The 144,179-nt window shown below is 38.9% G+C and overlaps 1 protein-coding gene and 1 non-coding gene across 2 annotated transcripts; one reads left to right on the forward strand and one right to left on the reverse strand.

Annotated features, from left to right (window-relative positions):
- Nucleotides 1-23,202: 23,202 nt before the first annotated feature.
- MAB21L4 (mab-21 like 4) lies at nucleotides 23,203-85,806 on the reverse strand. Its single transcript, XM_044071051.1, has 5 exons — nucleotides 85,236-85,806; nucleotides 53,779-54,004; nucleotides 31,773-31,926; nucleotides 26,687-27,043; nucleotides 23,203-24,754 (listed from the first exon to the last, which is right to left on the reverse strand). Exons 1-5 carry the CDS (start codon nucleotides 85,741-85,743, stop codon nucleotides 24,662-24,664), a joined length of 1,338 nt encoding a protein of 445 aa, XP_043926986.1. The 5' UTR covers nucleotides 85,744-85,806; the 3' UTR covers nucleotides 23,203-24,661.
- Nucleotides 35,632-35,703, forward strand: TRNAE-CUC. The gene has a single exon. It is a non-coding gene; the product is annotated as a tRNA-Glu (tRNA).
- Nucleotides 85,807-144,179: the final 58,373 nt, after the last annotated feature.

Below are 144,179 nucleotides of genomic sequence, written 5' to 3' on the forward strand. Positions count from 1 at the left end.
ACACTCCTGACTTCCTCATACAATACCACAACTCCTCTCTAGGCACCCTGTCATATGATTTCCCTAGGTCTACAAAAACACAATGTAACTCCTTCTGACATTCTCTGTACTTCTCCATCAACACTCTCAGAGCAAAGATCGCATCTGTAGTGCTCTTTCCCGGCATGAAACCATACTGCTGATCACTAATCATCACTTCCCTTCTTAACCTTGCTTCCACTACTCTTTCCCATAACTTCATGCTGTGACTGATCAGTTTAATCCCTCTGTAGTTACTACAGCTCTGCACATCACCCTTATTCTTAAAAATCAGTACCAAAACACTTTTTCTCCATTCCTCAGGCATCCTCTCACTTTGCAAGATTTCATTAAACAATCTGGTTAAAAACCCTACTGCCATTTCACCTAAACACCTCCATACTTCCACAGGTATGTCATCTGGGCCAACAGCCTTTCCATTATTCATTCTCTTCATAGCTATACTTACTTCCTCCTTGCTAATCCATTGTACTTCATGATTCACTATCCCTACATCATCCAACCTTCTCTCCCTCTCATTGTCTTCATTCATCAACCCCTGAAATTACTCTTTCCATCTCCTCACCTGTGAGCATGTTTCCCTCATTATCCTTTATCACCTTTACCTGCTGCACATCTTTCCTAGCTCGGTCCCTCTGTCCAGCCAATCGGTACAGGTCCTTTTCTCCCTCCTTAGTGTCCAACCACACCTCTCAACCTCTTAGACCAAGAAATCTGGACAAAGCTATAAATAAAAGTGGGACAAAGGCCCAAAACTAGGGAGAATTTTTAAATATTGCTCTTACAAACTTAGAAAGTTGATACAATAACAGGTTTTGCATTAGCATGAGTTTTCTGAAGGATATGAAGTCTGAAACTCAAATGACTGTCATTATTTTCTAACTGCAATCTGTAATGATTTACCACTAATTTGCCAGAAAACCACAAGTATATGAAAACTGGATCAAACATGTAAGGCCAAAATCTGGACATTCTGCAAAAATCTGTACAGTTGAGAGGTATGTGTCCAACCTTTCATACAACTCTTCATATGCCTTATCCTTAGCCTTCGCCACCTCTCTCTTTGCCGTGCACCTCATCTCTTTATACTCCTATCTACTTTCTTCACCTCTCTGACAATCCCACTTCTTCTTTGCCAACCTCTTTCTCTGTATACTATACTCTCCTGTACTTCCTCATTCCACCACCATGTCTCCTTGTCGTCCTTCCTCTGTCCAGATGTCACACCAAGCACCTTTCTAGCCATCTCCCTTACTAGCTCTGCTGTAGTTACCCAGCTGTTTGGTAACTCTTCACTGCCACCCAGTGCCTGTCTTAACTCATCCCTGAACTCCACCTCACAATTACCCTTTTTCAATTTCCACCATTTGATCCTTGGTGCTGCCCTCACACTCATCCTCCTCTTCTTGATCACCAGTGTCATCCTACAAACCACCATCCTATGCTGCCTAACTACACTTTCCCCTGCCACCACTTTACAGTCTCCAATCTCCTTCAGACTGGCCCTTCTACATAAGATATAATCCACCTGTGTGCATCTTCCTCCACTCTTGTATGTCACCCTATGCTCCTCCCTTTTGTTAAAATACCTATTCACCACAGCCATAACACATGCTCTAACCATGATTACATATGATAATTAAGATCTAAAAAGACATCTCTGAATAACATACAATATGTTATAAACTGCAGTGGTGGTGCTGCGGTAGTGTTGTCTCACAATAAGATGTCCTGTCGATTCTCAGCTAGAGCGTATTCTGTGTGGAGACATGCGTGAATGGGCGTACCTTCTTTGAAGGTTGTGCGTCAGGGCCGGCAACTCAGCATGTAAAAATCTACTGTCAATCATTAGCGGACCGGAGTTCCACTGTGGCGAGCCCTAACCGGGAAAAGTTGAAAGACACAACAACAACAACATGTTATAAATACTCTCCTGTACAGACATGTAGATATTTTATTAAAAAGAAAAATTATAGAAAAACAGCTAACACATCATATAAAATGTTCCATTTAATAATACTGGCAAAAATAAAAACACAGAAAACGCTTTCACGCCATATACTCAGGCACTTCATCAGACCATAATACAACAAATGAAAAAGCCATTTAAAAACAAAATTTAAAAATCAGCAGGCTATGTCATATGACTTTAAGAACAGTCTTAAAGGACAAGCCCCAATCCTTTATGAGCTTGAAATTCTAAAATCCAATTACTTTCTAAACATTCAGTACATGTTCTTACATCTCCTCCTCTAATAGTCGCCTTATACAACTGCAAGACCAAAAATTCAAAAACATGCTCTTTACTATTAACCTGAATGTGTTTAGAGAGTGCATTTCTTTGATCGCCCTTTCTAATATTGTAGTAATATTCTCTCGTACGCTCCATTAAAGTGCGATTGGTCTTACCCACATAAAACATTTTGCAGACTTTGCATACAGCTAGGTAGACTAGGTTAGCACTTTTGCAATCTGCATAAAAAACAAACCTGTACACACAATTTGTAGATGGATGTGTAAATTCACATGCACGCTTATATACCTGCACATATTGCAAGATCTACATGGAAATGTTCCCATTCTAGTACTTATATGTATTTTAATTATGAGATTTATAACAGAGCCTATGCTTCAGAGACAAGTTGTTTTAAAAGAGATAAATAACGAAAACCGAAAAACAAACTTCTAAAAAGAACAAACTTTGGGTAAACCAGGAAAACAAATTTATTGTAAGCGCTTTCGGATGCAAACATATGCAACCTTCTTCAGACAACATAAATAATGAATAAAGGGATTTAAATAAACCCTTAGGATGACATCATAAATTCATCAATTAGTGTTTAAAGCAACAACAACCTAAATGCATGGAAACACTTTTAAAGATGATAATCAGTTTAAAATGTATAAATATATAAAATAAACAATGTATATAAATAAAAGTACAGATAACTTCTACATATATATCACAGGATGTGTATACACATATAAACACAACCTTAAATACATTAACTCATTGCAACACAACAGGGAAGATAACATATTTACATATTTGCATATTGCATAAAAAATATTTTAACGCCTCTCCAATGACTTCAATGTTGAGACATTTGACAGAACTCATTTCATTGAGACCAGGAAACATGTAAGCATTTGTTAAAATGTGCCACCACAGTTCCCTCAGTTCCAATCTCAAAGGCCATGGACCCCCTCTTGGGTTATCAAAAACCTGTTCAATGACCATAAATAAAAAGAAATGGTCATTGAATTCAGCAATATGTCTTGCTAGACTATTGGTACAATCCTTTCTAGATATAGAATATTGATGATCATAAATCTGTTGTTTTAAATGCCGTTCGGTCTTGCCAATATAAAAATGAGGGCACCATTGGCATTCAGCCACATATACCACCCCAGCACTATTACAATTAAATTTTCCTTTTACATGATACACCACATTATGGATGGTAAATTTATTAGATGTCTTAATGTGCTTACATTGCCCTTACAATAAATTTGTTTTCCTGGTTTACCCAAAGTTTGTTCTTAAAAGAGAAGTGAGGAACCTCACCTAAAAGATTTCTATATCTTTCATTAGTCATTAACATGGGCTAATTCCTTTTAATGACTTCACACACTAGGTGCATATTATTAGAGTATGTAAGGCACATTCTCAAGCCATTAAATCTATTAGATTAAAGGGAGTTGGAGTTCCTATTACTAGAAAACTAAGCTCTAGCTGAACCATCCCTACTTCCTATAACTTCATTGTATGCCCTATTAACCTCAGTCTCCGTATAGCCTCTATGCAAAAAAAATCTTGCTTCAAATCATTAAAGGCTTGCAGCATAGTGTCATCACTGTTGTTTATAGGTTCATAGGTTCATAGGTTCATACTAGGCTATCTGCCCTAGGGCATTTATAAGCCTAGCCAGAGTGTGTTTGGCCTTCGCCACCCATTTTAAATTAATTTTGCTATGTCCTTTTTCGAGGTTAGTATACTGTGCCTCTGTCTAACAGTGACACAGAAGTGATACCCGGGGTAAACCTACGATCTCCCATCCACTCATCAAGATTCCTCTTGAAGAGAGTCAATGAGGGACTCTGCCTAACCTGGACTGGGATTTTATTCCAGAGTGAAGGGAGCCTCTGGGTTATGAATCTGTCCCTCCAGCATGTCCTATTTATTTCAGTGCTGAGGTTCAAGTCTCTCGGCGCATAGCTCGATGGGATTTGGATTTTCTGAGGTGCAGCATGTCCATTAATTCCGGGTTGGACATGGCTTTATATGTCAGGCACAGATCACCTCTGAGCAGGCGATATGCCACTGAGTAGAGCTGGAGTTTTTAACCGGGCAGCATATGGCATCTGTTTGAGCCCTTTGATCCTCTTGGTGAGGTACTTTTGGGGTCTTTCCAGTTGCTGCAGGTGTCTGGTAAGGTACATCCCAAAAGGGGCATTGTACTCAATTATGGGCCTGATGAGGGATGAGTAAAGAGGCACGATGACCTCCCCTGATCTAGATGTGAATCCCTTCATGATTAGGTGGGCTATATAAAATGTTTTTCTAACTACTTTGGCCACGTGGTTGTCAAATGAGAGATTGCTGTCAACTTGGGTCCCCAGGTCCCTAATTACTTCTTCTGTACTTAATGGATTACCACCTATGTGGTAATTTGTGGGCACTTTGTTTTGCCAAAGGGATGACTATACACTTTTGGCATTTAGCTTGAGGCCATGGCTCTGGCACCAGTTGTCTGTTTCTATGAGGCCCTTTTGGAGGATGCTTGTGTCGGCTGGAGTGTCGATTATGGCGCCCAGTTTGCAGTCATCTGCAAATTTGGCCAGTCATAGTCCTTCCGTGTTGGCCTGTGCCTCTGAGAAATATATACCGAACAAGAGAGGTCCCAGGGCTGAGCCTTGTGGTATGCCACTTGTAACTGGTTTGGAGTCTGACATGGCTCCAGCAATTCTAACCATGTGGGTTCTGTCCTTGAGCCAGTTTGCAACCCATTTAGTGACACAGGGGTTTATATTTAATCTGGTGAGCTTATCTATAATGCCCGAGTGGGGTATTGTATCGAAGGCTTTTGCGAGGTCCAGGTAGGCTGTGTGGACCACCTTCCCCTCATCAATGGCCTTGGTGACTGTTTCAAAGAAATCAACCAGGTTTAAGAGGCAGGATCTGCCCTTAACAAAGCCTAACTGGGTGGGATCCAGTGTCTGTAGGTCCCCAATATCTTTATTTATGAGGTCCATGATGATCCTTTCCATAGCTTTGCAGACCAAGTTAGTCAGGCTTATGGGGCGATAGTTTCAAGGATCTGTTGAGGCACCACCTTTGTGGAGAGGGACCACTATTGCTGTATGCCACTCTTTGGGCACATATCCTGTAGTAAGGCTGAGATTGAACAGTAGTTTTATGTTTGGGTTTAGCTCTTCTTGGAGTTCATGTAGGACGCAGCCCGGGACACCGTCTGGTCCCATTGATGCTGTGTTTTAGCTTTGGAGAGGGCAGCTCTTACCTGAGCATCTGAGATGCCAGGGGGGCAGCACTCTGCTGGGATAGATATTTGCCCTTTTGGTGGGGAGGGGGGGAGAAGTTTGCGCTGAATCTGTCAGCTAGGATGTTGGCAATGTCTGTGGGTTCGGTGTATTTTTTGTCATTTTGGACTAATTCTGAGCATATCTGGGAATTCCCACCCAGGTTCCTAACATAACTAAAGAAAGCCTTGTGATTATCCTTAGTGTCCTGTGCAATTTCTCTCTCAAAGCTGGCCTTAGACGATGTTATGAGTGCCCATAGTTTTTTGCTAATACTGATCAGAGATGCCGTCCCTTTTTGGGATTTTGCTCCATCATTTAGTAGCTTCCTCCTTCTATTGTATAGTTTGTATATGGCTGGGGTCCACCAGACAGGACGTCTGCCTTTGGAGGATTGGGACTTGGTTTTATTTGGGATTGCATGATCCATGCATTCCTGAAGGTGTTCATAGAATGCGTTTATAAAGGATTCTGCGGTCTGGGCCATATTTTCCACAGGCCCAGGGGCTTTGAAGGATTCCACCTCAGTTTTGAGGAGTGTGAAATTTGCATTAGAGAAGTTTTTCACTGTGGTTTTCAGGGCAGGGGGTGGAGTCGGGATGTGAATATCCAGTGAGATTAGTTTATGGTCTGATCTTACCAATGAGGGATACACTTCTGGTCTGGAGCATAGAGTCCCTATGTTGGTGATGATCAGGTCCAGTATGTTTTCCCCTCTTGTGGGAGTGGTAACAAGTTGTTCCATAGCATTTGAGTTTATAAATTCTAGGAACCTTTGGGCTAGGGTGTTGGAGCTAGAGTAATGCTCCCAGTCTATGTTTGGTAGTTGAAGTCGCCCAATATAATGGTGTTTGGAGAGACCTTCATATTTTCCAGTGTTCTCAGGAAGGCCGAGTGGGGTTCCTGGGTTTGGGAGGGTGGTCTGTAGCAGGCTATAAACTGTCTAATGAGTCTGTAGAATTGTCGCACAGACTTTGGATACATACTACTATGGTGCAGAGTATTCAGTTTTTTTGCACTTTTTATATAAAGCTCATATTTTTTTTTATATAAGCTCATATTCAGGGGGTTTTGAAACATTATACATCCAAAAAACCTATACTATTCATTCTAAATTTCAGGAAAGAAGTGGTCTGATGCAAATATTCAATAAAATCAGTTAAGATATTAATTGGACAAGATCAAATGAACGTGGACGACACTCTTTTTTTATCATTTTAAACCAAACTAAAGGGGTTAAAAATTCTATTCTTCATTGAAAACATCCCTCAAACTGCACATTCTCTTGGGCTTGTAAATTTCAAAAATGCTTGCTCCATTTTCATTGGAAGGTCAATAATCTCACATGAGTGGGCCCTTACAGTAACAGTGAAAACCACACCCTTACAGCAACAGTGAAAACCACACTCTTACAGTACCAGTAAAAACCACACTCTTACAGTTACAGTAACAGGGAAAACCACACCCTTACAGTAACAGTGAAAACCACACCCTTACAGTAACAGTGAAAACCACACCCTTACAGTAACAGTTAAAACCACACCCTTACAGTAACAGTTAAAACCACACTCTTACAGTAACAGTGAAAACCACATTGTCACAGGTATGTTTGCTGTACGTGCAGCACTGCATCACTAACAAACATTCTACAAATGTAGGCTACTTTCACTAAACTACAGCAATCCATGCATACTAAAGGTACCAAAGCCCTTCATACTCCCATGAAGGGGGCAGCACTCCCTGTACCTGTATGTAATGTAATCAGCTCTGATGTTGTGACAACTTGGGATAAAGAGACCTGCCCATCCCTAACTTTCCACAGCAAAGTGTATACACAATGAGCCATTTCTATACTGAACTGCATTCAATGATGTTCATCACACTCAACAATTTCACTAGTGAGCTTGTGAAGATAGAAGAGAAACATGACAGTGATTTTCCCCTGAATAGACCTTTCCAAACTCAGTGCTCCAGCCAAAAAAGGGGACTTAGGAGATGCCAAATATCCACTTACATACTTGGGCATCTTTTCTTCTCTCAGTAGCCAAAACTAAGTCGTAGATTTGATTAATATAGGCCTCCATGAAAGAACTTCAGTGGTAAGTGCATTTAGTATAATAAAATATTGCCTAGCTAGAGCTAAAGCATCTATTGATATTTAACCAGTTAAGAACTACCTGTGAAACATATATCCACCAGTTTCTACTTTACTTAGTAAATATGTTCTAACCAGAAATCTAAGATTACAGTCACAAAATGTAACAGAGGTATTTAAAGCTAATAATAATCATGATTGCTCATTATATTCTGTTCATGTAGCCAAATTACGTTATTCTAACCCTCCAGATATTAGAAATGAACACTAAAAAACCTATCTAGCCTCTATATGGTCCTATTCATGCACCTGATATTTTTCTATAAATGTTTTGTTAGCTAATTTCTGCTCCTAGTTTGCTTTTCCTTAATTACTCCATATTATTTCATTCATAACTTCTTAATTTCAATATTGCTATTTTTTCATATTTTCTATTTTTATCATGGTAATATTTAAATGTTCTATGACTCTTAATATTATAAATGTCAGCCATGACGTCCATACTTAGCATGCATACTTTTTGCTATGTGCTGTAATTGCTTGCACTTATCAATCATGTTTTCTAGAGTTGTGCATACAACGTTTATTATTTTTTTCAGTCTCTGTTTTGTATTACTGTGGGGTTTTTCTACCTGGGCCTCTGTTGAAAGTGGGATTTTGCTTAGTCAGATTATCTCAGTAAACAAATGGAATTAAAATAAATAAAGACAAATATTTAAACTAAATAAATTTTAAAATCTGACAATAAACATTTATTGTTTAAATGTTTACTACATAGAAAATGTACAAAAGATAACAACTTTGACCAATTGTTTTGATAAACAAGATGCAATAACAATACTAGCAATATAATGTGATAAACAGCACTATAAGCACTAAAATACATGTAAATACTTTGAAATCACAGAATATATGAACTAAGACAACTAGTACCAGGCAGAATAATGAAAATCTGTTAGCTGTGTTATAGAAATACAAGATTTTTAAACAAAGTAAAAATCTAAAAATTAAACAGCCTCCGGTGAAGATGAAATAAAATGAATCAACAAAGGAAGGTGCGTTAAAATCTCCTGATGCCTCTAACATGTAAGCTGAAACACGTGGAGATGGCCAATCTGAAAGATACAACACTCACAGGCAAAGGAATGCCTGCCTGATATTTCAAAGTACATCACTGAAATCACTAGCAGTCTTTCAACAGCCGAATAGAATGAAAGGAATGAGATGTAGGGTAGCAGACGTCTCCTTAAAACAAGGGGGATGCAAGCTGCTCAGGGCTTTATAAATGGGCATCAGGCATAGGTGTGGCTGCAACTGGAAGGCAATGCAGATCTAACAAGACAGGTAGAATACAATAGGAACAGGAAGCCACAGAGTTCTGCAGCTACTGGTATCACCGAGCCTAAGGTAAACATGGTACAGTAACTAAGGCTGAAAAATACTAGAGCAGTGGCAATGACTTACATACTTATCTTAAGTTGTTTTAAAATTACAGTGAGCATTGTTTGTGAAGGTTCATAATCTGAAACACCAGCGCATGTCTCAGTATCAGTGGTAGTGCTGGAAGTAGTACAGAGTTGTAATTCACACCTTAAGCCCAACTGCATCCTTTGTAGTTTGGGAGGTTAAGAGGGTAACCAGCCCATCTTATAAACAGAATCAAAGAAAAGCACATTCAGCACACACACACACACACACACACACACACACACACACACACACACACACACACACACACACACACAATATAACTGTACATGTCTCACAGGAACCTGCCAGTTGCCACTCTACCAAAATATGTTAAACAAAGAATGAACAAAGGTCACTTTCTCAAAGCTAGCATTTTTTTTTTGCACTACTAGACTGCCACTGAAGTGTTGTAGCATCTTTTTTTTTCAAGACAAGGAAGGCCTATGACCTATTTTCAGGTAGACCCAAGGTGGTATTAATACTAACTTGGAGAAATTTGACCACAGCATTGTGGAATTTCACTGATCTTTTTGATAGGAGGTAATGGACAGCTGTTTCCACATGGAGAGAGTTGCCAAGATGGAGGTGAAGGAGATTTGTGATGTTGCTGAGTCTAGTATGCACTATGCACTATGGAGACATTGTCCAGAATGAAGTTCTTATGCAGTCTGAGGAGTATTTGTTACTGTGTCATCCTAAGGAAGACTAAATGATACAATGTTGGATTTAATGAATGAGGATAAGCCTACAAATAAAAGTGCAATTTCAGGGTTAGACGTGATACATAAATATATTCCTTCCACTTTAGAAAGGAACTGTTCAGCAGGTTGATGTTTCAGATGGGACTAGAATAGCAGCTGAACAGCAAAAGAAATTGTTGTAGGGTATGGTGTACCAGCAGCTCGAAATAGAGAGCTCTGAAGGAAGAGCGCAGGAATTGCGTCAGTTAGGAATTTATTTTGCTTCTGTGGTTGTATAGAGAGAAAGGGAGAAGCACAAGTTCAGAAAACTCATAGTAAACAAGCAGACCAGTGGTGAGGATTACACTGAAGAAAGATTCCCATTGACATTCGTAGGTACTGTGCATTTCTGTGACTTAATGCCTGTGGCAGTTGGTGCAGAGGTTAAGGGTATGATCTCTAGTTCCTGTGTTACAAGGTTTAATTCCTACAGCCCTCATTTACTGATTATGTGACTTTAAGCATGTCACTTAACCATGCATTACTTTGGGACAACTGGAAGACTGGACGAAGCTCCCCAATGATAACTACCTATGTTTGAGGATTTTCAATTAATGTTTTGTTGTTAGAAAACTGGGAAGTAAAATTACCATTGGAATAATTATGTATTTTCAGTAATGCATGTAAAAAAGGAAATAATAGCAACCCTTCAGTTTAAAACTGGTGAAGTTTATGAAAAAATGAGGGGCTTCTTCAAAGCATTAGAAAATTAATGAGAGAACGTTGTAGTCTGAGACATGTGAAGTGGGGGGGTCAATTTTGTAAATAAAAAAAAATAAGGTGTAGTATATAATTTGTATGGTTATAATGAACAGAAAAAATGCAACATTTGCAACATTAAAATATGCTTACTAGACAAAAAATGTGCTATTATCAGGAAAAATAATCGTATCTTCTAAGTGAAGGTCAAATGAAGCATTGTAATTGGTGTGAAAAAATGGGGCACACAGTGAAATATTGCAAAATGACACATACAAATGTTTAAAGGAAGGGCAGCTTTGGTTTGATTGCGTAGAGACTGAGGGAGAGAAAGAAAAAATAATGATGAACAAAGTGATGAAACTGAAAAAACAAAATGTGACTGATAACTAACTTATGTCTGAAGATGTAGAAATGGTTGTTGAGGGGGACAGAAGGCAAAAATAGAAGAATGAAAATAAAGGGTCTATATTATGATATTGCACGCTCATAAGAGCGAACGACACATAATCAACTCCATGTAAGCGAAAGCTTACAATGTCGAAACCTCAGAACAGCGATTTTTTTCCAAGGGAAAAAAAATCACTGTTCCGAAACAAAAAATAAATAAATAAATAAACTGTAAAACATTACATAATGTGGGAGGCTTTGCTCCCGACACTCCCCCCTACTTAAATATACCAACTCCAAGATCGCACTACAGTGCCGAAAAGGCAAAGTAGCAAAACTGGCCCAAGTAATTCTTTCCCAGGGAAAGAATTCACTGAAAAGCCGCTTCCATATTTTGCCTTTTCACGCTTTTCAGTTCAACAAAGATGCATTCGACAACCTGTGTCTGCGACAGCGTAACAGGGAGCCAAAATAAAGGTGGTTTACTGTTAAATAATGAGGATAGTGTTACTAAAACTAGATTTGTAAAGGAAGATAGGGAAAGGAGAGAAATGATAATGATGGTGGCAAAGAAATAGTGAAAAAGGTCTATTGGAGACAGTTATGTATAGGAAAAGGAGAATGAATGAGGTAAAACGCATAAAAATGAAAAGGTTAATTGTTCTATTGCATCTATTAATGTTAGTAGTATAACAGTTGCATTAAGATGTTTTGTCTTTTTTAGTGGCGTAAGAATATAATGCAAGACAGTTATTTGTTTAATAGATGTTAGATTTCTGTGTGAAAGTCGGAGAACACAGTTTCAAAGATTATGGGGAAGAGGGGTGATCTGGAGTATGGGAAGAGTAAATATTCTGAGGTGCTTTGGATACTATAGTAGTTAGGCCAGAAAGAACGGTGGAGGTGATGGACTGTAGATTTAGAGGAAGGGCTATGAGAATAACAGCAGAATATGTGCATACTGGTATAAATGGAAGAAAGAATAAATCTGTCTGAGGAGTTAATAAATATGTGAAGTTAAATGTTGATATAGTGATCAAAGGTGACTTTAATTATGATAGCAGGACCAAAAACAAAGATAAGAAATGAAAATGTGTGGTGATATAAGGAAATGTAAAGAAGCACTGTATTTGGCAGATTTCAGTATGAGTGAGAAGGGTTGTACATAAAGGAGAGGTATAGTTAACACTGAAAGGCTGAGACTAATTTTCTTTTTGTCTTTTCATAAGGAAAGAAGGAAGTACAGTGGCCTATGAGGAAGTTGGTTTCCTGGAGCACAGGAGTTTGATGACAATAAGCAAGTTGCTAAAGTAGGAACAGAAACAACAAAGTATGTAAGGATGTGTAGTAAGCTAAAATCATATTGAAAGAAAAACAGATTATTTGAAGGATATAAAAACATGAGACCATTTTATATAAAAAAATGGACAGAATAGTAAAAAAGCTAAAGGGATACATATATAAAGTAAATTCAGAAATAGGGACAAAATGACACAGAACTGGGAAAGAGATTTATATGGAAAATAAATATAAGATCTTCTGAAAATGTATTTGGGGGAGAAAAATATAGTCTTACCTATATGGATTATATCCTGCCAAGGATGTAAGATCAGGCCAGCTTCCAAAGCTTCAGGACACCTTCCACGTGCCCAAACTGTCAGGCAGCTTGAGATGAGCTGACTAAAAGACATGTTTGGGTGCAAAGCCCTTCAAAGCTTTCCTGCCAGCAGATAGGGGGATGCTGAGCCCTGAAAGGACAACAACCACACCTTGGCATAAAATACACACCAAAAAACAAGGTGGATGGAGGGAACAAGGGAGTGGCTACTGTTACAGTGATCATTCAAACATCTATTGTTATGGTCAGTTCAACTTACTCGACTGTACTATGTTCTAATGATCACTGCAGTAACTTTAGCTATGGATAGGTTACCATAGCTACCTACATTTAAGAGGAGGAAGAAGAAGGGTCCAGGAGCATCTGGAGAATGGTCCTAGCAAAACGTGATCTAGACCTAGAGAAGGAATCAAGCTAATGTGCCTTGTAAAACTATATACAGAGAATCAAGTTGCAGCATCTAGAATACTTCTAGATTTCAACCCTTTCCAAAAAAGCGATAGATGAAGTTAAAGCCCTAGTAGAGTGGGCCTTGACCCTGCCTGGAATAGGTTTGCCATGTGAGTATAACAAAAGATCACACCTTAGACAAGCATTCAGAAATAGTCTCTGTTGACACAGGTATTCTTCTTCTTCTTTCATTCACAGTAAATGAAGAATTAATCCTTAATCCAAAGATCTGAAGGATTTACTTCTCTCAATATAGTACCTGATTTTTCTGTCAACATCCAAGGTATGGAATATCTTTTCTCCCTCATTTTGAGGTTCAGGAAAGAAAACAGGGAAATGGATAGTTTGGCTTAAAGTAAACTCAGATATCACTTTAGGCATAAAAGGATTAGTTCTCAAAGAAACCCTGTCCCTATGGAAAATGAGGTAGGGCTGACTGACCATAAGAGCTTGCAACTCAAATACCCTTCTTGCAGAGGTCATAGAAATCAGTAGAACTATTTTCCATGTTAAGAACCTCAAGTCAGCCAAGTTAGATGGTTCAAATGGAACAAGTGTTAGCTTCTTTAACACAAAATTAAGATCTAAGGAGGGGGCCATCTGTTTATTCGGGGACCTCTTATGCAAAACCGCTTTCAAGAACATTTTGTCATGAAACTGCCTTGGAAGAGAAGTATCTATGAGCATACATGCTGAAATGGCTGATAAATGAGCCTTGATAGACAAATAAGAAAGGCCATAGGATAGTAACTCACACAAATACTGTAAAACCAGAGAACAACTAGCCCTGATTGGGTGCTGGCATGTTGTTAGAAAACCTTTTCCATTTGGTAATATATGATTTTCTAGTGACAGATTTTCTTGCCCCCATTAGTACTTGATGCATGTCTTCAGAAAACAGGTGCCTAAAACAAATTAAGACTCTATCATCCAGGCAGTCAGTCGAAGGTGATTGATGTCAGGGAGTATCAAACATTCCTGTTCTTGTGGGAATAGAATTTTTTTGGGAGGAAGCTTGTGGTAATTGCACCTGGCCATTTCCAAAAGAAGGGAGAACTATCATTGGCTAGGAGGGAGTCATCACAATGATCCTGAGGAAATCCTTCTGAATCTTCAGAAATACCCTGGATATTACTGGAAAGGCATAATGGAACATTTCTAAGGAAAGAAAAGGCATCTGCCTTCCAAGCCTTCTTGCCTGGAGTCCTGGAACAGGATTTTGCCAGTTGATTGTTCAGAGAGGATGCAGTGTGGTCTACTTGAGGAACTTCCCACTGACAGATCAAATCTTGGAACACCCACTGATCTAGTTTCCATTCATGAGGATCTGCCCTGGTCCTGCTCAGCTTGTCTCCCACACAGTTTTGCTCTCACAGAATGTAGGATGCCTGTAGAGTGTGATTGTGCTGTAAAGCTATATCGCAGGTTGGCATGGTTAGTCTGCAAAGGAAGTATGGCTTGGTTCCTTTGCTTGTTGATGTGCAACATGACTGCAGTGTTGTCTGTGACTACTTGAAAAGGTCCTAGGGACCAAAGATGGTTCAGAGAGTTACATCATTTTGAATTTGTGCACTATGACAAACAGGTTTAGGAAAGAGAAATCCAGAAATGATCTCCAAGCATTTTCTTTTTTGGCACTAAGAACATCCTTGAATAAAAACCCTTCCCCACCTGGGAAGAGGGAAGAAGCTAGTTCTTTCATTCTTTGGGACAGCATGTGATGAAGAACAAGAACAAGAGGAAACAAAAGAGTCTGATCTGCAGGATGATGAATGACTCTCGTAGAGGAGGGTCATTCATCATCTTGCAGATCAGACTATTTTCCACTCTCACCTGTAATGCTGTTGGATGATTTTCAAAACCCATTTGTCTGAAATAATCTGGTGCCACAGAGAATAATGGAGATTCAGACTTTCTGTAAAAGAATAGGTACCAGAGTGGGAGGGGTCACAAGGTTTCTTGAATAGTAATCAGACTTTTTGGGCTGTCTGTGGTTTTGGGAGGTTTGAAACTTCTTTTTGTAACACCCTTGCCACTTCTTCTTAAAAGTCTGTTTACCTGAATTCTGTTGAGACTGTTTATTCTGTTTTTTGTCAAAACTGGATGAGGAGATAGAAAATCCCTTGGACAATTTGGAAAAGGAGGGCTCAAAAATCTTAGAGATTCCCTAAATCAGCTTACCCCATTCATCAAACGTTTTGATCACTTCTACAGCAGAGGAACCAAACATGAAATCTCTATCAAAGGGAGAATTTAAAATCTCACTTTTTAGATCTGGGAGATTCTGAGAATGCAGCCAAGCAAACCTCCTTAAGACAGTACTAGTAGCCATAGCACTGGATGAAGTATCAATATAATCTTACACACACTGCAAACAATGAGTAGTGACCTTTGCAATAGAAGAAACTAAGTTATTTAAAGCAATTTTTCTTCAAAAGAAGAAACTGTAACTTTCACAATATGTCAGAATAAACTTTAACATATGACAATTTAAAATTCTGAAAATCAAAGTTTCAGAATTAATTTTTTTTACAATTTAAAATTCTGAAAATCAAAGCTGCAGAACTATATTTTTCCCATACCTATCAATAAATTTTCCTATCCTTATTAGAAAGAGTAGGATTGGAATTTAAGTGCTTAGCAGCAATGGAGTCAATTAAGGCTATAGCTGATGGATCAGGTTTGGGAATAATGCATAAACATTTAAAATACTGAGGAACTTTATATATTCTGTCTTTTAAGACAGGTGGCTGACTAGTAGGAAACTTTCAGGCAGTAATACATATATCCTCTAAAACAGACAGGATGGGAGGAAAGGGTGTAGGTTCTGGAAAATCCTTCTGTAACAACTAATAATATTTTCTGAGTGACTGAGAAACCTCAGTGTTCTCCCACTGAAAACATTGGGATATTCTAGCAATTATCTCAGAGAAAGAGAATTTCTATTACAAGTGATTTCATGGTGCACTGTACAAAGGGGCGATACTTTTATTTCTGTAGTTTTATTAATATTTCTTGATTTTTTTTAATGTGCATTCTGCTTGTAAAATATATGCAGCAAAGCACACATTGTTCAAAAGCCCAGGAAAACCTTTCTTCTAAGCATTAAGCAGGATACAGATAGAGGTAATCACTACTGAAACTCGTACTGTCCTTGAGAGAAGGGCAGACTATTAGTTCTCAAAATTAGTTGTTACCCTGTGATTTTTGTATGGTACATACTGTCTATAAGTCTTTTTCTGTCTGTCTCTGTCTACCTCCTTCCTACCATATGGCTATAATTTATCATCCATGCAGTCAACATTCAGAACAGACAAATGCTTGTGTTAATCTGCAAGTAGGCTGGCCATACCTGGGCACATTCTTCCATTTCAAAACATGGTGAACATACTTAATTACTAGTTCCTTCGGAATAATATACTATGTAATCCACATAGCCTGCAGAAGGTACGTTAAGAAAAACAAAGGCATGATGGAGTCAACGTATTATAGATTTTATTTATAAAAATAATATGAATTCCTTAATATAATGACATATTTATTACTCAATAAATGAATAAAAAGGATATATATTACAAGGAATACAAACATACAAACATACAAACAGATTCTTTTATGCCAGTCAGAACACAACGCTTATTTATGTTTCATTATTGTGTAGTTAACAGGACAACAAAATTCATGCTAAATAATAGTCTTTTTTTAATAAAACTAAGGTTATACAGTGTCTGATAGGGATTAAGGCACGTTTTCATTTGTTCACAGAAAAGCCATACCATTAAATGGAGGTTATGAAATACTGAATAATTTATTTTCTTGCTTTTCTGTATTTTTGTATAAAAGTGGTAAAATTACCGCAGTTTGTAACTTCATTGAGTAAGGATATGCTCACTGATCATCAAATGTATGCATGTATTTCCTCAGTGTTTCATTACTGCTCTCCATTTAATTTAAAATTGGTATCAATCTGTTACGCAAAGGAAATTAGGACTTTAAACATTATGAAACGAACAGGGAAATATCTGTAATACACTTAATTTGTAGATTACATGGATAATGAGTACAGTACCTGTAAACATGTCAGAAATGCAGTTACAGCGTGTGGGGATGTCAAGGTATGAATAACATACTCTAGAAAGACATTTTTTCTATATTCTGGCCTGCTAGAGACAGATCATATTAACCCTGACCAGAGTACCATAATTGTTAAATTAGCCTAATTGTAGTATTTTTTTAATCATATGCAAAATGTGTAACTTAAACATTCAGAATATTATATTTCACAGAAGTAAACAATCAGATAAAGAGAATATTACTAGAAGAAATACTTTTACAAATACATAAGTTATAAGTATAACATTTTTACAAACAAACAAGGTCTGTGTATCTGTTTTATGACCAGGATACATCTTAATTACAGTCACCTCCCCAGGTGTGGGCCTTGCACGATGGTACAACTAGGAGTATATCAAAGTAGGTGGCCAGGTAAGGACCAGGAAAGCCTGAACTTCAAAGCTTATCAATGGCACAATAAAGTGGTTATTTATTTACAAAAACATGACAGCAGTTTTGTGGATTCCATTCACAGTACTGATAATGAAAGGCCAGTGTGAAAATGGTCAAACAGAAAACTCCAGATTAATAACAACATTCAATAACAAAACCTTGAAAAAAAAATTACAATATGAATTTTAAGTATGTATTCCATAAATCACAGTTGGGAAAAGCCCCTCAAATCAAATCAGGACTGCATCCCCACACCCATCTCAGTCATATTCCAATTCTGGGGTCACACAACCTCAAAAAAGGGAAAATACTGATACCAACAGTAAAGTTATTTTGCTGCATTCCAGCAAGGAGTTAGAATATGAAATATGTTTGGAAATAAGGGCAACAAAGTCCACCCCACCCCCACATTAAGGGGCGCAGAATAAAGCATGTGCACTTATATTTTGAAATTGGGTAAAGATAGTGACATTTGTAATGAAAATGAAACAGATTAAAGCTGGAAGAGACATACTGATATGTTCAATATACAACTTTCGTAATGTAAACAAAGGTACAGAACATATTTTATTAAGAAAACATAGTTACTCTTAAGTACAAGATACTGAATAAAACAACAGCAGGTAAAATGTGTATTGCATAGCCGGCTTTAGACATAGGCCAACTAGGCGAGTAAGGCAAACTGAGAAAAATGAAGAAAAAAGGTAATCTGGATGGTGTAGGTAGACCAAGATGGGGGCAATGGGTGGTGTGGGGGCACTGTAGAGCCCTTTGCATAGGGTACCAGCTGACCAAAGGCCAGCCCTGGTCTATTGATAATACCAAACTGTTTAGTGTTACATCATAATTATAGTTGTATGTCATTATTTAGTGATTTACTGTCTTACATAATTTCAGTTATAAGAGTTTGACTTTGTACATTGTTCAGCCTTTAGGGAATCAGTTATTTTCAATATCTGATCTTTTTAGTTTGATAATATGTGATTTTGTTTATCGGTTGTCAATCATTTAAATGGAATCAAAGTTTAATGTAACTGTTAAGGCTTTGATCTACTAACAAACCTCATCCTGTAGTCCAAGGTTTGAATTACTTAGGCAGTGTTCCTGGGCTGCCCGTGAAAAGAGACATTTGGGTTTATCAGGCTTATCCGCATCAAGAAATGGATTGCATAATCCATTCAAGCTTTGATATACACAGAATGTGAAACTGCATACAGACCAAGGTGTATATGGTGGTTAGAGGCTGTTGTTTGTGTTTATAACATTAACTACTATGTTGATTTATATTTATTCTTTACTGTACAAAGATTGCTGCTTAATACTAAGTTTATAATACTTGCAAATGAAATATAGGAAAAAAACACTGAAAAGTGCCAAAAAGTTCAATCAGGCTTCAGTAACTATAATGATTTTTCACAGCATTTTAGCACATTAGAACAGTTTGCATTTCTTCAGTTGGTCCAAGATATACAGTCTTTTATAAGGAATAGAATTAAATCCTACATGAGAATATTTTTAAATGGGGGGACTATTGCAAGTTTTACATTCTATGAATTTTCACAACAGTTAATCCATATGTATCTTATGATAAACTAAATTTGGGGAAATAATCCTTTGTACTGCTGGTATAAACTAAATTCTTTCCAGAAACATCCATCATTGACAGTACATGCCATTTGTCAGGGTCATGTATCAACCTGTCAGCTGGAAACAATTCAGGAATAAAATATTTTTTAAGAAGAAGCACATAACTTTGTTCAAAGTGATACCAATATCAAACACAGTGGCAACCTACTAAATAATTCACTGTTGTTTTACAAATAACAGAATCTCAGCTCAGTAACACCATGCTATGAAGATGTATGGCAGAAAAAAAAAAGAAGTGAACAGTGTGACATTGTAAACATTACAATATTGTATTAAGAGCAGTCTTAAAGGCAGTCAAGATTAATTAGGACTGAAATATTGTTTTTGCATTGTTTAACTGACTGACTCATATTGGTAACCATTTTCAAATGTTGAGACCCACTACAGCAAGTCCTGAAATATGGACACTGAATGATCGAAAGAACGGACTTACATAAATTAAGTCCCAGAAGGCATTTCTCAGAATATTCCCTTATCTGTCCGGTATGTCAGTCTCAGAGTTGGTATATATAAGTTTGTTGGGGGTGGGGGTGCTGGGGGAGCTAAAGAGGTTTTAAGGAGAAGAAAGAGACATTTTCAAAATTTGCTCTTCTCTGTATGTTCGGGGGGGGGGGGATTTGGCTTTCCTACACTTGGCATTTCAAGTGCTGATATTTCAATTTCATGTAAGTACAGGTTTATTTATGGGATTGATTATGTTAAAGCTGCTGCATTCTGTGCTTCTAGTGATTCTTTGCTGTTTTTTTGCTCACCACCTGCACCTTTCTAGCTACTAAAAGACATCTTCCATTAAGATGTCATCACAAACTGCCTTATCTTCAGCCTCTTCCTCTTTTCAGTAGTTTAATCCTTATTGTACAGTCACCAGTCTTACAGACTTAGCTGCTTTGTATCATTCTTCTAATCCTATTTCGAAAAGCTATGTTACGTAGCTGTGATGTTTAGTACATACTAGGGTCTTTAAAGGCATTTCTTTTTTCATTATTTTTGCTCTACTACCAAGAGTTACGAAGTAATCACTCACCGTGGAACTAGACAATACTTCCTCCTCTTCTCATTAGTCATCACTATCGCTGCATCATTTCCAATCAAAAGCCTCGGAGAAGGCCAGTAACCTAAGATGTAGGCACATGATTGTCTATAAATGTTCTCAAAAATTTCTTCTAGAACTGGCTGCTGTAAAATAATTGCCACTGACAGAATCGTCAGTAAAACTGTTAGTGGAGGCCTATTTAAACTTCACAGTGACTCGTTCAAAGAATTCATGGTTTCTTTTCTTCTGGAAGCTCTGCCTTCCTGATAATATGGAAAACATGACCCCAGTACCGCTGCCCCATGCCTCTCCCTGCCTTATACTGACACAAACCCATTGTTTTATGCTGAAAATATTCCATGTATGCTTTGAAAGTGCCCATAATAAACACAGCTTTCCTACTATTACATGTAATATCAATCGCAAAAAGTCACCTAAAGTCTGTTCAGTACTTGGTCTCTAACTACTGCTGTTAGGATATGGTTAATTTCTATTACAAGCAATTTCATGATGCACTGTACAAAGGGGCGATACTTTTGTTTCTGTAGTTTTATTAATATTTCTTGATTTTTTTTAAATGTGCATTCTGCTTGTAAAATATGTGCAGCAAAGCACACATTGTATTCAAAATCCCAGGAAAACCTTTCTTCTAAGCATTAATCAGGATACAGATAGGGGTAATCACTACTGAAACTCATACTGTTCTTGAGAGAGGGGCAGACTATTAATTCTCAAAATTAGTTGTTACCCTGTGATTTTTGTATGGTACATAACTGTCTATAAGTCTTTTTCTGTATGTCTCTGTCTACCTCCTTCCTACCATATGGCTATAATTTATCATCCATGCAGTCAACATTCAGAACAGACAAATGCTTGTGTTAATCTGCAAGTAGGCTGGCCATACCTGGGCACATTCTTCCATTTCAAGACATGGTGAACATACTTACTTACTAGTTCCTTTGGAATAATATACTATGTAATCCATATAGCCTGCAGAAGGTACGTTAAGAAAAACAAAGGCATGATGAAGTCAACGTATTATAGATTTTATTTATAAAAATAATATGAATTCCTTAATATAATGACATATTTATTACTCAATAAATGAATAAAAAGGATATATATTACAAGGAATACAAACATACAAACATACAAACAGATTCTTTTATGCCAGTCAGAACACAACGCTTATTTATGTTTCATTATTGTGTAGTTAACAGGACAACAAAATTCATGCTAAATAATAGTCTTTTTTTAATAAAACTAAGGTTATACAGTGTCTGGTAGGGATTAAGGCACGTTTTCATTTGTTCACTGAAAAGCCATACCATTAAATGGAGGTTATGAAATACTGAATAATTTATTTTCTTGCTTTTCTGTATTTTTGTATAAAAGTGGTAAAATTACCGCAGTTTGTAACTTCATTGAGTAAGGATATGCTCACTGATCATCAAATGTATGCCTGTATTTTCTCAGTGTTTCATTACTGCTCTCCATTTAATTTAAAATTGGTATCAATCTGTTACGCAAAGAAAATTAGGACTTTAAACATTATGAAACAAACAGGGAAATATCTGTAATACACTTAATTTGTAGATTACATGGATAATGAGTACAGTAACTGTAAACATGTCAGAAATGCAGTTACAGCGTGTGGGTATGTCAAGGTATGAATAACATACTCTAGAAAGACATTTTTTCTATATTCTGGCCTGCTAGAGACAGATCATAGAAACCCTGACCAGAGTACCAGAATTGCTAAATTAGCCTAATTGTAGTATTTTTTTAATCATATGCAAAATGTGTAACTTAAACATTCAGAATATTATATTTCACAGAAGTAAACAATCAGATAAAGAGAATATTACTAGAAGAAATACTTTTACAAATACATAAGTTACAAGTATAACATTTTTACAAACAAACAAGGTCTGTGTATCTGTTTTATGACCAGGATACATCTTAATTACAGCCACCTCCCCAGGTGTGGACCTTGCACGATGGTACAACTAGAAGTATATCAAAGTAGGTGGCCAGTTAAGGACCAGGAAAGCCTGAACTTCAAAGCTTATCAATGGTACAATAAAGTGGTTATTTTTTTACAAAACATGACAGCAGTTTTGTGGATTCCATTCACAGTACTGATAATGAAAGGCCAGTGTGAAAATGGTCAAACAGAAAACTCCAGATTAATAACAACATTCAATAACAAAACCTTGAAAAAAAAATTACAATATGAATTTTAAGTATGTATTCCATAAATCACAGTTGGGAAAAGCCCCTCAAATCAAATCAGGACTGCATCCCCACACCCATCTCAGTCATATTCCAATTCTGGGGTCACACAACCTCAAAAAAGGGAAAATGCTGATACCAACAGTAAAGTTATTTTGCTGCATTCCAGCAAGGAGTTAGAATATGAAATAAGTTTGGAAATAAGGGCAACAAAGTCCACCCCACCCCCACATTAAGGGGCGCAGAATAAAGCATGTGCACTTATATTTTGAAATTGGGTAAAGATAGTGACATTTGTAATGAAAATGAAAAAGATTAAAGCTGGAAGAGACATACTGATGAGTTCAATATACAACTTTCATAATGTAAACAAAGGTACAGAACATATTTTATTAAGAAAACATAGTTACTCTCAAGTACAAGATACTGAATAAAACAACAGCAGGTAAAATGTGTATTGCATAGCCGGCTTTAGACATAGGCCAACTAGGCGAGTAAGGCAAACTGAGAAAAATGAAGAAAAAAGGTAATCTGGATGGTGTAGGTAGACCAAGATGGGGGCAATGGGTGGTGTGGGGGGCACTGTAGAGCCCTTTGCATAGGGTACCAGCTGACCAAAGGCCAGCCCTGGTCTATTGATAATGCCAAACTGTTTAGTGTTACATCATAATTATAGTTGTAAGTCATTATTTAGTGATTTACTGTCTTACATAATTTCAGTTATAAGAGTTTGACTTTGTACATTGATTAGGGAATCAGTTATTTTCAATATCTGATCTTTTTAGTTTGATAATACGTGATTTTGTTTTCCGGTTGTCAATCTTTTAAATGGAATCAAAGTTTAATGTAACTGTTAAGGCTTTGATCTACTAACAAACCTCATCCTGTAGTCCAAGGTTTGAATTACTTTAGGCAGTGTTCCTGGGCTGCCCATGCAAAGAGACATTTGGGTTTATCAGGCTTATCCGCATCAAGAAATGGATTACATAATCCATTCAAGCTTTGATATACACAGACTGTGAAACTGCATACAGACCAAGGTGTATATGGTGGTTAGAGGCTGTTGTTTGTGTTTATAACATTAACTACTATGTTGATTTATATTTATCCTTTACTGTACAAAGATCGTTGCTTAATACTAAGTTTATAATACGTGCAAATGAAAAATAGGAAAAAAACACTGAAAAGTGCCAAAAAGTTCAATCAGACTTCAGTAACTATAATGATTTTTCACAGCATTTTAGCACATTAGAACAGTTTGCATTTCTACAGTTGGTCCAAGATATACAGTCTTTTATAAGGAATAGAATTAAATCCTACATGAGAATATTTTTAAATGGGGGGACTCTTGCAAGTTTTACGTTCTATGAATTTTCACAACAGTTAATCCATATGTATCTTATGATAAACTAACTTTGGGGAAATAATCCTTTGTACTGCTGGTATAAACAATCAAATTCTTTCCAGAAACATCCATCATTGACAGTGCATGCCATTTGTAAGGGTCATCTATCAACCTGTCAGCTGGAAACAACTCAGGAATAAAATATTTTTTAAGAAGAAACACATAACTTTGTTGAAAGTGATACCAATATCAAACACAGTGGCAGCCTACTAAATAATTCACTGTTGTTTTACAAATAACAGAATCTCAGCTCAGTAACACCATGCTATGAAGATGTATGGCAGAAAAAAAAAAGAAGTGAACAGTGTGACATTGTAAACATTACAATATTGTATTAAGAGCAGTCTTAAAGGCAGTCAAGATTAATTAGGACTGAAATTTGAAGAAGAGATCATCTCATGAATTCCAAAAAGTCAAATCTCATCTCACGTAATTATAATGAAATGCTGTAAAAATAATTTTAGAACAGAACTATGACCAATACTTCATGTAAATTTTTGTGGTGAAATAAAGCAAGAAGGAGTTTTCTCAAGTCCTGCTTGTGTCACCTAGAAAACAAACACTGACATTATTCCGTATTCTGATCTATATTGTCTTTATCCAAGTGAAAGAAAGATCGACAGCATTTAAGGCAGCTGGAACCAGCTTATGTAAATAATATGAGGGTCGTAACAGAGGTGGTTCCATTCTTTTGTCGGCTAAAGATGTTTATCAAAAGTTCATCGCTACATGAGTATGTGATGTCAAGGCAGTTGCTATTCTCAAATTGTGCCAGCTGAAGAGATCACATGGATTACTTCTTATCTTCATCCATCCCTCCAATTTTAAGCCAAGTTTCCTTCATAGTGGCGGTTCTAGCTGCATCTTGAATATGGTACTCCTGAAACTGAAGCAGGGAAACACATTAGTAACCATACATAAGCAAATGAAAAACAATGTAGTGGAACATCTTCAGTAATGCTGTTCATGTCTTCTATTGTCTTAATGTTTGCAGACCTCTGAATGTCTCTGCCTTTACATCAGTCTCCAATCCAGCCTCTTGAATACTGGAAAAATATCACCAGGCTGCCAAGTTCATTGAAGGAAACATTGATGCATTTCCCTCAGGAAACCTGGGTGACCTGAACTTCCCAGAAAAGCCCAGTTGTCACACTTCCCAGAAAAGCCCAATTACCACACTTTATCATTTGCTTTCTGTACTTCTCTTTCACTAAAATAGTACCCCACCCCCCAAACCCAGAGAATGGAGATGCAGTCAACCTTCATTACACCATTAAAAATGACAAAGATAGTGGAATGGCCACTGTGCTTCATACCGCTCCACCATCTTGAACTCTCCATCTAAGGAAATCAGGCTGACTGACAGAACACGTCCTCTTTTGTCCAACTTCAAGTCATGTTTAAATGACAATGGAGCAGTACTTATGGGACTACCTGAATGCCTCTGCTTATCAACAGTCTACTTCCTCTCTGCATGTCAATACCTTACATAGGGGTACAGTAATCTCAGAATAGTATATATATAGACCTGCCAGCTGTTGTCCAAGCACTCTCTTCTTCTATAACATAACCTGCCTTCCTCTTTTTTTTGCATCTTAAGTCCATCTTCTCTTACATTAAATAATTATTTGTCAATTCAGAATGAACTGGTTCTCAGGCATTATTTAGCCACAATCCAGACCACAATGGCAAGGGTGGGATTTTTTGCTGCCTATCAAATGTGGAAGATAACTTAAGTACCCGCAGAAATCTCCCCATAGGCAATCACCGAAGGTAAGGCTTAAATCTTGGACTTTGGAGCTGTAAACCTGAGATATTGCCACCAAATCATTGTGCTGCCCTTCTGTTCTACTATCCACTGCAATTTCTCCCTCCACATTCTCCAAATCACTGTACCCGGAGTGACTGCAATAACTGAAGCTTATCTGTACTCACACTTGAAACATTCCTCTGAACACCTAGTATTGTTCATTCAGGTGTTGTGCCTTCTTTCTGCCTGCTCCATACTATCTTCCTCCCTCTTGCAGCCCTACACTTTCACTTCTTCTACAACACCTTCAAGGCTGCCATTATAGTGACATTAGTCTATCTCCATTTAAAGTATTGATTACGTTCCCTGATAATAAATCACTTCTATACTTTTGCAATTTTGTATTTATATGTATTGTTTTCCTTATCTAATGTATCAGTATATAAGATTTTGCATGCTGTACTGGGGCTTTGTTCCCTGGTGTTCCACAAAAAATAAGCCAGGCCAACTAGACAAGTTGGTCAACAAAAGGAAATAATTACAAAATAAATTAGTCTCCTCTTTTTCACAAGTATTCAGTTCTCCATGCTGTCATAATGCTTTTCATGATATTGGTGAGCCAAGAAGAAAAAATTGCTCCATAACAGCCACAGTAGGTACTTCTGTAGAGGGATGCCAGTTTGTTGACATGGACATGGATAAAGGCATTGCCATAAGCTGCTATCTGTCCTTTCTAACTGAAGAGAAAGAGCACAACTTTTAATTTCAACAGCATAGCAGCTCTGCATAGCCTGCAGAATATGTGCACTAAACTGAATTACCCTTGGCTGTGTAATTGCCTCTTCAGAAGGGATTAGACCCAAATGAAGAAATCTATTGTCTAGATTAACTCTAGTATAAAGTCAAGGGACAAGAATATGTCCTGAGGAATACATAAAATAATATGAATCTAAACAGTATGGAGTTCTGAGGTTCATTTTAAAGCCACTTACCTATACTAAACAGATGTATAATCATAACATTTTAGAGCAGTATAGACATTGGATAAAACAGGATGCAAGTTGCTACCTTACTGAGAAGGACATCGAAGTAAGCTGTGCTCCACAGTTCTCCCGTCTGATCTGGTGTCTCCAGCACTGTCTGAGCATAGGTGTCCATGCGTTGCTTTGTTGTCTTAACCATATGAGTCACGTGCAGGTGTAGGAACTGTTCTGGGCAGTTAGCAAATTCCAGTACCTTCCAGTAGAGAGGCTTAAGGTCAATGTTCTCATCTTGGAAGAGGTTGATGTGGGGATAAAGGAAGCTGGGAAGTTTGCTCATTGCTAGACACCGTATAAGGACAACCAGGAGACGATACACTGCTGAACTGAGTTCTTGCCAGTCTTCGGGGGACAGAAAGAAGCTGGCAGCCCACAGCAATATTGTCTGTACAGAGAAAGAAAAAAATGACACTGTAAAAACAGAACTACAGTCCCTTTGGACATAAAAGAGAGCTGCTTGTAAATACAGCATATTATTATTATTTTTCTTTTTTTTTGAGAAATAATACAAATTTTCTTTTCCTAACAAAATACTTCCACTTTGCTTTATAGTAAGAATGAATTTGTATTTCTGTTTAGACCCTCAGTAGGAATGTTTCACCATTTTAGGTACATGCTTCCACATATCCCTAAATAAAAGGTTGTAGTTAATAAAATGTTTAAGGGACTTATTCCTAATTAATACCTTCAATGTGTTCTAAAAGGCTCTAGTTTTTAACTTTCATTTCGGCTCTACATGTGCAATTCCACAGTGGCTTTCTGGTCAAAATGTCTGCCTCATGTTTTCGGTTCCGACCTCTGGTTGTTGTCTGAGTGGAGTTTGTGTTTTCTGCCTGTGTCTCTGTAATAATTTTTCTGGGTACTCTGGTTTACTGCTCCCCATAAAAACATGTTGCTTGTCTATTTACTCTTAACTGTCCATATATGCTAGAGCTACCCTTGAGCTACTAATAAGTTTCCTAGTATTAAGCCATCTGTCATAATAATAATAATAATAATACTAATAACAATAACAATAATAATAATAATAACAACAATAATAATAATAATAATAATAACAATAATAATAATAACAATAACAATAATAATAATAATAATAATAATAATAATAACAATAATAATAATAATAACAATAATGTGAAAACCAAATCAGAGATAGCAAACACTTTTCTGACCCTCAGTCCCTGCCCCCCCCCACCAAAAAAAAGCACAGACCTGATTATAAAGGTAATACAAAACAATTACTTCAGTGTACTGTTTTTGGCCAGTAGAGTGTGGCAGTGCATAAAGAGATTACAATACATGGCCATCCCGCATCTGTGTAACATGATGCATTCTTAACATAAATTGTTAAAGCCATATTTCACATTTGTAACAAACTTAATAAAAATAAATATAAATAAACTATGCTTATCTCTCCCAATAGTGCCCCTGGCCTAACCCATGCAACCACTTGTTTGAAGTGGATCAAAATTAACATAACATATTTACACAATGTACACAATGAGATGAAAAGAATCCTAAAGAAATACATGATAATCCAAGGAAAGACCTCCCCTCCAGTTTGATTGTTGATAGTTATGCAAAAATTACATTTAAAACTTTAATTAATTTAAAAATGTTTGAATACTTAGCTGGGAAACCTAAACAGTTGCATACTTTGCTAGACATGAAATGCATATGTTGTACCATATGAGTTCACAAAGTGATTAAATAATGTACATTTGCTAATTTAATATTATTAACAGTTTAGGCACATAAAATGCTAGTATATTATTTTACAGTGGGTCACTAAATAGGTAATCTTATCGGAGGGTTAATTAGATTCAGATTTTGGCAGTCATTCAACAAAATTAACCGAAAGTAATTTTATAGTTTGCACTGCAGATATCACTTAGATTTCACATACTACTTTACTGCATAGGTATTTTGAATACAAGCTACAACTTGCTTACTTATAAAATATTCTGTCATGTTGATTAAATGATTCATGTAGATAAAAAAAACAAAAACAACCAGCAAGTCAAACCAACTACAGGTCCTCAAAATACATGTTTATTTGATTAAGTAAAATCACGGATGAGCACTTTCATCGACTTATACAGACATCATCAGAAACATGAATGAAACCCTCTCACTCCTTTTAAAGTTTCCTCACTTCCTTCTAAAATGATTGAAACATCACACCCCCAGAAACAACCAATCGAAATGTAATGTCATGATATCATTGATTTACTGGTGAAGTACCCGCCTTCAAGACTTATTTAAACTTATAGCTAAGAAAAGGCTGGAAAACAACTAGCAGAAAATTAGCAAAAAATTATTAGTTTGGCATAAACTGAACTAAAATAAAATAAAATACAGTGACCCACATAAAACTAAGAGCAGCAATCACAATGTACTACCTCGCTTTTTAAGTTCACTGATTGAAATGCATTCATTGAGACCGGGTGAATTGGCTGTATCCAGTCTAAGTTGCCAAAACATTTCCCAGTGTAAAAGTTTGTTTTGCTAATCCCCAACATAAGGAGCCACCTAAATCTGTTCAAGTACTAACAAAACAAATTTGTTGAACCCTGGGCATATAGTGAAATTCCTTGCCAGTGCATTCTTATTGTCTTGTTGCTGTATGCTGTAAGGGTGTTGGTATATTCATTTATTCAGAGCATTTTTGGTCTTGCCTGTGTAAAAAGCAAAACATGAAGTACATGTGTCTAGATAGACCACTGTTTGTGTTGCACAGTTGTATTTACCGCCAGTCACACACAGACAAGACTCACCAACATGTTTCTAGGTGCACACAGACACACACACACACACACACACACACACACACACACACACACACACACACCTGCAAAAATTCTACCAGGCACATACTTACCAACATGCTTTTACATACAATCATGTTTCTACATTAAATCTTGCAACTCACGTGCATTGTAAGAAGCAGTTGCCATATCAGACAGAAATTAGTTAGTCCTACTACAGCACACATTCACATCTTCTATATGAGTAGACAAGCTTGAGCAGTATGTGTATTTAATGAGAATGTGCATCAGTTTGTGGCCTTCAATGTACTGGCCACCAATCATAGGATCATAGGTTCAAAGGACATTACTAAGCTATTGGCCCTGAGGCCCTTACAAGCCTAGCCATGAATTTAGCCCATGTTCCAACAAGTCAGCACCTAATGCCACTGTCCAGCAGGGACACAGGTGGAATACCAGGGGTGGGTTTTCTGTTTCTCATCCAGTTATCCAGGTTGCACTTAAAAAGGGTTACTGAGGTACTCTGCTTGATGTGGAGAGGGAGTCTATTCCATCAAAGGAGGAGTCTCTGGGACATAAATCTGTCCTGCTAACAAGTCCTATTGATGTGAGAGACCAGGTTGAGGTCGCGCTTGTGGATTACTCGAGTGGACCTTGACTTGCGGATATGCAGCAGTCCCATCAAGGCAGGGTCTGAGATTGCTTTGTAGGCCAGACAGAGGTCACCTCTGAGGAGTCTGTAGGAGACTGAGTAGAGGGACAGGGCCTTTAACCTGTCTGTGTAGCGTAGATGTTTGAGGCCCTAGATTCTCCTGGTGAGGAACCTCTGTGGTCTCTCCACTGTTGCATGTGCTTTGTGAGGTACATGCTGAAAGGAGCATTGTACTCATTAATGGGTCTTGTAAGGGAAGAATACAGGGATGTTATGACCACCTTGTCCCTGGATGAGATACTAATGAGGTGGGCCATATAGAAAGCTTTCCGTACAATGGAGGCAATATGGAGTCAAAAGTCAGTTTGCTATCAATCTGGGTTCCCAAGTCCCTCACAACTTATTGCATGCTTAGGACCTTATTATTATTAATGTTATAATTTGTGGGGACGTCTTTCTTCCCAAAGGGGATAATGATGCATTTTTTGGCATTCAGTGTGAGGCCATGTTTCTGGCACCAGTCATTTGTTTTGGTGAGACCCTCTTGGAGGATGTCTACATCACTAGGGGAACTGATGATAGTACCCAGCTTGCGGTCATCTGCAAACTTGGTCAGCCATAGCCCACTGGTTTTGATCTGCACCTCAGAAAAATATCCTAAACAACAGAGGCCCCAAGACCTATCCATGGGGTACATCGCTCATTACGGATCTACTGCTTGCGGTGACTTCCCCTATTTTGACTAGGTGGGTTCTGTCAGTGAGCCAGTTTGCTACCCATCTGGTAAGATATGGAATGATGCCTAGATGAGAGAGATACAATGACTAATGGAATTTTTTGTACTGTTCCTTTGCAAGATTTTAATTGTTTGTTTTTATCATACATGCATGCACCACTGTGCCTCACAGCATCTCAGCTAGTTTCTTTCTTGGAACTGAAATATTCTACCAGATCTCACAATCTCTTCAACTGATTTTGACTTATGTTTCTCTGATGCTAGTGAAGTCTGCAGTAATCTATGTGCTTTGGCAACCCACTGCATCAAGGACTGGAGCTGTCTGAGCTGACAAATGAGAAGCAGCTACTTGATTCACCACCTTAGACATCCATCATTTTCCACATGAAGGGGGTCATCTCAGGGCCTATAGAAGGTAGTAGGTAGTCCATATGGAGTAACATCAGAAATGATAATGTTAAGAGTACCTTAACAGCATACAGCATCACTGAGGTCTATCACCATCCCAGGCACTGAAAGAATAATTCACATGCAGATACTGTATACTGCTAAGGCAGATTCAACTCTGCTTCTGACTGAGGACTCATCAGTGAATATCAGTCTTTCAGCAATGCTATCTTAATGACCATCTCTTTGTCACATTTCTTTCACTTATTCATTAACAGGCCATTGGCAACAATAAAGTCTCATTTCTAAATCAGTACGGCAAGGTTATAACTATTAATCCTTTTACCTTTCAGAGTGTCATGACATGTTTTAAAATAGTATGTTTTAAAATAAATACATGCTTTAAATAATATGCTTTATTTGTCCTTTCTCTTTGTATACCTACTATCTTAAGGCATCAGTGATATAAAAATACCGCACAAATGCATCTCTTAACCACTAAAAACATGAGCGTGTCTACAGAGTTGTCCATCAATAAAAATGGCATATTCCACATTACCACCATTACCTGCAGGTGCTGAAAAGTGAGGCCCAGCTTCTGACCATCCTCCCGCCAGTGAACGGTGTTCACTCGATCCAAAAGGCAAAGAGCATCAAGATGATATCCCTTAACAGAGTCAAAATTCTTTAACAACTTCCAGAGTGGGCGACTGAAGCAGTGCCTGTAGAAGAAATGAAATGAACATCTGCTTACATGTTATCTAGATGCCATGTCAGGATAACATTTCTAATGTTTCTCTCTCCTTTCAGTCTCTTTACATGACCAAATGAAGGCCATCCTTACTCCTGATTGTTGCTGTAAACAAAGAATAGCATACACACCATTCTGTATTGTATAACCGCCGGCTGCAGTTGCCTTACAAATGATGAACCTTTACCTCGTTGGCCAGTATCTTCCAGGCCACATTTGTCCATTGTTGACTTTCCCATACTGCACTTCCTATAATTTCATTACATTCAGACTGCAGTTTGAGTTAAAAGAAGATGTGTGTGTGTGTGGGGGGGGCTAAAGTTTCATGCAATGGGGTGTGGAGACTCACCCCCTACAAAAGACATGGCTTTTATTTATTGTGACATGATAGTTCTGGGATGTAATTTTGAACTTTGGTTCCAGGGCGCATTTCTGAACTCTTTAGGATTAAGGAGTTTACTCTTTGTGGTTTGGGTGTTAACTTTTTTTTATAGGGAACCCTGGATCACATCAACACTACAGAAGTGTGTGTGCTCGAACCTCTAGTCATTTTGTGCAGTATTACCCGCTTCAACTACCAATGGATTGGATATGAGGATATTATAGACTCACCCACCCAAAACACCTCTGTAAGGTGCATCACTCCTGAATAAAAAGCTTGCATTTTCAGGAATCAGGTGAGTTTTATAGGTCATTTCAATCCAATATCTTTGCATGTTCTCACTTTGAGCAAAATGCATCAGACATGATATGGTGTTTCAGAGAAAGTGATGCATAACTGTCCATGATTGACAACCATGTATTACTTATACCCAATTTATGCATCACTCCTGTTTCTGTGACAGCCACAAAGAGCAAGGCTTTCTGAATGTATGACCTGAAGCAGAAGTAATTAGATCCCCCTGACCAGGCTGCCAACGCATAGTGTTCTTTACGAAAAGCGTGAAACAAATATTATATGCTTTGCAAAATTTAGATCAGTGTAACGAGTTGTACACTATATTATTTTCTTCTCAAGCGACACTCTTTGTCTAACCTAATAAAAAATAAAACTCATTTGAATAAAAAGGATGCTTGAGATTGACAGAATACAGAAAAAAGGCACAAGACAAAATGGATGCTGCAACAGACATGGTGGAGCTCTCTAGAAGAAATGGTGACAAGACGCAAAAGACACCGAGCCCTGTATCAGATGCAGCCATGATTTGATGCTGACACCGAGCCCTGTATCAGATGCAGTCATGGTTTGATGCTGACAGCAGGATCCATGCTCAGGGCACAATTCTGAGTCCTTAGACTAAGCAGCAGCTTACCTGTCAGCCTGAAAACAAAATCAATAAAAGGAGGTAGTCCTCAGAACAAAATGAACGTATATTCTCTACCGGTTGTAGACAAGTTTTCCAACGTCTGATATGAATCATTTTCAGTGTTTTCATTTCTATGCACATAAAACACATTGACAAGCATATGCTCATATGTCTACAATACATACACATTTATAAGCATACATTAAACCCAGGATGCATGACATAGTATTTCATCTTTCGGATGAGACATTAAACAAGGTCCCATCTGCTTGAGTTGGTGGTAGATCAGGTGGATTCAAGAGATCCCACAGCACTTATTGAAAAGAGTAGGAGAAGTTCCCCTATACCCTGGCCACCTTTCCCCTAGTAATATAAATACCACATCATGTCTCAACTAAAAAGCCTGTTGGGACTAACCCAGTCAATAAAGCATTAATAAACAAATAAATAAAAGAAGCATTTACTGCATGTGTACAAGGTACCATCAGCCGTGTCTTGTTCATCTTTCATTTACAAGAACCCTGAAGCTCTATACCCATTAAATGCAACCAGGCAGTGCTGAACACCCACCCTTATCTCCTGACACTGTACTTTCGGAGTGACTTGACAAAGCAGCACCAAATGTTACCTGGAGTCAAAACGAATGCGAAAGTAAAAGATGACCCATTGCATGGTTGCCCAGCAAACAGTGAACACAGTTTATGGTTCTGATTACAAAGATAAAAACATTCAGTGTTTTTTAATAAACAAACAAGTTTTGCTTCATTGCTGTGTCCCTGTTTGCCTTGCTGAGTCATCCTCAGAAACACGACTAGGCATAAAAGCAAGACTGACAATCTGTGCCAGTCTGCTGAATTCTCTTATTTGTAATGGTATTGGATAGGAATTATGAAAAAAGAATAAATATGGCTAATGCATGTTGCAAAGTAAGGTAAAGAAATTAAACAGAAAAATACTGACCAATTTATTTACACAATTTCTCTTACAGCATTTTATAAATAACTATGTTTATTGATTTACCTAGCAACATGTGAGGGGGATGTATGAGGTCCTGGGTTCAATCCACAGCAGTTTGCTTACAAAAAATGTGGGTTAGCATAATGCTTAAGTTATTTACCTTACAGGCATAAGGTACAGGGTTTGATTCACAGATGGGATGACTGGCTATGCTTAAAATGGCCCACAAGGGCATTAGCCTAGTACAAACCTATGAACCTAAAAAACTCCTAATGCCAGCTTTGACAGTGATATTAAAGGTACTTCATACAGTAGTCCATAAGGAAAATATATACCAATTTCCAAGAAAGCAGAAGGTGGGGTTTAGCATGGTAGTTAAGGTGTTACCAAAAGTACAGGGTTTGATTCTCACTTTTAAGAGAAACTGGCTAGACTTAAAAAGGCACACAAAAGCAGCTAGCCTAGTACTTACCCACATCCATAACTCTCATTTGTCCAAATTTTTGTCTCACATTTTTGCTCTGTTCCTCATAAAATTTGCAGTTTTCTGGCAAATCATTGGGGACTTAAGTCACTAAATACTGACACACTTTTGGGTTTCAGACTTTATAGCCCTCAAAAAATATATGCTAACTCAAAAACTGCTGTTCTAGCAACTTTCCAAAGTTATAAGAGCAATATTTATACATCCCTATTTTTGGGCCTTTCTCCTCCCACTATTTTAGGCTTTCAAGAGGTTGATAGCTATGCGGACATCCAGGATTATCTAGGCTTCCTACAAAAGTTGATCAGTAACAGACCCTTTCAAAATAAAAATGTTTTTATTTCAAAGAATATGACTGCAACTGATTTAAGAGGTGCTGAATGGATGCACAGTCTGTGCTTTTACTTGCTTTCTACATAACATCGTCTGCTCTAACTTACAAATGTGAATTAATAACAAGTTACATTTTTGACATTAATAAGAATGTAATGCAAGGGGGGGGCGGTGCAATTATGAAAAAAAAAAACAGAAAAAAGACAAGATCAGGTCTTGTGCTATGTATGGATTAACAGAGAGCAGAAGCATTCAGCAAACAACAGTGGCAAAAGATATTTTTTCTGTGCCACACATAAAAAGTGTCACATAATGAAGTGTGGAACAACTTTTAAGGTCAGTTGTTCTTCAGCTGGACACTTTGTTTCTGCCTGCTTTATATTTGTCTGGGCTAGTGTTTTACCCGCTTTCAAAGGCTTTAAAAGATGGTACAATGCTTTGCATTCCTGCATTTTTTTCTGTAACTGGTAACACATGGAACAGATAAAGCACCATGCACTACAGGGAATTCTAATCACTCTCAAGGTGAATTTCTTGGCATCCATGCCTCGTGCACATAATAATTTGGTTAGGATTGGAAACACACTTAGGGGATTCCCTGGTGGTCTAGTGGTTAGGATTTGGCACTCTCACCACCGCGGCCCGGGTTCGATTCCCGGTCAGGGAAGCTTCAATGAACTTTTGGGTTGGGAGGGTGGCCTAATGGTTAAGGTGTTTGCCTTACAAACACAAGGTGCAGGGTTTGAATCTCACAAGGGATAATTGGCTAGGCTTAAAATGGCTCACAAGGGCAGTTAGCCTAGTACTAACCTATGAACAATCACAACTCTCTATGTTTGCAGTCCCAATGTAATAATTATAAATGCATTCTATTATGTTACTGTTACATTTAATTCATTGTCTTCTGTTGCTATTATCTTTTATTTGTTACTATTGTAGTAATGTTGCTACTATAGTCTATATTCATGTTTTACTCCATGTGTTTTCACCTTAGTTGTCTTGAGAGTACACCATTAGTGACTAAAAAGGGCCTTGTGGCCAGTTCTCTTATCGCATTAATAAATATTTGAATGAATAAATATAACTGTGTCTACTTCATCCCTACTACTCTTAATGTCTGCATGAGTTGCCTAGCATTGTCATTACTAGTGGTATAAGGTTAATCTGTTTAGAATACTGTCCATCAACATCATGACAGTTAGCATTCCAAACTTTTCCAAACCTGCATGAAAAAGAAAACTCTGACTGGGCTAGTGTAAGATGCAATATTCTTTCATACCCTGCACACAAACAAAATTTTAACATAACAAACAAAATGAATGCCATATAGGGAGGTTTCTGTGATAACCTGTATCCTCAACAGCAAAGCTCAAGAGATCTATTAGCACACATACCCGAAGATAGGAGGATAGCAGTGCCTGAGTTTAACCAGACCAGTCATTCAGAATGTACTGCAAGATTTGCCTTGCAAAGATTAAAACCTGTCTTAGATACATAATTTTATTTTCTGAGAAACAACACTTTAGCATTTACACATCCGTCACTGTTCATTCCCTGGAGAGTATGATCCCAGTACTGTGACTGCATCCTGTGAGGTGACTCATGCATGCTGCTTACAGCACTATTGTCATATGCTTCACCAATGTCTGTAATGATTACACTGATGTCACAAGAATAACACAACTAAGTTAGAATTTGTACATCACTGCAGGCATAATTATATACAAATTGTGCACTATATATGGGTGCCATTTACATTGTCAGTGCCTGACACATCAAAGCTCTTTCTGTCAAACTTGGAAAACCAAAAAAAGCAAACCTACATAACTAGTATAATTTTATCTTAATGTTTTGTGACCTTGGAGGTGCTTATGTTATATAGGGAGTACAGGGTACACAGCTCCTTGTGTGGGGAGTGTGGTTTTTTTGCCCCACATGAGAAAAAAAAATGAGTAAGTTGCATGTTCAATCTTCTGGCTTGATGGTAAAACCTTTGATCAGTTGCCTATTTGGTTTTCTGGCTTGAGTGACTTTGTTTTCTTTTGTTTATTCACAGGTCATGCCAGTTCATTTCAGTATTGGAACTGTATGTTTGGCCTGATGGAAAATCACTGTGCCACCAGAAAACTGTAATTAACCACAATAACACTAGTACTACTCCCAAAACAAGCTTTATTTGTCTTAAAATTCTGCATTTCACACATAAAAGGATTATTCATTTTCCTTGCATGAAGCCTAAACCCATCTACAAGGGGAATCCTTTATCAATGTTCAAGGTGTTATATCTGTTTAATAATCATGAATGTGTTCTTGCAGGATTTTGTGCTGTTTAAAAAATAGTACAGCAGTACAGTGATTAGCACTACTGCTTCACAGGGCTTGGTGCTCCGGTTTGATTCCCAGTTGAGGTGCTTGCATATCCTTTCTTTGTCCATATGGGATTTTGCCACATTCTCCAGTTTCCTCCAACTTTCCAGAGACATTGCCATATTTGAATTGGTGATGCTTCAAACTTCCAACAGGATCCATGCAGTGAATGAGGGTATGCGTAAATCTCCTGTGATATACTGATATCATATCCAGGATTGGTCTCTTTGTTTTGCATTCATTAAGTGTCAGGATAAGGTTCTGTCTTGACCCTCAACTGGATAAAGCAGGTATTGGAAAATGAATGAGTAAATTTATCAAAAATGCTGTCTTCTCATGACCTTCTTTATTTAGCAAAAAGGTCCCTTCATCCACTGCACTCTTGCCATATAATGCTATCTGTCCATTCCTTCCATTTACATTATGAATCTCTCCACTCTCTCTAGTCCTTCTGTAGATGTTCATTTGCCTCTTCACACCCTTTTCATCTTCCTTAGCACTTACAAATCACTTTGGCTTGGCTACACAGTAACATATACCAAAGATATTTTACATATACAGTAAGATATGACAAAATATACATTACTCAACAAACAGATTGCACCTTGTCAGAATGGTAGGTGGAGGTTGGGACCATTACATACATTATTCAGTTGTTATCCATTAATACCATTACTTTAAAATGAAAGACAGAAAATAATGATTTATATACATTTAATAGATTGATAATGTAAAAGTACCCACTGTAAAGTCCTCAATATCTGATCTTTTCTGTGTTTGGTGATATATATTTTTCAGTCTAACAAGCTGGGTGGGCAGTGTAAAAACAATTGCTCCATCACCAGCTTGTTTACTTCCGTTTAACTGCATACTATCGTTACCCAGCAAAGCAGAAGCTCTTTTGTGGTCAGTCCCACTCTTTACTGAAGTGGTTTGGTGCCATCTCTATAACACTGACCTACAACGGATGATGAAATATCCCGCAAAAGGGATGCCTTATACCAATGTTTTCACTCGCGTATACAACAAATTAGATAGATAAGGATGTTTTTGACCATTTCATGAGGACGACAATGATGATTACTTGGGTTGGGGGTTGGCATAATGGTTAAGGTGTTTACCTGTAGACACAAGATACAGGATTCTCACCTTAAGAAGCAGGGCTACGCTTGAAAAGGTCCCCCTGGGGTCATTAGCCTAGTAACCACCAATGAACATATGAAATGAGTAGTACTGACTTAAAAAGGAGGCCTGGATAGTAAAATCTCACAATTGCTACACAGGCTTAATAAATAGATAAAACAGAAAGCTATTTGGAAGGCAACAGAGGTAAACAGAAAAATGAATAAATAGTGCATGAGAATAGCAAAAAACATAACACTGTACAAACAGTATGTAAAAATAATACAGAGGTGATAAGTATAAAACTGGAAAACTGGATAACATATACATAGTTAAGAACATAATGTAAATTGGTCCCACTATAAATAATAGCTGGTACATTGCGTTACAAATGTTGAAATACTGCTGCACGGATACACGGATACACATGTTTTAGTGTGTTGGGTGGTGCTGTGGGGAGAGGTTCACAATTTCAAGATTCCAAGATCTCGAGATTCTAAAGTCGATATTCTGAAACTCGAGATTTTGGGATTTCGAAATTTTGTAGTGAATATATATATATATATATATATTATATATATATAGTTCCACTTTGAATCATCGAAAGCTTGAAACATCAATCTGATCATTGAGACCAGAACATCGAGTTTCAAACCATCAAAGATTCAAAGGGAATGTAAAAAAAGGAAAAAAACCTCTAAAAACTATTTTATGCAGGGGGGCTTCACCCCCTGCACCTCCCATGTGGGGGGCTGTGCCCCCGCCCCCTCACCACCCCCAACTTTAATATACCAACTCCGAGATCGCACTACAGTGGGGTAAAGAGAAATCTCCATTTTAGTGCTATATGCAGAAGTGCTAAACGGGAGATTTCCCATACCCTGCCTGCAGTGCCATTACAGAGATGGCACATTCACAGACACAGTGAGCAGGGCACCTTGCTGCCCTGCAGAAACACTAGCTTTTTCCCTTTTTTACTTACCTTTTTCTTCCCCTTGACAACATTGATGTTCTAAACACTCAGTGATATGGTCTCGACCATATGAATTTCGATGGTTTAGAATTTCGATGTTTTCAAGTGGAACCATATATATATATATATATATATATATATATATATATATATATATATATATATATATATATATATATGACATCGGTGAATTAAATTAAAGCTATTAGGGTTACTGTCAGCCTTAAAGAAGTCATGATGTATGTCAGTTAAATGACCATGGTTGTTAAGGTAATTTTTAATTTATACTGATTCAGCTCTCCAAATACATTTTTAAAAATGTCTTGTGTAGGATTCATGAGGATATCATCCAGGTCTGCCAGAAGGTACAAAGCTGATTTGTCATATGAGGTCTATGGGTGCACACACCCCTTCCACCTCTATGCAAAGAAGTGCCAGAGCCACCATCACTGTCAACATGGGCAGCATTGTCCAACAGTGAGCTAGGCTATAACTCAAGATGGCCCTGTTGGGGTATCACCACAGAGCAGACAGTAATCACCTGCAGTATGGCACTCTACCACCCCTTGTGGGTGAGGAAAATACCAAATGTCTACTGGAAGCAGCCCTTACTGGGAAACTCTAGTCAAGTCATGGCAACACAGTTGCACACCATCCCTGCCAGATGGACCCCAAATCCTGATGCAGCAAGCCACTGGAGTGGCCCAAGGTCATAGTCACATATAGACCCTTGTCTCCACCTCCTGTTATATGCTCTCCCCACCCAATGTGTATGTATGTGTGTGTGTGTGTGTGTGTGTGTGTGTGTGTGTGTGTGTGTGTGTGTGTGTGTGTGTGTGTGTGTGTGTGTGTGTGTGTGTGGTGTGAGCAATGTGTCCCCATGAACCTAGGTATCTGTGCACCAGATGACATCTGTGAATCATGTCCCCATCTCACTTGTGTGGTATATGCAGGAATATCTAATGTACAATGTAGCACAGCCGTGCACTGACGAGCACAGCTCAGGCTAATATTAATGATAAATGTATTATGTTTATTCTGTGTGTCACTGCTGATCAGAGCCCATTGTACTGGAATAGATGTCATTACTTCACCTGTCCTGCCATGTACTTTGTCCATCACTGTCTGAGGTGGGGTGCAACTGCTTCTTGCAGCTGTTCCACCTCACTACCACTTAATAATGGTGTTCATTAAAAAATAAAATTGAATTAAAAATGTTTATTAACCAGGGTACAACACTGGTCCATGTGGACAGCCCAGGAGCATTGTCTGGTTATGCAACTTGTTTCTGGTCACACAGTAAACAAATGGATGCTGTGGGGATCAAAATCAGAACTTCTGCAAAGTACAGTTATAGTCTTAAACGTCTATGCCAAACTGCCAGACTGATGTACATTGCTGCATCTTCAATGTTGGCCATGTATGAGTATAATTCAACTGTACCTGTATCAAATTTTGTGTGTGTGTGTGTGTGTGTGTGTGTGTGTGTGTGTGTGTGTGTGTGTGTGTGTGTGTGTGTGTGTGTGTGTGTGTGTGTGTGGTATCATATTCCAGTTCATCCACACTATGGTGGTTTTGTACATGTACAGGCATTGTAAGCCAAGGCTGAAGTGGGTATCAATGATCATCACTTGCAACACATTCAAACTACATGGATGCTGTGGAGACACATTGCTTATAACACAGTGTGCATCAGATACTTTGTAGCAGTTTGATGAGTGGTAGTTCTTCCTATTCACAAAACTTTATGATTGCAGGCCACAGTTAGGGCTTTTTTTGCTACATTTGTACAATCTACAGTACTAGTACCTAGTATAGTACCTCAGGGAAGTAGGTGATATCATAGAAGGCACACATGGTGGTAGCTCTCCTGTGGTGTGCACATATGTACATCTGGATCTACTTCTAAAGCTCGAAGTTTCAAAACTTCAAACTTCAAACAGCCGAGACCAGGAAATTAAAAAATAAATAAAAACAACAAAAAAAAATATTATGCTTTTGTGGGGGGGGCAAGCCCCCCTGCACCCCTCACACCTTCTAAATAAATATACCAACTTTGAGATCACACTACAGTGAGGAAAACAGTAAATATCCAATCCCATGTTATATGGTGATCTCCATTCAAAACGTTCAAAGTTTCAAAACTTTGATCTTATTGTCTCGGCTACTTGAAGTTTAAAGTTTTGAAACTTTGAGCAACTGAAGGGGATCTGTACATCTATGTGTAGAAGCATTATGTCAAGGAACTTATTAAATATTGCAGAGACAGAGGACTGATAAACAGCAAGTGTGTCCCCTATTGATTACTGGTCTCTGAAAAGTCCAAGTAATTAGAATTAAAGAACTATACCTGCCTTTGTCTCCACAGGTATGGGAAGGCTATGCATTTCTATTGATTCTGTGTGGACAGTGAATGTTGACTAAGGCCCATACAATGTCCCAGACTACCCAGAGGTAGTCAATAATCTGATCAGTGAGGTTGCAGTATGTCACCTGTTGGAAGTACCATTTATTGTGGCACCAAATACCACTTTGTAGGTACTGGTGGCAGGTTATAGAGTAATCACTAATGCACATGTTCCATGAATGATGCTGCTGATCCTAGAGTTCTTGTGGCCCACAACTCCGGTATTCTCAATGTGCTTTCCCATTTTATAGTGAGTTGTATTCTGGTGCACAATTTCTGCTACACACATCTTTGCACTAGGACTATGCTCAGCTCACAATGGCCTCGTTCCCTTAACTGGTTTCAAGTGGGTGTCATTAAGCAGTCATTTGTGCTTAATTTCTGCAATACATCTGTGCTCCCTGCACTACAGCAAATCATGGAACCATGAATCACTACTAGGCTGCACGTGGCTAGTGCCTATATAACTGTGCCCTATGGACAACACAACTTTTCTATGAATCCCAACCACTATCAAACCTCTCTGTCAGTGAGGTTATAAATGTTTAAAATGAGCAGTGTTACCTACAGTAATGATGTTTTATTGTATGCTTTCATTAATTGTCTTTCTGGAAGTTTTCTTCCTGGATTTCTTCTTTAAATGTGTTCTGCCCAGTAAAAACAAACTAGATAACAAAATGTGGTAAATATATAAAAATATCACCCTCTCACAGCTTATATTGCATTATAAAGCTCTTGCATGGTACTTGGTTGTCTAGTACTTTAGGATGCCACCTCTAAATGCAGTTTGTATCAACTGTAATGTGTTACTAGTCTTCATATTAAAATGCAGCCTTTTTGTGCATTTAAACAGATAAGACTGTTCTCCTCATAAAATTATAATACACAATCATTTCTGAAATCAAATTCCAGTAATAAAACTTGCAAATCCAAATAACTTTGATCTTTTGATTATGTCATGTCTCAGTATTCCCATTTTTGCTAAAACTGGATTCCATTAAATATGCTTCTTAATTACAGAGCTAATAAAAATGATCATACATAAAATAACGTTGTTGTGGTGTCTTTCGGCTTTTCCCAGTTAGGGGTCGCCACAGCGGAACTCCAGTCCACTAATGATTGGCAGTAGATTTTTACATGCCGAGTTGCCAGCCCTGACGCACAACCTTGAATGAAGGTACACCCATTCACGCATGTCTCCACACAGAAGACGCTCTAGCTGAGAATCGAACAGGACAATGTCTTACTGTGAGGCGACGCTACCGCAGCACCATCACCGCAGTAACTGATCAAATATAACATAACATAATATGTTATTTATGAAAATGATCAAATATAACAGAACGTAAGATGTTATTTATAAAAATGATCATATATAGCATAGCCTAATATGTTATTTATAAAAATGATCATATAAAATGTTATTTAAAGTGCATAAAGTACAAAATGACAGCAGCTAATATAGCAGTAAAATCAAAAATCTCAGAACAGGGAAAAAAAGATTTCATTTACTGACATTAAGTTAAAGAGTAAAATATTTACAGGTGTTAGTGTCTGCACATGTTGTGGGTGGTTGGGGACTCAGCCTGGAATATACTGAGCTTGGTGGCTATAGGGTTGTATTAAAAGTAAAGGAAAATATTGTTGGATAGTACAAAATGGGTTTTCAGGAAGTGATGCTAACATTTCATGGCAATAAAAAAGTAAATGTATAGAAAGTATGCAGTATAGGTGATGTGGGTGGGAAGGGGAGGGTTTATTGGAGGAATACTAGTGCAAAAGGAAAAAAGATGGTACTATGTGGAATGCCATCCTCAGAAACCAGAATGAGTAAACAACATGCTAGGAAGGATTTATGTATCTGCACACTTGGTTATTTCAGTCTGGAGACCCGAGTCTGAGCTGGCAGCTGCTAGTAGGATGTTCAGGTCTATACCACGTAGTCAAACTGCAATAAGTCTGACTACGTGAATATCGAACCCAGAAGTTCGAAATGCAAGAATTTCGAACACACAGAACAGCAATTTTTTTTCGAGGGAAAAAAAATCGCTGTTCCGGTACAAAACCAAAAAACACACGTATACTTCAAAGTGTTCCTAATGTGGGGGGCTGTGCCCCATATACACCCCCTACATAAATATACCAACTCCAATATCGCACCACAGTGGAGGAAATAACAAAGCTGTGGAAACGGCCCACCAATTTGTTTCCCTGGGACGAAATCGGTGTTCCGTGGCTTCGCTATTTTCACATGTTGAACTTCCCAGTTCAATGTTACGGCGTTCAGACACCTGTGCGTTCAAACTCCTAATATAGACCCAGATGTTCCCATATGGCTAGAATATAAGCAGAGTTGCAGGTGTCATTCTTCTGATTTTGGTCCAAGACACGGTCAGCTGGCAATTATTAATATTGGAATGTGGAATATGAATGAAAGCATAGTTTTCATTTATAATTCTGGTAACAAATCAAGCTCTACTGGAGCATTTCTGCCACTTTTGCACAGGGAGCCCAGCATTGCACTTAACACTTACTAGCAGTGGCAGTGACTGAATGATATAGCATTGCAACAGTTCTACTCTGAAGGTAGCAAGAAACATTAGGTCATGGTGCTGGGTGGACACTACCTTATGGTGTAGAGACATCCATGCCGAATTGTCTAAATAATCTTTGAATGTTGTCCTCTCTGTCTCTTTATCTCTCAGTCTGCATCCACTGTTACCCCTCTTTTTGTATTTCTCATTACCACATAAGAAAATAGATGTTTCTATGCTTAGCATGTCCTACACAGTAAACATGCAGAAATAATTAAAGAAATACAAAACTGAGACTTTTCTTGGAAGTAATCAAAAACATCGTCTTATGCATGGAACAGCCTGAAACTAAAATCCAGCATGCTAGGCAAAAATGCACTGAAAACACACAAAAAAATCCAACACATCAAGGGAACATGAATTGAGTTTATTTATACACTTTATTGTATACCATGTGAAGAAAAAACATTTTTGGCAGCTCTTTACAGGATGAAGGCAAGGAGTTGCCAAAAACATTTCTTCTTCACTAGGTCCACAATAAAAGTATATAAATAAACTGAATTCATCTTCCCTTGGTCTATCTGAAGTAATCCATCCACAAGCAGTAAAGCTGGCATGTTTAGGGGTGTAGATGACCTCTCCTAGCACTGTTAGGGGATAATAAATGAAGTAGACCACAACCCAGGCCTGACAGCTTCATCTGTGTCTCTGCTGCTTTGTCACTGCCAGACACACACACACACACACACACACACACACACACACACACACACACACACACACACACACACACACACAAACACACACACATGCACACAAACACAACAACTGATGCATGGCATACACACATTGTTGACAGGTTTCACAGTGAGTGTCAAATTTCAGTATGGCTGAATAGAAACTATGATCACAGCATGACTTCCTAGTAACAGAAAAAATAGTTGTTATATCGTCTTTGTAAATGATGGAAATTTAACACATACCACTATATGAAAAAAAGAAAAGGCTCATAAAAGGGCAAAGCTAGTCCAACTATCATAGCATTATAAGTAACATTACAAGTGCACATACAATTGCTCTATACAATGGTGACTGCACAATGCAAAGAGTGCAGGTGGCCCTAAAACAGCAACATTACATCTTTTCTCTAACTTTCAAGTGCCATCTCTTCGATAACTAGATCTGACCCTACCCTATCTAAAAACAAGTTCTGGAATAACTCTTTGATGTGAAAATTAAATGTGTTTTGCAATCACATTCTGATGGCAGGCTGTGTCGCTGAAAGAAAAGTTGAAACATGTTGCAAAATGTTTTGTTTTCCAGAAGTACAGAACAGACCAGTATGATAAGATGCAAGAAGTGGCATGCCATCATGACAGCTGTCATGCTAAAAAAAACTACTTTAACTGGAAACTGACTGCCATTTAAGTTTTGCTGCCACACTATTTCACAAGCTGTAAACTAGTATGTTCAAGTGAGCACAGGGGTTAAACAATGGCATTCGACCCATAACTTAACCATACAAAGCCTTAGTGAGACCAGAGCTGAAGTAGTGCAGCTACATTTAAATGCTGCAATGTTATAGAAACTTGAATATAGCAACTGAGTTATAGAAAGACAGTAGCTCAGAACTGCCTCATCATATAACATACCATCAGGTTGGCAGTGGTGCAGCAGTTAGCGTTGTTGCCTCACAGCAAGAGGTTCTCTGGTTTGATTCTTAGCTGGGATGCTTTCTGTGCAGAGTCTGCATGTCCTCCTTGTGTTTGTGTGGGTTTTCTGTGGGTGTTCTGCTTTCCTCCCATATTCCAAAGACATGCATCTGGAGCATTTCTCCCCAGGCCTCTGCTGAAAATGGGCTCTGTCCCAGTTGGACTTTCCTGGTAAATAAATAAATATCACAACAAACCTTCCTACAGAAAATATTAGAAAGCCTGATTGCCTTTGATAGAGCTAAATGTCTACATGTAAAATAAAGGATGCTGCCTGTTACAAGCTTCTTTTACACATATATATAAAGCGAGAGAGAGAGAGAGGGAGAGAGAGTTGCTATAATTTAAAATTGTGCTACAGCAAACCCTGATATTAGTCAGACCCAGATTTAACTGATTCTTGGGATATGAGAATTTCTTCCTTTGGGACTATATATTACAATCTTGTCCATAAACATCTGAGAAATTGTATTGGTTACTACTGACTTTGGGCCTGTAAAGAAAAGCTTATTTCTCATCTTCTTAAAATATACAAATGCAGATATTTTATCAAAAGGTGGCAGTTTATTCAACATGTGTGTGCGTGTGCATATGCGTGTGTGTGGTTGTATCACTGCAATTCAACCAAAAAACATCAAATCACTGACAGTGAGAGAGACTGGAAAATGGTCCTGTCCCCTGCAGGAAACATGTATTTGCTGGTATATGATTCATACAGTCAACATCTGCACATATAATCATGTGTGTGCGTGTGTGTGTGTGTGTGTGTGTGTGTGTGTGTGTGTGTGTGTGTGTGTGTGTGTGTGTGTGTGTGTGTGTGTGTTAGTTGATAACTGAATAGGTGAACTGCACAACTGATCTTCTTTAAACACAACTTGGGCTCCAAAGGAGAAGAGTTACAATGTAAAGGAGAAAAGACATGCAAATATGAGTAGAATAACCTAACGTAAAATTAGTACATGGAAAAAGCATGGACATTATAACAAGATAAACTACACATACATACTATTTACAAGCTGGTAGCTAGTGTAACTAATGAACCTACAACTTTACCCTACTAAGAAATTATAATCTATATTTTTGTTTTATTATGGTTCTCTGTTGGTACTTTAGGAACTGAAACAGTGAGTCCTGGTTAAACAAAAAATAAACTCTGATTCCGCCTGTAACACAGAAAATTCTGGCACTTCCTTTAATGTAAATAAAACATTTCTGTAGTGGGGTTTTGATTCCTGCACCTTCTGATGTCAGAAACTTTATTCCCATTTCCTGCTAACTACATATGCCAACTCCAAGATCAGGTCAGTCACATTGCCTCAGAATTTGGGTAATACTTGGAAATGGCTGAAAAGTACCCTTAGATGAATCTACTCACCTGGTTAATAAATCTAAAATAAGTAAAATATCGAAGTATTAGACTTGGCATATATCCCACACACCCTCAATTACAGTTTCAGTATAAATATGATCACAATTAAAATCCTTGAAATACAACAGGGGCCTTTTGTATGCTTTTTCTGATTAGTAGACATGAGAACAAACACACTTCAGAACTTCCCTTCAACAGTGAATCTGAAGACTTTCTTCTCCAATTTTCCTCATAGTCTATCTAACCTTCCACAACATCAAATTAAAAGAATTGAATCTTCTCAGAAAAATGTCCACCACAGGACAGCCATAGCATGTCTGACTTTATCCTGCCTTCCTAAAAACATGTAACACTTCCACTATTTCCATGTCTATATGTTTTTAACATCTCTTTATTTACCAGCACTGTTGCCTTCCTATGAATCCAGACAATTCATCTTATTTTCATAATGTTATTTCCCTGTCATTTCCCATATTTTCCAATCCAGCCTAAGTGAAACAGTGCTGACAACCTGGCTCAAAGAGCATCTTTCTAATTACAGCAATTCTCTATGATGAACCCCATGACTTCTAGCCTTGTCATAGCATTGCCATTATCCACAGTGAACGACAGACACTATACACAGAAATACTGATGCAGGAAACCTAACAAGGACCTTTTATCCTGACATATCCAACCTTTAATTTTGTTTTCTATTCACTCTTATAGGAACTGCAGATATATGGTGTCTCCCAATCGCCTTAGTCTACAACCACATAAAAACTCCTTTTATCGTACTAGGAACTACCTAGTTAACTTTAATTGTATATATTTAGAAAGCACGATTAAATTAATTCTAAAACATGGAGTTTAAGTCTTGGACATGTATGACCCAGAGCACATGACCACAATGAGTAGCATTATCACCTCACAGTAAGAAGCTCCCTGGCTTTGTTCATGGCTGTGGTGACATCTTTATGGAGTCTGCATGTCCTCCATCTGTTCATGTAGATTGTATCTGAGTGCTCTGCTTTCCTCTCAGCTACATCCCAAAGACCTGCATTAAGCGGAATAACACTCTAAATTGTCCAAACGTCTGTGTGCGGTATGTGTGTGCAATACAGAAAAACAAGCCTGGCAATCTGCTTCTATTCCGTACTTTCCTAGTACACTCTTTCGATTGCAGTGGCTGTTCAGGGGATCAGTATTGGAGTTGGAAGCAAGTCAGAAACATTGGATAGATAGATAGGCGAATAGAGATATCTCTGTTTTGACCAAGACTCCTCTAAGGTTTTTATAAAGTAATTTACTATGAGCCTTGCATAGCTGCACACCATCTTAGAATCAAACAACACTGCCATCATATGGATCCAATAATCAACAAATCTTTTCAGGCTCATCCTTTGCCAACAACTGGTTTCTACAAAACTTACTTAAGATAAAAATATAAAAAAATAAAAAAGATGCTTATTTGGACTTGGGCCCAAATTCAGCTCACTATAAACTGGCATTTTGCTTTGCCTTGATTAGAACTAACCAATACAATCCCACTTTAAATATTTAGAAGCATGGTTAACCATCCCTCCATTTCCTTCCATATTTCCCAGATCCAGATAAAACTGTCTTTCCAACTAAAGGATGCTTATGGAAACTCTCAATTATCTTTTTTGTCTGAATTCAAGTCTTACTAAGAGAAAGGGGTCTTCAACCCGGAATCAAATTCATTATACCCATACTAATGTGTCCCAGATATATTTAATTATTTCCATATTAATGAAAATTTCCCTCCCTGATGTCACTACTTTATTTTTATTTATTTACATTTGTGTACTGGAGTAGTGCACTAATCAATATTGACTAATTTCAGGCTTAGCCTGGGTGAAATACAAAGCATTTCATAAACAACAATGCAGAAATGTAAGTAACAGAGTAGTTCAGACTAATTACATACAAAACACTGTATATATACACTCTAGTAAACAATCACAGTGCAATGTACTATCAAGCAGAGTGTAATGTATGATATGTACATTAATTTCTAAAGCAGATCAATCTTCAGTAAATCTTGAAAGAGGAAAAGAGACTCAGAAAGGAGAAATGTTAGGTGATGTGTTGAAGCAGGACTATTGGGCTTGAATGAAGAAGTGCTTTTTGGGTTGCATTCTGAATTGGGAATAAGAGTTGATTTCATTTATGTCAATGGGATAGCTTGCCAAAAAGTAGGTGTCTGAGAGGGGAAAGCATGTGCAGTAACGTGGAGTTTGATTGTAGGGGTAATGAGAGTCGGTGCAATTATAAGTAGTGTCTCAGGCAGTATGAGGAGAGTCGGTGCAATTATAAGTAGTGTCTCAGGCAGTATGAGGAGAGTCGGTGCAATTATAAGTAGTGTCTCAGGCAGTATGAGGAGAGTTGGTGCAATTATAAGTAGTGTCTCAGGCAGTATGAGGTAGAGTCGGTGCAATTATAAGTAGCGTCTCAGGCAGTATGAGGAGAGTCGGTGCAATTATAAGTAGTGTCTTAGGCAGTATGAGGAGAGTCGGTGCAATTATAAGTAGTGTCTCAGGCAGTATGAGGAGAGTCGGTGCAATTATAAGCAGTGTCTCAGGCAGTATGAGGAGAGTCGGTGCAATTATAAGTAGTGTCGCAGGCAGTATGAGGGTTTTTCATGAAGTCTATCTGCAGGTGAAGTAAATGTGTGGAGTTGGAATAGTTTGTAGAGTTCAGATCCTAAAAGTAGGTTTGACCTTTGTTTTATGGGTAGCCATTTGGCTTTTTCTAGTGTGATACACTGATGTTCACTGAGAGGCAGGATCATAATGAATTAGCAGATGCTGTTTGTGAAGGTCTGGATTGTGACAATGTTTTTCTTGGAGGCAGTGGCAAAACTGGAAACCCATATTCAAGTTGAAAAAGGAGAATTCCTTTGATAATGGCTGCTCTGGCTGGTTGGGATAGTAAAGAGAAGATCTTTCTGCCCCAGTAGAGTGGGAGTTTAGTTTGGTTCTTACTTTGTCTCTGTGGAAATGGAAGCTTAGTGACTGATCAAGCCATAATCCTAGGCATGTGAAGGTGGGGGGTATCTCTATGGAATGGTTGTGTAAGTCAAAGATAGTTAAAGAGCCAGGTGCTTAGTGAATAATCTGTGGAGTTCCAAAAAGCATTGCTTTGGTCTTGGTGGAGTTGAGAAGAACTTTATGGTTTATGGGCCATTGCTGGAGCTCATGTAAGTCTGACTAGAGTTGGCAGCAAATGTTGGTGTGAAAGTAACCTAACTGGTAAATGACCATGTCCATCAGCACAGAAGATATATAGGAGATAGAGGAGCTCACAAGGAAGTTTGTTAAAGAATATGGAGAAAAAGGACAATAATGGATCCTTGTAGCACACCTTTGGTAATAGGTGCAGATTCTGATTGGAGGATCCTATTTTAACTCTGAAGTGTTTGTCAGTGAGGACGTTTTTAAACTGGGGAGTGGCATCTGGACTGATACCAATTTCAATCAGTTTGTTTTGGAAAAGATAGTGGTTAATGAGGTCTAATGCTTTTGACACGTCTATAAATAGGGCACCTGTAAGGAGGCCACTGTCAGCGTTTTGCTAGATGTCATCAGTTAGGGACCAAAGTGCTCTCTTAGTACTTTGTCCAGTTCAGTATCCACACTGTTTGGAGGAGAGCAGGTGGTACAGCTGGATATATAGAGAGAGTTGGGTGTAGACTATCTTTTCAAGAAGTTTGCCCAGAATTAGAAGGATGGATATTGGATGGAAGTGAGAGGTATATTCTGGGTCAGTGTGCTTTGGGAGGGGTTTAATTACATAATTACATAGTTTTGTGTAACACATAGATTATATATGTGAATGAAAGGAACACATAGATGCTCTCTGCAGTGATATATGAATATGGGGTTTATGTTGTCAGATCCAGGAGGAGTGTCAGTGGAAATATTTTCAAGTAGACTAGAGACTTATTTGAGACGTATACATTTGAATTGGAAGAAAGGGGTGAATGGTGGAGGAGTGGGCAATACATGATCTGTGGGAGGTGTGGAGTTTATTGATGGGATATTGTTAAATTCTTTAAGGAAATCTTCTAGTGAAAAATGTTCTTGTACCACACTGAATAGTCTTTGCAGACAGGGTATCATGTGTTTTTTTTTCATGTAAAAAGGCTAACCTCTTTCCAAAAGTGTATGGGGGAATGTAAGAGATTAATTTGTTTCTCTGTTTGGAGAGTTATTTTGTGCCTTCTGTTGGACTTCTTGGTTCGGTTACGTAAGACTGAAAAGGAGGTGTGGTTATCAGTTGTAGGTGTTTATTTCCATTTTTACAATGTTTCTTTCCTTAGATTTAAAAGATGTTTGAGTTCAATGGATAGCCATTCTGTTTTGGTGGGTTTATAATGCTTGTGGATTAGTGGGAAGGATTTGTCACTAGACTCAGACACTCCAGAATATAGTGCAGAGAAACATATTTCTGTCATCACACTAATGCGGCAATGCAAAACCTTAACCAGAGCAAATTGGCTGATTACTTAAGTTTTAACCCAACTCTTAACCATATAGACTGTTTTATAAGCTTCTACACCATTATCATTGATGGAGTATACACTCCTTATTAAAGGCACAAATTGTGTTAAATGTAAAAATGCAATCCAATGGGGATTCAATAGAAAACAGAAATTCCGTTCCCATAAGGTGTATTGTATGAGGTGATTATATTAAAAAATCAGGTACAACGGGCTTTCTCCATAGACGGGAGTGGTACAGGTGGCTTTACCCCACCAAAAAAAAATGAGCTTAAATTCAGCTTTCAGCTCAATTTTGAGGTTCAGGAGTACTTCACACTCATTTTGTTCATAGCCACACGACAAGTATGTATTCACTGAGAACAGTGCAAGTGTAAACACTACTCAGTGCAAAAATGCACTCACACTGGGAATCATAAACAGGGGGCATTCCTTTTTCTGCAAGATGCAGGAACCTTGGAGTTCTTTACATTAAGTAAGGTATGCAGGGCAAAGCTCCTTACATAGGCAGTGTAGGGTGCTTTGCTCCCATGCAAGCACTTACTTTGAATTCTCCTTCAAATTAGGTTTTTCAAATGTAAACAAAATCAGAATTCACTTATAACTGTATCCCAGAACCCAGTCATTGCTCCTTCATTTGATTAGACTATCTCCCTTTCCAAACCACAAACATACTTCACTCCTCCTCGATTTCTGAGCTGTCTCTTACTGTACATCTCACTAGTTCCATTTTAAAAGAAAAGTATTTTGTGTTAGTGAACCAGAATTGTGAAATATTCTTTTACACATTCATATCTCTGTCTTTGTTGTTATTCTGTACCTTACAATGCCTCCAGTCTGAATGCTTGCAATGCACCACCTGAATAATGTAGTTTAATAGTGGCCTTTGTTATTCATCTTTAGCATTATATATTAGTTTGGCTTTGTTCTAATTAATTAACACTGTATGCATGTGTGTGCAATGCTAATGCTACGGTATGGCTTAGAGAAGCACACACTGTATGATTCATTGGCTAATAACTCATTCAATTACTGACAAGTCTTTGCTTCATACCTTTTATTCATATGCTTCATGACTATAAGGTATCCTCCAGGCACAGCCTACTTGTTCACTTAAAATAATAACATAAAGAAGCTTTCACTCTGTTATTGTTGTCACTTTTATGGGATGAACATAGTTTTGACAGTGTCAAAAGACATATCTATAGTTTTGTGATCTGTTGTTACTAATTTATTTAAATGACTCCAGGAAAATCAGAGTGAATACACCATGAGAACGCTGTATCTTAAATGAAAAAAGTGTACAATATGAGAGTCACTCAAATTCACAAAACATCCTTTTATATGGTGTAAATCACCTCATTCCCCTCACACAGAGGTATGCATCCCCTGCACCCATGCTAGTATTATAATCTGCTCAATGGTTAGTACACTTTTAAGATAAGATAAGAAAAAAGTCTCCCTTTGCATCAACCCCATTTTGGAAATATGTTCCTTGAATGCTTTAACAAAACAATATACATGTGTTAACCTAGGGCAACTTGGCTAGTTCCTAGTTATAGACATTTACACTGCACAATATATACATGAAACAAACTGTCAAATAGTGATTACACACTTCTATTCTGTAAAATCAGGTATCTGGCCAGAAAGGTTTATTCATTTCTAATAGGATAATGCAATCACATTTTCACCAGTAATGTTTCCAGAGGTGTTTTTTTTTTCATGCCATTTAGTAAGGGTCCTACACTTACCTCCAATGATAGTAACTGGCAGCTATGAGGTCGGCACCCTCACTGAGTACATCCTGTAGAGCTCCCTTGGGTAAATTCTTCCCACGATGGTTCAGATCAATAGCAAGGTTTGTCTTCACTCGTGTGATCTTTGGGGTGATGTTGAACTGAATCATCTTGCTTCCACAACGAACCTGAAGAGGTATTTGTGCACTGTCTTTACTCAGAAGGGTGGCATTGACATCGCCTTTAGATGGAATAAAAAAAAAAAAAAGAACATTGTTACCTTTCTCAGAACATACATCTCACAGAACTGTTCTCTCTTTGACTCTGATCAAGTCAGGTAACTATAACAGAGCTCCCAAGTCACCCTTGAAAAAAACACTTGTACCTAATGGGTATTACATGATTATAAATAAATAAATACTCTAGACATCAACAAGCAGACCTTCAGGCTACCAGATGGATACTAGATGGGAAAAAAACTTCCTTACAATGAGATCATTTGTTCAATGATCATTAGTAATAATTATTGTATTATACCAATGCAAACGCTTCTACTGCTTTTTTAATAAAATTGTGTACTGAAGCAATAATGTTGGCTTATGTTCCCTCTAACCTAATTCTTAAAAAAGAAATAATTAAGCAGCATTTTCCAGGTGGGGGTTCTCCTCCACATTTGCAAACTGTAACTGTCGCCTGCTGCTGAGTTAAGTCCGTCATTCCCTTATTGCAGTGGATACTTCGAACACTGCTGGTATCACAACAGCTGACCAGGAGGGCCATCATCCAGGCAACTATGGAGAGTGGTGATAGTGTTTTTTCTAGCCTGATCCCAACATCCTCATGGTATGACATGCATGTACTCACTTAATGTCACCCCAGTGGGGTGTTAAACTGTTTACTCAAACATTTATAACCAGATTAGTGTTCAATTTCTTGTTGAAGAAGACAGGGAGAGTATTCCTGGGCAGAGCACTTTTTAAATCTTTTTTTATCCAAGATGAAGGATGATTTGCATCAGGGTTAACTAAACAGCTATAGCTTCTGTCTCACAGCTTTATGGTCTGGGGTTCATTTCTGACCTCCAGTAACTATTCATGTGGGGTTTTGCAGAAATGTTCTACCCATGTCAGCTTGAGTTTCTTTTTCCTTTTTTAATTACTCTGGTCTCCCCCACCGGTTGAATTAGATACTCCAAACTGTGTGTGTGTGTGTGTGTGTGTGTGTGTGTGTGTGTGTGTGTGTGTGTGTGTGTGTGTGTGTGTGTGTGTGTGTGTGTGTGTGTCTCTATATATATATATATATATATATATATATATATATATATATATGTGTGTGTGTATATATATATATATATATATATATATATATATATGTGTATATATATATATATATATATATATATATATATATATATATATAGTCATGCACTTTTTGGAATGCGTACTTTATTGACAAAGCATAGTAGACTATATATACATTGGAGACATCAGAAGACATTTCAAGTTGGATTGTTAAGCGTGGAGGTTCCTGTAAGTATGATCCTGTAAGTATGATAGTGTGTAAGTAAGTGAGTTATTATTAGGTTAGGATTAGAGTAAGGGTTAGGGTTAGGGTTAGGGTGGGGGACAGATTTATAGCTGTATGTGTTTTTCTGTTGTTCTGTGTTTGTGCAAGTTTTTTGAATTTAGGGTTACAGTTGGAGTTATGTTACATGATAGTTTGTATGGTGTATGTGTGTGGTGTTCTGTTATGTATGTACTGTGTGTGTGCTTTTACCTGTTTTGTTTAGTGATATTCTTATGAAAAGGGTTTTTGATAAGGTAATTTATCTGGCTGGGGATAGAGACTGAGCATGCTTCTGTGCATAGCAAGCCAGGTGGAAATACATTTTCTTAAAAATAAAAAGAAACTCACCTGCCACATAACAAAGATTAAACTAAAGTCACTACCCCTTGAATATCAAATATAGTATTGTAAACCATTGATCTATACCTCTTCTTCCACAATTATCAAGTGTTTCTAATTCAGAACTCTACCTTCCCCTACTCCACCAAGAAGGACCCCAAAAACTACTTCCTGCATCCTGGCCTCACCTAACTTCAATACCCCCAGCTCATTCATCATCAGAAGTCTGAATCCAAGTGTCCTAAAACAGCCAAAAAATAATGTTGCAGTTTCCACCTGAAATACATATGCTGGTTATAGATGTCTTTGCTCATCTACAATTAATTTAAAGTTTTAAATAGCATATTCCTCCTGACCACCAACCTCTCCTGAAAGTACAACCAAACAAATCTTGAATATTGTCCTCCAGATCGGTCCCTACTATAATTATGGGGATAAACTGAGATCCTCTGATTGAATATACTGTAATTGTGAATGGAGTCCAAGATTGTGGCTTCTTAGAGTCTTCCTCATACTTTGAGGTATTACAGCCCCAGAGTTACTATGGTAGAAGGGACAAAGCCTCCCATACTGTGTTGTCCAGTGAGGCTTTAATCACAGAACTGTACACTTCAGAACTTATTTTACTCATGGAATTGCAAGTTATTCCGAATTAGAATTTTGGGTGTCAGTCTTGTAATACAGATATTGCACCATATGACAAACACTGACATGTAACATATCATGGTCAGCCATCTTCTGTCTTCGTATAATATCGCTTCCTGTAGGTGACTTAGTCTGGTTCCCTAAGACCCTAAAAAATGTCTGTGACATCCCATCTTCCAAACTAGTAGATTCACATGCCCTACAGAGTTAAAATCCCCTTTAGACTGGACCTGATTAAATTAATCATCTTCCTTTTTTCCTAAGGCATACAATGCAAACTGTCTTCCCTTTACCAGTCACTGTGCCTACAATCATCTGTCTAAAAAGCCTTCCTAAAAGAACCAGGAGCTGAGACCTGAAAACTACTGCCTTGAACTGTCACTTCCAAACCCTCCACATTTGCCCCCCACACATTTTCAACATTTAGAGACATCTTAAACAAGTAACACCTCCAGTATCAACCCCCAAAATGAATAGGCCAGATGTTTTCCTAGACACCAAACATGCATAACTCACATATGCCAAGAGTCCCAGGCACTGTATTACTCTTCTCACCTGCCAGCCAGACACTCTGTAACCAAATGTCCATGTTTCAACGCCCATTATAACACCACAGTTAAAGTATAGGCTGATAGGGCCTGAACTCGGAAGGACATCATTACCTGAATTCATCATCTCTCCTAGCCACAATACCTCAGAGAAATAATGAAGCCTGCCAAACCCAAACAAGCCCTATACACTAAAATGTACAATAAAGTATCATTCAACACATTCCAAAGAGTATCTGATAAATCATTATCTGTCACCAAATAGTCTCTTCCTTATATGTCCTACATCTTGCAAAAATTATTTCAAAAGACAAAGTATTATCTTACAACCACACCTACCGCACTACATACCTCCTCCATCCCTTTTGTAAAATCTTATTCAAACTTGGAATGTCTGTCTTGAGTGTAAGAATGGCTTCTTGTCACCCAAATGCTCTTTATCGTTTGCCTTCCTTTTCAAGCAAACTTCAAACACATGTCAAAATTGTCTACATTCCATCTTCTGCAAAAACAAAGCTAGCTCATGGGCTGATGGCCTGTCCTGCTGCTTATAAAATTATTGAATATTCTTATCCTTTCCCCGTGTGCTGTAATTAGACATCTTGCCAAAATCAAAAGTAGCTCCTACACTGTAATAAGTCTCAAAATCCATTTGTGACTCGAAAGAAAAGTGAAGACCCATATGTAGATCTCATACCTATGTTTCTACTCCCCCTTTAGCAAACCATCACTCAACAACACGTGAGTCCAAATACAACCAAAACAAAATGCCTCCACTGTTTTTCCGTACTCTGCATTTTCCTTCTGTAAATGTACAGCTACACTGACCTCTGACAGAAACTGATAGCTTCCTGTTTTGCTTTCTCAAACTATTGCAGCACTATCCATCAGAAATTTCCAATGCTAACTACTGAAAGACCCAGAGGCAAAACAGCCTATTCTGTAGCATTACCCCCATTACCCCCCCCCCCCCACACACACACACACACACACACACACACACACACACACACACTCAGTTAGTAGTTCTGAAAAGTAAACAAGGCAAAAAAATAATCAAATGATTTCTTTAGAATCCTACTCCAAAATCAGCTTTGGTTTGGCATTATTGGTTACCAAGTCCACCATTCACTGAGCAGTAGCTGAGCAACATCTTCTGCTGTCATCTGCTTCTTACAGTTACAAGTAGTCAGTACAGGTGCACACACTTCCTCCTTCTCCATAACTCAGAACAGCAGTCTTCCTTCTGCAGCAGCAGGGATATTTCCTCACTTAGTTGGCTAAATTTCCCTTTTCACTGGCTGTGACTGAAACATTGTCTGCTCCAGTTTACCAAATAATAAAAAAGAATAGTATGTTATTAATACATAAATATCAAGAACAGTGGTGGCTGTCAGCTCAGCCTGTAAAGTAACAGCCCAGAGTTACTCTCTTATCACTATTTAAGCACAGCTTGGACCAAAACATGGGTAATTGGAAATGTGTTCCTGGTCTGGCTCTCATGTCTCTGATAGACAGAAGCAATCAGTAAATCAGAATCTGTATAAATCAAATTTGTGGGTCACATTTGGGTTGCATGGCTAAGCTTTCAAGGTCACTAGTGGTCATTAACCTAGTATATACCTATGAACCTATTAACCTGTAATGCAAATAGGCAATGCCCAGTGGAGTTTTAGTATCCCTCTTATAAAATGACACATACACAAGTGTTGGTTAGAAATGATCATAGAAATTGAACCAGTCTTATTGACTTAAACAGCTTTTCTCCAGGAGCAAATCTCAACTTACTTATGGAAAAAAATATGCATCAGTTGACAAAAAACTATATTGCCTCATCAAAAATATAATGAAATGCCTGCTACACTAGACACAACTGTGAATTAAAATAACACTATTGTAAATGTATCTAATAGTGCTATATGATTACTGCTTGCATACACTTAATGCACCCCAATCATAATTAAGCTAATAAAAATAATCCAGCCTAATTCATAGCCTCATAATATCTATAGTATGACACTATTGAAAAGGTGGTTGATACCTTAGAAAATAGACTGAAAAAGCAGACTACAAACATAAAGCCTAAGAATTTCACTTTGCTGCTGTTTTACAAACTAAGTACTATTACAAAAAATACAAATAAACAAATGATAAAACACTTCTACTATGAATATACAAACAGCATCAGATGTTCAAAGTAATCTCCTGTAAATAACAACAGATTGAACTATAAAAGGCTAAAAAACAGCAACAGCCAATAACGCAGACCCAGGACAATGTCTACTGGGATTTGTTCATGGCTTTTCTGGGTGGGTTCCTTTGACAATGCCTGAGAAGTACAACACAGCCCCATTAACAAATCCTAGCAAAACCCAGTCCTTTTATTATGAAGCAAAAATCATGCAAAAAGTGTATGCTGCCAAAACTTTAAAATAGCATAGCTTGCCCATTAATGTGACTGTCAAGGTGTACTGCAGGCACAATAATCTGCATTTGAAATATAAATAAATTAGGGACAATTCATTAAGTAATCAGCCATGCTGAAGTGTGCATAAAATCATTTGCATCTCATAACTTATGTTGCTTCCACTATTTTTCCACCGAGTTACTCCAAGCTGAGTCTTTGACCAATTAATAAATAAAAATTATCAATATTTTAACCCATTGGGGAAAAAAACACTTTTTGTGGGTGGGAAAATCCTCCGGAGCCCCTTCTATCCCTTAGCTAAATGTGCTAACTCCATGCTCATGCAACTGTAGAGAAAAGAAAAAATACTACAGAAAGGGAAACATTGTCATTGCAGGCTTAGAGATCATATCAGCTGTGCATTTCTATGTACGGTCACCAAGTTTCATACTGACAAGTTAAAATCAAGGAGTTAAAAACATCATCCAGTGAATATCTGTCAGTTAGTACAGCAGCCCTTAGGGCTACACAAAAACATGAGGCTAAAAGCCAGCCCTGGCAAATTAGCTGATCAGCAGTACAGATCAAACAGATATGCCATGACTTATAATGAGCTTCAGTCTGTGTTTTTTAGGTTTGATTGCATCAGATTCTACTTGCAGTGTCTGAGCTCTCAGTAAGTCAGTTAACAAATGAGTTCACTTGGTTCCTCTGGAAAGAAGCATTTGTACCCAGTATGCTTTCTTTTTCAAAAAAAATTCTAAAAATGTGTGTATCATTATAATGAAATGAGCAAATACTACTATAATGAAGTGGGCTCAGCTTCAAGTAATTGAATGGAGAAACAAGACAATAAAATTAATTCACAGTTATGGATACTGGATGTAGGTTTAAAAGTCACATTTCAGCCAGAGAAATTGCTATATATTTTTTTTTCTGGCAGATAAAAGGCATCTTGCACCACTTCAAGGTCAGATATTTAACAGCTATTATGCAAGTACATTGTACACCACAACACGTATGGCATGAAGTGTGACTAAACCAAAGTTAAATGTAAACATCTACATTCCATCTGGTGGGTCAGTAATGTATGTAGACCAACCGGTTTGACAGCTTTTTGCATTACATGGAATTGCGTCTCTTTGTTGCATAGATGTCTGGCAGCAGGAAATGCATTTTTGGTGCCTTAGAATTAACATACTACTTAGAATGCAAACAAAGCAGCTTTAGGGTACAAAATGCAATCACATAAGCAGAGAGATGTGCCAGGAACATCTGATGAAATGACATGACAAATGAACCAGATGTAACAAAGTACGGCATGTCCAGCATCACTAGATGTGGGCCATTATTCCAATGTATCTCATGGGTAGACAGTGAACTCCTGAGACAACATTTGACAAGGCTGGTAGAGTGTATATCTTCCAGCTTTGTTTATTAAATATACTCCCTATGACTTGGTTGGAGCTGTAGAATGCTCCTCTGAAAAAAGAGATATTTCTAGGTAGTGGGCCTTCCTGCTTAGAAAATAGAATAAACAAACAAAGCAGAGGGAAAAAAGTGAGAGAGAGAAAACAAGAGAAATGGGTGGAAATAAACAGAAATAAATGATGAAAAAATAAGAAATAGTGAAACGGGCCATAAAGAATAAAAGGAGGTGAAAATGATAAGGGCACTATTCATTAAAATGGCAACAGGTTCAGGTGTGTTATGCTACGCTGTCTAGCAAAGTTTACAAAGCTGATCTGAATGTTACCACTTCAGACCTTGGTTTCAACTATGCAGGACAGAACTCCAAGTTACTGAGAAGATTTAGTTTCATTTTCATCACAGTTCACCAGAAATATTCTAGACAGCATTAAGCATTTCAGGGACCATATTGCCAGGTAGCACAACTATTTCATTTATGTTGTAATATCTTACTTATCTTTTTGAAGAGCAGGTTGGGGGACTGGCCAACAAAGGCAGGTGGAGATACATACATAATAACTATCATCTAATCTTAATACTAAATATACAGTAATATCCAGCCAACTTCTCCAGTAGCAGGAAGACATTGAGCAGTGTTAAATAAGTGGTTAGGTGGCTACCCAAGCCTCAAGCTTTAGACCAACAGTTGTATGCCCATTTTCAGAGTGGCAATATCCTGAGCTGTCAGCATGATGACCATGCAGAGAGCATGGCCAGCTCCCAGTAACAGAGGGATAATGCCCTGACTGTGCCCCAAATAACCCAGGTTCGAGTAGCACCATGGATGTGAAGCATTTATCCAGGAAGAGATTACGGTGAAGAGGTTGATGCCAGCTCACCCATCCTAGAGCAAGGGAATTGGGTGAATCTTTCCAAGACCACATCACCTGGGAAAAGATCAGCATGGCAGTCCAGTGCATTAGGATTAGATAAGCACAAGTGCTTTAGCTAAGCAATGTAAACACATTAAGGTCCACACTGCAGGGCATTGCATTATGCTTACTGACCAAAGGGAGGCTATAGATGCAGAGTAATGAAATCCCAACGCAGCCAATTTCATTTTGTAATTTAATTTATTTGTTAATTAGGGCAGCACAGTAGCAGAAGGTAACACAGTGGTACAGTAGATAGCATTGTTGCCTCACAGCAAGAGGTTCCCCAGTTCGATTCTCGGCTGGGGTGCCTTCTGTGTGGAGTCTCCATGTCCTCCTTGTGTTTGCATGGGTTTCCTGCAGGTGCCCTGGTTTCCTCCCATGTTCCAAAGACATGCAGTAGGTGGGGTGGACTGGGCACTCTAAATTGGCCATAGGTGTCAGTGTGCATGAGAGTGTGTGGTGTGGAAGAATACTGCGGTGGGCTAGACACCTGGCAGTGTAAACCTTGGCTCTAGATGATTGTCACTGCTGAAGTTTTAGATACACCTCGGGGTAATGTAACAAAACAAAGTTAGAACTACACAATAATATAAAACAAAGACAGTTTATATTTACATATATAGATAGAGATAGATGTATAGAGATGTAGCTATAGATACAGATAGATATAGATAAACATAAATATCTGAAGATACAAATGTTTTTGTAAGATGCAAAGCTAAAATGTTTAACATTAAGACAGTTAATATGTATTAATAAAACAGCATACAGAATTTCACACATTGTGACTGTAACTGATAACTGTGTAATATTTACAGCATTTACAAAAGATGTAGGAGGAAAGGACAGAGGTAGGATGGGGTGAGAGGAAGTTTAGGTAAAATCTGGATAAGCAGTGGTAAAAGGAGTAAAGGACTGACGTGGGATGAGGTGTAGATTAAAGATGGATAACTTGTAGCAAATGTAGGGAATCATTTGTGAGGCTGGGAAGAGGATAAGTGTAGAAAAGAGGGATGATTTAGTCTTGAACTGATGAAACATCTGAAACAGATGTTATAGGAAGGAGGGAGAATATCTTTAGTAGGGTGCAGAATAAGGGAAGACCTTAGACTGGCTGAGTGTTTAAGGTGCATTTACAGCCAGCGGTTTAGTTTGGTGATGTTTGAGTGAGGTTATGAGTTAAGTATTCAGCATTTGATATTAGATGAAATTAATTCCCAAAGTTTAAGTTCTAGCACAAAGAATCCATAATCACTTTGGTGGAGGGTTACAAGTTAAATCTGAGGGGAGAGGCAGATGAGGATAAAGGTCATAATCTGCAGTTTATTTCACTTTGATGGCAAGCTGGGAAAACATTTAATTGTTAATAGTTTGTAAAGTTGGGAACCTAGTAGAAGGTCACATCTTTGTTGAATAAGAAGCTGTTTGCTTTTGAAAGAACAAAGCAATGGTGTTCTCTGTGAGGTGCTGGGGTAATACATTTACAAATACTACTGGTAGTAGTCTGTAGAGTGTTTTTGGGAGGTGTATGCTATTAGTGAGAGTCCATTCAAGTTGAAGAAGGTATATGATGTTCTCCATAGTATTTCTTTCCTTAGCAGCTAAAAAAGTGTGAGGTTTTTTTTGATCCAGAAGAGTTTTATTTATTTTCATTTTAGTTAGACAAACATAATGTTGAAAGTCTAATTTACGATCAAGTCAAATATGTGTAGAAATAATTGATACATTCTAATATTGTGTTACCTTTAGTTGTTACTTGCCAGTTATAAAGTACAGATTTGCATTGTTGTGTGATGTGTGAAAGATCACAGCTTTTGTTTTGATTTTATTTAGTAGCAAATGGGTGCTCTGTAGCCAGTACGTCAATGCAGAGAAATCTTGCTCAACTGGCATTTTATTGTATCAGGATTAGAATTAAATCTGTAGAGAACCATCTCATCTGTAAAAAGTAATACAGACTTGGAAATTTGTAGTGAGGTGGTTAACAAACAATGAGAAAGACAGAGGAGCAAGAATAAAACCCTGCAGTATTCCCTGTTTGACTTGTGACTAATCAGAAATTGATAATCTGATTTTGACTTTGAATTGTCTCTGGGGATCACTCCAGTAGCTCTACTTGATAGAGGCACTGGGACCTAACATCAGGCGGCACAATGCCAGGGCACTTCTATGGGCTAGGCTTGTAAAGGCTCCAGGGCCATTAGCCTACTACACACCTATGAACAAATGTAGTTTTAAAACCAATTTGTTGCTGTGGGATTAAAGTCTGCATTTGTGAGAATAGTATGAAGAAGGGTATGGTCCACCAAACTAAATGCTTCTGTTAGATCTAGAAAAGATAAGCTATCACGAGATTGTCTTTTTTCCATATTAAGTAAACTGTGATCAATTAAGGTTCAAAATGCAGTCACTGCACTCCTACTTGACCAGAAAACATGGTGGTGGCCAGAAACCACAGCATAAAGTTTGAAACAGTTGGGCAGTTGTAAGTAAATCAATGTTTCAAGTGCATTGCCTAAAGTGTGGAGAAATGGGATATCAGATGGGGAGTTGGCCTTTGGTATGGGAGTGGTTATTTTCCTGGATAGAAGTTATGATATTTTGTCACAGAACAGGATTAAGGCTGTGAGCTGTTAACAATAATCCTGTGGTACAAGATCTGATTCTCTCAGCCTTCACTTTCCTGCTATGTGACTCTAAGTAAGTCACTTAACTAGACAGTGCTTGCAGCAAGTGGGACTTTGAGCTAGGCTCCTTAATGGTCTCCTGAATGGATGCTTAGTAATGACCTATGATGACAGTATGACCTATGTTACACAGGCTGTAGTTGTTCTTTCCAATGATGTGCTGATCACAGTGTAAACTGGCTACAACTCGGGGTACAGTATTTTATCAAGTTGTTGTTCAATATCTTTGGGTGTAATCCACTAAAATAGGAAGGGGATATATACAGGAGAAGGTCTTCTGTATAATGATTGTGGCTGGAGTTACATATGTTAGTAAAGGGAGCTGAGACACATTCTTTGAGTAAGATCTGGGAGTATAGGTGACCTGAGGTAGACTGAATGCAGCTGGATATATATATGAATAATAATAATAATAAATTATTACTAGTAGTAGTATACAAGAACAATGCAGGACAACCTCAAGGTTTGTAGCGAAAACCACAGCAGGAAACGGATTGGAACCAACGTTTCTTTAGTAATCCAGTTTTTATTCAAATAGAGCCAGTAAAAACAAATAGTTTCAATAGAGCCGATAAAAACAAGTATTACGGTTCTGTTCTTCACTCAAAACGTAAACCACAAAAGAATAATTCCAGTAGATCAAGCGCTTTCTCCCGGGCTTTTTCAAGATAGTTTTACTAAGCAACCTATATGCTTATATACCCCATGGTTGATTAATTAATTGTGTAATTGTTTCATTAAGACCTTTCCAAGTGTTTCTATGCTTAAAGCTATATTCCCTTCATAGAAATGTTAAAAACATTTTTAATATTTTTAACATTTCTATGAAGGGAATATAGCTTTAAGCATAGAAACACTTGGAAAGGTCTTAATGAAACAATTACACAATTAATTAATCAACCATGGGGTATATAAGCATATAGGTTGCTTAGTAAAACTATCTTGAAAAAGCCCGGGAGAAAGCGCTTGATCTACTGGAATTATTCTTTTGTGGTTTACGTTTTGAGTGAAGAACAGAACCGTAATACTTGTTTTTATCGGCTCTATTGAAACTATTTGTTTTTACTGGCTCTATTTGAATAAAAACTGGATTACTAAAGAAACGTTGGTTCCAATCCGTTTCCTGCTGTGGTTTTCGCTACAAACTAGTAGTAGTATGTCAACCATTAAGTTATTTAACTGGTTCAAAAACGACTTTGGCTTGCCTAAATGTGAGGACTGCTGGGATAGTTAGATTACTGACTTCTAATATCTTTCTTTGCTTGTTGGGTAAGCAATCTTGTTTTGCATTGAGGACCATAAGAGATTTTCCAAGCAAGTCCAGGCTTGATTTTTTAGTTTGAGGAGGCATTTGAGATGAGTGAACCAATTTTTTTTTTTTTTTTTTTGGGGGGGGGGGGGTTAAAAGTCTTGTGATTGGGGAAAGAGGGTGTTTAGAAAATCATAAAACTTATCTGTCAGCTTATTTCTATATTCTTCTGGGTTTTGACAATTAAGGATAAGAGTTCTGTTTAATCATTCCAGATTTTACTGCATTATAATATATTGCAGTACTGATATAAAGACTGTGAATGCACTTACTCTTATAAATGTACAGAACACTTTTTGCTGAGCACATTGCTGTTGAATAATATTTACTACTCATATTTGTTTGGATTATGTTTCTTATTTGTTTTTTTTTTCCAGAAAATGCTGAGGATTTTAAGAATGTGTGTAGTCTGCTGGAGATGTGATATTCCACGCCAACTAGGTGCGACCGAGTTAAAGGATTGTATAAGTTTTGAATCATGCAGAAAACTAATAGACTATAAGGTTTTGTTTCAGGTTTGTGTACTGAAAATTATGGATTTGCAGGTACTACATGGTAAACGTTTGTGCTGTTTAATTTTTCTCTGTTATGCAGAAAAGAAGCATTTTGCATTTTCCTGTTGGAATCAGCTTGAGTCTGTCCCTTCATGATAAAATTAGTCAGTGTGTTTCCTTGTTTTTATGTTAAAGTGAGTCATCCTGAGTTTGTCTGAAATGTTGAAGAAAAGATTTTTTCTGTCTAACAAAACCATTTAATGTAAGATGGAATAAAAATGTGTTATAGTAAGGTGGATTGTCTTAATTTTAGAAAATGAAAGGTTATTAGCAGCTGCTTTGTTATAACGTATCCAAGCCAGGTCTGTTGGCTGGTGCTCAAATATTCAGCAAGTTAAGATGTCAGCCTGAGATTTAGCAGAGTGCCATGATGGAGGAGCAAACAAAACACAATTTGTTTTTCTCCATTGAAAGATACTTCCTCAGCCATGTGCTTTTCAGAGTACTTCTGCTCCCAAGCATTCACAAATTATAAAAGTTATATCAGAGTGACCAATGGGTTGGAAGGTGAAGCCTGATGTCTTCAAGGTGGACACTTAGTATGATACCATGAGGTGCACCTTGCTGCTGAAACAACAGGCATCATTCTAGATGTGGATATGTGTGAATATGGAAAATCCAAACTGATTTTTTAAACATATTTTATCATCTGAATGAATGAATGAATAAAGCCAGGTCCAGATATGACCACAAAGCCATGAAACAAAAGAGAGCTGAGAAGGTTCCTACAGAATTTTATTCCCAACTACAAAACTTATTAGTACTGGGGACCTGAGGAACAAGTATTTATGAGGTTAGAGACAGAATTGTCATCAATGTATGTTGGTGCATTACATAATCCAAACAGAGAAGTAAAAATATTTTCAGATGGAATAATGTGGGGAGGTCATGACCCATGAACTAAAACAACATGGTCATAAGTCATACATACTACTCATCTGGGAAGGAGAAAGCATGGTCATGGCAGGTGCTAACAACTGACAGTAGTAACAGTAGAGCATCACAAAAATGTAGTCTAGGCATGTGCAGAACACACATCAGGGAGCTAGGCTGATTGCTACTGAAATGTAATAGCAGAGATAGTACAAGTATCCCACACAGAATACCAGGATGATGGCTACAGGACAATGGGCAGGAGCTACACAGTTACAGTAGATACGCCAACACATTTAGTTCCTCTACGCATGTGAGCACTCCAGTGATATTAATAACAATGTGCGCTGTGTGCATCAACAGTTAGCAGTGTCTACACTGACATATGTGATGAGGACAAAACAGTACTAACTTATATCACTACTGCATACACCACAGTAGCAGCAATGTTTCTTGTTTGTTGTTGTTGCTGTGGCAGTCCAGCTGCAATGCTCACACCAAAGGTACTTGTGGCCACAACCTTCCCACAGTATTCCCTTTTAGATATAGCCTCATTCAGACTTGAAGCATTGCCACAAAAAGGAGCACGTACCATCACCGATTCATCATTTATCAAAATTGTTGTCATTAAACTGTGCTCGCCACATCTGCAAGTCCCCACACTCCTTTCTTCCATTTTATCAGGTAAGGAGATATAAAGGTAATGCAGTACTATGGTATTGTACATTTTGATTCTTGCTGTTACTTTATGACCATGCTCCTCTGGAGTTCATAGGAAGTTACTGGGCATGTGGTCCAGGAGACCATTGAAGAGCCTAACTGAATTTAACAATTATGCCAAGACATACTTCTCAACCTCTTGACAAAGCCAGAAATAATGGGGAACAAAGACACAAAAGTAGGGACAAATTTTAAAAATTGCTCCTATAAACTTAGAAAGTTGCTAGAACAACAGGAGCAGCATTGCTAAAGAAAAGAGGAAGTACTAGTTATCCCCTGTGCATGTGAAAAGTTTAACACTTTTACCCTGGAATAGCTGGGCGGCCACGGTGGTGCAGTGGTTAGTGTTGCCGCTTCACAGCAAGAGGTTCTTTGGTTCAATTCTCAGCTGGGGTGCCTTCTGTGCAGAGTCTGCATGTCCTCCCTGTGGTCACGTGAGTTTCCTCCCACATCCCAAAGACATGCTGTAGGTAGATTGGACACTCTAAATTGGCCCTAGGTGTGAGTGTGTGCCTTCTGTGGAAGGTTGGGCACCAGGCTGGTAACTTGACACTGTAAAACTCCACTGCCAATCATGAGCGGACAGGAGATCTGCTGTGGTGACCCCTAACCAGGAAAAGCCGAAAGAAGAAGAAGACCCTGGAATAATTCTGAAAGGAAAATGGATCACAACGAGCTTTTAGATTACTGGTTAGCAAAGCAGTAGATATGTGTCTGTCTTGGAACCAAAGACTCCACATACAACTGATAACTTATGCATTTATAACCCTCTGTGCCTTGCTTTGCATGAAATCGGGAAAAAAGCAGATACATTTACAGAAATATTTTAGTTATTTAACTGACGTCTGGAAAGTAAACCCTTCATGTCAGCAAATAACAAAAATATGCAGAAGAGGCTAGGGGGGTTCTGAAAACACAAATGGACTGAAACATCAGCTCTAACTGCACATTATGGGCATCTTTTCAGAGGCAACAAATTATTTCTTCAGTTATGAGAAACAACAGGGTATATAAATACATGAGGGACAATAGGGTGCATGCCATGAATGAGCAGATGAGTATGGTGGCCAAGACTCCAGTTTCTGGTGCGTGCATTAATGAAATGACAAGTGCAAAAGAACCCCTACTGCCCACTAGGCTACCAACTGGACACTGGCAGGAGCTAGATGCTGATCATGTCACATGGCGCAATAACAATTATCTAATCTGCAAATTCTGCAGCAAACTATATCTTTACTTACATAACTAGCACTCCCAAATTTCCCCAGAGCAATTATGTAGCCAAGAGGACAATCCACAGAGTGAAAATTTGTTACATCAGGATCATACCTTGGTTTACTTGCCTGCATAATAGCCCCATAGAGGAAAGGCTTTAGCCCAGTGCAGCTGTTGACTTTGAAGTATTTTGTACATTATCATCACAACACTTCCAGTGATGTTGGCTCCTGAGCTCCCCATATAGAGAAACATCTGTTGGTAAACAAAGGGAGGTATACATCTCAACTATCCAAATTTCATAGAATGTCCATGTTTTTCCCTCATATATTTGTCTGTTCCTTGTAAAATTAGTGGTTTTCCTGGCAAAACATTGAGGACTGAAATCACTAAATAATGTGAGATAGAGGTGTTCTACAACCTAACTTAGGGAATTTCCTTGGTATACGGTAAATAGGAGAGAATTGCTGCAAAGAGGACAATTGTAAAATAGTGCATGGATGTACACATATTCAAGCACGGGTCTACTTCTAAATTTCAAACTTTCAAAACATAGACTTTCTTATGGTCAAGACCATAAGATCAGAGTTTTGAAACTTCAAAATTTAAATAAAAGCAAAATAAAAACAAAAAATCTGTTTTTTACTTCTAAATTTTGAACATTCAAAATGTTGGCTTTCTTATGGTCGAGACCATAAGTTCAAAGTTTTGAAACTTTGAAATTTAAATAAAAAAAAATAATAAAAACAAAAAAATATGTTTTTTACGTTTTTGCAGGGGGGGGCAAGCCCCCTGCACCCCCACATCTGCTGCTGATTAAATATACCAACTCCGAGATCGCACTACAGCAAGGGAAATGGTAAATATACTGCTTCTCGCTGTACAGCGATCTCCATTTAATCGTTTTGAAGTTCTATAACTTCGATCTCATGGTCTCAACCATAAGAAAGTTGATGTTTTGAAAGTTCAAAATTTAGAAGTAGACCCACAAGCACACAGTGATGCTAAAGGCATTTTCCTTTGTTCAGAATCTAACAAAACAGTTTTTTTTATATAAAACTACTCCAGTTGTAAAACTAACTTGCTAAAGCACACCTAACATAACAACTATTTGTGTGACCTGCTGGGTCATCACCGCCACTTTTTGTAGATGAGGGAGCTTAATGTTGGCTAGTACTGAATGCATATGCAATATTACAGTAGGTCAGTTGTGCAAGCTATAGTAAAGCCATAGTTAAGAACAGAAAACAGATACAGTGAATTAGTCAGCAGATGAGTTTAAGAATTTAAGAGTAACCAGAAGCCACTTCAGTCTGTCTCAAGCTAAACTCAGGAAGGTCACCCATCATACCTCTGGAAGAATACGCTCTGCCTACAGTGATAAGGTAAGTAGACATACAGCTTCTGTTTTTTTGGTCCAGCAAATGTTATTCATTTGAGCTTTAGGTATTTATTTTGCTTTCTAACCAGGGAAAGGAGGGTAAAAGGAAAGGTATATCACTAAGGATGGCTCCAGTGCTCAAAGTTTCCCATCATAACAATATCAAACAGTCAGGGGGGGGGTTGTAATTATAAGTGTACTTCAGTAGACAAACTGTGCTGTTTCAGACAGATGGTAAATATTCTTATTCATTTATTTATTTATATTATATTAACTGAGATGGTGGGCTGTTACAAGACCCCTTTTAGCCATTACACAGGCAGTAAGACAGTCACAACTCATAAAGAGGTACAAAAAGAGCAGATATTCATATTTGCAACAAAACAATTGACATAAAGAAGAGGAGATATGACAAAAACTTCAGAATTACAATTAGCAACATAAAAGTAGTAAAGTCAGTCATCTGAAGAGAATAGGCTGGAATGTTGTGATAAAGGAAGGGTGGAATGTTGTGATAAAGGTAGGGTTGTTCTGCTACACATTTTATCCAGTATCTTGAAAACGTGAATTAACTGTCATTCATCAAATGTGCCTTTAATTGTTTTTTAAATAATCAGATATCCTGTAGTTCAGTGATTTTCCCAGGAAGACTGTTCCAGGATGCAGAAGCTAGCTTTAGAAAAGATTTCTTCACAGGTAGCTAGGGTAAAATTGTGAGAACATAACAAATAGGATTAGGTTTGAGCCACTATACTTTAACCTACTGTTGCTCTCCTTTCAGGGTAATGAAGTGGGAGATTTTTGATAATAATATAAAGTTGCATTTTTTTTATTTTATGGTGTTGTTTTGAATGGGTGTAATTAATAAAGCACTGCGAGTTTGGCCTAGATATTTAATGGACTACAGATGTTCAGCATTTGATTTGTTGAATGTAGGAAGTCCTGCATGGTTAGGTAAGCTTTTACATTTTGGTGTTGTGCCAAAAACAACACTTTATTTTCTTTAAGCATTCATTAAAATATAGGGCAAATAAAAAGAAATTCATATGAGGGTTAAACAAGTGTATGCTACTGTTTAACTAGGATTGATATATAAGCCAAGTAAAAGGCAGATGAGCAAACTGTGTGCCTTGATGCACCTTTACCTAAAAGGCTGCTCCTGTATTTCTCCGAAGTACAAACTACACCCCTCATTCAGCTCTAAAGATGGAATATTGTCGTATTTTTATACTGAGAAAAGTCAGCAGACTTCCATAGAAATACAGGCAGCTATAGACAGAAGAAAGATTGCTAAATAACAGGAGAACATGGAGTTATGTGATACATTTGAACATGTAATAAGAATGATAATTATTAGAACAGCTGTATTTTATCTTGATCTTTATTTATTCATTCATCCATTTTATAACACCCAGTATCTCTGACTCAGGGCCACAGGAGGGCTGCAGAATATCTCAGCAACAAAATGAAATAATGTAGAGAACTAGTCTATCACATAATACACACACACGCGCCCTACAGGACAGTTACGTTTATTTTTAACGTACAGTATATTTATGTAACAAAGCAGAATTGGATTCCCATATCACTGCCCCTCTATACTTCTTTTCATCCTGCGTGCATGGACCACACCTTTTAACTTCTTCATAAAGGAATTATGCATAAAGCTAAAATAATGGGAGAACAATGTTCCAGAATCAGTGATAATTTTTAAATCTTATTTTAATTCACTTGTTTAACAGAACAAACTGGTTTTGCATAAATGTGCATATTGTGAACAATATGAAGTATAAAACTCTAGCGTATGGTGCTATTGACTGACTGTAATCCTCAATAATTTACCAAGAAATAAAAAAAAATATATAATGAGCAGGCCAAAAATATTAAGAAAAATTAAGGACATTCTGCAAACTGAAGGACAATTGAAATGTATGGCTTAGATCTTCACAAGTGCCTACTTTTTACCTTTTTTGCATTGTTTCTACTCTAGTATCCATACCTCTCGACTGTTCGAATTTTCACAGATTTTCCAGGTTTTTGTCCCAAATATTTGGTGCATTCCTTATAAATTTTTGTGATTTATAGATTTCTGTCAAATCATTAAGGACTGACATCACTAAATAACGGCAAGCATTTGAGTTTCAAATTTCATATCCTTCGGAAAATATATGCTAATGAAAAGCCTATTACTCTAGTAACTTTCAAAGTTGCCCCCACTATTTTTGGCTTTATCCAAATTTCTTGGGCTAAGAGATTAAAAGGTATGCTATTATCCACTGACAGATTTGTCATACCAGCATTCATATGTGGGATATATTCACATTACAAGACTGCAAAGCGTCCCAGCATCTGCTTCTCACAGCCTACCTATCCATAAAACCTCCATCTGATGACAACACAAACCCTTTTGTGGGTAACAGCAGCCATAACAGCACTCAGCAGTTGTGCCTTTTGTGTATTCTTTTTAAAAACAGCAGACCCACAAATCACATATGCATTTTTAACTGCCAAAGGCTTTGTTAAGCAACTTGTTCTGCTCTTTCACACTAGTTTTTCAGAGTTGGGGCTATCCAAGTCTGCATTCTCAGAAAAAAAGCACCAATGGATTATTAAAATGATAACAATTTTTCCATTTCAGATCCTTTTTACCTGATGCCATTTGCAGAGTTGTAACACGGCAGTTGGTGCACCAGGCATGGCAAACATTTGGCACCACCATCCCGAACTGTCTTTAAGCAATCAGAAGCTTAATAACAGCATACAAATTGTATCATACATAAGATCGCTACATTATTTAACAAACTCATTTTTTTGTTTATACCTTAAAAAAAGAACAGTTTGACAGCTTGCAAACTGTCAAATATTTACTTTTTAAGCTGCTTGCACAGATTGGCACCCCCTTCAATTTGGCACTCAGGCAACCTTCCCTTCTGTCCCACCCCACCTCATCTTACACCTCTGACCTAGGCAAACAATATACATATAACATATATACAAGAGAATTAGAATCACTGCCATATCTGCTATTGTTGCCTGAATTTAGGTATTCCATCCAGATTCCACATAAGGACATGCAACCAGCCCTGAGGTTACGGGTTTATAGGTTTGTTTACAGGTATGGACATAAGGAGGTTACTGCAATGGTATTTTCTTCTCCAAATATAAGAAGGCTACAAACAGTGATAATTTGACAAGGACTTAATACATAGGTGTGGTTGTGGCCTTTCCCATGTGGTTCAGAATGAGTGGAGGGGGTAAACTGCAGAATATATACAGATTTCTGTCTCTGGAAAAGATTTACACAATTTACCAGGTGCAATTTTTTTTTTGTTCTCATATTTTCATTATTAGCTGGCAGACATTGCACCTTGCTGATGAACCACATTTTTAGGTTAAGATAGGCCAAAATATATGTTAAATGTACTGTCTGATCAGAAAAGCCTTTCACAATTTAACAGTCAAGAGTGTTGAATTTTGCATGCTGAAGACAGATTAAACTGCAAGGCAACTTGCCAAAGTATTCAGGTTGAACAAGCAACATTTCTTTACCTGTCACTGAATACTTATCTTCCATTTTTGTTACTTACAAAGCCTCCACACTGTTACAACATGACACCTTACCTAAGAGAGATGTACCATGCAGCTAATGTGAGGGGGAGCAGCCAGTACTAAGTCCAGGCTCTGAAAACCTCCTGATGTTAAAACCTGCATCATTTTTAAAAAGCAATGGTCTGTGTGTGAGCGCGCATATGTGTGTGTGTGTGTGTGTGTGTGTGTGTGTGTGTGTGTGTGTGTGTGTGTGTGTGTGTGTGTGTGTGTGTGTACTTTACTGACAAGCTGTCTTCATAACATGCAGACTTAAATGCATCTCAATGGTCAGTGCAGTGACCCAAGCAGTGCTACACTGCTAGCCTTAGCAAGTGCAGAGAGCTCTGAAATGAGTTCTTCAACAAACAAGGGAGCCCACCACTTCATAAGATGCTCTCATGTATCAAGGGTCTCAGTTGGGACATGGATAGTGTGGTGATGTCCTTCAAGGATGCATCTGCAGTCCTAACATATGGGTTGTCCTGCCTCAGGCAGCCCTTCGGTCGGCCGGATTCCAAAGTCTGGGTCTGGCCTCGGCTGATGTCGCACTTCACCCGACGTCATAGCTGCTGTGAATTGGGTATAAAGGCATCAGCCGACGCCATTTTCCTCAGTCTTTCTTGCCACGTGGTGCCCGAAGCAGAAGCTGTTCGCAAGTGCCGGTCGGTCAGATCCAGAGATTTCTACTACCGAAGACTTCTAAAAAGCTAAGTACCCCGTTGGGGACTCTTTCTTGCCTCAGCCGATGTCAGAAAAAGTAAATAATTGTTTAACTTGTGGGAAACAAATACCTCATAAGTATTTCCACTCTTACTGCCTTCCTTGCTTAGGCCCAGACCACGACGTATCAGCTTGTCTAGCCTGTGCTTCCTTCAACCGACGGACACTTAGACGTCGGTCGGAGTTTGCAGAGGAGTTTTTTGGTCCCGCTTTTGCATACAAAATGCCGTCGGAGACTCTGACTTCACAATTAGCTAAAAAGCGTAAGGAAAAGGACCGACACTCGCGGTCCGCGGTTTCGGCTGAAACCACGGTTAAGCCAACCGCGAGTGTCTCGGTTTCGGCTGAAACCGAGTCCTCGGTTCTTCCTTCGGCCGAAAGCAGGCCTCCGATAGCCGAGGCCTCACAGAGCATGGCTGAATCTGCTACTGAAATTATCCCTGCTGTAGCAGGCACCCAGGACTTATCAGAAACTATTCCTTTAGACATATCTACCCCTGCACGTGGAGCTGCTAGGCCCCCTGCATCTATGTCTATCAAGGCTTTTCCAGGGCTAAAGCAGCTAAATCTTCTAAGGCCTTGCCTGCTAAAACCCCCTCACACAGGCCTTCCTCTAGTTCCCAAATGCTCAGCCTGGCTGAGGATCTCATTTCTTTGATCAGGGGATCCCAACCTCACCCTGACAGGGCCTCTCAACCCCCTCCAGAGAAGAGGCCTAGAACTGAGTCCCCAGATCCTGTTTCTACAGACTATTCCTTGGATGACTCAGATAACTCAGACCCTCCAGAAGGCCCATACTCTCCTTATGAGGATTCTGATGCAGAAGACTCCATTCCTTCTGCCTCTCCTCCTGAAGAATTTTCTTTTGGGGAAACCTTACATGCTATGAGAGAACATTTTCAATGGCAGGGCCAGGATTTTTCAGATTCAAGGAAAAGGCTAAGGACCTTTTTACATTTACCACAGCATAGGCCTTTAGCCATTCCTCCAGTACTGACAGTTGTTGATGATGCATATAATGATGCCTGTACTGCCCCTGATTCTCTCCCTCCGGCCCCTGCCAAGCCCGACAGATATTACAGGGTCCCGGATACACACTTCCATTTGTATAAGGCTCCTATCGCAGATCCTGAAACCATTTCTCAGGGCCCCAAAGCTGTAGCAGCTGCCTCTGCAAAAAAAACCCTCCCCTCTGAAAGAGAATCTAGAGCATTAGCGAGATGGGGTAAAAAAGTTTATACTTCTGCTACTCTTTCGGCCAGGGCCTTAAACTGTCAATTTCACATGATTCAGTACCAGGAATTTTTGTTAGACCAGCTAAATAAAAAACTGTCCTCTCCTGAACCTATAGACCATAAGTCCCTTCAGGATTTGGTACATAACACTCAGCAGGTCAGTAACCATTCCTTAAAATGTGGCTATGATGCACTGGAGGCTTCCTTTAGATCAGCTATGACTGGAACAGTGATTAGAAGGCATGCCTGGTTAAAAGAGCAATCCTTACCAGACCATGTTAAGTCAAAACTCCTAGATGCTCCTATGGAGAAACAAAGTTTGTCTGGCTCCCCTGCACAGCAGGTGTTAAAGAAGGTGGAAGAAAAAGCAAAATCTGTCCAAACAGTCAAGGATTTCTTACAGGTCCAACCTCCGAGGTTTAGTAGAAATTGGCATTCGAAGAATTGGTCCTTTCCAGACACCTCCAGAGCACAGAGAGGCAGAAATAGGCGCCCTAGAGGCAGAGGTCAATCCAGGGGTACCTACAGGGGACGTCAGTGGCAGCCTAACATCCAGAGAAGTACTGCCACAGATTCAGCTACAACCACTTCCACAGGACAGACACAATGACTTGGCTCTGATGCCGCCTACCAGGGAACAACTGGAAGCACCCTTGGGCGGAAAGCTAGCCTTATTTTCCGTAAACTGGCATTACACTACAGGAGACAAATGGATTTTACAGACAATAGACAAAGGCTACAGGTTTCACTTCCACGCTCTACCAAAAACGAGAGGAATGCCAAACCTACCACCAAGCCAAAAAACAAACGCTCTAAGACAAATCAACCAACTACTAAGGATGAGAGCTATAGAAAAGGTACCGCCTATGGAACAAGGACAAGGATTTTACTCCAGACTTTTCCTTGTACCAAGAAAAGAAAATCAATGGAGGCCTATTCTCGACCTGTCCGCTCTGAACACATATCTCATTGTTCCAAAATTCAAAATGCTGACCCTACAGCAACTTCTTCCCATGCTGGGCAAGGAGTCTTGGCTGGTGACTCTAGATCTCAAGGAGGCATACCTGCACGTCCCTATACGACCAGATTGCAGAAGGCACCTCAGATTTCTTGCAGGATCAGAGCATTATCAATTCTCAGCATTGCCCTTTGGCTTATCTACTGCGCCCAGAGTATTCACGAAATGCCTGGCATCAGTAATTGCTCATTGCAGGCTTCAGGGAATTCAGATTTACCCATACCTGGACGACTGCCTAATACAAGTGGACAACAAGACCAAATTAACAAAAGATTTGGAAAAGGTTATACAACTGCTGCAAGCCTTGGGATACACAGTCAACATGAAAAAGTCAAGGCTGGTACCATCCCAAAGGATAACTTTCTTGGGTGCAGAACTGGACACATCAAATCAGATGGCATTTCTCACAGAAGAAAAACAAAAGCAACTACCACTCTATTTCATGGCATTAACAACACAGACCCAGCTTACCGCAAGGAAAGTCCTGCAAGCCCTGGGTTACATGGCATCCTGCATAATATTGATTCCGCATGCCAGGCTGCATATGAGAAAGTTGCAATGGTACCTAAGGGATGTATGGTCTCAACACAAGCACAGTCTAGAAGCCCAGATTCCAATAATTCCATGCCTGAAGCAAGAATTCCTGTGGTGGGCTCAGGCCTGTCAGTCAAACAGAGGATTGCCTTTCCACAAACCTCATCCAAACCAGACCATCACCACGGATGCCTCAGACCTAGGCTGGGGGGCGCACATGGTGGACAAGTGCATACAAGGCCTATGGACACAAGACCAGCTGAATCTACACATAAATCAAAAGGAGATGCTGGCAGTGAAACATGCAATCCAGACATTCAGACCATTTCTTCAACAAGGTCACTTGCTGATAAGGACGGACAACACCACAGTCATGTGGTACATCAACAAACAGGGAGGTACACACTCATATCCTCTATGCTGGATGGCAATGGACCTGTGGAACTTGGCCCTGGACCTCAACATTCAACTCCAGGCCGAATTTCTGCCAGGAAAAGAAAATTCACTAGCAGACACCTTAAGCAGAACTACCACGGATGCTCACGAATGGATGCTGCATCCAGATATCTTCAAAACCATTACAAAGAAATGGGGACTACCAGAAATAGACCTGTTCGCATCCCCACACAACCACCAATTGAAGAAATTCTGCACAAGAACATTCCACCCACTTGCTTGGAAGGTGGACTCCCTATCCTTCAGTTGGGAAAACCTGACAGCATATGCATTCCCACCTCTTCCTTTGATGTACAAAGTCCTACTGAAGATCAAAGAAGATCACCCGAGGATAATCCTGATAGCTCCAGATTGGCCGAGGCAGCATTGGTACCCGCTACTGAGGAGCATGTCTCGGACACACGCATGGCCTCTACCTCTACGTCCATTACTTCTAACACAGAACAACTACAAGACCCTGCATCCAAACTTGAAAACACTACAGCTAGCTGCTTGGAATATTACATAAAACAAAATAACCCAGATTTATCTCAGAGGGTTAAAGACATTATCCTGGAGGCTCGCAGACCCTCCACAAGGAAGACTTATTCAGCCAAATGGAAAAGATACCTCATTTGGAGTGCAGCAAAAGGAGAAAATGTATCATTAGCAAACATAGCTAACATCCTGGAATACTTAGCAGAACTTTTCCACAATGGCCTGTCTTACTCCTCCATTAAGATTTATGCATCAGCAATTTCAGCAGAATACAACATGGATCCTCCAGTCTTCTCTCATCCCCTACTCAGGCAGTTTCTGAGAGGAATTAAAAATGTAAAGCCTCCAAGGAAGCCACCTTTGCCTGCATGGGACCTTAACTTTGTGCTGGAAAAGTTAACACTTCCCCCTTTCGAACCAGCAGCAACAGCAGAATTACAGTTCTTATCTTGGAAAACTGCTTTCCTGCTTGCAATCACTTCAGCAAGAAGGGTTTCTGAGTTACAGGCATTAATGGCAGTACAGCCCTTCCTTATCTTCCATCAGGATAGAGTGTCTTTGAGAACTGACCCTACTTTTATGCCAAAAGTGGTCTCCAGAGTATCATTGAACCAAGCAATTCACTTACCAACATTCTTCCCCAACCCACAGAACAGGGGGGAAAGACTACTTCATACTTTGGATGTGCACAGGCAATTATGCTACTATCTGGACAGAACTAAGACCAACAGAAAAACTGACCAGCTTTTTGGTAGCATATGTAACAGGAATGCAAGGAAAAGCAATTTCAAAACAGACAATCTCAAAATGGATAGGAAATTGCATTAGATTTTGCTACTCTTTTCATGGAAAGACAACTCCAGAAAATATCAGGCCTCACTCCACAAGGGCTACAGCCACCACTACAGCTTTCCTACGAGGAGTGGCTACCAAAGACATTTTAGAAGCTGCTACTTGGAGCTCCGTGCATACATTTGCCAAGCATTATAATCTTCCTTTATACTCCAGATCCCGAGCAGGTTTTGCAACTGCTGTTTTGCAAGGGATCTTAACTACACCATCTTTATCTTAGTGCCTCCTCCCCCACTTTGGCTATGGTATTCTACCCATATGTTAGGACTGCAGATGCATCCTTGAAGGACATAGTACAGTTTTGTACCTACCATAAATGTAGATGTCCGAGAGGTATGCATCTGCAGTCAGGATTACCCGCCCTCCTTCCCCTCTGTGGTACTCCTAGGGTATTTACCCATCTTGTAGCTAGCTGGGGGAATCTATTATGGTGTATTTGTTTGTATATATGTATATACATTTTTATATTGTTTGCTCTCTACTGTTTGGAATCATTTGCATTTATCCAAATTTAGCCTTCCTAGAGGGCACCTGGCATCTGGGGCAAGAAACACTGAGGAAAATGGCATTGGCTGATGCCTTTATACCCAATTCACAGCAGCTATGACGTCGGGTGAAGTGAGACATCAGCCGAGGCCAGACCCAGACTTTGGAATCCGGCCGACCAAAGGGCTGCCTGAGGCAGGACAACCCATATGTTAGGACTGCAGATGCATACCTCTCGGACATCTACATTTATGGTAGGTACAAAACTGTACTTTCCTCCACGCAGCCGCCAGCTGACAGTGGAGGAAATTGTTGTGGGTCAAATGCAACATTTGGGTGACAAGATGAGCCTCATGGCTCTGCAGTTCATGACTAGAGGAGAAAAATCAAGTAATATGCCAGAGTACCTATATGACTTGCATTTTATAAATGCTCCCATGCCAATTATGACCTTTAAGCCCTTTTGATCTGCACTACAGAATGGAAGAGAGGGCTGGAATCTCTCTCTCCAGCCTTGAAATACAAGGGAGGTGACATCTTACAGAGATTCAGCCTCACCTATTTAAATACTCAGGAAAGCTCTTTCTTGACTTTCTGGGCACTAATTTGAATAGAATCTGTACCATCATAGTTTACAAATACTTATCGGCACTTTTTCACCAGTACTCATAACAACAGCTGTTTGTCATCCCTCCCCTCCCTCTTACCTTATGGGTTGTCATTTTTTTCTTACTTTCCAGGGGCAGTTTTTAGAATACCTTTGCAGATGAAAGAACAGTAGAAAATGACACGTTAAAGTACATTACTAAAACAGAGAAATGTGTGTCAGCCATTGCCCGCAACACTGAAAAACAGTTCCGCTTTGTTTCAGTCAGCTAAAGAGTTAGGTTTATGGGATGAAGGTTAAGAAAACAAGAACAATTAATCTTAAGAAGTTCAAACCATCCAATGCTTCCTTGTCATCAGTTCGCCTGTAATTATTATTCCTTAGCTTGGTGCTTATTAAGCTTTAATCGTTATAATAAAATAAATACAAATATCACCACTCATTTTCTTTTCATTTGTTCTATGCCTGGGAGGATAGTAGTAACAAATAATTCAAGTAGAAACCGTCTTCATATGTAATGCAACAAAAGTGTGTGGGTGTGCTTCATAGAATTCATCTCCCATTAAAGGGATGAAAGTGATCCATTTAAACTGCATTTATCATCTAAAGGCGTATAGTAATGAAGCCAGAAATTACAGCTGGAACAAGGGCACATACTTGAAAGCTTTTATTTTTCAGAACTACTTTAGAAGAAGCATAAATCCTGCAAAGCAAACTATAACTTTTGTTTTCCTCAAAGCCAAACGACCTTCCTGCTACTCAGAATTCTGCATTACTATAAGTTTGTTCAAGTTCCTTCTGGTTCTCATCACAGTAAGGCAAGTTTCTGGTACAATGGGAAGAGAAACAAGAAAGAAATTTCTGGAAGATCTGCATGACAGAAGATCATTGAAGAACAGCCTTCTCCCTGATGGAACTGAGTGTAACTGTTTACACTAATAATGTCAACAGATGTAGCATGAGTAAATATAACCTTCACTTAGACTCTGCAAGGTTACCCACTACATTCTGGCATGCAAAACACATAGATCCTGGAAGAGATTTTTACATTATGTCAGTACAGAAAACATGTTTTAGTAACTAGGAGGGATGTTGCCAGAGATATCAAAATTGTACTTCAATCTTTGGTGTTAACTCAACCAACCCCCCCACCACCACCACACACACACACACACACACACACACACACACACACACACACACACACACACACACATACACACAAGCAAACAGACATCTGCACATGCACACAAACACACATGCACTTGCACAAACAAGCACACAAGCACAGCTTTATTCCCTGGTGTGTCAGCCTAAATATGAAACTGAAATCCATATAGTGTGCACAAATTCTCATAGACAACAAGTAGTACAAAAAACAGTAATCACTTTGGGCATACTGTTAAAATTTTCTTTCAGTACCCTGGTTGTGGTGTTGCGCAGGTCTGGGTGTGACTACACTATTTCACATATGGTAATAAATGTATTTGTATGTTTATATTATCCATAACTGAGAGGTAAGTAAATTTATCAGTCAGTTTATCAACATGATTGCCACACATATTGATAATTCTGTTTTTTTTTTTTCTAGCCCTGTCTGTTTTTTTTTTTTTACCTCGTGCAGTTGTATTTTCAAACAGAAAATGCATTTTATGATTTTTGGAGTCAGCCTGGTCATTTTTTTTTAATTGTAAAATATTATCATCAATACTGAGGCAGCAGGCCTCATTGCTTGAAATGTATCTTCCCTTGTAATACTTCTTTTACCCCTAAACACTAATAAGCTACAAGGAGAAATGTATTTTATAATTTGTAATTGCTATGACTTACTTATCTGTAAATCAGTAGCTTCAAACTTGTTTGCTATTCTTAGAGTGATGAATGGTCTAAAATGTCCGAGTCAAACCTATGACTACAGGTAAAAATAAACCACCCTGGTGGACCCCTGATATAAATAGGCTATTCAACAGATGGAAAAAATCCTCTCCAAAGCCCAGAAGGAGCAGACAAATGAATGCAAAAAAGATGCGCACCAACCCAACCTAAACAAACAAATTAGAGAGCTGGTCAAATCTGCCAAAGCAAACTATGAGGCAAAGATAGCCTCCCAAGTGAAAGATAACCACAAGGCTTTTCTTAATTATGTTTGTAACCTCAGGGGGAATCCTAAGCAGTGTGCTGAGTTAATGATGAACATCAACACTTACACCCAGCCTGAAAATGTATCAAAGCTGCTGGCTAAGAAGTTCATTTCAAACTTCTCCCTTCCACCACCTCCTACCACACCTAAAGAAATACTCGCAACAATCTCCTAGTAGTCATTATGAGGGAAGAGGTCCTTATTGCTCTCACTAAAGCCAAAAACACAGCCTCAGTGGGTCCTAACAACATTCCAGGATGCTTCTTAAATAGCTAAAACTAAAATCTATCAGGGCCACTACAAACCATCTTTAATCACAGCCTCTGAACCGGCTTTGTTCCAGAGGAATGTAGGACTGCAACAGTTGTTCTTCTGCATGAGGGGGCCCATCAATTGACCCAGGAAACTACAGATCCATAAGCTTGACCAGTCTTATCTGCAAAGCCATGGAGAGAATTATCATAGACCTGATCGATAACATAGGAACTCTCCAAAAACTGGACCAGACCCAATTTGGTTTTGTCAAAGGGAGGTCTTGCCTGCTAAATCTGGTGAACTTCTTTGAGAAAGTCATCAGGGCCATGGATGAGGGTAAAATGGTACACACCACTTATCTAGACTTGGCTCAAAGCTTTTTACACAATCTTCCATTTGGAGATCATAGATAAACGTACTGAGTTATTAGACATAAATCCCTACATCATCAGATGGATAGTCAACTGGTTCACTGCCAGGACACATGTTGTCCAGATAGGTGAATCCACTTCCGATAAGAAACCTGTTACTAGTGGTGTTCCACATGGGTCAGTGTTGGGACCCCTCCTGTTTGGTATATACTTCTCTGAAGTGAAGGCCAGTGTTGGAGCCTCTGGCTCACCACGTTCGCTGATGACTGTAAACTGGAAGCAATCATTGAATCCCCAAATGATGTTGACATCCTACAGACAGGCCTAAAAATGACAAACGACTGGTGCCAAAACCATGGTCCGAGACTAAATGCTAAAAAATGCACAATCATACCCTTCAGTAAATCAGATATCCCTGCAAATTGTAATATTGATAGCACAACCCTAAAAGTAGACCCAGTGGTGAAGGACCTAGGAACACAGATAGATAGTAACCTAAACTTAGACCACCAGGTAGCTACAGTAGTGAGGAAATCCTTCTTTGTTGCACAACTTATAAGTAAAGGCATGGCATCAAGATCAAAGGAAGTCACAGTGCCATTGTACTCAGCCCTCATCAGGCCTATAATTGAGTATAATGCTCCCTTCTGCATGTACCTAACCAGGCACTTAACACCAACTGGAGCAGCTCCAGAGGTTTCTCACTAAAAAAATACAAAGTATAAGACACACGTCTTATGCAGACTGACTAAAGGTCCTGTCCCGTTATTCCGTCTCATATAATTTATTGAGAGAGGACATATGCCTGGCCTACAAGGTATTCCCTGATCCACCCCTGATGAAAATGTTACCTATTCACAAGAAAAACACATTGCAGTGCCTCTACTGTCTACAGTGGAAAGCTGACCATATACTGACCATATACACTTCTTCTACCTGAATTCAAGTATTACATCCTGATTCCACATATGGGCATGCAACCAGCCCTGAGACTATGGCTTTATAGGTTAGTTTACAGGTGTGCACAGTGTCTAACATGGGATCCCACATCTCTATATTTGTTTAAAGGTTGGTGGGAGGGGGCAAGTCATAATGAAAAGAAAGTGATATTAACTTTCCAAAAGAAAGCAATAATAACAAAAAGGATTAGTTCAGGTATTTCAGCACTCAGTACACATCAGCCTAGCAACTGACTTGCACATGCCAGAAACAAACTGTGTGTACATGTCTGTGTGAGTCTATGTGCATGTGTGTGCTTGTTCATGTAATAGGAATCTCTGAGCTGTGCTGTATATGTGAACTAGTAAGGCTTACTCCATATTAATTACAATCCTAATGTTGTCTATTTTGGGTTGGGGCTGCAAAAAGTCATAAAGGGTACAGATGGAATTTGGAAGAATGCATGGATTTTCTTTCCAGAACAAGCATTGTACCTGTCTCTGTGACAGGAAGGATTTCTTAGAAACTCCTACTTCCCATGCCCCCACTAGACACTTTAGTCTAAGTAGCCAAACTAATAAACCTAAAATATCCACTTGGGGTGTTTCTTTGTTATTACATCCTGTTCATTAACAAATATAACTGTCACAGCTACAGGTTTGTATAACTCAACTGAAATAGGAAGGCTATGAATGCCTTATAAGCATAATTTTAAAATAACATCATCCAAACAAAAAATAAGTCCTGATCGCATATTTATAAGTAATAATGTAGAACTTAATAGTATGCCAAAAATCTGTTAACTGGGCTGAATGAGGCATTAAAACAAAATATTTAATACTTAAAAAATGATGCGACAGTAAAAGCAATTAAAATAAATAAGAGAGAAATGTTTAACTCAAGGATTAGCAGATTCCTTAGCAAACCTCAGTACTGTAATAATGCCTCATGTGTACAAGAATAAACAAAACTTAGAATAGCTTGATGACTGAAAAAATGTTACGCAGAAAGGAAAATAATGTCTTTTTGAGTCTTAAATCAGAAATGAATATTACACTATAAAAGTGTACATATCAGTTTTCATGATAAAGGGCTGTTTCCAATGTCACCACTAGTGTTCTGACTGGAGTATTCCCTCCACAGCTGGTTAAACTACAGCAATGTACCCATGCCCCATGTCAGGTAAAGGACCATCTCTCACTTACCTGGTTTAATCTGTTCAGTTTGCCGGCAGTAAACAATAGCTGCAACAATCAGTTCTTTCAATAGCTTGACAAGCTTTCCAGGGACAATGTGACCTCTGCAACTACTGCTGGTCGTCTCATGGAAGATGCCTCCCGAGGACCACTGTTCCAAGTTGCTTCCTTCCTTTGGTACCCCAATATAACAAAAATCTTGCCTGGGTGTCTGCTTATGTGACACCCCATCTAATTCATACCGAGGGGTCTTGCAGTCTGCCTCAAGGACTAAAGCAGCACTATCAAGCCACAGGGGTACCTCCATGGAGAGTTCATGTAACTCAGTTTGTAAGGAATACTCAAAGTTGGCATGATCTCTGGAATAGTCAACCAAAAACCTGTAATCCACAGAATTTACCCTTTCTAGGATGGTGAAGATTATGTTCTCTGCATGCAGAAAATCTTCAATTCTGGAGTCCTGGCGGATTTTAATGCCTCTTAGGTACCTCTTCCAAACATGCTGATCAGAAGCCATAATAAAGTTTTAGAGTTTCAAGACGTTTCTGTTTGATGTTCAGCTGTACTTCTGCAGCTTTCTTGCTGTGGCAGTGCGCTTTAAATATGTGTGGGGAGGGACATCTTAAGGAGAGATAAGGGTGGGGTGTGACTAAGCACAGGTTTCATATGCTTAATGAAACCATTATTCAACAAGGAATGTGCATTTCTTTGAGCCACACCTCTAAGGCACATTACTGCTGTAAGATATTCCAAATCAGTTTTACACACACACACACACACACACACACACACACACACACACACACACACACACACACACACACACAAACATACTGCACAAGCATACGCTGTCCTTTCTCTTTTTCCTTGTGAGTATCATGACAGCTAGGAAGTCACAGCTGAAATTCTGTTTCTAAACAAAAAATGTCCCACCAGATTGAAACATCCCTAACAACTTTACATAGGTTTACAGTAAGTATTTCATCTGTAATTATTTGAAGAACAACAGTCAGCTCTACATAAAAAGCAGTTTTTAAAAAAAAAAAATTGTTTGACTTCTGCATATTAAGCTGCTGTGAAAAGCAAGAAAACTTCAGTAGTCATGAATGGTTACAAAGTATATGATTATAAACATGAGACAAGTGACATACTTTCATCTGCCATCTCAAATAACTGTAATTCATGTTGTAAGGTAACAGACAGGTGTTTGTACACATTGTAAATTATCACTTACCTAGAATACAAAGAATGTCAACCAGCCCTTCTCTGACAAACAGTACTAGTTTGATTGCCACTGTATTTACTCATTCCTTAAATATTTATGGTTTTACACAACTTTGTGTATTGTATTAGCAGCCTTGTGTCGCTTTTCACATACAGCAAGAGCCTAGTGAAATAAATCAATGTGTTTCTTCACAGGTAGTTACAGTGGATGAAACAACAAATGAAGGGAAAAAAGTCTGATCCCCAAAGATGATACCATGTTGTATTTTCCCCTCCTAATTTATTTTCTTAACCTTATGAATATATTAACTGTATTATATACGCTTTTCTTTGATCTTTGACATCCCTTAGTGTTCTGTGTGGTCCTCTATTCTCTGTACTATGTATGTATGTATTGCAATTAATAGCTAATAATAGCTAATATCAGGCAATTCAGGCTGTTTTCTCACTGTCTTTCCATCTCCTTCAACTTACTGGTTTAAAAGCCTGCATTTGTGCTTGTTTCCCATCTTTCCTGTAACTAGTCTAGTCCAGATACAGATTTGCTGTATCCAGGACTGTTTGTAAGCATCTGAGCCCCCCAAGCCTTTCTGTGTTGAAGGGAAGCCTTCTAGCTTATCAGTGGGAGTGGTAAGCACTAGGTAGCCTATCTACCACAAGAGTGGTTTCTGGCCCAGAAATTGTAGTTTATTGGCCGTTTGGGCAGTTTTTCCATCTCTTTCAACCTTCTGGTTTAAAAGCCCACATTTGTGCTCATTTCCCACCTTTTCTGTAACTAGTCTAGTCCAGATACAGATTTGCTGTATCCAGGACTGTTTGTAAGCTTCTGAGCCCCCCAAGCCTTTCTGTGTTGGAGGGAAGCATTCTAGCTTATCAGTGGGAGTGGTAAGCACTAGGTAGCCTATCTTCCACAAGATCCAGGTACAGATTCGTTCATGCTCAGCAATTGTTCAAAACTTGTTGTTAGCACTAAATAAGCTACAAATTACTACAGCACTCAACCTTCCTCTTTACCTAGAGGAAAACAGTTTTTGCACTTACTTTCCTCACTTGCTTAGAGAAATAAAGCTCTTATACTCACTTTTTTCACTTGTCTAGAGGAAAGTAATTTTTTATTCAGGCATGTCCAAGTGTCAGCTCCCAGTGTGCTCTCCTGTCTATCAGATTAATCTGGGCATCTTGAGGCAATGTAGCAATTGCCTCATGTACACAGACAACCCCCTCCTCCTACCACCCAATACTGCAACCTGTGAGAGATGCACTTATCTAGCCAAACTGGAGTTAAAGCTCTCTCCAACCAAGACTGAACTTGACAGTCAAGAGAAGGCAAACACTTGCACCACACTACACTCATTACAGTCCCACAAAACCTACACCACCAAAATCCACACATAGAAACACAAAAGCATTCTCAGAGGTTCTCAATAATAATCTGCTCAAGCAACAGAGACCTCCAAAGCAGAAACGCAAGCAACCTCCACCCCCCAATACAACCCAAATGACACATAACCCACAGATTCAGTGTGCCAATAAACCACAGCTCATAAGGCAAACCAACGTACCCAACACACTAGTCATAGGTGACTCTATAGTCAGGCACACTGATGTCCCACTCACCAGGCTAAACAAGGAGAAGGTTACTGTCAGCTGCCTGTCGGGTGCCAGGATCCGCCACATAACCCATGCACTCAGATCACTCCACAACAAGTACAAATACAACTCTGGCATTGTCCATGTTGGTGTGAATGACCTGAGACATACCTCCCTGGACTACATGAAAAGAGACATGGAAGAGCTCTCTGACCTTGTAGCCCAGGCAGGTATGACCCTAGCCCTGAGTAGCATCCTGCCATCGCCCAGAATGATACTGCAGTACAAGGACAAAATGATTGACTTCAACAATTGACTAAGGTCCTGGTGTCATTCTAAGGGGATCCAGTATCTGTCTGCCTGGGACGACATAGTCGACAGACCACGATGCTTTGCCAAAGATGGCCTGCACCTGTCACCCCCCAGGATTCTGGAAACTGGCTAAGGCTCTTGCCACCCCATAGTGCCTTTTTTTGGCAAGGTTCAAATGACAAATTCACCAGCGTAACAGGAACAGGCAAGCAAAAACTGAGGGTAATGCTACTCAATGCTAGAAGTCTAAATCTCAAAATGCACTCACTCGAGTCACTCCTTAAAATGGAGAACATTGATATCTGTGCAGTGACTGAGACCTGGTTCAAGGCTCTAGAAAGCACCCCTGCATTACCAGGCTATAACTCATACCAAACTTTTCGGCCATCTAACCTGGACCAGAACACCAAAGGCAGAGGTGTGTCCATATTCATTAAGGATATCCACACCTCCAGGCTAGTTGCGCAGCATAATGCATCCAAGGTTATCCAAGTGCAACTAACACTGGGCAAAACTGAAGTTCAAATTGTAGCTTGCTACAGATACCCCACCATAAACAACAAACGAGAAAACTAAACTTAGTAAAACGAAAAAAACAGTACCAACTGCAGTCCAGGCGTACTTTTGCACAAAAAATCTTTACTTTGTATCGTAAGCGCTTTCATGCAGACACTTTCCGCACTTCTTCAGACAAAGTTACAAACATGTGGTACTAATTTTATATGTTCACATAGGTAATTACTTCATTAGATAATTAAGAACAATTAATTTTATGCAAATCCAATTACACAATTTTAGCATATAAGATCCTAAAAACAAATTTAAAATGTAACCTAATTCAGAAATTTATAACAATAATATCTCTATGTACAAGTTTAAATCCAACACCTTACTATACAAATAAATTTGAAATATTAATATATTTATTCCCAATTTTAAAAAAAATATATATATATATGTGTATATATGAGTAAATAACCTTCCTAATGTTTCCTGATGTTTTTTAAAAAGTTGCGATAATTAATAAATGATTTATACAACAACAGAGCAATTAATTTATCTCCTAATCGCCCTAAGTTTTAGGAGACATTTGATCGAACAAGTCTCATTAAGACCTGGATGAACTTGTGCATTAGTTTTGAGTTGCCATAGCAGTTCCTGCTCCTCTAGCAACAAGTTCCAAGGGCCACCTCTTGGGTCTTTTTTAATTTGTTGGACCACCAAAAATAGAAATTTGTGGTCTTTGTTCATTGAAATATGTCTCGCTAAGGCATTAAAGGTGTTGTTCTTGTTAATAGCATATAAGTGTTCGTATATGCGTTGCATAAGTGGACGCTCAGTTTTACCGAAGTAAAAAGCATTACATGATTGACATATTGCTACGTAAACCACACCTTCTGTTTGGCAATTATATTTATCATTAATATAATATTTTTCTCCTTTAATGGTAAATGTGGAGCCAGTTTGAATATGCTTACAATAATGGCAATAACCACATTTAAACATCCCTTTCTTAATTTTTTGCTGTTGCAAGGGGCGTTCTAATAAGGTTTTAAGAGATGGTGTTCTTTTGAACACCATTAATGGTTTCAAACTAAAAGTTTCACTACATTGTATATCCTGTGTGATAAGTTCCCAATTTATGTTCAAAATATTTTTAAATTCAAACATATATTCATTAAATTGGGTAGTCAGGCAGGATCTATAGTTAGTAATATCTTTATTAGCAACCACCAAATCAACTCCCTCATCAATCGATGGACTACCTGAATCATGTGTTTGCGTGGCTGTATTATGATGCAATAATAATGGTGGTAATAAGCCATTCTGACGTTTTGATTGTATTTCATTGGTCAGATTGTTAATGAGTTTGATTGGGTACCCTCTGTTTACAAACATTTGTTTAAGTAGTTCACATTCTTCGTAGAACAAATTATCTTCCGAGCACATACGTGTGGCCCGGACCAATTGTCCTTTCACAATACCTCGTTTTTGTGAGTACGGGTGGTTGCTAGTGAAGTGTAATAATGAATTGCTATATAGTTTTTTTCTATAAATGCTAGTTACAAAACATTTTTTAGAAAAATCCTTGCCAATGGAAATATCCAAAAAATTGATTAATTCGTTTTCCAAAACAAAAGAGAATTCTAAAAAAGAAGTAAAAGAGTTCATGTTATGCGTCAAAATATCTATTTGTTCTTCGCTCCCTTTGACAATCATAAAAATGTCGTCCTGGTATCGGGTATACCATACGACTATTTGTTTAAATGTGCTGTCGTTGAACAAATGAGTTAGCTCCCAGAACGCCATGACTGAATTGGCAAATGTGCCACCGCATGGGGAGCCCATCGCTACCCCTGTTTTTTGCAAGTATGTTTTGTCTTTAAACAAAAAATAGTTATTGTTCAACACTAGCTCCAATAATGCAATGATCAAATCAATCTCTGAGCCATCGATATGTTTAAACAAAAGGAAGTCTCTAACCCATTCCAGACCTATGTCTTGTGGGATAACTGTATATAAGTTCGTGACATCAGCTGTCACAAATTTATAATCATCGTGAAAGGGAATTGAGTTGAGATTTTTTAATACATGCCATGAATCAATACAAATCTGTGGCTCCGTTTTCAAAATACCTTTTAGTTTGTTATCGACCCATTTTGCGCAGGCATATGTTATCGATTGCCTCCCATCAATAATAGGTCTGAAAGTCAGGTTAGACAATCCTTTATGGAGTTTAGGGACTCCGAACATGACGGGAATACGGGGGGCTACCATGTCTAAGTAATGATATTGGTCTAGAGTGAGGCTTCCATCAATGAACAAATCATTTATAGTATTCTTAATTTTCAAAAAAGCTTGATTAAGCTCATTTTTAGAAGTAGCTTCATAATTATCAGAAGCTAACATTAGTTCCATGTGTCTATTATAATCGTCCTCATACATTAAGACTGCGCCCCCACCTTTATCAGGTTTCATGACCCTTATCTGATAACTTTTCACTGTTTGTATCATATCTTTAACCAGCATGTCCCCTTCATGAAAGTTTTTACATTTATTGTATAAACTCCTAAGATGCATTTCAGAAACCTTTTCAAATGCCGCTATGTTGCTATTAAGTGGGGGATTATATGTGCTGGGCACCCTTTCATCATTTAAAATAGCAGAGCTGCCCCTAAACATCATATTTAAATTCAATTTTCTAGTATAAAGCTTAAGATCACATAATACCCGCGCCAAATTTAAACTACTAGGAAATGCAAAATTGAATCCTTTTGCTAAAACATCAATGAATTCCATTTCGGGTGTAAAGGAAGTATAATTATACACTTTAAAGTCTCTGTTAGTATTGTAAGTAATTATTGGCGTACCATGTAGACAGTCCATCATTTCTTGCGACGATTGTAAAACCTCCTGTTCTGGGTTTTCTTGTTGTTCTTGTATGTATTGGGTTTCGAATGATTCCGCTGTTGTTGAAAACCCGAAAAAGAACTGGAGTTGTGTCCGTTCGCATCATTTTGGTTCCGTTGTTGCTGTTGGTAAATCCTATCACTTCTTCTAGGTCCCGAAGATGTTTCGCCGTTTTGCTGTTGAGTATCGGCTAAAAGTGGAGGAAACTCATCTAGTTCGCCATCTGAAACTTGGTCTTCATTGTTGTTGGAATTATAATTTGAACATGACGCTCCTTGGGACTGAACCATTGTGTTGTTCATAGGAGGTGGGTCCGGATATGCTGTATTTTTAGTATACGCCAATTTGTCTCTATGGAATTTACGCTTCTTAGTTTCATTAATTTTGTTCAATAATGAATTAATACTAATAAAGATACGCCCATAGTCATATTCGTAACTATGGAAATCTCTATCATCTTTAATTTCTTTTTCGAGTATTTCAAGTTGGGTTTTCAGATCAACCATTTGGTTATTGTAAGCGCTAATAAGCAATTCTAAAAAGTTCAGTCCTTGTTGATTAAAGAACTGAATTAACTGTTTGTGAAAAACAGAATCTTTTATAACCCCCGAGGGGTACTTCCATTGCCTTAGTCCCTTAGGTACAATACTGTGGTTTATGCATTCCCGAAAATATATTGTTTCCACTTGCAGTTTTTTGTATTTTAAAAGAACCATATCAAATTCTTTTAATTTGGAAACAATATTGTTGTCATTAATATGTCCATTTTGTTCAGAATTTCCGGCTTGCAAGTTGTTGTGAAACATATTGTCAGGGGCTTTAATGAAATCAGTCAACAAAGGTGTTTTGTTACTAAGCATTTGAGTTCTTACACTTGGTAATGCATCGCCATCATTAATACTCGGCTCATACCTTACAGGTTGTGCATTAGGTATGTTATCCATTGAATTAAAAGATGAGTTACGTTGCTCTGTAATGTTGTCATCTTGTACAGACCTCAAGATTAACGGGGTCTGTTGAAAGTTAACTCCTGTTCTCGGACGAACTGCCGGTGTTACATCAGGAAATCGGCTGTTGAACTGTGTAGCCAGGTCGTCTACACGTTGTGTAAGGCGCTGTATCAAAGCTGTTAAGTTCCCCACGGATCTACTATCATCATTTGTAGACAGCCCGGGATCGGTGTTGGATAAAAACGTCGCCAAGGGCTGCGATGGTTGGATACCGTTGTTATCAGCCATAAACAACAAACGAGAAAACTAAACTTAGTAAAACGAAAAAAACAGTACCAACTGCAGTCCAGGCGTACTTTTGCACAAAAAATCTTTACTTTGTATCGTAAGCGCTTTCATGCAGACACTTTCCCAGATCCCCCACCATGCCCTAGGATTCCCACTCCTATTTTCTTGATATACTGGAAAATATTAGGGTTCAACCAAAAATCCTAATAATGGGTGATTTCAAGTAACCCACCATTAACTGGAAAAACTACTCATGTACCAACTCCTTCACTCAACGCTTTCTGGAATTCATAAATTCCAATGCCTGGATCAACTTATCCACACCCCCACCAGGGGCAACAATATCCTAGACCTAGTCATTACCAACATGAGTGACCGGTGTTCCACACCTGAAATCAACTCCTCGTTGGTCAGATCTGACCATAAGCTAATCACCCTAGATATCCGCATCCCGCTCCCACCTACCATTAAGGAAACCACTGTAAAACATTTCTCCAAAGCCAACTTCATGCTTCTTAAGACAGAAGTGGTGAACTTCATGACACCCATGCAGATGGACAATACAGTTATGACTGCTGAATCCTACAAAACTGCACTCTATAAGAACTTACATGAGTGCATGAATCATGCAATCCCTAACAGAACCAAGATGCTATCCTCCAAAAAAAGGAAGCCAATATGGTGATCCCCTGCCATAAACAAACTCTACAACAGAAGGAAGAAACTGTTGAAAAAGAGAGTAAAATCCCATGAGTGGAGGAGCTCCTTGGTCAGCCTCAGTAAGAAGCTGAGATCCCTTATAAGATCCTCCAAAGCTAGCTACAAAAACAAAATTGCCACTGATTCTAAGGGTAACCACAAAGCATTCTATAGCTATGTCAAGAATCTCAATGTCAACACCCAGATCTGCGCTGAGTTACAGCACAATAGCACAAAAATTACAGAACCAACTGATATTGCCAACATCCTGGCAGATAGGTTCAGTGCTAACTTTACCCCCCTCTCACCCCCTAAAGGGCCCATATCTATACAGGAAGAATGCAGGATCCCTGTAATCACACCTATGCAGGTAAAAGCTGCACTCTCTAAAACCAAAAACACAGCATCCATGGGACCGGACAACATCCCAGGCTGTGTTTTACACGAACTTCAGAACAAACTGGCTTCCCACCTAAGCACCATGTTCAATCATAGTCTCGCGTCATGCTTTGTGCCCACTGAATGTCACACAGCAACAGTTATCTCACTCCACAAAGGGGGAGCCACCACTGATCCTGGGAACTATCGACCTATTAGCCTGATGAGCCTGATCTGCAAGGCCATGGAACATATCATCATGGAACTCATAAACAAAGACATTGGTAACCTCCAAACTCTGGACCCCACCCAGTTCAGGTTTGTGAAAGGCACATCATGCCTTCTGAACCTGATCGACGTCTTTGAGGCAGTCACCAAAGCCATAGACCTGGGTAAAGTGGTTCACACAGCCTATCTTGACCTTGGCAAGGCTTTCGACACCATCCCCCATTCTGGAATTATAGCTAAACTCACTAAACTAGGTATAATCCCTACATCACAAGATGTGTTGCCAAATGGCTCACTGACAGAACCCACACTGCAAATTTGCAGACTCCAAATCTGACTTCAAACCAGTGACAAGTGGAGTACCACAGGGTTCAGTCTTGGGACCTCTCCTGTTTGCTATCTACTTCTCTGAAGTACAGACTAGCACAGAAGGCCTCTGACTAATGAAGTTCACAGATGACTGTAAACTAAAAGGCATAGTCGTGACCCCAAATGATGTGGACATCCTACAGAAGGGCCTCACTGAGACAGATGCCTGGTGTCAGAGGCATGGCCTCAAGCTCAATGCCAAAAAGTACATTGTCATCCCCTTTGGTAAAAACTCTGTACCCATGAACTACCACATAAACGGTAGTCTACTTAAAGCCGAATATGTGATAAGAGACCTTGGGACTCAGGTGGACAGTAGTCTCTCCTTTGATAATCACATCGCCACAGTAGTCAGGAAATCCTTCTATGTGGCACACCTCATCATGAAAGGGTTCTCATCCAGGAAAAAAAGAGGTCATTGTTCCCCTCTACTCAGCACTCTTAGACCCATTATAGACTACAACGCACCTTTTGGAATGTACCTCACAAGACATCTGCAGCAGCTGGAAAGGTCACACAAGTACCTCACAAAAAGAATTACTGGACTCAAACAGATGCCCCACACTGATTGTCTCAAAAATCTCCAGCTTTACTCTGTCGCATATCGCCTACTTTGAGGAGATCTCTGCCTAACATATAAAGCTATGTTAAACCCAGAGCTGTTGGACATGCTACACCTAAAGAAATCCCAATCCCTCTGAGCTACATGCTCTAGGGACCTAAACCTTGCCACCACAATAAACAGGACATGCTGGTGGGATAGATTCCTGTCCCATAGACTTCCTATACTCTGGAACAAGCTACCCATCTATGTCAAGCAAAGTTCCTCATTAGAACTCTTCAAGAAAAATCTTGATGAGTGGATGGGAAATAAGAAATACACCCTGGGGATCACTTCTGTGGCTCTGCTCGACAGGGGCACAGGAAATTAACTTTCTTGGGTGGCGTAAGCCAGGGAACCTTGTTGGGAAGGCTTACTTAGGCCCTTGGGCCAATAGCCTAGTACCTACCTATGAACCTATGTCAAGGAGATAAAACATGTCTCTTTCATTCTCTTCCAAGCACAGATGTGTGACAATTCTGTAATGTCTCACTGGTCAGTCCTTCTGGTCATCAGCTTCTAAATGACATGAAATTAACTGAGAGGATGAATGTGGGTGCAGGACAATTTGTTAGGAACACAGCTAACTGGAAACTATACAGCTTTTTTTCTAGTTTTTGCTGAGTTGGGAGTTTCTTATCTTACTAATTTTTAAATATTTTGTGTTATTTATTTTACTTTAAACAAATAGACGGACTAGACCACTAGGAATATTTTTCAGTATACAAGGTAAACAGCTTTAAACAACTACAAATGGTCAGAAAAGGCTATCACACCTTAGTGTGTAGCCTACAACAGTTAAACAAATTATTTTAACAAAAAGCAACTTTTTAAAAGTGCAGACAATCAAATAAGTACAATATGTGAAAAAAAAAGCTTTTAAATCACAGTAAATGCTGGAAAATCTGCATTTAGGTGGAAAACAGTTAAGTACAGCAAGAAAGTACAGAAAACTGATACTTAATCACTCCAAAGTCTCTCTTCTGAGCTAGAAGGCTTGTATCAGTTTAAGGCTTTCTAGTGCTACTCAGTGGGTTAGTTACAGGAAAGATGGGAAACAAGCGCAGATGTGGTCTTTTAAACCAGAAAGTTGAAAGAGATGGACAAACTGCCCAAATGGTCAATAAACTACAATTTCTGGGCCAAGAACCTCTCCTCTCATGGTAGACAGCCTACCTAGTGCTTACCACTCCCACTGATAAGCTAGAAGGCTTCCCTCCAACACAGAAAGGCTTGGGGGGCTCAGAAGCTTACAAAGAGTCCTGGAAACAGCAAATCTGTTCCTAGACTAGACTAGTTACAGGAAAGGCAGGGAACAAGTACAAACACAGGCTTTTAAGCCAGCAAGTTGAAAGAGATGGAAAACTGCCCAAACAGCCAAATAAACTACAATTTCTGGGCCAAAACTCACTCTTCCCATGGAGAATAGGCTACCTAGTGCTTACCACTCCCACTGATAAGTTAGAAGGCTTTCCTCCAATGCAGAAAGGCTTGAGGGGCTCAGAAGCTTACTAACAACCCTGGATACAGCAATGCTGTAACTGGACTAGGCTAGCTATAGGAAAGGCGGGAAACAGGCGCTAGTGTGGCTTTCAAACCAGAAAGTTGAAAGAGATGGAAAAAAACTGCTCAAACAGCCAATAGCTACAATTTCTGGGCCAGGGACCACTCCTTTTGTGGTAGATAGGCTACCTGATGCTTACCACTCTCACTGATAAGCTAGAAGGCTTCCCTCCAACACGGAAAGGCTTGGGGGGCTCAGAAGCTTACAAAGAGTCCTGGATACAGCAAATCTGTACCTGGACTAGACTAGTAACAGAAAAGGCAGGAAACAAGTATAAACACAGGCTTTTAAATCAGAAGGCTGAAAGAGATGGAAAAGCTTTCCAAACGGCAGGTAAACTATAATTTCTGGGTCAGAAACCACTCCTCTTGTGGTAGATAGGTTACCTAGCCCTTACCACTCCCACTGATAAGCTAGAAGGCTTCTCTCCATCACAGAAGGGCATGGAGGGCTCAGAAGCTTACCAACAGTCCTGGATACAGCAAATCTGTACCTGGACTACACTAGTTGTAGGAAAGGTGGGGAACAAACGCAAAACGGGCTTTTAAACAGAAAGTAAAAAGAGATGGAAAAACTGCCCAAATGGCCAATGAACTACAATTTCAGCGCCAAAACCCACTCTTTCTGTGGTAGATAGGCTACCTAGTGCTTACCACTCCCACTGATAAGTTAGAAGGCTTTCCTACAACACAGAAAGGCTTGGGGGGCTCAGAAGCTTACCAACATTCCTAGATACAGCAACTCTGTATCTTGACTAGGCTAGTTACAGGAAAGGTGGGAAACAAGCGCAAGTGAGGCTTTTAAACTAGAACGTTGAAAGAGATGGGAAAAAAACTGCCCAAACGGCCAATAGCTACAATTTCTGGGCCAGGGACCACTCCTTTTGTGGTAGATAGGCTAGCTGATGCTTACCACTTCCACTGATAAGCTAGAAGGCTTTCCTACAACACTGAAAGGCTTGGGGGGCTCAGAAGCTTACCAACAGTCCTGGATACAGCAAGTCTGTATCTGGACTTGACTAGTTACAGGAAAGGCAGAAAACACGCTTATAATTGATTTTTTTTTGTTACAGAAAAGCAGCTAAAAAATACAATTCAAATTGCAGTGCAGGCCAGCACCCGAGTGTGTAGCAACACTACGGCAAATACAGTTCAAATAAATGCAATTAAATTAACAAATGACTAAAAAACAAGTGCAGAAGGCAGTAAATTAGAAGGCTACTAACAAGCAGTAATAAGTTTATGTATATATAAACTATGGAATATTATTTGTACATAGACATAAATATTCTACTTTGATACAATGTAATGTGCCATTTTATTCCAAATCTGTACCTGCATGTGCATCTGGCCTAGGTCATGACTGAAACATGTTTCTGGGACAGCTCACTCACCGGGATAACAAATAATAACATAAAAAAAATTTGCTGACCCTAACAAGTAATTCCAATTGGTGCAAAGTTCTGGTGTTATCCCAAGTAAGGACACGGTCATGAAAGGTCAAGTGTAGGCTGCAGTCAAAGCAAGCAATGGCACAGAGATTGTAGCCCTGACTATAACACAGATGACCTGGCTGTGAGTATTGGAACCGTTGCCTGCACAGCAATCTGGGAAGGGTAGGGCTGACCAGCAGATGTGCAACTATCATTTCACATTGGTAACAAAGTAGGGTTTTCTGCCACAGGACAGGATTTATAATCCAGACCAGAAGACTAGGCTCCGGTATACAAGTGTTGGCTTATTCCATATGAAGACAGCAGGTTGAAAGACACAAATTCAGATACGTATGGCTGAAAGACAGCTCTAAAGGTAACTTTGTCCATGGTTATTATAAGACCATCAATCTAATCTCAATACAATGTATCATAACATCTTCTTAAGGACTCCCACCTTCCTGGCCATTTAGAAAACAGCAATAATCATGCTCATGCTAGTATCTATTTTAATATATCTAAGTGTCATTAATATTAATGTAATTTATAAGAATCAATGGCTGCTAATAACCAAAGAAGGTTTCTACTACCCATATTATACTATTTTTATCGCCATCAGATGTGAACTGAATTTCTCTATTAAATGGTTTGCTGTACAATACATTATCATGCAGATTGCATGTAATAATATTTTACTTGTCAGTATTGTTTCATAGTGTGGTGAGGTTTGTGCTAGGATGTGTAAAAACTGATATACTGTAAATAGTATTTAATATAATATGTTTAAAATGATGGCTTGTAAATGCTGTGGTAAATATTGCTGTACTGAAAAATGCTGTCTTACTGTTTAATAAAATCAGGAAACTGACTGAATTGGTTATTTTGGACTATGCATCTAACTACCCTGAAGGAGGGCTATTGCTAGAGATTTCGTTTTGTTATTTCCTTGAGTAGTGATACCTAAGGAAACACTTACAGACCCTGGGACTAGATTTATGTCCATAACAGTAAAAATGTTGTCTCCTCTTACACTCAGTCACTATCTTCCTTCATAGAACAGAGTCTGTGGTTACTACATCTGACCTTGGTATTGCAGGAGCTCTGCCATAAGGCCCTACATCTACACGATTATTGAGAATTTTGTCACTGTTTAACAGCCTGCCATCACTAGATCTAACCTTGATATTACAACAGCTCTGCCACAGGGGCCCTACACCTACAAGTTTAGTGATAATTTTGTCATAGTTTAATAGCTTGCAGGCACTACATCTGACCTCAAAATTGCAGGAGCTCTACCACCACAAGGTCTTACACCTACAAGTTTACTGAGAATTTTGTCAATGTTTAATGTAAGCATATTTATCATGAAGAACCTTGCTGGATATTAACTTTAAGCAGTTATATACATATCTGCTCTGTGACTGAAAATCTCTATGAAATAGTCCATGCACTCTAAGGCCTTCTTACTAAGTTGGCCACTGTCCCCTTTAGCTTGACCAGTAGGCTATACTGCATATGCCAGTTATTTAATCTCAGGGAATGAAAGACAACCTGTTTTACTTGTATCTCTTTGTTAATTGCTCTGGCTATAAATTGATTTTTTCAGTTGTAAATTGACCTGAGAGCAGGAAGGCCACTGCTCTCAGCTTTGCTTCTGTTCTCTACCCTACCCTCAACTCACATCCACCCCTCTTACCTGAATATACTTCCTACATACTTATTTCACTTGTGACTTTTATTCCAGTACCCTCCCCAAATGCCCTTACTACTTCTATACATAAACTTCTATTTCGTGTTTCCTACTTCCCTATCTCTATTTAATTTTTAGTTCTATTCCCAACTATCTTCCTCTGTCCCATACTGCTTTGCAATATATCCATTTGTAATCCCAACCCTCCCTAACATTACCTATCTATTCAACATTGTATCTTTTTCATTTTATACCCCTCTGTTCCATACATTCTAGGGGAGATATACCAGGACAACCAACTTCTCTTTTAAAGAAAATATTTCTCTCCTTACATATCCTCTTCCAGTTTTTAGAATCCACCATCAGTGATTTTCCTACTGTCCTGCAACTTCTTGTTTCCTTCTTCATTGCTACTTCCCCACTACCTGACATCTATAAAATTCAGATTCCAGTACTTAATTATGCTACTCTTTGGCTTATTGTCTATTCTTCTTCTTCTCCAAGTGTGCCATCATTCATCCTACAATGACTCAATAATATACTGCAGCATCTCTCCAACTTTGTCCCAACCACCTATCCGTACTTCCTCTTTACACTGTCCAGATATTGCACCTAACCTATTTAATATTGCTCCTCACCTTTATTCTAAATATAGGCTGATTAATTGCACTTCAACTCAAATCAAAACAAAATTAAGTGCAAGAACCCTATCCAAAAAACAAATGCGCATAATTCCCCCGTATATACTGAAATCCTTCTAGGAGGAGATATACACCCTAATCCTGGCCCCTCCTATCACAATGAGCACAAAAATAATTCTGTCCTACACACATCTGTAATCCAAAAACAGCCAATCCTCAACCTGGTGATCTAAATTTTTGTTGCAATAAATGATAGAAGTAAAAGAAATAAAACTGCTGAAGTACATTCCTGGATTACCCAACATAAGCCTAATATTCTCACACTAACTGAAACTTGTCTTACACCCAGCATAAATGACTCCAAAGTTATACCTCCTGGCTATAATATAATTCGTAATGACCATATAAAGAGGAAAGGTGGTGGTAAGCTTTAATATTTCCCAATACCTACCACATTTCTCCTTACAGCAAACCAGCACCAAAATTCAGTTCATCAGAGCTTAAACCAACACCAAAATTCAGTTCATCATGGTTCATGGGGTTCATGGGTTCATGGGTTAGTACTAGGCTAACTGCCCTTGTGAGCCATTTTAAGCCTAGCCAGTTATCCCCTGTGAGATTCAGCAGAGCTTCTTATTGCTTTCTTCAAACTAAACAATTATAAACAAATATGTATTCTTGTCCTTTACATCCCTCCTGGTGACAGAGCTATACGGGAAGATAGCCTACATTGGATATCCGTAACATTTCCACAAGAAAAAATAGTACTAGGTGATGTGAATGTCAGTTGGTTGGACATAAACTCTATCTCCCCTACATCTAGCATGAACTTATATGATTTCACACAAGTAATTAGTACCCCCCACACATTACAGAAAGACATCAAATCTTCTATTAGACTGGATCCTAGCATCAGACTAGCAAATATTCTATCACAAGTACAATGTCAGACTCTGTCAGTGATCATACCCCAATGTATATGACTAGACATCTCACACATCCAGTTAAACAGCATATTTATAAAACAACATGTAACCTTTCAAGTTTAACCCAGAAATGTTCATTACTACACTATCATCTATTAACCGGCACTTCCTAAAAATCCTCCCCTTAGACAATGCTGTAATTGAATTCAATACAACTTTTCTAAATATCCTAAATAACCTTGCACCACCTAGAAGGAAGAGACTGAAAACAAATAATGCAATTTGGCTATCCAGAAAGAGTAGAATGCTAATGCAGGATAGAGAAAAAGCATTAAAAGCATGGAAAATATAAAATACCTCACTATCTTGAAAACTTCAGAATAATAAGGAAATAAATGAAGACAAAAAAATGTACTATAATAACTTTCAGAATAATATTAAACACAACCCTAAAAATTGTGGACAGCCATTAAAGAAATCTTACAATCTTCCCAGTCAAAAATCCACACCTAATCGCTCGCCCGATAATGCACTACTTGAAACTGCAATACAGTTCAACTTTTATTTTATAGATAGTATAGCATCTCTAACCAAGGATTTTTCAACAACTAATCCCAACACTCCCCAACAGCCACATATCACCACATCTACTTTCACCTTCAAACCTGTGCTCACATCCTATATAAAACTACTCTTAAGCAAACTTAAACAATGCCCTTCTTCAACTGATGACCTTCCAAGTGAGTACCTAAAAATAGCACCCAATAACATTGCCTATCCTGTCTCAATCCCTATAAATAGGTCAATCCAGGAATCTCACATTCTCTCTCTCTGGAAAAAGTCACACACTCTCCCTCTGCACAAAGGGAGAAATTCAACAGTCATTAATAAATTTAAACCTATAGCAATCTTATCCCCTTACCAAAATACTTGAGAAATGTATTCAAAAACAATTCCTAGACTTATCTCCTGCAGGAAGAACTCCTGTCCCCTACACAACATGGCTTCTATCCTTCCCATAGTACTAGCACTGCCCTTCTAACATATATAGATACTGTCAATAAAGCTAGAGATAATGGCAATCTAGTTTCTTCCTTATTTCAAGACTTGTCTAAAGCTTTCAACACAGTTTATCACAGCAAATGTCTGCTTCAAATGCCCTCACTAGGTCTCTCTCTCTCAGCACACCTTTATGTGGTTCAAAAGCTACCTGTCCAATAGGTATCAGTCTGTAAAGTGGCATTCCATGCTCTCTCCTTTCCTCCTAGTCACCACCGGTGTACCAAAAAGCTCTATCTTTAGTCACCTAATCATTAACCTTGTCTCCAACACCCTCTATACTTCCACACAACAGGCCACCCTAATACAATATGCAGATCATTCCACTTTTATTTGCACATCTGACAACATGGTATACCTCTAAAAAAAGTAGTCAGGAAGCTTTAACAACCACTGAAACATGGCTATGTAACTCACAACTTATGCTCAACCCCAAAAAGAACAAACTACTGCTTTTTCCCCCCAAATCCCTCTATCGTGAAAACAATGAAAGCCCTCTCTCTTAATAAAACAACCATTGAAGTCACTTCTCATACAAACTGTTAGGGGTTATAGTGGATGATAATCTTACATTCCACCTGCATATACAAAATTGCATAAGAAAAACTCATCAAAAACAAGGGGTGCTTTTCAGAGCCAAAAACTTTCTCGCCAATGCAACTAAAACTGCACTTGCCACTACTTATCTTCTCCCAAGACTTATTTATGGCACTCTCATCCTTAATAAACTCCAGGTTTCACCAGAATTTAAACTTGAACAATGTTATAACAAGGTTGCTAAATTTCCAGCACATAACCCTTTCAGAATCCACCACTGTATAACACTGAAAACCCTAAACTGGTTAGAACTGCCACATCAACTAACATAATACACAACTTACCAAAACAAGAAACAGCTCCAGGGAACGAGCCAATAGATATCCAGGTGTCAAAGATGAATAACGCCAAAATTAAAAGCTTTCTTTTATTAACGCGTTAATAAAAGAAAGCTTTTAATTTTGGCGTTATTCATCTTTGACACCTGGATATCTATTGGCTCGTTCCCTTCTTGTTTTGGTTTGTTGCATACAGCTTCCCTCCACTTTGTGTTTATAATACACAACTTCTTACCACCTATAAAATTATCCAGCATCCACCTCCCTGTCCAGCACTAAAAAAGATTCTACTCAGCTATATTCTCAGTAGGTCATTGCAATCCACTGACCAGAAACTCCTGTCTGTCTACAGCCTTGAAAATCTGCTGGGTATTGTTTGCACTCATACAAGGTTGCTAAGGCCTGGAACTCCTTACCTGCATTCATCAGGTCTATACCCTCCCTCCTATCTTTCAAAACCACTCTGGAAGACTCCTAGCTACAATTTGGCTTTGTTCTTTTTCAAAACCAGGATACACTGTATCCCTAAATGTGAACAAGCACCTTTTCATCCCTTATACCTCTTTACTCTCCCTTCTTCACTTACTTCTTTACTGCTATATAATTCTCTTCCCTGACTTTCCCTCTAAATATACCATAAGCCTATTTTTCTTTTACTTCATATTGCAGTTCCTATTTGTATCAGACTAACTTATCTTTAATTTCTATACAAAGTGTCCAAATTTTTTTTATATATTAAATGATTTTCATATACGTTGCATCTATTCTTAACCAACATTTTTATATTATGTCTAATTGGTTATAATTATTTAAACTGCAGATGTTTTTGTTTCATTTTTGAAGAGTGCATAATTATTGTTCTTAAAATGTTTTGTAATAATTTGACACTTTTCACCCCCAGCCTCCACTGAAAACGGGCTTCTACCCAGTCAGACTTTCCCAGTAATAAAATGTCAAGAAATAAATAAACCAACTGTACCAATGCTATAAGGTCATGAAATTAAAACCTTCAGTGTACCATCTCTAGACAGATGGATTAGTGGAACATTTAACCAAACATTAAAATCCATGCTGAGAAAAGTTATTGAGCAAGATGGTAAAAACTGGGACGAGTTAATGCTTTAACTCCTGCTTGCCATTAGGGAAACACCCAAACCTCAACAGAGTTCAGTCCTTTTTAGTTGCAATATGGCATATACCTTATAGGTTCATAGGTAAGTACTGGGCAACAGAGGTCAGATCTCTTGAATTATTATGTGGCAGGAGCTTTATAGGCTCATAGGTAAGTACTAAACAATTATTTGCAGGCCATTACGTGCCTAGCCAAAAAAAACATATTCAAAAGTTTCCTCCAGCCTTAAGGAGGGTAAGATAATATACACAAGGGGAGAATTTTAGACTGCCCATCCAATTATCCAGATTTAATTTGAAGGTGGAAAGGGTACTTGATATGTAGTAGAAGTTTGTTCCAGAGGTGGGGGGAGGGTACATTGGGATATGACTTTATCATGCCATCATGTCTTATTTATCTGTTGACGAAGGTTTACTTCTTTAATGGGATATTTGATGTATCATTTGTTCTGCAAAATAATAGGAGGCAAAGAGGATTGGATCTCTCATGGCTTAAAAGGTTAGACACAGATCCATGGGGAAGTCTATACATGACTGAGTACAGAGAGAAGGCTTACCATTTATCAAATATTTTTGAGGTCACCAATCTTTTTAGTTATGTATCTCTAAGGTCTTTCAAGTTTAGTGATATGTTTAGACAAATACATTCAAAAAGATGCATATGGGTCTGATGAGATACAAGTAAAGGGTAATTAAAACTTCTTTGGCTCTAGAGGAAATAACTTTAAAAATCAAATGAGACAGATAGAAGGACGTGTAAACTACTGTGGAGACATGGCAGTCAAACAATAAGGACCATCCGATATTGCCAGAGTAACTTGGGAAAAACAGGAAAAAATGCACTTAAAAGAGTAGAGCACTATATCAACATACATGATTGGCTGAAAATGGTGATGACCATCACATGAGAACGCACAGACAGAACCTGTGCAACAAGAGATTATAAAGAGAAATTCAAGGATCAAGGAATTCAAAGCTGATGACCAGGCATTAATTTTGGCCTCTTTGCAGTAAACACGTTTTTGCCTAAATGGTAAATTTCATTTGAATTAGTGGAAAAATGAAATGATGTAAACTATATGGTTGGACACACTAGGAAGAGAAGGTCAGAGCAAATATATCATATTAATGCTTTGAAACTGAGGATTGGATTCTATTTCCCATCTATCTAAGGCATGGGTTATCTGAGACAAGCTGATTAACAATTGTGCTCCCAGCATCAAGCGAGGCATGGGATTGATAAAATATTTAAGATATGTTATAATTGGAGATTTGCCAGTCCTCAGAAAGAAAAGCTAGAAGCAGTAAAATATGGCTTATTTCAGGCACTAAGAGTCAAGCAAGAGCATTTTTCAGCTTAGCTGGGTACTACTGAAATTATGTCCCACATTTTGCATTTATAGTATGTCTCTTAAAGAGCTGACAAAGAAGAAGAAGATGCTCCTTAAAGTAAAATGTACACTAGTGGCAAACCAAAAGTGCTATGTTTAGAACCCAATTTTGCATCCCCAGATTTCAGTAAATTCTTCATAGTTATACAGCTGTATCAGAGACATGCCTATGGCAGTGCTTTCATGTAATTTTTAGAAAGAAGATCGCCCTCTATGTTTTTAAGTGACAAACTAAGCAGGGCAGAAACAAGGTATCCAGGATTGCCTGGTGATCACGTGAGTGCTTTCATCGCTAATTTATTACCTCCTGGGAAAGGATTTTACATTGGTGACAGACCATGGCCCCTTGCTGTAGCTACAAAAGCAATGGGAAGAGAATACCAAGTTTTGTAGCTGGCCATTTTCATTACAACCTTTTACGTTCACTGTAAGCCATCCATCAGGTTTGACCCACCACAATACAGAAAACCTCTCCTGGGTTCACAGGCCATCTAGTGTGCCACTGCAGTACCAGTGTAGCATAGTGTGGTGGGTCTTGCCATAGGATACATCAAAACAGATGTCATGTGAATAATATTGTAAACAGTATTGGGATTCCATGTGTTAAAAATGATGCATTTTAAATAATGTAAATATTGCTGTACAGCAAATGTTATGTTGTTCTTTGAGAAAAGGCATATTGTTTACACAAGCCTTTAGTGTGAACCTATATGTCTTAATGAGAGTTATTCCTTGTATGCTGTCACTTTCAACTTTGCAATGCAGTCTATATATATATATATATATATATATATATATATATATATATATATATATATATGTATATACACACACACACACACACACACACACACACACACACACACACACGCATCCATATATTATACACACATACATATGGAGGGAGGACACACCCACACAGGCTGTGGGCTTATATATGTGTGTCTGTGCACGTCTGTTTGTGTATTACTTATATGAATCTCATGGTGGTACTGTATTGCTCTCATTCACTAAAGTTTCTGTGATGAGAAAATGTAAACAGATCATGTATAAGAACAGTTCATCTGTTAAGTGACCTAGTATTGCACAGTGTTACCTGTCTAAGAGGCGTTTATGGAGTTTTCAGTAGATACCACAATTCTTGTACTGGCTTATCACTTCTTTTTGTTTTCCTTTCTCAGAGGGTGCACCCCACTTTCATGTGTGAAACTGACCAGCTATCATACCTTTCAACCTCTTAGAGCAAGAAATCTGGACAAAGCAATAAATAAAAGTGGGGCAAATGCACAAAACAGGGACATTTTTTAAATATTGCTCTTACAATCTTAGAACCCGCAGTGGTGGTGCTGCGGTATCGTTGTCATCTCACAGTAAGATGCTGTCCGGTTCGATTCCCAGCTAGAGCGTCTTCTGCGTGGAGACATGCGTGAATGGGCATACCTTCGTTGAAGGTTGTGCATCAGGGCTGGTAACTCGCCAAGTAAAAATCAACTACCAATCATTAGTGGACCGGAGTTCCGCTGTGGCGACCCCTAACCTGGAAAAGCCGAAAGACACAAACAAACAAACAATCATAGAAGGTTGATAGAATAACTGGTTTTGCATTAGCATTAATTTTTCGTAAGGGTATGAAGTCTGAAACTCAAATGTCTGCAATTATTTTCTAACTTCAGTCATTAATGAGTTACTACAAATTTGTCAGAAAACCACAATTTTATGAAAAAACGGACCAAAAATATGAGTCAAAAATCTGGACATTCTGCGAAAATCTCTACAGTTGAGGGGTATGCCAGCTATACTTTCTTCAGCTGGGTGCCGCAGTGGTGCAGTGGTTAGTATTGTCACCTTACAGCATGTGGTTCTCCTGTTCAGTTTTTGGCTGGGATGCCTTCTGTGTGGAGACACACACACACACATATACACACACACACACACACACGCACACACGCACACACACACACACACACACACACACACACACACACACTCTTTGAGATTTGATACACACACACACACACACACACACACACCCTTTGAGATTTGATTTACACACACAAACACACACACACACACCCTTTGAGATTTGATTTACACACACAAACACACACCCACACACATACACTCTTTGAGATTTGATTTACACACACAAACACACACACACACACACACACACACACACATACACTCTTTGAGATTTGATTTACACACACAAACACACACACAATCTCTCTCTCTCTCTCTCTTTTTCTCTCTCTCTCTTTCTTTCTCTCTCTCTTTCTCTCATGCTCTCTTACACATTTTTATCATGCTCCTTTTGTAACACTACTTGGAAAGCTAGACTAGTACAAATACAGGTCTCGTGCCTGGAAGATGATTCTGGAAATACTCTACAGAGTCACCTTTCTGAACTGAGCAATCCCTTAAGGCAGTTTGCACCAGCACCTATAAACTGCTAACAAGCTTCATCTTGTAATTTTGGACTCACTTCCCTCAGTTTTTACTTGCCAGCTGTGTAGCTCTGAGCTGTTCACTTTACCACGTTTAGACAGCCTTAATGAGATCATAATTCTAAAAGGACACGCTTGCCTAGTGAGGCTACCAAGTTAACATACAAATTTAAAAAGAAACAGCTATGCTAAGTTTCTATAATAGCTTGTGAGACTGCATTGTTCAAAAGGTATGCTGAACAACTTGGCCAAAACATTGGCAAGTGAATATGTCACAGCACCAGTTTGAAATTTGCATAAAGCCACTCTCCCAAAAACACAAGTAAAGTTTATATGGAATTATTATAGACTGAAAAATTATAAAACCACACTACAAATAATAGTCTCAGAAATGTTTATATGTCATTACTAATTTCAAAAATTCTAGATATTTTTTTTTTATTTTAACTAGAATGTTTTGAGAGATATTTTCATTTTTGTAATCCTTCCTGAGGTCTGTTGACTGTCTGACAGCTTGCATTTAGACCAGTTGCAACTGGCTGCTCGTTATAATATTTAAAAAAGCTTGACTTTTTAATTTCATGGTACATAGGCATCCTTGTTTGTTTTAAGACTGATGGGTTTTATTGTTTCAGTCTCATTAAATGCATTGTTGTAAGGTTTAATACCTATTTTTATTTTTTATTCATTTAATTTTGTTTTGTTTATTTATACCCATGCATACCGTTTTATGTTTTAAATGTTGTAAATAATACAATGAACTTTACAAATGCACCTAAAAATGACATTTTACTGACAGACTGATTAATTGGCTGGGGTGGTGAATACCTCCACATGTGGAATGATATAACTTCACAGGTGATATTGATGTGACACACCAACCCCATGTAGAAAATGGGAAAAAGGGGGTTGATGAGAATGCCGATTTACTGTCTGACTGAAATCTGTTGTACATAGATACATAGGTTCATAGGTTGGTACTAGGCTATCGGCCCTAGGGCCTATACAAGCCTAGCCATAACAATTCACTGGCTATTTCTTCCCACACTATTTACTTCCCTGGACCCCTGTCTAGCAGGGCAACTGACGTGATCCCCGGGGTGAATTTCATATCTCCCATCCAATCGTCAAGGTTCCTTTTGAAGAGGGCCCAAGCATTCTCTAGGGCTGATTTCCATCAAGATGTTTCTGGAAATAGTCATTATGATATAACAAGGGTGGTCTTGATATAAGCCAATATAACACCACTTCTGGTAGTGATAAATTGCCTGTGATACCTCACATATTAACCAGTAACCAGCTGTATAAAGTACTGCTGTTAAATAAACTGAAACAAAATCAAAAGATTCTATAAAAAGGTAAAGAGAAAAAAATAAAAAAATATATAGCATTAAATTATACTTCTTAAATTTGGGCAGACTGAACAAGTAAAGCACAAAGTAACCCATCAAAAAATAAGATGTTTGTTGAATCAGAGGCAATCCTGTAAAAGAGACATTTACCTGGTGAATATTTCAGTCATGAAATATGTTGCTAAAGACACAGAAATGGCAGCAAAAAATATGCATATGTAGTAATATTCCAGGAGCACCTGTAACAGTATGTTCCTATTACCCAACCTTCCACAGCATTAACAGCCCAGCCCAGCCCAGCATAATGAATGATTCATGCCCAGACAACGTTAAGAAAAAAAATCCCAAGATTAAATATTTACTTATCACACAATCAGTACGTACATATTTGGAAATGATTAACTATGAAGTCATTCTTTCTGGAATCCCATCTGTACAGCATGCTAACAAGGTTACACAGAAAAAAGATCTTAAAGACTGAATAACTAAAACAGTTAATCAAGTGGGTCTGCTAAATCTTTCTTTTTTCACCATGGCTCAAAAAAACACACAATGAAGAATTAAATGCAATGATATCCTAGCATACCTCTCAACCTCTTAGCATATGACATCTGGATAAAGCTAAAAATAATGGGAGGACAAAGGCCCTAAAATAGGAACAAATGTTAAATATTGCTCTTTTAAACTTAGAATGTTTCTAGAATATTAGGTTTGTGTTACCATACATTTTCTAGAGGGTATGAAGTCTGAAATTCAAATGTCTGTCATTGTTTAGTGAATTCAAACCTCATTCCTTTGCCAGAAAACTACGTATTTTATAAGGAATAAACTGAAAATATGTGGCAAAAATCTGGACATACTGCAAAAATCTGGACAGTTGAGAGGTCCTAGTCCAGAGATAAATTGTAATTAAACAACAGAACTGACCTTTTAAAATAATTGTATAAACTAATCCTTATCAAAGACAAAGAGAAGAAACAGCAAACAAAAATAAAATAGCAAAAGTTAACTGATCAAAAAAAGAATAAATAAAAACAAAATAAAAGCTTTGAAATGCATATGGTTTAGTTATAGAAAATTAAAAGCATTCCTCATTATTAATGTATTTTACTATAGCAAAGATTTAAATTAAAAAAAATGGCAATATACTCAGACAGTACTAAAAATAAACCAAGTCTGTAAAGGCCAAAAATTCATATGGCCTATACTAATTATGTGTGTGTGTGTGTGTGTGTGTGTGTGTGTGTGTGTGTGTGTGTGTGTGTGTGTGTGTGTGTGTGTGTGTGTGTGTGTGTGTGAGCATATCAACAGAAATGTAATCAGAAGTGGATGAACTGAAACAAAATGCCCACTAACTTGTGATTGCATACCTGCATTGTACCTCAGTCATACCCTCAGACAGTACCAATGGCCCACATACAGCCCCCCACCTCCCCACCCTCCCTAAACAACATCAAGCATGTGTGCTGACATCCTCTAACAGAGTACCAGATACTCCATATCTACATCTGCTGCTGACATCCTCTAACAGTGTACCAGATGCTCCATATCTACATCTGCTGCTGACATCCTCTAACAGTGTACCTGATACTCCATATCTACAGCTGCTGACATCCTTTAACAGTGTATCAGATACTCCATATCTACAGCTGCTGCTGACATCCTCTAACAGTGTACCTGATACTCCATATCTACAGCTAATGCTGACATCCTCTGACAGTGTACCTGATACTCCATATCTACAGCTGCTGCTGACATCCTCTAACAGTGTACCTGATACTCGATATCTACAGCTAATGCTGACATCCTCTGACAGTGTACCTGATACTCCATATCTACAGCTGCTGCTGACATCCTCTAACAGTGTACCAGATACTCCATATCTACAGCTGCTGCTGACATCCTCTAACAGTGTACCTGATACCCCATATCTACAGCTGCTGCTGACATCCTCTAACAGTGTACCAGATACTCCATATCTACAGCTAATGCTGACATCCTCTAACAGTGTACCAGATACTCCATATCCACAGCTAATGCTGACATCCTCTAACAATGTACCTGATACTCCATATCTACAGCTGCTGCTGACCTCCTCTAACAGTGTACCTGATACTCCATATCTACAGCTGCTGCTGACATCCTCTAACAGTGTACCTGATACTCCATATCTACAGCTGCTGCTGACATCCTCTAACAGTGTACCTGATACTCCATATTTACAGCTGCTGCTGACATCCTCTAACAGTGTACCAGATACTCAATATCTACAGCTGCTGCTGACATACTCTAACAGTGTACCTGATACTCCATATTTACAGCTGCTGCTGACATCCTCTAACAGTGAACCAGATACTCCATATCTACAGCTAATGCTGACATCCTCTAACAGTGTAGCAGATACTTCATATCTACAGCTGCTGCTGACATCCTCTAACAGTGTACCTGATACTCCATATCTACATCTGCTGCTGACATCCTCTAACAGTGTAGCAGATACTTCATATCTACAGCTGCTGCTGACATCCTCTGACAGTGTACCAGATACTCCATATCTACAGCTGGCTGCTGACATCCTCTAACAGTGTAGCAGATACTCCATATCTACAGCTGCTGCTGACATACTCTAATAGTGTACCTGATACTCCATATCTACATCTGCTGCTGATATCCTCTAACAGTGTACCGGATACTCCATATCTACAGCTGCTGACATCCTTTAACAGTGTACCTGATACTCCATATCTACAGCTAATGCTGACATCCTCTAACAGTGTACCAGATACTCCATATCTACATCTGCTGCTGACATCCTCTAACAGTGTACTTGATATTCCATATCTACATCTGCTGCTGACATCCTCTAACAGTGTACCAGATACTCCATATCTACAGCTGCTGCTGACATCCTCTAACAGTGTACAGATACTCCATATCTACAGCTGCTGCTGACATCCTCTAACAGTGTACAGATACTCCATATCTACAGCTGCTGCAGACATCCTCTGACAGTGTACCAGATACTCCATATCTACATCTGCTGCTGACATCCTCTAACAATGTACCTGATACTCCATATCTACAGCTGCTGACATCCTTTAACAGTGTACCAGATACTCCATATCTACAGCTGGCTGCTGACATCCTCTAACAGTGTAGCAGATACTCCATATCTACAGCTAATGCTGACATCCTCTAACAGTGTACCAGATACTCCATATCTACATCTGCTGCTGACATCCTCTAACAGTGTACAGATACTCCATATCTACAGCTGCAGCTGACATCCTCTAACAGTGTACCAGATACTCCATATCTACAGCTGCTGACATCCTTTAACAGTGCATCAGATACTCCATATCTACAGCTGCTGCTGACATCCTCTAACAGTGTACCTGATACTCCATATCTACAGCTAATGTTGACATCCTCTAACAGTGTACCAGATACTCCATATCTACATCTGCTGCTGACATCCTCTAACAGTGTACCTGACACTCCATATCTACAGCTGCTGACATCCTTTAACAGTATATCAGATACTCCATATCTACAGCTGCTGCTGACATCCTCTAACAGTGTACTTGATACTCCATATCTACATCTGCTGCTGACATCCTCTAACAGTGTACCAGATACTCCATATCAACAGCTGCTGCTGACATCCTCTAACAGTGTACAGATACTCCATATCTACAGCTGCTGCTGACATCCTCTAACAGTGTACAGATACTCCATATCTACAGCTGCTGCAGACATCCTCTGACAGTGTACCAGATACTCCATATCTACATCTGCTGCTGACATCCTCTAACAGTGTACCTGATACTCCATATCTACAGCTGCTGACATCCTTTAACAGTGTATCAGATACTCCATATCTACAGCTGTCTGCTGACATCCTCTAACAGTGTAGCAGATACTCCATATCTACAGCTGCTGACATCCTTTAACAGTGTATCAGATACTCCATATCTACAGCTGCTGCTGACATCCTCTAACAGTGTACCAGATACTCCATATCTACATCTGCTGCTGACATCCTCCAACAGTGTACCAGATACTCCATATCTACAGCTAATGCTGACATCCTCTAACAGTGTACCAGATACTCCATATCTACATCTGCTGCTGACATTCTCTAACTGTGTACCAGATACTCCATATCTACATCTGCTGCTGACATCCTCTAACAGTGTAGCAGATACTTCATATCTACAGCTGCTGCTGACATCCTCTGACAGTGTACCAGATACTCCATATCTACATCTGCTGCTGACATCCTCTAACAGTGTACCAGATACTCCATATCTACAGCTGCTGCTGACATCCTCTAACAGTGTACCAGATACTCCATATCTACATCTGCTGCTGACATCCTCTAACAGTGTACCTGATACTCCATATCAACAGCTGCTGCTGACATCCTCTAACAGTGTACCAGATACTCCATATCTACAGCTAATGCTGACATCCTCTAACAATGTACCAGATACTCCATATCTACAGCTGCTGCTGACATCCTCTAACAGTGTACCTGATACTCCATATCTACAGCTGCTGCTGACATCCTCTGGCAGTGTACCAGATACTCCATATCTACAGCTGTTGCTGCTCACATCCTCTAACAGTGTACCAGATACTCCATATCTACAGCTGCTGCTGACATCCTCTGACAGTGTACCAGATACTCCATATCTACAGCTGCTGCTGATATCATCTAACAGTGTACCAGATACTCCATATCTACAGCTGCTGCTGACATACTCTGACAGTGTACCAGATACTCCATATCTACAGCTGCTCTTTTAGGGAACTCAACAAACTCTTTACAAAGTTCAAAAAACACATGCCAAATGGGATCCAATTAAAAGGTGGGGGGGTGTCTGAGAATGCAGAAATAGAAGGTAACACTACTAATAATATGCAAGTTAAACAGACTTTTCATGAAGACCAGTGACCATGATTTAAAATTTTATCCATCAGACTGGCAGTGAGTTGCAAATATTAGTATATGTTAGGCAGAAGCCTAACTTTTTAAAAGAGATACAGTCACTTTCATCCTTATGTGTATACAGGAAATCAAGAAACTCTACATACAGAGCTGCTCTCTTAACGGAGTTTATGACTGATAGCCTTGGTACTTAAAAGTAAAGAAAGAGAATATTCAATTGCAGGAATTAACTTGCCTTTAACAATGATTAGGCATGCTTTGGGAGGTGAGAAATTCATAATTTTGGACAGATTGATCAAGTAAGGCAGAAGGTAACCCATCAGAAAATAAGCTGCTTGTTGCATATTCAGTGATGGGAATTAACATGCCTTTAACAATAATTAGACTTGCTTTGGGACTCAGGTGAGACATTGTGTGGCTCTTTACATTACCTTGTAGGTATTCCAAACAGTGTGGCTTTAAGTCTTGATGAGGCTGATGATCAGATTACTGTATATTAAGTATTGAAAGGAGTCGGCTATCAATTAAAGGCACAGCATGGAATATGACCTGCTGCTCTGCACATGAGATTTACTTACGAGACCTACTAGATGGGTAGGTGGAGTTTACAGAGATTAAAGAAGAGCTGTGAGCCAAGAAGCATCCACAATCAGGTGTAGAGAGAAATAATGGTATATAATGTCTTGTCTGCTGTGTGTATAGATCTTTTTTTTTTCAAACAGTTTAAGAGCTATGTAACAGCTGTGCCATCTAGACTATGCAAGTGAAGTAGTGTTAAAAGAGAAGAGTGAAAGACTAAGTCAAAATCTTCACTCAGGTCACCCTATAAAATTATCAGTTTCTACAGTCTGTATGTTGTGTGTGTGTGTGTGTGTGTGTGTGTGTGTGTGTGTGTGTGCATGTGTGTATACATACATATATATATATATATATATATATATATATATATATATATATATATATATATACAGAGAGAGAGAGAGAGTTGCTTAAAGTTATGACAGCACCTGAGATCTGGGGTCTTTGTAAAAGCCATGTTGCAGAGAAATTTTCAGGACAAAGGAAATTAGGATACACATTAATTTAACCCGAGGCTGCATTTTCAAACATTTTACATAAGTTTGGTAAAATACAGATTGAGTGAAGATTCAATATGCTAAGGTAAGTGTTATTGTTTGGTATTTGTATTTCAATAGGCACTTTCCTAGACTACAAAAAGTACTGGTGATGAGACAGGGATAATTTATTTTTGTAAGTATGTATTTATTTATGTATTTGTTTGTTTTCTGAACCTGGTTGGTTGCCACATCCACAGGCCATTTTCATCTATAACCTGGCCCATATAAGCAGTCAACAGCTTTATCTGAGCATTGAATTGTGGATGTTAGTTGCTATACAAACCTTGAAAGTATGTTGAGACAGCAATAAGTTTGTATCACAATAGTGGTCTAATATTAAAGCAGTTATACAATATGTAAAAAATATGCAATTTTTCATCGATGTTATATGTTTCGACATGCAGGTTTCTGTATGTGCTGTTTTATGTAAATCATGCAATAATAGAAGTTGTGTTCCAATATATATATATTATAGTCCATAATTTATGAATAGCTCTGCAAGTATTTTCTTGATTAGATATGCTGTTCGATATTAGGCTGTTAGTCAAAACAGGTGCACTTGTACTCACCACTAAAGTGCTGAAAGCAATGTTTTTTTTACTGTATTTATAAGGTAAAGTAAATAATTTTTTGAATGTACTCCATTTATTGAGTTTCTTGATACTTTGTAATAATAAGTTCCAAGCACCAAGTGCAAATTTTGGAAAAGCTTTTTCTCCATTAACCTCTGTAAAGTAGGACTTTACAAATGAGATGGCATTGTCTGAGGATGAATGAAGGAAATCATAAGCTTGGCTGCTCTCCTGGTTGTCTTTTATAAACTGCACAAGGAACCAGCTCACCAACTGCATCTCAGTGAAGTTAAACTTCCCAGTCATTGTTGTCCATACAATATGACTGCCAGCACAGTTTTTAAGTGTGTGCTAACAGTGTCTCCGTTTTCTGGAACATTTCTCTCCCTTATCTGTTTAAGTGACCATGAGGTTAATACACATAAGTTTGGGGATGTGGGCAAGTCCCTCCATATGTGGGGTGCAGGGCATGCTTTTAATCAGTTCCTTCTTGGCTTAATTTCCTGACCTGTTTTGTACAGCAATTTGGTTTCTCACTTAGTTCTATCTTGACAAGTAATAGTGAATTGAAGTACAGATAAAAAATGCACAGTTAAATTCTCTGGGTTGTACTTTGGCTGCTAGCAGTCCACAATCTGTAAGTAAACTAATTCAGAAACAGAGCTGCCTGGGCAGTTATTGATAACCATTTGGCTTTTCTCTCTGAATTGCAGTGGTGTTCTCTAAGGCCATCTAGGGATATGAACCTGCATATCTCATTTACTCCCACTAGGAGACTGTAGGTATCCTGTGTTGAGTATAACGCAAGTAACAGTAAGCAGCAGTTAATCTTTTGAATTATAATTTGATTTTTATTGTAAGGGCTTGTATTGGCCTTAAGAAATTATGATAAATGTGGAGTTCTGCTTTGGATAATGGCTAACACCTGCCATACTCAAATGAGATTTACACTGTACAGCCACAGAATAGAATTATAATCAGTGGCTCCAGTGGTTCCCCAGAATTTCACCCACCTCACAGTGACCCTAGTGCCTTCCAGCACAATCTTACCCACAGTAAAAGAAATTGCCCAAGATTTGTTTTCACGCAAACACACACAATATTTTCCAACAAAAATTAATGATATTGATCAAGTACCAACAACCCCTCCCTATCTTTATAGTAGCACTACAACTAACTAGATCACTCAAGTACATATTTTTATTTTGTAATTGGAGCACCAAAACCTCACCATACATTCAGATGAAATGTGTTCAAATAACAGTAGTGTTATGGAAAGGGTTTTTGAAAGGTAATGTGCATGAATCTACCCTATTAATACCTGCTACCCTTAACCCTAACCCTGACCTTAAGTCTCACCCTGCCTCAAAAATACTTTCAATGACAGAACCACATACCAATACCAATACCAACACACATATACACACACACTATAATACAACTATAACTATGCCCTCGCTTAACTCTGCCCTAACCCACCTTCACTTGCACAAATACTTGTACACCTAATGCTAAAACCTTCTGAGTATCTATTGGTTTTGGCATTATTTTCTCAAATCCATACTTACTTTACCACATGCTTTCAATGTTCTGTTTATTTGAGTTGTTAAAATTTTGAAAAATGGGAAGATCAACCTCATTTCACAGTCATTCACTCCATCCATCAACATTAGATGCTGATATTTTAATTTCTTAAACACATGCAGTGAGGTATGGTCACTTTAGTCCTTTTACATTGGTCCAATATATATCTGAGTGAGAAGCAGGCTTTGGCAAAAAATATTACTTGTGTATATGTCACCTGAAAGGAGCATACAGCTACATTTAATATCATGCTGTACCCATCTTGGTGTCATCTAAACTAGAGATGTCTTCTTTAATGAAAGACAATGCCTGACAACAATAATGAAGGTATTATGCTGATGACTAGTTACAGAAATTAAAATAATCTAGGACAGCTGCTGCTGGTGGATAGGAAGGGAGATACTAAACAGTTTAACATGCTGGTGACAGCCCTAAAGTAATACATTGCTGGATGCAATGCAGAGGGTAGATGCTACACAACAGTAAGAGGAACAGCAGTAAGATCAAATAACCAGGACAGTAATAGTAATCGTGAAGTAAGATCAAATAACCAGGACAGTAATAGTAATCATGAAGTAAGATCAAATAACCAGGACAGTAATAGTAATCATGAAGTAAGATCAAATAACCAGGACAGTAATAGTAATCGTGAAGTAAGATCAAATAACCAGGACAGTAATAGTAATCATGAAGTAAGATCAAATAACCAGGACAGTAATAGTAATCATGAAGTAAGATCAAATAACCAGGACAGTAATAGTAATCATGAAGTAAGATCAAATAACCAGGACAGTAATAGTAATCATGAAGTAAGATCAAATAACCAGGACAGTAACAGTAATCATGAAGTAAGATCAAATAACCAGGAGAGTAATAGTAATCATGAAGTAAGATCAAATAACCAGGACAGTAACAGTAATCGTGAAGTAAGATCAAATAACCAGGACAGTAATAGTAATCATGAAGTAAGATCAAATAACTAGGACAGTAACAGTAATCATGAAGTGAGATCAAATAACCAGGACAGTAATAGTAATCATGAAGTAAGATCAAATAACCAGGACAGTAATAGTAATCATGAAGTAAGATCAAATAACCAGGATAGTAATAGTAATCATGAAGTAAGATCAAATAACCAGGAGAGTAATAGTAATCATGAAGTAAGATCAAATAACCAGGACAGTAATAGTAATCATGAAGTAAGATCAAATAACCAGGACAGTAATAGTAATCATGAAGTAAGATCAAATAACCAGGAGGGGGATAGTGGGGAAGTAGAAGTGCAGTGAGCAAGAAAAGGTTTTCACCCGACAGGTTTAAGTACATCCAGTTGCACAAGCTTGATCACCACCCTTCAGAAAACTTTGATTGATCCAGTATGTTAAATTCTTTGATACTAGCTAGTAGTGCAGCACAGGGACAGGTCATTATGTACTACCTTAAATGATATTCGTCTATAAAATGTCTGTTAGGGAAAAGAAGTGCTGATTTAGAATGCAGCACCCTAGGCTATGAGAGGCCTCAGCAGCACCATAGGCTATGTGAAGCCTCAGCAGCACCCTTGGCTATGAGAAGCCTCAACAGCACCCTAGGTTATGAGAGGCCTCAGCAGCAGCCCAGGCTATGTGAAGCCTCAGTAGCAGCCTAGGCTATGAGAGGCCTCAGCACCACCCTAGGCTATGAGAAACCTCAGCAGCACCCTAGGCTATGAGAGGCCTCAACAGCACCCTAGGCTATGACAGGCCTCAGCAGCACCCTAGGCTATGTGAAGCCTCAGCAGCACCCTAGGCTATGAGAAGCCTCAACAGCACCCTAGGTTATGAGAGGCCTCAGCAGCAGCCCAGGCTATGTGAAGCCTCAGTAGCAGCCTAGGCTATGAGAGGCCTCAGCACCACCCTAGGCTATGAGAAACCTCAGCAGCACCCTAGGCTATGAGAGGCCTCAACAGCACCCTAGGCTATGAGAGGCCTCAGCAGCACCCTAGGCTATGTGAAGCCTCAGCAGCAGCCTAGGCTATGAGAAGCCTCAGCAGCAGCCTAGGCTATGAGAGGCCTCAGCAGCACCCTAGGCTATGAGAGGCCTCAGCAGCACCCTAGGCTCTGTGAGGCCTCAGCGGAAGCCTAGGCTATGAGAAACCTCAGCAGCACCCTAGGCTATGAGAGGCCTCAGCAGCCCCCCTAGGCTATGAGAGGCCTCAGCAGCACCCTAGGCTATGAGAGGCCTCAGCAGCACCTTAGGCTATGAGAGGTCTCAACATGGTAATTCTTGTGGAACAGCATACTTCATGTACTGTGTAGTGAGTGATCAACCTAAGAACAGTACAACCTCCTGTTCCGATATACTCCTGGCTTAAGTTACCACTTTGATGATGTTTTAAAACCACCTGGGTACTACTGTCTGCTTAATAGGCCCATTGTGGCAGGCTGTGTACTAAAGGTAAAAACAAGCTGAAAACAGGTCAGGTTAGAACATCTGTTCAGATGTTATGAAGACCCATAAGATAAGAACTATGTTTTTTTTCTATTCTCAGACATAAATACAGATTCACAGAAAGGAGGTGTGATCAGAGAGATGCTGCATTAGGGAGGGTGGCCTAATAGTTAAGGTGTTTGCCTTACAAACATAAGGTGCAGGGTTTGAGTCTCACAAGAGATAAATGGCTAGGCTTAAAATGTCTTGCAAGAGCAGTTAGCCTAGTACTAATCAATGAACCTATATAAGAAATAATCTTACAAGTAATAATCCTAGGCATTCTAAAGCTTTTGATCTTTTTCACTATAACTGTATGTGCATGCTGAAAGCAAACTGGCAAACTAAAGCTGAAATCTGTAACATCAAGTTACATGGGGTTCGGGGTTGGCATACTGATTAAAGTGCTACCTCACAGACACAAAGAATGAAGTTTAAGTCTCATCTCTGAGGGAAACTGACTAGGCTTAAAATGGCTCACAAGGGCAGCTAGCCTAGTATTTACCTATAAACCTAATAGTTCCACATTCAGACAGACACAATGTGGGAAGTTGAAATACAGCAGTCCTGGAAATCCCAAATCATTTGTTCCTAAATTCATGACAGCTCTAGATAGATGGCAAATACAATCTAGAAAGCAAAATCACTGACTTGACTTCATACAGAAATTCTAAAAACATTCTATAAGACATTTTGTGTGGGGAGAGCGCAGAATTTTGCAGTCTTAAAAATCACACCTCACACTTTTGGACCTCTGTGTGGCTTTCTGTATACTACATGCTACAGCGGCAGGTTAAAATGAACATTGACTGCTCCAGACATAGGCTAGGTGTGGAATGCGGAATAATCTTGGGTCACACAAGAAATACAACAGGACCAGATTTGCAACATTATGGGTGGCTCTTTGACTATGTAGTGCATAACTGAGGCAGGTTAACAAAGCAGAAAATTCACATGCCACATCGGAGTCAGGGAGGATTTATTCTTAGGCTGTTGTACCAACAAATGTTGCAAAAATTACACAATTTAAGCAGTTAATCAAGCCAATGGGAGGCATCTGACAAGTTATATGTACAATGAAAAGGTCTCTCTCTCTTTCTCTCTCTTTCTTAGGCAATCCTGATTCATTTTTGCTGAGCTGATAAAGTCTGGGTGAAGGATATTGAGGAAATGAAAGTTTAGTAAGCAAGGGAGGGTTTTCAATGGACAGATTTAAGGAACTCCAGATGCACATGGTTATAATTTCTACTAGTGTGTACATTCTATGAAACTGGCTGGTAGGGCAAAAAGGGGGGGCACCATTTTACTACTTTAAGTGAGGTTGTTATAAGGAATATATTTTGGAAAGAAGGAGATTAATTTAGGAGGCAGTATACTAGGCTATGAGAAGCCTCAAGATATCGCCAGACCAAGGCATCCAGGTTTTGATTATCAACTTTGGTGTTGGGGTGCCAGAGAGGAAGGGAGGAGTTGAGAAAAAGCAGCAACCTTCAGCTCACTTATTCTAAGAAGGTAGGATTTCCGCATATGATCTATCTCTCCCCAAGTGATAGGGCAGTGTTGTAATCACACAACACATGACCACAGAAATCAGCATACTGTGGGAGGGCTGGAGCTAATTGACATTATGTTTAGTAATGTATGTGATGTCAAGTAACCCCAGCCATTTAGGGCAAAACAAAAAAAAAATTCTGTAGAATACTAACCCATATGTGATGCTGCTGGGTTGCTCTGCTCTATGTTTTCCCCTTTCCAACCTACAAATGGATGCAGTGGTCCCAGCCCCAAAAGTAGTACTGGTGCATTTAAGGCAGGATCAGCTAAAGCAATACTTAGTGACTGATCATCGGTTGCATCAAGATAATTTAGCAATAATCCTTGACTGGGTATAGGTGATGCAGGACGTACCCACAAAACAGAGTGGATTTTATTTAACATTTATTTAATTATTAATCATGTATTTATTTATTTATTTAACATTTGTTTACCAGGAAGGTCCAACTTGGAACAAAGCAAATTTTCAGCAGAGGCCCTGAGAGAAACATTCCAGATTTATGTCTTTGTTACATGGGAGGAAACTGGAGCACCCAGAGGAAACCCACATGAATGCAGGGAGGACATGCAGACTCTGCATAGAAGGCATTCCAGTCAAGAATCGAACCAGAAACCTCTTGCTGTGAAGTGACAATGCTACTGCTGCATCACTACGCGTCCAGACTATACAAAGCCATTATTTTAAAAAAAAACTGCTTACCATTGTAAATAATGGCTTAGGATGCCTGAACTTCTTGTTCATGTTATCTTTTATTTTGACAGACTTCTGTGCCTGATGACAGCTTCCATTTCTTTTAAAGACAGAACATAGACACTGTTTAAGAGATCTGGATAAAAAAGAAGACGTTATTGTGCCAGACACCTCACAAAGATAAGCATGAGATAAACACTGAGGTATCTGGACACAAAATATATATATTTTTTTAATCCATAGTTCTTAAACAGTGTTTATTTTCTGATAATATTATTTTAAGTATAAAGGAGTCTGCAGGCATCCTACTACTTACACAGAACATCTGTAGATTCCCGAATTCCTCATACTATTTGATTTTACTTTTTAAATATCTGACTTTGGGGAGGGTGAAAGATGTCTGCCTATTGGACATATTTCTTTTCAACAGAAAAATCCAGCCAGACGTCTTCCTGTAAATAATGATGAATTTACCTGGCATGCTGATTGCTCTGTCTAATCATTATATACATGTTTAAATACTAACAAGGTTTTACAGTAGCATGATTCTTCAAGTAATGGGGAACAGTGATCGATCGAAGGATCGATAAGGACTCTTTGTGTGAGATGCAGCTGGCTTAAAGTCCATCCATCCATTCATAACCCATTTTTCCCTTTTTTTCAGGTCCATTGTGGCAAAGTGTATATTAAATATCCATACAAGCTGAAAAACTATTAGATTAGACAGCATCATCAAAGCCTAACAGTTTGAAATATTGAAGATACATAACGTACAAGCCATGTTTTCTGTATTCTGGGACACAAATAAAGGCATATATTTGTAGAATAAGACAAGACAGACAGATGGTGCAAATAAATAATCCTAGAAATTCCAAAACATTTAATTTGTTTCATTGTAACTGTAGGTACAAGATGCAAGCAAAACTTGTAACTTGTACCACCAAGAGTTCCATATGCAGACACAGTGTGGGGAGATGAGAAACAACAATCCCAGAAATCTTACATAATTTATTTCCAGCATCACAATAGCTGTATACAAAGGGCAAACAGAAAGTAAAACACAATATCTGTGACTTAATGTCAAAAGAGAAATTCTAAAATCAGAGTGAAAGATAATTTATGGGGGCGGGCTGCAAAAGAAATCCTGCATTCTTAAAATAACACCTCATGCTTTTGAACTTTTATGTGACTTTGTATATGCCACATATTACACAAGCAGGGTAAAATAAACATTGACTCCTGCTATTCCGATGTAGGCCAATTGTAGGATACTGAAAATATGTGTCACACAAGAAATGCAATAATTTAAAAAAAATCTCCATTATGGGTGTCTCTGTGACTATGTGCTTCCGAGATAATTTCACATCAGAGGCAGAAATTATTTATTCCTAGGCTGTTGTAATAACACATGCTGCATGAAAAAAAACATAGTTTAAGCACTTAAATCAAATCCTTCACAGGCTTCTGGTAAGTTCTATGTACAGTGAACAAGTGTCTCTCTCTCTGTTGGGCAGCTCTGATTCTACTGAGCTCTACTAATAAAAGTATTTTCGGCACTGTATAGCTGAAGCTATAAATCTGAAATGCTTCATTATCAAAGAATTCTGTATGCAACTGAGGCATCACTTGAGAGTTTCATTCTGTTATAAGCCATCTGTCATAACATTCCTTGCATGCAACATTTGAACCTGACATAATTTATAATTAGTCTTTTTCATGTGCTACTAATATATGAGTATTTGAAATGGAAGTTTTAATTGTGTAACACATTTAAATGTAAACTTTTATCTGATTTTCATTATGTTTAGAACTATGCCATGAACATTATTTGAATTATGATAGGCATTCAGAAAGAAACATAACATGGCCATGATGCGATAAATAGCTCAGGTGTGATAATGTAATGTGGCTCAACAGGAATTAAATAAGTGCTTACAAAGTGTTGACATACTAGGAATAATGCTGCATAATGAAACCTCTAATTCACAAAAATGGCAGTCACCAAGCAACTGTGTGGACCATGCTATGTGTAGTCACGTGAACAGGACATCGGCATGAAGGTCACATGGCCAGTGCTATGTGCATTCACATGTGCATCAAAGCACCACATAGCTGCAAGGTAGACAGAGGTGGGAGTCCACACAAGGCCTACTGCACAAAGTGGCAATTTTATATTATGTAAATGTTAAGGAAAGTGGGAGACAGGGCAGTCAGAAAGGGAGAAAGCAAACAGAGGGACACAGAGAAGGATTATGGGAAGGAAATACTTTGTAATGGGATTGAGGAAATGAGGTCTTGTAACTGAGCAGGTGCCTTTTATTCTTATAAGATGGGTAGAGGGGAAAGGTAGTATGGAGAAGGTGTGAGTAGGAAGGAGGTTATAGGGATAACAGTAGTAGCACACTCACACACAAACATAAAACACAAAAACATACAGGAGAGCTAGTGACACAAAATGAAGGGTTAACATTAACAGATACAGACTGACAGATAGTGGGCAAATGGTGATGGGGTGGTCTGGACAACATGTAGACCATAGGGGTTGACATACAAGGAAGGGGAACACCTTGATGGGGGGTAGGGTATGGTGAGGATGGTCTGATAAGCTTGCCCAGATGTCAACCCATCCAGATGCCAGTCACATCCATGGGTGACATTATAATGGGGTTCATCTCTGTTGGCCTGATGTTCAAACCTGGCAGGTTATGTGGCTCTACTAGACACATGAGGAGGCACTCCAGGGTGCCAGTGCAGACACTGAGCTTCAGGCTCACTTTGGCTCACAGTACCTGCCAAACCTTGCACCAGACCCAGGAGTGCCCACCTGCACCACCCTCTGATAAAAAGCCTACATCACCTACTGGAGAAGCAGAAACAGAGGCTACAAGTTACCAGTGATCCCTCTAGGTCATGTTCCACACAGTGACCCTTGTCATTCTGCATATGGGCAGACTTGGGGACTGCTTTGGACCCAGAAGTCAGCACAGTAGCAGATACAGCGCATGGTAGTTCCTGCTTCACTGCTGCCTGCTAAATAGCTGGTCCTAAATAAATAAAAATAAGTAAATAAATGGAGAAAAATATACAAGAAGAATAATAAAGAGAACAAAACAGGACAGGACATAAATAAAATGGTCAATTACTCCATTTGAAAAAGAGAGCAAAACAGGGCACAAACAAAATGGTCAGCAAGCAACAAAGCAATTTAAAACTGGCAATGAAACACACTCTTACTCAATGAAGGATAACACAATGTTCACCAAGCAGGTATAACTGGAACAGTTCAGGTCAGTACCACAGTGACTGGATTACAAAACAATCTACAAAGCCAATGAGCAACTAACGTATGGCAAACAATAAAATGCATAAAAATGCAACTGCTCTGTACTGTGGTAAACAGGCTCAGTACAGGTATACAGTAATGGCAAATTCAATTATAAAGGGAACAGTTTATCACAGTAAATAGAGGACAAACTGATCTATAAAGGCAGTGAAAAACTAAGATATACTGAGCTCATGAGAAGCAGACATGACTAGGGCAATGCAGAACAGGAGAACAGTACATAGGGGAAAAAGAAGTATACAAAGCCAATGAGGTAATAAACTATGATTAAAAATGAAACTGCAAACAGAAAAATGCAGAGTGCAGTGGCAAACAGGTTAAGCACAATTATAAAGTAAAACCTGCAATACAGTACACTTACTTCACTGACTGAGGAGTCTGGCTTGGCTCTTCTGGCAGGCAGTTCTGTTCTCTGCAATTTCTACCCCCACTGTGAAACAGAAGACAGTGCTGAATGAGTGCAGCAGCAGCATGACAGCAGGAAGGCAGCTAAAGTTATAGCTATGCTTTTCAAGATTATTGTAAGTGATTCAGCAAAAACAGATACTTTGGAGTAAAATGTTGGCTCTCCCGCTTAATTTAATTTTCCCATAGGTAGAGAAGGTCTTGGTGGCACCTCTGCATACCACTATATTTATGCTGGAACTGTGGCCAGAGTGAGTAATGCTAGTGGCATCAATCACTGCCCTGGGCAAGCATGTGTCAGGCATCCACTGTAGACTTTCATAGTTTCTCAGCAGGTGATTCTTGTGCTGCATGGAGGTACCAAAAGATCTTGCACTTTCTGATGCACCATGCGGGAGCCCTGCCAGTGTCACATCCTGCTAAGGCCATGTCTCTTTGGCAGGTCAAGCTGAGGAGTGAAAATGAAATATTATGCACAAAGCTACATGGAGAACATATGGTGCACATCTATGGGAAACACAGAAGAATGATGCCCATTTATGGTTACACAATGCACATGGTCATTAGTGCAATGCAAGTGTTTAGTACCAAGAACATTCTATATAGGCATTCACAACATGTGTGACTTCAATGCTCCTTATTCTTGAGACAGTCCAGGCCCCATAGCATGGAACAGGGCTGATAACGAATTGGAGTGTATGCACCATTCAGAGATTATCATGCCAAATTACATCATTAGCATAATAGCTACATTATGAGCCTTATTGTAGCATGATTAAAAACATGGTCACCATACTGAAGAAGAGTGAATTAGAGCAAACAACACAGAGAATCCAGGGAAATCCAGGGAAAGTGGATAGTAGGGCATATTGTCATATAGGGAAACTGATAGCAGACAAGATACATTGTAACAGACATCAGCCCTCCAGTCATTGCTCAACAGGGCATGTACACAACAAACACTATCACACACTTGTGCAGAGTGTGTGCGCAGTAATGACGGGTCTGGCAGGCTGTTGATGGGGAACAGACAGGCCAAGTAGCAGTTGTGTGGAGAGGTGCTTCCAGTCTGAGTTCAGAGAATAGGCATAATAGGCTGCAGTCCTGGGGGGGGGGGAGTGCCCCAAGCCAGAGCACAGGGAAGAGGTAGGACAGGTAGCAGTCATTTTTTTCTTTGGGGGGCATTCAGCCAGGTTACAGGGAACATAAAGGCTTAGTCACAGTCCTGCCACGTCACTAACTACACAGACAGCAGGGCAGGTATCTGAGGATCCTAGGTGTCCAGATACCAAACTCACACTATGATGCTGTCAGAGGCACAAGGAACACTAGACATGGTGCACATGTGCACTGCTGCCACATTAAGTAACAATGTCAGAACAGCTACTCATAGCAGTACATAGGGCTTTACTTCTCACAGGTGTGTTAGAGGCAGTGAGGAGGCAGGTGTAGACCGTCAGGGATGGGCCAGCATTCCTATACTAATTCACATGCACACCCACAGGTGTACCTGACCGGTCATGGGACCAAAAGAATGTCAATACCTTGAGATGTTCACCACCAGGAGACGGAGTACTACTGCAGGCTTTATTCATACATTACACGTCTGTCTTAAACATGAGTAAAACAGACAAGGCCTGCAGAAATCAGGTGTGGCAGGAACTAGTGCATGACATCAATGCACTGGGTGGTCACTACTGGACACTGGTGCAAGTGAATCGTCCTTCATGTCAGGACCAAGACCCAGAAAATAGCCTGGGGCAGCATGGCCACAAGGTGTGGACCCCCAACACAATGGCAGTTGATGGACACTGAGGAATTCCTGGCATCACCCAGCGGTAGTATTAAGAGAACCCTCATAACAGGTGGTGGTGGGAACTGGGCTGGAAAAACTTCCCGAATGTCTGTAAGAGATGCCCCATATGAGTAGTGCTACATGCTATTCCTGTTATATACTGCATAGCACTTCTCTCTGCTGTATTAAGACATGCCTCTGCATGTATGTCACCCAGGAATATCAGATGTGCAACAAAGGCAACCTATACCACAAGCTATGACTGTCCGAGTCTCTATAGGGGATGCATCAAGTGAGTAAAGGGACATGTCAGTTCAGTAAGACATTGTCTAGCACCTTGTCATGAATTACTCATATATACACATCTGCTTTTCTGCCACACAGAGACATCAGGGCTACAACAAAAATAACCTGTACCACAACATTTGCTTGGGCATGTAGCAGTCTGTGGGCAACATGGTTGTGGGAGTCACACGTACATACATGCATACATACATACATACTGACTTTAATACTGGTATGTTATTCCTATGCATACCCAACTTCTATTGAGATAGGCCTTATCACAACTAGTTGGTATATGCCTGATGTCAGTGGGTGTATAAAAGCTGTTGGTGATGACATTATGCACCTGGCACAGCCTGACAATACAGTAGCACTGTCAGCAATGCTAGCAATAAAGGGAACGCTGCACTCTCCTACAGCTGAGTGGACTGTGGAAGTCCATGAGGAACCCCCAACATCACCTGTGTTTAGCATCTGTCATCATATCCATGTCATTCCCACCCCAATCTACAGTGTCAATACAGACAGCATCTGAGGGCCACACTGTCTCTGAGGTGTGCACGTACACACACACATTTCACTGCAAAGAGGTGTGCAGGTGGATGTTACAGCCATGACCTATGTATTACCATTGGCATCCAACAGCAGGGTATGCAGGTCTGTAAACCAGGCACTGATGGACACTAATCAGACCAGCTAATCAATGTGATGCATGGCCTGCATGAAGACCTTCAATAACTGCAGGAATTGTAGGAACTGCAGCACATTCACCAGTGCATATAATGACACTAAAGGCATGTCTGTTAAGGGCAGCGGTAATCCCACTTGGCATTTATTAGTACAACCCAGCTGCTGCAGGGAAGCATCTGCCATAGTCATGTTGCAGGACAGTTGTGCATGACAGTGAGCACATCAGTTTGACACAGGTGTCCCACAGTACACAAAAGACAGCCAAACTGTCCATGGCTGCCACCGCTCCTAGCCATGAAAGCTCACAGTGCTGGAAAAATCAAGGTCTATTATCAATTTCAGCCTCTTCTGAGAATTTCAAAGTGATCAAATGTTGCCCTTAACTTCTGTGCATCCTCTTCACTTTTGGTTGAAGATAGAATATTTCATTAAAACCTGAATAATAGCTGAAGGTGCTTAATTAGTTCTTTACATTGGACTCACATATACCTAAATACATTTTCTTCAAGGGAGAGTCTGTGACTACCCTCCATGGGGCCAGTAATCAAGGAGCCTCAATCCTCACCACTGGCACCAGTGGGAGATGTTCACTGGGAGGATAACAGGTACACACAGTATCTCCAGATGCAGCTCTCTTCATCAACCACAATCAAGCACAATTTCCCTTAAGAGCACATAGGGAGCACAGTTAGTCTGGGGGCTGGTTCCTCTCTCTTTTCCCAGATCCCCAATAAGGCTCCCGACTGGCACAGCTATAGAGTTGAGTCCTTAGCCAGGGTTCCAAGCCAAGTCCTCCAACACTCTTTCTGTCCAACCATTGCTTCGTGTCCCTGCCCAAGTAGTTCACACACACAGACACACACAGACACACACACACAGACACACATACACAGACACACACACACACACACACACACACACACACACACACACCTGAGAAAGGCTGTCACAGGTTTACTAGCTATACCCCCTTCTTCCCAGACTATAAGGTAGTTATGACTGCCACCAGACACTCCTGCCAGCTACCTTAAGACTTTTCCAAGGGTACCCAATATACCGAGTGAAATTAATATTAATACAAATGGTAGTTTGACCAAGAGCAAGGCTATTAAGAGTGGCCCAAACAGTGTCACCAAATAAATATGCAAATATTCTCAAAACTTAAATATCTCTACAAAGATCAGCCACAATGAAAGGTTTAAATATATTTAATAATAAATAATAAAAATACTAAGTATATATTCACAGTGACATCAGAGTTGAAATCACAGGCTATATTTAAATTAGTTGGATGGTCTTTATATGCAGTTCATTATTTTTAAAGGTATCAAAGTAGATATCACTTTAAGGTTTAATTAATCAATTAATTCATTACGTATTTAATTATTTTTGGGTATATATGGTTGGGTTTTTATGCATTTTATCCATTTTATAAAGTGTTCTGAGGAAGTCCCTTTTTTAAGCTAAGGGAAGAAAGCGCTTAACTGTGGATTTTTATTGCTGAATAAACTTTTTGCATCTACAGTGGTTGTGTCTGTCGTACATGGACTGGCTTCACATTCCTGTGGTGGTTCTTAAGTCTATACTACTTTATTTGGAGTTTTGTTTTATTACAGAAATGGAAGGCACAGATACCATGAACAGAGATTTATTTGAGCTGTTACAACAAATTCAACAGCAATTGGCTGTACACACAGCCCAAATACAGTCTATAACCGAAAAGCAAGGTCATAACGATGTGTTCGGTAGCTTAGGCTACCCTTTAACCCAGCCGACACCTTCCACTAGTAATTTGAGTAGAAATGGAAAGCAGCAGAGCGATATGACCAGTGGCTTGTCCGTTAGCACTGAAGAGTCAAACGGGAGCTCGCAAGGGAGTTTAGGCTGGAGAAATAACACCTTTTCTTTTGGTATTAAAAAGAGACCAGGAAATGGGATTCAATTTGAAGGTATGTCTGCAGTTGAAAAAATCAGGGCATTTGAAATAAATTTACTATCGTACAAGAAATTGCAAATGGAAATATCCTATTTGCAAAAAAATATTGATATGGAAATTGTTCCTCGTAGACTAAGATTGTGGAAATATCTGAATGGTGTGGAGAGCAATGTTGACCTGCTAAATGATATTTATAATTTATTTGACAAAACTGGTATTCAAATGATGAGGCTTATGGTGAAGTCTAATCTTTTGACAGTGGAAAAGGCAGCTAAGGAACTGGATGAATTGAATCAAACAATAAAAAGTGACATTCGCTTTAATGCCAATCAAAGTATATATAATGCTGCCTTTACAAATGCAACTACCACTTGTAAAATTATTTTTACACGTAAAACTAATAAAATTAAGCGTGATTTGAATGAATACGCTTTACAATGCATGTATCCATTTTCTACTGGTAATATTGGCACTGAGGATGATCAAGTCAATCAGAGTGTTGATTCAGGTGCGAATGCAACCAACGATGCTGGTAACATGAAAGGGAGTAGACGAGGCATACAATCCTGTTCTAATGATGAGAGCGTTAGGCGATCGGAGAGATTAAAAGGAAAGGAGCAACAACCACATCCTTTTCAATCAAAAAACTTTCAGGATTACAACAGACAGGGTGCATGACCGAAGAACAGCAATGGCAACAAACGGAGCAAGAGCCAACAGTGGAGGACTTAATGAACTGGGCCCTTGAAATACTAAACCCCATAAGTACTGTTTCCAGCAATGACTCAGATTTTACATCTAGCGTTTTTGTTTCCTCACCTAGTATTTTCGATAACACCATGAATGAAGGTTGTAGCTTATGGGAAGGGGAGATTGATACTAATAATGGAATTTCTAACACTGGTTCTGAGGTAAAAAAGAAGGATGATTCATTATTCAATGATGTACAGACTGAAATACCAAATGTGAACAATTTATTGAACACATTTTCTATGAACACAAATGGTATACGTAGTGGGTGTGATGAGGGTGATGTTAATGTTTTAGAACCTCGTCTTATATTTAATGAGTTTAAAGATTTTAAGGTGTATAATTATTTCATGAAAGAAATCAAAACAGAGCACATGAATGTCATTTCAAAGGGTTTTACATTTGTGCCGTATAGGAGGGCTAGAATTGACAGTATATTGATTGACTTAAAATGTTATATAAGGAAACTCAACCTTAAAGTTTGGTTTAATTCACAGGATGGTAAGGAAAATATAAACGGTAGCTTGAGGAGACCCAGCACTTTTAATCCGCCTTTGAATAACGTTATTAGACTTTTTCAAAATAAATGTGAAAAGGACATACATAAAGTGTTGAAACAAAAAGCAGACGATAATCTATCTAATCTTACATCAGGAGAGGAATGTTTGCTTTAAGATTTGGTGCATGATATGAGCATCCGGTTGATGAAGCCAGATAAGGGCAATGGAATTGTTGTTATGAACAAATCGGATTATTTAAATGCTATTAACACTATGTTACTGGATGAATCATACGTTGAGAGTTCCATTAATGAGATACACGTCATGTATAGAAAAATTGATTTGCTTATTGATGACATGTTGTTTCAAGGTCAAATTAATGAGGATGAGCACGCCTTCATGACTAATAAGTACCCAATGATTCCCAATATTTTTGGAATTCCCAAGATTCATAAAGGGTTGACAAATCCACAATTTAGACCTATTGTCGATGGAAAGCGTTCCAAGACATGTTTTATTGGGCAATTCTTTGATCAAAAATTGCAGATGGGTCTAAAAAGCTTTCCACATATTTGTAAGGATTCATGGGAATTCCTGGTTAAAGTGGGTAGAATCAAGTTGGAGCAGAGTAAAGTATATATTTTGGTAACAATAGATGTAGTTAGTCTCTTTACAGTTATACAACATAATGAAGGATTAGAGTGGTTAGAGGCCCAACTTTTGGAAACTCAGCTATTTGATCAGGATGATATTAATGTGTACATTACGCTCATGGAGGTGGTGCTCAGGAACAATTTATTTGCATTTTGAAGGCCAATATTATAGGCAGAGATGGGGGTATTAATGGGGGCTGCATGCGCCCCCGTCTTTGCTAATTATATTATGGCCTTTTGGGAATGACAATTTATTTTCAAACATGAATATATGTCCAATATTTTGTTTTATACAAGATTTTTGGACGACTTGTTCATTTTATGGACGGGCACTGAAACCAAATTGCAGCAATTCTATACGCACATTAACCATACAGTTGATTTTTTGAAATTCACATATTCACACAGTAAGAAAAGTATCAATTACCTGGATGTAGAATTATTCATCGCTGAGTCTAATAGCTTAGGGTCTAAAATTCATAGAAAACAGATATTTTCCAATTCCTATTTGGAATACACCAGTGCACATCCACCCTTTCAGAAAAAGTCTATAGTGAAAGGACAGCTGGTCAGAGCAGCCAGATTGTTAGTTCGGATACAGCTTTTTTGGACGAAGTCAGTTTTATTATGAACATAACTAATAAAACTACAAAAACTACTACCACTATAAAAGGCTCACTTACCGTATCCAAAGTAAAAATTCCAGCAACAAACGAATAGGAAGACACAGAGACAGCTGATACATCCATTTCAAAACTTTTACTGCAGTGCAACAAAACACAAGCGCTTTCACCAAACAGGCATCATCATTACACCTATTTGTTTATTATGAACATGTTTAAAGCAAGAGGATATCCAGAGGCCCTTTTAGAGGGAGTAAGTCAAGAAGTGATTGATAAAAGGAATAATGTTTTTTATAGACCAATTTTGTTTTTTGGTAAAGACACTTTAGGTGTTTCAAACAAACGTTTGGATCCTAATTTTGGCATGGGATTCATTGTTTGTTTCAATCAGGATGTGTTGAAGATAGTAGACATTTTATATAGTAACTGGGACATACTACAATTTGATGTGAATATAGCCCATAAAGTGGGGGAAGGACCAAAAATCATTTACAAAAGGGATATATCTTTCAAAGATATATTTGAGAAAGTCAATCCTCACCATGGAAAGGCCACGGTTAGACAAAAAGGTAATTTTAAGTGTTAACATTGTAATTATTGCCCCCACATTTTGGAGACGGGGGAAAAGTTTGAATTGAATGGGAAAACTTTGAGACTAAATGGGCACTTTAATTGTAATACAGCCAGTGTTGTCTATTTAGCTAAGTGTCTTATATGCCCAACTTTTTATGTGGGGAAGACGGCTAGATTTTTTAAAAATAGAATAGTAGAGCATTTATTTAACGAATGCACTTGCTAGATATATACATCAGTATAGCAACCATGTATTTTAATTTTTCGTGATCCAACATATGTCAAAGGGCCCACAGGGGAGAGTGTTAGACATTCAATTAGATATCTGTGAATTGAGATGGCAGCTTAGATTGGATGCAGCTAACTTTCCAGGGTTAAATGAGGCAATTAGTATTTCCAGTGTATTGAAATTAAGGCACATTTTGGGTTAATTAATTTTGTATAATTGTCTTTTTAGTCCCCTTATGAATTTATGAGGAAATCAATTGATTTTTATGCAAGTTTTTCATGTATAGATTTTTTAACATCATTGTATGGATTATAACATATGGAATGTTTACATGGTTTGAGACATATTGTATTATGCATTGTATTTAACACAGTGCATATTATTTATGTCTCCAATATTGCATATCATATATATTTATATATTTAAATTAGTTGGATGGTCATTATATGCAGTTCATTGTTTTTAAAGGTATCAAAGTGGATATCACTTTAAGGTTTAATTAATCAATTAACATTCATTGCGTATTTAATTATTTTTGGGTATATATGGTTGGGTTTGTATGAATTTTATCCATTTTATAAAGTGCTCTGAGGAAGTCCCTTTTTTAAGCTAAGGGAAGAAAGCGCTTAACTGTGGATTTTTATTGCTGAATAAACTTTTTGCATCTACAGTGGTTGTGTCTGTCGTACGTGGACTGGCTTCACATTCCTGTGGTGGTTCTTAAGTCCATACTACTTTATCTGGAGTTATATTTAAAATAACATTGAAGTACAGGCTCAGAAAAATAAAGAAGAACAATGTATAAACTAAGCTTCACTATATTCTTGACTGAATCTAAGAGAATTATAGTATTCCCTAATAACTTACTTAACAAAGCAAGGCAGATGATATGGTGAATGGTCTTTCTTGTTGTCAGGCCCAATACAGAATATAGAATGCTCAGTCTCACTGAGAGAATTCTCAAAATAATATCTAAAATATCCCTTCTGGATAGCTTGCAGAATGACATCACTTCTGGTCATCTGACTTCTAGTTGCCATACAACCCCCCATTGCTGGAAGCTGGCAGGATTTAGCACTTACCTGTAAACTACACACACAAGGGCTTTTGCTCAGATCTGTGGCAGGTGCTGGAAGTCATAAAACAGTCTCATAACTCTATGCTTCCATAGTAGTAATTAGTTCACCCCATAGACAATAGAGAAAGCTTCCTGATACAGACTTTGTGTCTCTGGCTGCACTAATACCTGTGAGATAGCATCTTTATGGCCCAGCTTGTAAAGTGATTTAATTTCGGATATATTTTAAAGTTTGCTGGACTGAGGTTAACCCTCCAGTTTCCTCTGTCAAAACATATACATTTAAACAGTCCCAATAGTGCATGTACATTTCTTTTCTCTCCAATAGGGCACACTGCAGATACATTTCAAACACAAGCACTTTACAAATACTTTTTCAAAATAAGCATCTGTGTAAATCAGTTTGATATACACATGGCATACAGTTCTAATACATTTGTAACGCAATAATCTTGTATAAATCAGTTTATTCACAAATGACATATAATTATTTACAAAAGTGCAGCTAGTTGTGCTGCAGTACCCTCTATCTTCACACCTCTCCCCCCCTTGAAGAGGTCTAGCTAGTTTTTCAAGTGGCCCTTGAGAAATGTTGCTTGAGAGGAATGAGCCTATCTGGTCAGACGCACTGTCATATCATATGCCTGCAACCCTAGGCTCCACGATAGTAAGTTGGGAATTTGGTGGCTGGCTCCCTGTAGTCATAGATCCCCCTCAGACTCCTCCTGCCTTCTACTGTAAATACTCAGCACAAGGGCCTCCCTGTCATGGTAACATTTCATCATGTTAACATGATACAGTTTGTGCCCCTGCCTCCTGCCTAGCATTTCTACCATGTAGTTAGCATCACTGACCTTCCTTACTACCTTGAAGGGTCCCCCTCAAGCTGCCTGCAGCTTATTGTGTCTGACAGGAATGAGAACCATAACCTGCTTCCCCACAGCATACTCTCTGGCTCAAGCATTCCTGTCATACCAGACCTTTTTCTGCTGTTGGGCTTCTGCCAGGTTCGCCTGGACCAAGCCTATGAGTTCCCTGAGCCTTGTCCTGAGGTTTAGGGCGTATGCCACTAAAGCCTCCTTGTGACATTCACACTCACCCTCCCACTCATTGCAAATCAAAGAGTGAATAACTTGTGGATTCCTGGGATAGCTTTCTGTATACAAACAGCAGATGGGGTGAATATTTGTCCAGCTGTCTCTTAAACTGGTCTGCAAATGCCCGTAGCATGGTCATTAATGTAGAGTTTAACCTCTCCAGAAGACCATTAGTCTAGGGATGGTACGGATGGTCTTTAGGTGCTTCACCCCACAGTGCTTCCACAGATAAGCCAGCAGGTCTGACATGAAATTGGCACCTCTATCAGTCAGTATTTCTCTTGGGAAACCTACCCTGCTGAAAATTAAAAACAAAGCATTTGCCACCTTTTCTGCCTTGATGGAGGACAGCACTACCACCTCAGAGTATCTGGTAGCATAATCTAGTACCACTAGGATGTGCTTTTTCTCTGTGGAACCTGGGGTACTCAGAGGCCTCACAATATCCATAGCTACCTTCTGAAATGACTCCTCAATTACAGGCAAAAGCACCAAAGGTGCTTTGACCTTGTCTCCTGCCTTGCCTACTATTTGGCACTGCTCACAGGTCCTGCAGTACCCTGTTACATCCCTTGTAATCCCAGGTCAATAAAAGTTCTGCATAATATGTCTCTTGGTATGCTTTATGCCCATATGACCTGCAAAAGGAATGTCGTGAGCTATGGCTAAAGGTGCCAGATGGTAGGCTCTGGGCACTACCAACTGCTGCATTCTCTCACACTCCAGCCCTCCCTCAGGGGTCCATTCTCTATACAGTAACCCTTTGTTCAAGTATACAAAATTTCCTTTTCCTTAAGAATCAGGCACCTCCCTAGCTACCTCCCTCAAGTCTTGTAATGTAGGGTCTGAGAGCTGAGCCTGTCTCAGCTCTCTCTCTTTGTAACCCTTCCCAGCTCCCCTTCCACAGGAACTCTGGTACCCTCTGACAGCAGTGCCTCACTGTCAGGTTGGGAGGGTGGCCTAATGGTTAAGGTGTTTGCCTTACAAACACAAGGTACAGGGTTTGAGTCTCACAGGGGATAATTGGCTAGGCTTAAAATGGCTCGCATGGGCAGTTAGCCTAGTACTAATCTATGAACCTACTACTACTCACCTCTGCACTTGCAGTCACTCTGTCCAAGGGAATATCAGTACGCACCAGCAGCTGTGGTTCACCTTCAGTCTCACTGCTACAGGGTAGCTCCCTCCCTGAAGTAGCCACATCACCAGTCCTGGCTTCAAGTGTGAGGTCTGTCTGAGTCCCCCCCAGGCTGCCAGACCCACATGCCTGTCTCCAAGCATGACTGCATGTAACTGCATGCACAAGGTACTACATTATCAAAATCATTCCCTATCAGGACAATTCCAGGGATATCCTCAAACACACCTATTTGCTTGCTTCCTTTTCCACCCTCACCCTCCCAGTGAAGGTGAACCCTAGCCAAAGGTATTTGAAATGGGGTCCCTCCAAAGCTCTGAATGGAGTAGACTGCCCAAGCAAGTAGTGCTCCTCTATAACCATTGCTGGCTTCACAATGGTTAGGTCAGAGGCTGTATCTCTCTTAGCACTGGCCTGTTTTCCATCTACTAGGATAGGATATAACCTCTTGTGGTAGTTTGGTACCCTTGTTGTCTCCAGACAACATACCACTGCATTCTGTTATTCCCATTTGCTGGTTGCCCTACCTTTTGTTCCCCACCTTGCCGCCGTGAATATCTGTATGATACATCACCCCACTGGTTACATTTAAAACATTTAAGCCCTGATCCTGGCCTTGTACCTGAACTATTGGCTTCCCCTGTTACTGGTGGACTCTGTTGGTGTGGCTTAGGCCGCCCACTATGGATTCCCTTACATCCATATGCAGCACTGGGTATCACTTTCCTGTACAGTGATGCCCTTCTTGCTAAGTAGAGATCCCCCTTTTTCCCCAGCTCATCTGCAGTGTTGCATTCCCTATCTGCCAACCAGATTTGCATGTCCTCAGCCAAAGTGCTAAGGGCTTGTTCCCCTCACCAAAAGGTCTGCCAGCCCTTCAAAAGTGGTGACCTGACACCCACTCACCCACCAATGAAAATAAGTGCTTAACTCAGCAATATAATCACACACACTTTCATCTGCCTTGCATCTATGCTCACAAAACTTTTTTCTATAAGCTTCAGGTGATAACTCAAAATACATGTCATAGTCCAAACAATCAATATCAGACAATTTAGAAACAGCAGCTACAGCTCTACTATGAAGTAAGGGAGTCAGGAACTGTACCCAGCACCCTTGGTCAACATTATGCTGTTTACATACCCTTTCAAACATATCACGAAAACTATCAAAATGATCACCCTCTGTAAATTGTGAAAGAAATTTACTGACCTTTATTACATCTGTGGTTCAATTATTCCCCTTCCCATTACCTCCATGACCCTGATGAAGAGTCAGCATCTCTCTTTCATGTTGCTTCTGCCTCTCATTTTCTTCAGCCTCCAAACACTGCAGTCTCTCCACTGATTCTGCTTTGACCGCCAAATGCCACAGTTTGTCTGCTGATTCTAATTCCAAATGTTTGGACTCCAGTTTAAGTCTCTTTAACTCCAGGTGGATTTTTAAGTCCTCTGAGGAAAAGGTGAACTGTCCATTTTCTGAGAGCTGTACATCACCATGGCCAGTCTGGCTGCTTCCTGGTTGCTGGTCTGTGATGCAGCTGTGATTAAAGCTGCAATCATTTCCCCTTTAGTCAGATTGTCATGCACCAGTCCTCTGGCTTGGCACATCTCAGCCAAATGGTTCCTTATCAGCTTGCCAGAATCCTCTGCTGACATCCTTGCCTGCTTTCCCTGACTAACTAAGCTAACAAAAGTAAATAAATAAAACTTTTGTGATATGAAACTGAATGTTCACCATGTGGCTGCTTGAGAGTACAAACACCTTATTTAGTGACAACTGCTTACAGGCTACAGAAGTTTGATATCCACACCACTGTTCACCAATATGTGATGTGGTGATCCCACCACTGCCAACCAATATGTGATGACCCTCCACTGGGCCAATAATCAAGGAGCCTCAGTCCTCACCACTGGTACCAGTAGGGGCTGTTCACTGGGAGGATAACAAGTACACACCCAGTATCTCCAGATGCAGCTCTCTGCATCAAGCACAATCAAGCATAGTTTCCCTTAAGAGCACACAGGGAGCACAGTCAGTCTGGGGGCTGGTTCATCTCTCTTTCCCCAGATACCCAAGAAGACTCCCCACTGGCACAGTTATAGGGTTGAGTCCTTAGCCAGGGTTCCAAGTCAAGTCCTCCCACCACTCTCTCTATCCCTGCCCAAGTAGCTGACATGCACACTCTTTGAGATTTGATTTGAACACACACACACACACACACCACACACACACACACACACACACACACACACACACACACACACACACACACACATACACACACACACACACACACACACACACACACACCTGGGAAAGGCTGGCACAGGTTTGTTAGTTATGTCCCCTTCTACCCAGACTATAAGGTAGTTATGACTGCTACCAGACACTCCTGCCAGCTACCTTAAGACTTTTCCAAGGGTACCCAATATACTGAGTGAAATTAATTTTAATACAAATGGTAGTTTGACCAAGAGCAAGGCTATTAAGAGTGGCCCACACTGTGTCACCAAATAAATATGCAAATACTCTCAAAACTTAAATATCTCTACAAAGATCAGCCACAATGAAAGGTTTAAATATATTTAATAATTAGTAATAAAAGACAAATAAAATACTAAGTATATATTCACAGTGACATCAGAGTTCAAATCACAGGAAATATTTAAAATAACATTTAAGGACAGGCTCAGACAAATAAAGAAAAACAATATCTAAACTAAGCTTCACTATATTCCTGACTGAATCTAAGAGAGTTATACTATTCTATATATAATGTCATTATTAATCATTTCCAAGATAATTATTTCCATGGCTTTGCATATAAAACTAGTCAGACTAATTGGTCTGTACTTTTTGCTCTCTGTATAAGGCCCACCCTTATGCAGAGCTATGACTGCTGCAGTTCTCCATTCACATGGCACAAAGCCTGACTACAGGCTATGGTTAAATAGTGACTCCAGTGATCCCAGGCATCTTGGGATATTATCCCATCAATACAGGTGTTCTTATCTTTTTCTTTATTAATAGCAGTGAGACATGGTAAATGGCATTTCCTTATAGGGGTGGTCAAGGCAGGGGATGGCCAAGAGGGAAGAGGGGTATTCTTCAAAATATTCTTGATCAGTGCACTTAACGTAACAAGGGATTCACCGACAGCATATTCAGCTCCTAGTCTGTGTCTCATAAGTCACATCAGATATTCAAGTCCTTACTGTTACTAAAGGAAATTATAACTTAGAATCCATCAACATCCTAAAGGTCTCCAGCCCAGAGAAGTGTTCCTCAAACTTCTCACGTTACATGACCAGACTCCTTTTCAGTCCTGTCATATATGGCTTCTGCTTCCATAAGACTCCTGAAGCAATATGCCACTGGCTTCCATGCTTCTCCATGGAACTGTCACCTAACCAACTACCCAGTCCTATCACATTATCAATACTTGAATACCTTCTACCTTCACTCTGCTTTGCTACCTTTCAGCTCTTCTTCTCTCTAGCTCTCCCACCTTGCCTCCTTTCTTTCCAAATCTCTTCCTAATCTCCCTACCACCACAGCTCTTCTGCTTCCCCTTGCTCTGTTTTTTCTACCAACCATAATTGCAGTCACCCCATTTCTGGTTCCTTTCACTCCGCTTACACTTATCACTTCACTCTAACCATTACTAATCACCTCTCTTAGCTAGAGTAAGAACCAGGCTGCTGACACATATAATCTGATATTTACAATGTTTGCATTTGTGTCTTTGCCAGATAATGGCACCCTATGAAGATGAAGTCTCACCATATGTTTCCTTCTACGTATGTTATGTATCTACTTTAATATGACCCACCATACTCTACTGACTGCATAACTAGTGTGCAAAATTATCACTCATGTATAGTTTATAAACTTTCTTCTTTTTTTGTCATATTTTTTTTCTTTGCAGAATCCTTGTATACTGTTTGTATTTTTCTACTTTTTTAGTAATTATTTGCCTATTTTTGTGGTATTGTAAAGCTTTTCTTTCCTGGCCTCAACTGAAAAGGGTCTCTACCCAAACAGACTAACTTAGTTAACAAATGTAATAAGTGAATACTAAATAAAATAAAACTGAAGAAGTACGTCTCCAATTCCATAACTGCAAGTGTCAATTGGTGCTGTAGCAGATAAGAACTGCTGATATCATTAACAGTTCTTTCAAGTGTTCAGATTCTGTTTGCTGAGTATTATCACAAGTTCATAGATTCATAGATTAGTACTAGGCTAACTGCCTTTGTGAGCCATTTTAAGCCTAGCCATTTACCACATGTGAGAATCAAACCCTGCACCTTTGGTTTATAAGGCAAATACCTTAACCATTATGCCAACCTTCCACCCCTGTTGTTCTTATCCAGAACAAGGCAGCACCACATTGGTAGACAGCAATCACCAAGCAAAGTCTTCTGTCTTATTTAATACACAGACGTTCTCCACTCACCACTGGCACTTCCTCAGTTGTTCCACCTACTGATGTCATTATGCTATTGCCAGTATATGGCATGTGTAGGTCACAACAGTCAGTGGCCTACATCAGCAAAGATTTTTAATAATGATTTATAACAGCTCTAAAACATTATATGTGCTGAAAATATTTCTCAAATACCTTGGTAACCACATAGTTCACATGCTGTACTTTTCTCACTTGCAACAGGCAGTGTAAACCAGACACAGTGCAGACAGTAATGGTGGCTCCAATACTCATCTGTCCATTGTCTTGTAGCTCAGCCCATATGAGGACGAATGATAAACATCATGATAATGGTGTACACCATTCATTCCAATGGTGCAATGAGAAAGACGGGAAGGATGAAACTTGGGGATGTTGAGCAGCATTTAGAGGGTGCACAGCAGGGAAAGCCATGTGTCCATACTTGTTAACAATATACCAGGTGCTCAGAAAGGTGAACACATGTTAACAATGTGTAAGCTGCTCAGGGAGGTATGTACGTAGATGGGAGCACAGCAGGGGGAAGTTCAGTAACAATGCATAATTAAAAGGCCACGTGTTGACGTATTATTGGCCTGATAGGTAGGCCACTTGCTTTAGATGCTGGAAGATCAGAGGACTGTATGCTCTATTCCCACAGCAAGTTCTAGGATTAATTTTCTAATACTGACACTGCAGTACAATATAAGGGAGAGGGGGTCTTGCACTCCTGAGTGTACTGTGCTTTGGATGAGGTGTTAAACTGGAGTCCCATCTGCTTGAGCTGGTGACAGCTCATTTGGATGTAAAAGATCCCATAGCATCTATAGAAAAGAGTAAGGCTTTTATTGATATAACACATCTAATTATTATACAAATGGTAGTATACTGATACCATAATTTAATTATATTATATACAAGAAGGTAGAAAACTTATCAATTACTCTCCTACTCATTTGCTCACAACCATCTTGTCATTTTGCATATCATCCTGTTACTGTTTGACAATTTACTGACTAACACTTCTCCACATTTGCTGGTCCCAATAATCCAAACTGAGCTTATTAATAATTTGTCCATCTTATCCCTCTGCTCTGCCATACTCTAAGGGTATAAATCATAAACTATCATCTCAATATTGAAATTTTGAAAAAAGTCATATCTAAATGCTGCACTATTTTCTTCAGAATCTCTTGAATTCTATGATATTCTAACAAATAATGCTAAACTGCTTCTTCTAGTTGGCATAAGTTACACATTTGTATCTGTTTATATTTTATTTGATCTTTTACAGGTAATTTCCTTAATATCAATCTCCCCAAAAGTCTACCAATTCTTTAATTCTTTCATGTCTCTCCTTTATAATATTTTATTTTATCATCATATTCATTCCATTCTTTAACATAATAAAATCTTTCTATTATGTATTCATAACACTTTTTCTGTTTGTACTTCTGTTGTTAAGCTATATTTTCCACATCCTAGTTTTGTTGGCATACATTTCTATTTCTTTGCTATCCACCTTTTTCTTTGTTTTCCTCCATCCACAGTCTTCCAAAACTCAGTATATTTTTCCTAAAAAATGCCTTATTATTATCTCTACCTAGAATATGCCAGACTATCCAGAATAGATGTAATAAAACTAAGTGAGCGATCAGATGTTTTGAATGAAAGTCTCCATCTTTTTATGAGTATAATACTCCTGCCTTTACTGAATTTGCTTTGATCCCAATATTGCTTTAAATATAATTTCCAGCAACTCTTTTTACATACTCACTGGAAATCCTAACTATATACACTAACTTTCCCAGTATATAAGAATGTATCTAATATCTAATATTTAATATACTATGTAATATACTTTTGACATATTTGTATCTGTATACTACTTCTATCTTACCCTTCTAT

The sequence above is a fragment of the Protopterus annectens genome, chromosome 5.part0 (assembly GCF_019279795.1).
Source record: "Protopterus annectens isolate FY-2018-M chromosome 5.part0, PAN1.0, whole genome shotgun sequence".
Taxonomy (NCBI): domain Eukaryota; kingdom Metazoa; phylum Chordata; order Ceratodontiformes; family Protopteridae; genus Protopterus; species Protopterus annectens.

Coding starts and splice junctions, on each gene's coding strand:
- MAB21L4 (XM_044071051.1), bottom strand. CDS start 85,743: ATGGCTTCTGATCAGCATGTTTGGAAGAGGTACCTAAGAGGCATTAAA. Junction 27,044..31,772: donor TCACTTTTCAGCACCTGCAG/GTAATGGTGGTA, acceptor TTCTCTGTACAG/ACAATATTGCTGTGGGCTGC. Junction 24,755..26,686: donor TCGATGTCCTTCTCAGTAAG/GTAGCAACTTGC, acceptor TCCCTGCTTCAG/TTTCAGGAGTACCATATTCA.